Source organism: Schistocerca gregaria, chromosome 9 (assembly GCF_023897955.1).
Source record: "Schistocerca gregaria isolate iqSchGreg1 chromosome 9, iqSchGreg1.2, whole genome shotgun sequence".
NCBI classification, from domain to species: Eukaryota; Metazoa; Arthropoda; class Insecta; order Orthoptera; family Acrididae; genus Schistocerca; species Schistocerca gregaria.
The window spans coordinates 3,783,301-3,927,479 of NC_064928.1; the positions used below are offsets into that span (position 1 = coordinate 3,783,301).

A 144,179-nucleotide genomic window follows, 5' to 3' on the forward strand; every position below is an offset into this window, starting at 1 on the left:
TTTTGTGTATATGAACGGGTCCGCGCCTTTGTACTCTGCTCCCTTCACCACTACAAACCAACCAACCATCGTGTCCGTGCGCATCTGAGTCGCAAAGAATGGGGAATAGCGCAGTTTGCTCGTGCCTGGGGCGTAGCTCAGTTGGTAGAGCGTTCGCTTCGCTTGTGAAAGGTCCAGGGTTCAAGCCGCGGCGCCTCCATTTTTTGTGGTCAGTGCATGGTAAGTGTTGGTCGCGGCGAACCTAAAGGCACGCAAGATGTTGCAAAGCCAGCGTCACAGACTGATATGATGTATACTGACGTAAGGAGAGCAAGATGTAAGTGTAGGGACCGGCTGTTATCGAGGTGTCATCGAGTGCAGATCTGTCTTAGGTATCGCGGCTTAACCTCATTGAAGTCTAGAGGGTGGACAACACGTTGGTCTTACTCAGAGCGGTGTCCGAATTCTATTTTCGACGTTATACGTGCCACTTTCATTGTGGCCAACTACGATTCGATACAGAATGCACGAAACCTGAAAGACACCCTAACGGATACATAGAGAGTAGTGTTTGTCTGCTGAATAATGGGAGTGCAAGGGTCTGTGTCGTCTATATGGCTGTATGTAGCACCGTTAGTCTTCGGGGGGGGGGGGGGGGGGGGGCGGGGGTAGCTCAGATGGTAGAGCGCTCGCTTAGTATGCGAGAGGTACTGGGATCTATACCCAGTGCCTCCAGAATTTTTAACACACCTACATGCGCACCTTGCCATGCAGGTGGAATAATTCACAACCAGCAGATGTGTCTAGGAAGATACAAGCGAATGATTAGCATCCACAATTGACAAGCGTGCTGTTATAAGTGCGCAGGAAGCACCCTCCTCCCACGCCTACACTAAGTTTAGAAACAGTACAAGTGTTCCCGTAAGATTCTCAAGCCTATGTCGGAAAGGTCTGCCTTGCGCTGAGTTCACGTAAATCCCACTGCACATTCCTATTCTTTGCGTGCAGTCAGCTGCTACTGGTGTTGCTAGTTGTGACTGCTGATAACAAATGCCGTAGCAATCAATTCATGGAGTGAGTTGTATGTTTTGCGATAGTCTGTCTCTGACAAGCAAGCACAGGTGACATAGGTGCGAACACAGGAAGCTTGCAGACCCTCACTGCCTGCAGACACCGAGCAGCCACACTAGGAGGGCGGCCTAAGCCGTAGGCGAAATGTGCTCATTCGCTTTGGCGCGACGTCGAACTATAAATAATGCTGTCACTAGCGTGAGCGTCGTGGAAAGTCGGAAAAGTCGGCTGCGAGGGTGAGTGGCAAGTTTGGGGAGCGTTTCGTAGTATGCGCAGTGCAATGGAGACGCGGAAACTTGTTGTGGCCCAGTGTTTTGCAGTTGGACGACAAGATTGGTACACAGTAGTAAAGAGCGAGCCACTGAGTTGGCATGAATAATGGAGTGCACAATGGGGCTCGAGATGTGTTTGTTACCTCAGGTGCTGTATGATTGTCGACAAGGAGTGAAAACGGAGCAATTTGTGATGGCTCTTTCAATTTAAGACGTTAAAAACAGACGGAATTTGCATTTGTAATACCAGAGCATCGAAACTACTTGGAAGTTTTGTGTATATGAACGGGTCCGCGCCTTTGTACCCTGCTCCCTTCACCGCTACAAACCAACCAACCATCGTGTCCGTGCGCATCTGAGTCGCAAAGAATGGGGAATAGCGCAGTTTGCTCGTGCATGGGGCGTAGCTCAGTTGGTAGAGCGTTCGCTTGGCATGTGAAAGGTCCAGGGTTCAAGCCGCGGCGCCTCCATTTTTTGTGGTCAGTGCATGGTAAGTGTGGGTCGCGGCGAACCTAAAGGCACGCAAGATGTTGCAAAGTCAGCGTCACAGACTGATATGATGTATACTGACGTAAGGAGAGCAAGATGTAAGTGTGGGGACCGTCTGTTATCGAGGTGTCATCGAGTGCAGATCTGTCTTAGGTATCGCGGCTTAACCTCATTGAAGTCTAGAGGGTGGACAACACGTTGGTCTTACTCAGAGCGGTGTCCGAATTCTATTTTCGACGTTATACGTACCACATTCATTGTGGCCAACTACGATTCGATACAGAATGCACGAAACCTGAAAGACACCCTAACGGATACATAGAGAGTAGTGTTTGTCTGCTGAATAATGGGAGTGCAAGGGTCTGTGTCGTCTATATGGCTGTATGTAGCACCATCACTATCAGTCATCCGGGGAGCGGGCGTAGCTCAGATGGTAGAGCGCTCGCTTAGTATGTGAGAAGTACTGGGATCTATACCCAGTGCCTCCAGAATTTTTAACACACCTACATGCGCACCTTTCCATGCAAGTGGAATAATTCACAACCAGCAGATGTGTCTAGGAAGATACAAGCGAATGATTAGCAGCCACAATAGACAAGCGTGCTGTTATTAGTGCGCAGGAAGCACCCTCCTCCCACGCCTACACTTAATTTAGAAACACTACAAGTGTTCCCGTAAGATTCTCAAGCCTATGTCGGAAAGATCTGCCTTGCGCTCAGTTCACGTAAATCCCACTGCACATTCCTATTCTTTGCGTGCAGTCAGCTGCTACTGGTGTTGCTAGTTGTGACTGCTGATAACAGATGCCGTAGCAATCAATTCATGGAGTGAGTTGTATGTTTTGCGATAGTCTGTCTCTGACAAGCAGGCACAAGTGACATAGGTGCGAACACAGGAAGCTTGCAGACCCTCGCTGCCAGCAGACACCGAGCAGCAACACTAGGAGGGCGGCCTAAGCCGTAGGCGAAATGTGCTCATTCGCTTTGACGCGACGTCGAACTATAAATAATGCTGTCACTAGCGTGAGCGTTGCGTGAGCGTCGTGGAAAGTCGGAAAAGTCGGCTGCGAGGGTGAGTGCCAAGTTTGGGGAGCGTTTCGTAGTATGCGCAGTGCAATGGAGACGCGGAAACTTGTTGTGGCCCAGTGTTTTGCAGTTGGACGACCAGATTGGTACACAGTAGTAAAGAGCGAGGCACTGAGTTGGCATGAATAATGGAGTGCACAATGGGGCTCGAGATGTGTTTGTTACCTCAGGTGCTGTATGATTGTCGTCAAGGAATGAAAACGGAGCAATTTGTGACGGCTCTTTCAATTTAAGACGTTAAAAACAGACGGAATTTGCATTTCTAATACCAGAGCATCGAAACTACTTGGAACTTTTGTGTATATGAACGGGTCCGCGCCTTTGTACTCTGCTCCCTTCACCGCTACAAACCAACCAACCATCGTGTCCGTGCGCATCTGAGTCGCAAACAATGGGGAATAGCGCAGTTGCTCGTGCCTGGAGCGTAGCTCAGTTGGTAGAGCGTTCGCTTCGCATGTGAAAGGTCCAGGGATCAAGCCGCGGCGCCTCCATTTTTTGTGGTCAGTGCATGGTAAGTGTTGGTCGCGGCGAACCTAAAGGCACGCAAGATGTTGCAAAGCCAGCGTCACAGACTGATATGATGTATACTGACGTAAGGAGAGCAAGATGTAAGTGTGGGGACCGGCTGTTATCGAGGTGTCATCGAGTGCAGATCTGTCTTAGGTATCGCGGCTTAACCTCATTGAAGTCTAGAGGGTGGACAACACGTTGGTCTTACTCAGAGCGGTGTCCGAATTCTATTTCCGACGTTATACGTGCCACTTTCATTGTGGCCAACTACGATTCGATACAGAATGCACGAAACCTGAAAGACACCCTAACGGATACATAGAGAGTAGTGTTTGTCTGATGAATAATGGGAGTGCAAGGGTCTGTGTCGTCTATATGGCTGTATGTAGCACCATTAGTCTTCGGGAGGGCGGGCGTAGCTCAGATGGTAGAGCGCTCGCTTAGTATGCGAGAGGTACTGGGATCAATACCCAGTGCCTCCAGAATTTTTAACACACCTACATGCGCACCTTGCCATGCAAGTGGAATAATTCACAACCAGCAGATGTGTCTAGGAAGATACAAGCGAATGATTAGCATCCACAATTGACAAGCGTGCTGTTATTAGTGCGCAGGAAGCACCCTCCTCCCACGCCTACACTAAATTTAGAAACACTACAAGTGTTCCCGTAAAATTCTCAAGCCTATGTCGGAAAGATCTGCCTTGCGCCGAGTTCACGTAAATCCCACTGCACATTCCTATTCTTTGCGTGCAGTCAGCTGCTACTGGTGTTGCTAGTTGTGACTGCTGATAACAGATGCCGTAGCAATCAATTCATGGAGTGAGTTGTATGTTTTGCGATAGTCTGTCTCTGACAAGCAAGCACAAGTGACATAGGTGCGAACACAGGAAGCTTGCAGACCCTCGCTGCCTGCAGACACCGAGCAGCCACACTAGGAGGGCGGCCTAAGCCGTAGGCGAAATGTGCTCATTCGCTTTGGCGCGACGTCGAACTATAAATAATGCTGTCACTAGCGTGAGCGTCGTGGAAAGTCGGAAAATTCGGCTGCGAGGGTGAGTGCCAAGTTTGGGGAGCGTTTCGTAGTATGCGCAGTGCAATGGAGACGCGGAAACTTGTTGTGGCCCAGTGTTTTGCAGTTGGACGACAAGATTGGTACACAGTAGTAAAGAGCGAGCCACTGAGTTGGCATGAATAATGGAGTGCACAATGGGGCTCGAGATGTGTTTGTTACCTCAGGTGCTGTATGATTGTCGACAAGGAGTGAAAACGGAGCAATTTGTGATGGCTCTTTCAATTTAAGACGTTAAAAACAGACGGAATTTGCATTTGTAATACCAGAGCATCGAAACTACTTGGAACTTTTGTGTATATGAACGGGTCCGCGCCTTTGTACTCTGCTCCCTTCACCGCTACAAACCAACCAACCATCGTGTCCGTGCGCATCTGAGTCGCAAAGAATGGGGAATAGCGCAGTTTGCTCGTGCATGGGGCGTAGCTCAGTTGGTAGAGCGTTCGCTTGGCATGTGAAAGGTCCAGGGTTCAAGCCGCTGCGCCTCCATTTTTTGTGGTCAGTGCATGGTAAGTGTTGGTCGCGGCGAACCTAAAGGCACGCAAGATGTTGCAAAGCCAGCGTCACAGTCTGATATGATGTATACTGACGTAAGGAGAGCAAGATGTAAGTGTGGGGACCGGCTGTTATCGAGGTGTCATCGAGTGCAGATCTGTCTTAGGTATCGCGGCTTAACCTCATTGAAGTCTAGAGGGTGGACAACACGTTGGTCTTACTCAGAGCGGTGTCCGAATTGTATTTTCGACGTTATACGTGCCACTTTCATTGTGGCCAACTACGATTCGATACAGAATGCACGAAACCTGAAAGACACCCTAACGGATACATAGAGAGCAGTGTTTGTCTGCTGAATAATGGGAGTGCAAGGGTCTGTGTCGTCTATATGGCTGTATGTAGCACCATTAGTCTTCGGGGGGGGGGGGGGGGGGGCGGACGTAGCTCAGATGATTGAGCGCTCGCTTAGTATGCGAGAGGTACTGGGATCAATACCCAGTGCCTCCATAATTTTTAACACACCTACATGCGCACCTTGCCATGCAAGTGGAATAATTCACAACCAGCAGATGTGTCTAGGAAGATACAAGCGAATGATTAGCATCCACAATTGACAAGCGTGCTGTTATTAGTGCGCAGGAAGCACCCTCCTCCCACGCCTACACTAAATTTAGAAACACTACAAGTGTTCCCGTAAAATTCTCAAGCCTATGTCGGAAAGATCTGCCTTGCGCCGAGTTCACGTAAATCCCACTGCACATTCCTATTCTTTGCGTGCAGTCAGCTGCTACTGGTGTTGCTAGTTGTGACTGCTGATAACAGATGCCGTAGCAATCAATTCATGGAGTGAGTTGTATGTTTTGCGATAGTCTGTCTCTGACAAGCAAGCACAAGTGACATAGGTGCGAACACAGGAAGCTTGCAGACCCTCGCTGCCTGCAGACACCGAGCAGCCACACTAGGAGGGCGGCCTAAGCCGTAGGCGAAATGTGCTCATTCGCTTTGGCGCGACGTCGAACTATAAATAATGCTGTCACTAGCGTGAGCGTCGTGGAAAGTCGGAAAAGTCGGCTGCGAGGGTGAGTGCCAAGTTTGGGGAGCGTTTCGTAGTATGCGCAGTGCAATGGAGACGCGGAAACTTGTTGTGGCCCAGTGTTTTGCAGTTGGACGACAAGATCGTCGTGGAAAGTCGGAAAAGTCGGCTGCGAGGGTGAGTGCCAAGTTTGGGGAGCGTTTCGTAGTATGCGCAGTGCAATGGAGACGCGGAAACTTGTTGTGGCCCAGTGTTTTGCAGTTGGACGACCAGATTGGTACACAGTAGTAAAGAGCGAGGCACTGAGTTGGCATGAATAATGGAGTGCACAATGGGGCTCGAGATGTGTTTGTTACCTCAGGTGCTGTATGATTGTCGTCAAGGAATGAAAACGGAGCAATTTGTGACGGCTCTTTCAATTTAAGACGTTAAAAACAGACGGAATTTGCATTTCTAATACCAGAGCATCGAAACTACTTGGAACTTTTGTGTATATGAACGGGTCCGCGCCTTTGTACTCTGCTCCCTTCACCGCTACAAACCAACCAACCATCGTGTCCGTGCGCATCTGAGTCGCAAACAATGGGGAATAGCGCAGTTGCTCGTGCCTGGAGCGTAGCTCAGTTGGTAGAGCGTTCGCTTCGCATGTGAAAGGTCCAGGGATCAAGCCGCGGCGCCTCCATTTTTTGTGGTCAGTGCATGGTAAGTGTTGGTCGCGGCGAACCTAAAGGCACGCAAGATGTTGCAAAGCCAGCGTCACAGACTGATATGATGTATACTGACGTAAGGAGAGCAAGATGTAAGTGTGGGGACCGGCTGTTATCGAGGTGTCATCGAGTGCAGATCTGTCTTAGGTATCGCGGCTTAACCTCATTGAAGTCTAGAGGGTGGACAACACGTTGGTCTTACTCAGAGCGGTGTCCGAATTCTATTTCCGACGTTATACGTGCCACTTTCATTGTGGCCAACTACGATTCGATACAGAATGCACGAAACCTGAAAGACACCCTAACGGATACATAGAGAGTAGTGTTTGTCTGATGAATAATGGGAGTGCAAGGGTCTGTGTCGTCTATATGGCTGTATGTAGCACCATTAGTCTTCGGGAGGGCGGGCGTAGCTCAGATGGTAGAGCGCTCGCTTAGTATGCGAGAGGTACTGGGATCAATACCCAGTGCCTCCAGAATTTTTAACACACCTACATGCGCACCTTGCCATGCAAGTGGAATAATTCACAACCAGCAGATGTGTCTAGGAAGATACAAGCGAATGATTAGCATCCACAATTGACAAGCGTGCTGTTATTAGTGCGCAGGAAGCACCCTCCTCCCACGCCTACACTAAATTTAGAAACACTACAAGTGTTCCCGTAAAATTCTCAAGCCTATGTCGGAAAGATCTGCCTTGCGCCGAGTTCACGTAAATCCCACTGCACATTCCTATTCTTTGCGTGCAGTCAGCTGCTACTGGTGTTGCTAGTTGTGACTGCTGATAACAGATGCCGTAGCAATCAATTCATGGAGTGAGTTGTATGTTTTGCGATAGTCTGTCTCTGACAAGCAAGCACAAGTGACATAGGTGCGAACACAGGAAGCTTGCAGACCCTCGCTGCCTGCAGACACCGAGCAGCCACACTAGGAGGGCGGCCTAAGCCGTAGGCGAAATGTGCTCATTCGCTTTGGCGCGACGTCGAACTATAAATAATGCTGTCACTAGCGTGAGCGTCGTGGAAAGTCGGAAAATTCGGCTGCGAGGGTGAGTGCCAAGTTTGGGGAGCGTTTCGTAGTATGCGCAGTGCAATGGAGACGCGGAAACTTGTTGTGGCCCAGTGTTTTGCAGTTGGACGACAAGATTGGTACACAGTAGTAAAGAGCGAGCCACTGAGTTGGCATGAATAATGGAGTGCACAATGGGGCTCGAGATGTGTTTGTTACCTCAGGTGCTGTATGATTGTCGACAAGGAGTGAAAACGGAGCAATTTGTGATGGCTCTTTCAATTTAAGACGTTAAAAACAGACGGAATTTGCATTTGTAATACCAGAGCATCGAAACTACTTGGAACTTTTGTGTATATGAACGGGTCCGCGCCTTTGTACTCTGCTCCCTTCACCGCTACAAACCAACCAACCATCGTGTCCGTGCGCATCTGAGTCGCAAAGAATGGGGAATAGCGCAGTTTGCTCGTGCATGGGGCGTAGCTCAGTTGGTAGAGCGTTCGCTTGGCATGTGAAAGGTCCAGGGTTCAAGCCGCTGCGCCTCCATTTTTTGTGGTCAGTGCATGGTAAGTGTTGGTCGCGGCGAACCTAAAGGCACGCAAGATGTTGCAAAGCCAGCGTCACAGTCTGATATGATGTATACTGACGTAAGGAGAGCAAGATGTAAGTGTGGGGACCGGCTGTTATCGAGGTGTCATCGAGTGCAGATCTGTCTTAGGTATCGCGGCTTAACCTCATTGAAGTCTAGAGGGTGGACAACACGTTGGTCTTACTCAGAGCGGTGTCCGAATTGTATTTTCGACGTTATACGTGCCACTTTCATTGTGGCCAACTACGATTCGATACAGAATGCACGAAACCTGAAAGACACCCTAACGGATACATAGAGAGTAGTGTTTGTCTGCTGAATAATGGGAGTGCAAGGGTCTGTGTCGTCTATATGGCTGTATGTAGCACCATTAGTCTTCGGGGGGGGGGGGGGGGGGGCGGACGTAGCTCAGATGATTGAGCGCTCGCTTAGTATGCGAGAGGTACTGGGATCAATACCCAGTGCCTCCATAATTTTTAACACACCTACATGCGCACCTTGCCATGCAAGTGGAATAATTCACAACCAGCAGATGTGTCTAGGAAGATACAAGCGAATGATTAGCATCCACAATTGACAAGCGTGCTGTTATTAGTGCGCAGGAAGCACCCTCCTCCCACGCCTACACTAAATTTAGAAACACTACAAGTGTTCCCGTAAAATTCTCAAGCCTATGTCGGAAAGATCTGCCTTGCGCCGAGTTCACGTAAATCCCACTGCACATTCCTATTCTTTGCGTGCAGTCAGCTGCTACTGGTGTTGCTAGTTGTGACTGCTGATAACAGATGCCGTAGCAATCAATTCATGGAGTGAGTTGTATGTTTTGCGATAGTCTGTCTCTGACAAGCAAGCACAAGTGACATAGGTGCGAACACAGGAAGCTTGCAGACCCTCGCTGCCTGCAGACACCGAGCAGCCACACTAGGAGGGCGGCCTAAGCCGTAGGCGAAATGTGCTCATTCGCTTTGGCGCGACGTCGAACTATAAATAATGCTGTCACTAGCGTGAGCGTCGTGGAAAGTCGGAAAAGTCGGCTGCGAGGGTGAGTGCCAAGTTTGGGGAGCGTTTCGTAGTATGCGCAGTGCAATGGAGACGCGGAAACTTGTTGTGGCCCAGTGTTTTGCAGTTGGACGACAAGATTGGTACACAGTAGTAAAGAGCGAGGCACTGAGTTGGCATGAATAATGGAGTGCACAATGGGGCTCGAGATGTGTTTGTTACCTCAGGTGCTGTATGATTGTCGACAAGGAGTGAAAACGGAGCAATTTGTGATGGCTCTTTCAATTTAAGACGTTAAAAACAGACGGAATTTGCATTTGTAATACCAGAGCATCGAAACTACTTGGAACTTTTGTGTATATGAACGGGTCCGCGCCTTTGTACTCTGCTCCCTTCACCGCTACAAACCAACCAACCATCGTGTCCGTGCGCATCTGAGTCGCAAAGAATGGGGAATAGCGCAGTTTGCTCGTGCATGGGGCGTAGCTCAGTTGGTAGAGCGTTCGCTTGGCATGTGAAAGGTCCAGGGTTCAAGCCGCTGCGCCTCCATTTTTTGTGGTCAGTGCATGGTAAGTGTTGGTCGCGGCGAACCTAAAGGCACGCAAGATGTTGCAAAGCCAGCGTCACAGACTGATATGATGTATACTGACGTAAGGAGAGCAAGATGTAAGTGTGGGGACCGGCTGTTATCGAGGTGTCATCGAGTGCAGATCTGTCTTAGGTATCGCGGCTTAACCTCATTGAAGTCTAGAGGGTGGACAACACGTTGGTCTTACTCAGAGCGGTGTCCGAATTCTATTTTCGACGTTATACGTGCCACTTTCATTGTGGCCAACTACGATTCGATACAGAATGCACGAAACCTGAAAGACACCCTAACGGATACATAGAGAGTAGTGTTTGTCTGCTGAATAATGGGAGTGCAAGGGTCTGTGTCGTCTATATGGCTGTATGTAGCACCATTAGTCTTCGGGGGGGCGGGCGTAGCTCAGATGGTAGAGCGCTCGCTTAGTATGTGAAAGGTACTGGGATCAATACCCAGTGTCTCCAGAATTTTTAACACACCTACATGCGCACCTTGCCATGCAAGTGGAATAATTCACAACCAGCAGATGTGTCTAGGAAGATACAAGCGAATGATTAGCATCCACAATTGACTAGCGTGCTGTTATTAGTGCGCAGGAAGCACCCTCCTCCCACGCCTACACTTAATTTAGAAACAGTACAAGTGTTCCCGTAAGATTCTCAAGCCTATGTCGGAAAGATCTGCCTTGCACTGAGTTCACGTAAATCCCACTGCACATTCCTATTCTTTGCGTGCAGTCAGCTGCTACTGGTGTTGCTAGTTGTGACTGCTGATAACAGATGCCGTAGCAATCAATTCATGGAGTGAGTTGTATGTTTTGCGATAGTCTGTCTCTGACAAGCAAGCACAGGTGACATAGGTGCGAACACAGGAAGCTTGCAGACCCTCGCTGCCTGCAGACACCGAGCAGCCACACTAGGAGGGCGGCCTAAGCCGTAGGCGAAATGTGCTCATTCGCTTTGGCGCGACGTCGAACTATAAATAATGCTGTCACTAGCGTGAGCTTAGTGGAAAGTCGGAAAAGTCGGCTGCGAGGGTGAGTGGCAAGTCGGGGAGCGTTTCGTAGTATGCGCAGTGCAATGGAGACGCGGAAACTTGTTGTGGCCCAGTGTTTTGCAGTTGGACGACAAGATTGGTACACAGTAGTAAAGAGCGAGGCACTGAGTTGGCATGAATAATGGAGTGCACAATGGGGCTCGAGATGTGTTTGTTACCTCAGGTGCTGTATGATTGTCGTCAAGGAATGAAAACGGAGCAATTTGTGACGGCTCTTTCAATTTAAGACGTTAAAAACAGACGGAATTTGCATTTGTAATACCAGAGCATCGAAACTACTTGGAACTTTTGTGTATATGAACGGGTCCGCGCCTTTGTACTCTGCTCCCTTCACCGCTACAAACCAACCAACCATCGTTTCCGTGCGCATCTGAGTCGCAAACAATGGGGAATAGCGCAGTTTGCTCGTGCCTGGAGCGTAGCTCAGTTGGTAGAGCGTTCGCTTGGCATGTGAAAGGTCCAGGGATCAAGCCGCGGCGCCTTCATTTTTTGTGGTCAGTGCATGGTAAGTGTTGGTCGCGGCGAACCTAAAGGCACGCAAGATGTTGCAAAGCCAGCGTCACAGACTGATATGATGTATACTGACGTAAGGAGAGCAAGATGTAAGTGTGGGGACCGGCTGTTATCGAGGTGTCATCGAGTGCAGATCTGTCTTAGGTATCGCGGCTTAACCTCATTGAAGTCTAGAGGGTGGACAACACGTTGGTCTTACTCAGAGCGGTGTCCGAATTCTATTTTCGACGTTATACGTGCCACTTTCATTGTGGCCAACTACGATTCGATACAGAATGCACGAAACCTGAAAGACACCCTAACGGCTACATAGAGAGTAGTGTTTGTCTAGTGAATAATGGGAGTGCAAGGGTCTGTGTCGTCTATATGGCTGTATGTAGCACCATTAGTCTTCGGGAGGGCGGGCGTAGCTCAGATGGTAGAGTGCTCGCTTAGTATGCGAGATGTACTGGGATCAATACCCAGTGCCTCCAGAATTTTTAACACACCTACATGCGCACCTTGCCATGCAAGTGGAATAATTCACAACCAGCAGATGTGTCTAGGAAGATACAAGCGAATGATTAGCATCCACAATTGACTAGCGTGCTGTTATTAGTGCGCAGGAAGCACCCTCCTCCCACGCCTACACTTAATTTAGAAACAGTACAAGTGTTCCCGTAAGATTCTCAAGGCTATGTCGGAAAGATCTGCCTTGCACTGAGTTCACGTAAATCCCACTGCACATTCCTATTCTTTGCGTGCAGTCAGCTGCTACTGGTGTTGCTAGTTGTGACTGCTGATAACAGATGCCGTAGCAATCAATTCATGGAGTGAGTTGTATGTTTTGCGATAGTCTGTCTCTGACAGGCAAGCACAGGTGACATGGGTGCGAACACAGGAAGCTTGCAGACCCTCGCTGCCTGCAGACACCGAGCAGCCACACTAGGAGGGCGGCCTAAGCCGTAGGCGAAATGTGCTCATTCGCTTTGGCGCGACGTCGAACTATAAATAATGCTGTCACTAGCGTGAGCTTAGTGGAAAGTCGGAAAAGTCGGCTGCGAGGGTGAGTGCCAAGTTTGGGGAGCGTTTCGTAGTATGCGCAGTGCAATGGAGACGCGGAAACTTGTTGTGGCCCAGTGTTTTGCAGTTGGACGACAAGATTGGTACACAGTAGTAAAGAGCGAGGCACTGAGTTGGCATGAATAATGGAGTGCACAATGGGGCTCGAGATGTGTTTGTTACCTCAGGTGCTGTATGATTGTCGTCAAGGAGTGAAAACGGAGCAATTTGTGACGGCTCTTTCAATTTAAGACGTTAAAAACAGACGGAATTTGCATTTGTAATACCAGAGCATCGAAACTACTTCGAACTTTTGTGTATAAGAACGGGTCCGCGCCTTTGTACTCTGCTCCCTTCACCGCTACAAACCAACCAACCATCGTGTCCGTGCGCATCTGAGTCGCAAAGAATGGGGAATAGCGCAGTTTGCTCGTGCCTGGGGCGTAGCTCAGTTGGTAGAGCGTTCGCTTGGCATGTGAAAGGTCCAGGGTTCAAGCCGCGGCGCCTCCATATTTTGTGGTCAGTGCATGGTAAGTGTTGATATCGGCGAACCTAAAGGCACGCAAGATGTTGCAAAGCCAGCGTCACAGACTGATATGATGTATACCGACGTAAGGAGAGCAAGATGTAAGTGTGGGGACCGGCTGTTATCGAGGTGTCATCGAGTGCAGATCTGTCTTAGGTATCGCGACTTAACCTCATTGAAGTCTAGAGTGTGGACATCACGTTGGTCTTACTCAGAGCGGTGTCCGAATTCTATTTTCGACGTTATACGTGCCACTTTCATTGTGGCCAACTACGATTCGATACAGAATGCACGAAACCTGAAAGACACCCTAACGGATACATAGAGAGTAGTGTTTGTCTGCTGAATAATGGGAGTGCAAGGGTCTGTGTTGTCGATATGGCTGTATGTAGCACCATTAGTCTTCGGGAGGGCGGGCGTAGCTCAGATGGTAGAGCGCTCGCTTAGTATGCGAGAGGTACTGGGATCAATACCCAGTGTCTCCAGAATTTTTAACACACCTACATGCGCACCTTGCCATGCAAGTGGAATAATTCACAACCAGCAGATGTGTCTAGGAAGATACAAGCGAATGATTAGCATCCACAATTGACAAGCGTGCTGTTATTAGTGCGCAGGAAGCACCCTCCTCCCACGCCTACACTTAATTTAGAAACAGTACAAGTGTTCCCGTAAGATTCTCAAGCCTATGTCGGAAAGATCTGCCTTGCGCTGAGTTCACGTAAATCCCACTGCACATTCCTATTCTTTGCGTGCAGTCAGCTGCTACTGGTGTTGCTAGTTGTGACTGCTGATAACAGATGCCGTAGCAATCAATTCATGGAGTGAGTTGTATGTTTTGCGATAGTCTGTCTCTGACAAGCAAGCACAAGTGACATAGGTGCGAACACAGGAAGCTTGCAGACCCTCGCTGCCTGCAGACACCGAGCAGCCACACTAGGAGGGCGGCCTAAGCCGTAGGCGAATTGTGCTCATTCGCTTTGGCGCGACGTCGAACTATAAATAATGCTGTTACTAACGTGAGCGTCGTGGAAAGTCGGAAAAGTCGGCTGCGAGGGTGAGTGCCAAGTTTGGGGAGCGTTTCGTAGTATGCGCAGTGCAATGGAGACGCGGAAACTTGTTGTGGCCCAGTGTTTTGCAGTTGGACGACAAGATCGTCGTGGAAAGTCGGAAAAGTCGGCTGCGAGGGTGAGTGCCAAGTTTGGGGAGCGTTTCGTAGTATGCGCAGTGCAATGGAGACGCGGAAACTTGTTGTGGCCCAGTGTTTTGCAGTTGGACGACAAGATTGGTACACAGTAGTAAAGAGCGAGGCACTGAGTTGGCATGAATAATGGAGTGCACAATGGGGCTCGAGATGTGTTTGTTACCTCAGGTGCTGTATGATTGTCGTCAAGGAGTGAAAACGGAGCAATTTGTGACGGCTCTTTCAATTTAAGACGTTAAAAACAGACGGAATTTGCATTTGTAATACCAGAGCATCGAAACTATTTGGAACTTTTGTGTATATGAACGGGTCCGCGCCTTTGTACTCTGCTCCCTTCACCGCTACAAACCAACCAACCATCGTGTCCGTGCGCATCTGAGTCGCAAAGAATGGGGAATAGCGCAGTTTGCTCGTGCATGGGGCGTAGCTCAGTTGGTAGAGCGTTCGCTTGGCATGTGAAAGGTCCAGGCTTCAAGCCGCGGCGCCTTCATTTTTTGTGGTCAGTGCATGGTAAGTGTTGGTCGCGGCGAACCTAAAGGCACGCAAGATGTTGCAAAGCCAGCGTCACAGACTGATATGATGTATACTGACGTAAGGAGAGCAAGATGTAAGTGTGGGGACCGGCTGTTATCGAGGTGTCATCGAGTGCAGATCTGTCTTAGGTATCGCGGCTTAACCTCATTGAAGTCTAGAGGGTGGACAACACGTTGGTCTTACTCAGAGCGGTGTCCGAATTCTATTTTCGACGTTATACGTGCCACTTTCATTGTGGCCAACTACGATTCGATACAGAATGCACGAAACCTGAAAGACACCCTAACGGCTACATAGAGAGTAGTGTTTGTCTAGTGAATAATGGGAGTGCAAGGGTCTGTGTCGTCTATATGGCTGTATGTAGCACCATTAGTCTTCGGGAGGGCGGGCGTAGCTCAGATGGTAGAGCGCTCGCTTAGTATGCGAGATGTACTGGGATCAATACCCAGTGCCTCCAGAATTTTTAACACACCTACATGCGCACCTTGCCATGCAAGTGGAATAATTCACAACCAGCAGATGTGTCTAGGAAGATACAAGCGAATGATTAGCATCCACAATTGACTAGCGTGCTGTTATTAGTGCGCAGGAAGCACCCTCCTCCCACGCCTACACTTAATTTAGAAACAGTACAAGTGTTCCCGTAAGATTCTCAAGGCTATGTCAGAAAGATCTGCCTTGCACTGAGTTCACGTAAATCCCACTGCACATTCCTATTCTTTGCGTGCAGTCAGCTGCTACTGGTGTTGCTAGTTGTGACTGCTGATAACAGATGCCGTAGCAATCAATTCATGGAGTGAGTTGTATGTTTTGCGATAGTCTGTCTCTGACAGGCAAGCACAGGTGACATGGGTGCGAACACAGGAAGCTTGCAGACCCTCGCTGCCTGCAGACACCGAGCAGCCACACTAGGAGGGCGGCCTAAGCCGTAGGCGAAATGTGCTCATTCGCTTTGGCGCGACGTCGAACTATAAATAATGCTGTCACTAGCGTGAGCGTCGTGGAAAGTCGGAAAAGTCGGCTGCGAGGGTGAGTGCCAAGTTTGGGGAGCGTTTCGTAGTATGCGCAGTGCAATGGAGACGCGGAAACTTGTTGTGGCCCAGTGTTTTGCAGTTGGACGACAAGATTGGTACACAGTAGTAAAGAGCGAGGCACTGAGTTGGCATGAATAATGGAGTGCACAATGGGGCTCGAGATGTGTTTGTTACCTCAGGTGCTGTATGATTGTCGTCAAGGAGTGAAAACGGAGCAATTTGTGACGGCTCTTTCAATTTAAGACGTTAAAAACAGACGGAATTTGCATTTGTAATACCAGAGCATCGAAACTACTTCGAACTTTTGTGTATATGAACGGGTCCGCGCCTTTGTACTCTGCTCCCTTCACCGCTACAAACCAACCAACCATCGTGTCCGTGCGCATCTGAGTCGCAAAGAATGGGGAATAGCGCAGTTTACTCGTGCATGGGGCGTAGCTCAGTTGGTAGAGCGTTCGCTTGGCATGTGAAAGGTCCAGGGTTCAAGCCGCGGCGCCTCCATTTTTTGTGGTCAGTGCATGGTAAGTGTTGGTCGCGGCGAACCTAAAGGCACGCAAGATGTTGCAAAGCCAGCGTCACAGACTGATATGATGTATACCGACGTAAGGAGAGCAAGATGTAAGTGTGGGGACCGGCTGTTATCGAGGTGTCATCGAGTGCAGATCTGTCTTAGGTATCGCGACTTAACCTCATTGAAGTCTAGAGTGTGGACATCACGTTGGTCTTACTCAGAGCGGTGTCCGAATTCTATTTTCGACGTTATACGTGCCACTTTCATTGTGGCCAACTACGATTCGATACAGAATGCACGAAACCTGAAAGACACCCTAACGGATACATAGAGAGTAGTGTTTGTCTGCTGAATAATGGGAGTGCAAGGGTCTGTGTTGTCGATATGGCTGTATGTAGCACCATTAGTCTTCGGGAGGGCGGGCGTAGCTCAGATGGTAGAGCGCTCGCTTAGTATGCGAGAGGTACTGGGATCAATACCCAGGGTCTCCAGAATTTTTAACACACCTACATGCGCACCTTGCCATGCAAGTGGAATAATTCACAACCAGCAGATGTGTCTAGGAAGATACAAGCGAATGATTAGCATCCACAATTGACAAGCGTGCTGTTATTAGTGCGCAGGAAGCACCCTCCTCCCACGCCTACACTTAATTTAGAAACAGTACAAGTGTTCCCGTAAGATTCTCAAGCCTATATCGGAAAGATCTGCCTTGCGCTGAGTTCACGTAAATCCCACTGCACATTCCTATTCTTTGCGTGCAGTCAGCTGCTACTGGTGTTGCTAGTTGTGACTGCTGATAACAGATGCCGTAGCAATCAATTCATGGAGTGAGTTGTATGTTTTGCGATAGTCTGTCTCTGACAAGCAAGCACAAGTGACATAGGTGCGAACACAGGAAGCTTGCAGACCCTCGCTGCCTGCAGACACCGAGCAGCCACACTAGGAGGGCGGCCTAAGCCGTAGGCGAATTGTGCTCATTCGCTTTGGCGCGACGTCGAACTATAAATAATGCTGTCACTAACGTGAGCGTCGTGGAAAGTCGGAAAAGTCGGCTGCGAGGGTGAGTGCCAAGTTTGGGGAGCGTTTCGTAGTATGCGCAGTGCAATGGAGACGCGGAAACTTGTTGTGGCCCAGTGTTTTGCAGTTGGACGACAAGATTGGTACACAGTAGTAAAGAGCGAGGCACTGAGTTGGCATGAATAATGGAGTGCACAATGGGGCTCGAGATGTGTTTGTTACCTCAGGTGCTGTATGATTGTCGTCAAGGAGTGAAAACGGAGCAATTTGTGACGGCTCTTTCAATTTAAGACGTTAAAAACAGACGGAATTTGCATTTGTAATACCAGAGCATCGAAACTATTTGGAACTTTTGTGTATATGAACGGGTCCGCGCCTTTGTACTCTGCTCCCTTCACCGCTACAAACCAACCAACCATCGTGTCCGTGCGCATCTGAGTCGCAAAGAATGGGGAATAGCGCAGTTTGCTCGTGCATGGGGCGTAGCTCAGTTGGTAGAGCGTTCGCTTGGCATGTGAAAGGTCCAGGCTTCAAGCCGCGGCGCCAAAATTTTTTGTGGTCAGTGCATGGTAAGTGTTGGTCGCGGCGAACCTAAAGGCACGCAAGATGTTGCAAAGCCAGCGTCACAGACTGATATGATGTATACTGACGTAAGGAGAGCAAGATGTAAGTGTGGGGACCGGCTGTTATCGAGGTGTCATCGAGTGCAGATCTGTCTTAGGTATCGCGGCTTAACCCCATTGAAGTCTAGAGGGTGGACAACACGTTGGTCTTACTCAGAGCGGTGTCCGAATTCTATTTTCGACGTTATACGTGCCACTTTCACTGTGGCCAACTACGATTCGATACAGAATGCACGAAACCTGAAAGACACCCTAACGGATACATAGAGAGTAGTGTTTGTCTGCTGAATAATGGGAGTGCAAGGGTCTGTGTCGTCTATATGGCTGTATGTAGCACCATTAGTCTTCGGGGGGGCGGGCGTAGCTCAGAGGGTAGAGCGCTCGCTTAGTATGCGAGAGGTACTGGGATCAATACCCAGTGCCTCCAGAATTTTTTACACACCTACATGCGCACTTTGCCATGCAAGTGGAATAATTCACCCAGTGCCTCCAGAATTTTTAACACACCTACATGCGCACTTTGCCATGCAAGTGGAATAATTCACAACCAGCAGATGTGTCTAGGAAGATACAAGCGAATGATTAGCATCCACAATTGACAAGCGTGCTGTTATTAGTGCGCAGGAAGCACCCTCCTCCCACGCCTACACTTAATTTAGAAACAGTACAAGTGTTCCCGTAAGATTCTCAAGCCTATGTCCGAAAGATCTGCCTTGCGCTGAGTTCACGTAAATCCCACTGCACATTCCTATTCTTTGCGTGCAGTCAGCTGCTAGTGGTGTTGCTAGTTGTGACTGCTGATAACAGATGCCGTAGCAATCAATTCATGGAGTGAGTTGTATGTTTTGCGATAGTCTGTCTCTGACAAGCAAGCACAAGTGACATAGGTGCGAACACAGGAAGCTTGCAGACCCTCGCTGCCTGCAGACACCGAGCAGCCACACTAGGAGGGCGGCCTAAGCCGTAGGCGAAATGTGCTCATTCGCTTTGGCGCGACGTCGAGCTATAAATAATGCTGTCACTAGCGTGAGCGTCGTGGAAAGTCGGAAACGTCGGCTGCGAGGGTGAGTGCGAAGTTTGGGGAGCGTTTCGTAGTATGCGCAGTGCAATGGAGACGCGGAAACTTGTTGTGGCCCAGTGTTTTGCAGTTGGACGACAAGATTGGTACACAGTAGTAAAGAGCGAGGCACTGAGTTGGCATGAATAATGGAGTGCACAATGGGGCTCGAGATGTGTTTGTTACCTCAGGTGCTGTATTATTGTCGTCAAGGAGTGAAAACGGAGCAATTTGTGACGGCTCTTTCAATTTAAGACGTTAAAAACAGACGGAATTTGCATTTGTAATACCAGAGCATCGAAACTACTTGGAACTTTTGTGTATATGAACGGGTCCGCGCCTTTGTACTCTGCTCCCTTCACCGCTACAAACCATCCAACCATCGTGTCCGTGCGCATCTGAGTCGCAAAGAATGGGGAATAGCGCAGTTTGCTCGTGCATGGGGCGTAGCTCAGTTGGTAGAGCGTTCGCTTGGCATGTGAAAGATCCAGGCTTCAAGCCGCGGCGCCTAAATTTTTTGTGGTCAGTGCATGGTAAGTGTTGGTCGCGGCGAACCTAAAGGCACGCAAGATGTTGCAAAGCCAGCGTCACAGACTGATATGATGTATACTGACGTAAGGAGAGCAAGATGTAAGTGTGGGGACCGGCTGTTATCGAGGTGTCATCGAGTGCAGATCTGTCTTAGGTATCGCGGCTTAACCTCATTGAAGTCTAGAGGGTGGACAACACGTTGGTCTTACTCAGAGCGGTGTCCGAATTCTATTTTCGACGTTATACGTGCCACTTTCATTGTGGCCAACTACGATTCGATACAGAATGCACGATACCTGAAAGACACCCTAACGGTACATAGAGAGTAGTGTTTGTCTGCTGAATAATGGGAGTGCAAGGGTCTGTGTCGTCTATATGGCTGTATGTAGCACCATTAGTCTTCGGGGGGGCGGGCGTAGCTCAGATGGTAAAGCGCTCGCTTAGTATGCGAGAGGTACTGGGATCAATACCCAGTGTCTCCAGAATTTTTAACACACCTACATGCGCACCTTGCCATGCAAGTGGAATAATTCACAACCAGCAGATGTGTATAGGAAGATACAAGCGAATGATTAGCATCCACAATTGACTAGCGTGCTGTTATTAGTGCGCAGGAAGCACCCTCCTCCCACGCCTACACTTAATTTAGAAACAGTACAAGTGTTCCCGTAAGATTCTCAAGCCTATGTCGGATAGATCTGCCTTCCGCTGAGTTCACGTAAATCCCACTGCACATTCCTATTCTTTGCGTGCAGTCAGCTGCTACTGGTGTTGCTAGTTGTGACTGCTGATAACAGATGCCGTAGCAATCAATTCATGGAGTGAGTTGTATGTTTTGCGATAGTCTGTCTCTGACAAGCAAGCACAGGTGACATAGGTGCGAACACAGGAAGCTTGCAGACCCTCGCTGCCTGCAGACACCGAGCAGCCACACTAGGAGGGCGGCCTAAGACGTAGGCGAAATGTGCTCATTCGCTTTGGCGCGACGTCGAACTATAAATAATGCTGTCACTAGCGTGAGCGTCGTGGAAAGTCGGAAAAGTCGGCTGCGAGGGTGAGTGCCAAGTTTGGGGAGCGTTTCGTAGTATGCGCAGTGCAATGGAGACGCGGAAACTTGTTGTGGCCCAGTGTTTTGCAGTTGGACGACAAGATTGGTACACAGTAGTAAAGAGCGAGGCACTGAGTTGGCATGAATAATGGAGTGCACAATGGGGCTCGAGATGTGTTTGTTACCTCAGGTGCTGTATGATTGTCGTCAAGGAGTGAAAACGGAGCAATATGTGACGGCTCTTTCAATTTAAGACGTTAAAAACAGACGGAATTTGCATTTGTAATACCAGAGCATCGAAACTACTTGGAACTTTTGTGTATATGAACGGGTCCGCGCCTTTGTACTCTGCTCCCTTCACCGCTACAAACCAACCAACCATCGTGTCCGTGCGCATCTGAGTCGCAAAGAATGGGGAATAGAGCAGTTTGCTCGTGCATGGGGCGTAGCTCAGTTGGTAGAGCGTTCGCTTGGCATGTGAAAGGTCCAGGGTTCAAGCCGCGGCGCCTCCATTTTTTGTGGTCAGTGCATGGTAAGTGTTGGTCGCGGCGAACCTAAAGGCACGCAAGATGTTGCAAAGCCAGCGTCACAGACTGATATGATGTATACTGACGTAAGGAGAGCAAGATGTAAGTGTGGGGACCGGCTGTTATCGAGGTGTCATCGAGTGCAGATCTGTCTTAGGTATCGCGGCTTAACCTCATTGAAATCTAGAGGGTGGACAACACGTTGGTCTTACTCAGAGCGGTGTCCGAATTCTATTTTCGACGTTATACGTGCCACTTTCATTGTGGCCAACTACGATTCGATACAGAATGCACGAAACCTGAAAGACACCCTAACGGATACATAGAGAGTAGTGTTTGTCTGCTGAATAATGGGAGTGCAAGGGTCTGTGTCGTCTATATGGCTGTATGTAGCACCATTAGTCCTCGGGGGGGCGGGCGTAGCTCAGATGGTAGAGCGCTCGCTTAGTATGCGAGAGGTACTGGGATCAATACCCAGTGCCTCCAGAATTTTTAACACACCTACATGCGCACCTTGCCATGCAAGTGGAATAATTCACAACCAGCAGATGTGTCTAGGAAGATACAAGCGAATGATTAGCATGCACAATTGACAAGCGTGCTGTTATTAGTGCGCAGGAAGCACCGTCCTCCCACGCCTACACTTAATTTAGAAACAGTACAAGTGTTCCCGTAAGATTCTCAAGCCTATGTCGGAAAGATCTGCCTTGCGCTGAGTTCACGTAAATCCCACTGCACATTCCTATTCTTTGCGTGCAGTCAGCTGCTACTGGTGTTGCTAGTTGTGACTGCTGATAACAGATGCCGTAGCAATCAATTCATGGAGTGAGTTGTATGTTTTGCGATAGTCTGTCTCTGACAAGCAAGCACAAGTGACATAGGTGCGAACACAGGAAGCTTGCAGACCCTCGCTGCCTGCAGACACCGCGCAGCCACACTAGGAGGGCGGCCTAAGCCGTAGGCGAAATGTGCTCATTCGCTTTGGCGCGACGTCGAACTATAAATAATGCTGTCACTAGCGTGAGCGTCGTGGAAAGTCGGAAAAGTCGGCTGCGAGGGTGAGTGCCAAGTTTGGGGAGCGTTTCGTAGTATGCGCAGTGCAATGGAGACGCGGAAACTTGTTGTGGCCCAGTGTTTTGCAGTTGGACGACAAGATTGGTACACAGTAGTAAAGAGCGAGGCACTGAGTTGGCATGAATAATGGAGTGCACAATGGGGCTCGAGATGTGTTTGTTACCTCAGGTGCTGTATGATTGTCGTCAAGGAGTGAAAACGGAGCAATTTGTGACGGCTCTTTCAATTTAAGACGTTAAAAACAGACGGAATTTGCATTTGTAATACCAGAGCATCGAAACTAATTGGAACTTTTGTGTATATGAACGGGTCCGCGCCTTTGTACTCTGCTCCCTTCACCGCTACAAACCAACCAACCATCGTGTCCGTCCGCATCTGAGTCGCAAAGAATGGGGAATAGCGCAGTTTGCTCGTGCATGGGGCGTAGCTCAGTTGGTAGAGCGTTCGCTTGGCATGTGAAAGGTCCAGGATTCAAGCCGCGGCGCCTCCATTTTTTGTGGTCAGTGCATGGTAAGTGTTGGTCGCGGCGAACCTAAAGGCACGCAAGATGTTGCAAAGCCAGCGTCACAGACTGATATGATGTATACTGACGTAAGGAGAGCAAGATGTAAGTGTGGGGACCGGCTGTTATCGAGGTGTCATCGAGTGCAGATCTGTCTTAGGTATCGCGGCTTAACCTCATTGAAATCTAGAGGGTGGACAACACGTTGGTCTTACTCAGAGCGGTGTCCGAATTCTATTTTCAACGTTATACGTGCCACTTTCATTGTGGCCAACTACGATTCGATACAGAATGCACGAAACCTGAAAGACAAACTAACGGATACATAGAGAGTAGTGTTTGTCTGCTGAATAATGGGAGTGCAAGGGTCTGTGTCGTCTATATGGCTGTATGTAGCACCATTAGTCCTCGGGGGGGCGGGCGTAGCTCAGATGGTAGAGCGCTCGCTTAGTATGCGAGAGGTACTGGGATCAATACCCAGTGCCTCCAGAATTTTTAACACACCTACATGCGCACCTTGCCATGCAAGTGGAATAATTCACAACCAGCAGATGTGTCTAGGAAGATACAAGCGAAGCACAAGCAGGAAGCACCCTCCTCCCACGCCTACACTTAATTTAGAAACAGTACAAGTGTTCCCGAAAGATTCTCAAGCCTATGTCGGAAAGATCTGCATTGCACTGAGTTCACGTAAATCCCACTGCACATTCCTATTCTTTGCGTGCAGTCAGCTGCTACTGGTGTTGCTAGTTGTGACTGCTGATAACAGATGCCGTAGCAATCAATTCATGGAGTGAGTTGTATGTTTTGCGATAGTCTGTCTCTGACAAGCAAGCACAGGTGACATAGGTGCGAACACAGGAAGCTTGCAGACCCTCGCTGCCTGCAGACACCGAGCAGCCACACTAGGAGGGCGGCCTAAGCCGTAGGCGAAATGTGCTCATTCGCTTTGGCGCGACGTCGAACTATAAATAATGCTGTCACTAGCGTGAGCGTCGTGGAAAGTCGGAAAAGTCGGCTGCGAGGGTGAGTGCCAAGTTTGGGGAGCGTTTCGTAGTATGCGCAGTGCAATGGAGACGCGGAAACTTGTTGTGGCCCAGTGTTTTGCAGTTGGACGACAAGATTGGTACACAGTAGTAAAGAGCGAGGCACTGAGTTGGCATGAATAATGGAGTGCACAATGGGGCTCGAGATGTGTTTGTTACCTCAGGTGCTATATGATTGTCGTCAAGGAGTGAAAACGGAGCAATTTGTGACGGCTCTTTCAATTTAATACGTTAAAAACAGACGGAATTTGCATTTGTAATACCAGAGCATCGAAACTACTTGGAAGTTTTGTGTATATGAACGGGTCCGCGCCTTTGTACTCTGCTCCCTTCACCGCTACAAACCAACCAACCATCGTGTCCGTGCGCATCTGAGTCGCAAAGAATGGGGAATAGAGCAGTTTGCTCGTGCATGGGGCGTAGCTCAGTTGGTAGAGCGTTCGCTTGGCATGTGAAAGGACCAGGGTTCAAGCCGCGGCGCCTCCATTTTTTGTGGTCAGTGCATGGTAAGTGTTGGTCGCGGCGAACCTAAAGGCACGCAAGATGTTGCAAAGCCAGCGTCACAGACTGATATGATGTATACTGACGTAAGGAGAGCAAGATGTAAGTGTGGGGACCGGCTGTTATCGAGGTGTCATCGAGTGCAGATCTGTCTTAGGTATCGCGGCTTAACCTCATTGAAGTCTAGAGGGTGGACAACACGTTGGTCTTACTCAGAGCGGTGTCCGAATTCTATTTTCGACGTTATACGTGCCACTTTCATTGTGGCCAACTACGATTCGATACAGAATGCACGAAACCTGAAAGACACCCTAACGGATACATAGAGAGTAGTGTTTGTCTGCTGAATAATGGGAGTGCAGAGGTCTGTGTCGTCTATATGGCTGTATGTAGCACCATTAGTCTTCGGGGGGGGCGGGCGTAGCTCAGATGGTAGAGCGCTCGCTTAGTATGCGAGAGGTACTGGGATCAATACCCAGTGCCTTCAGAATTTTTAACACACCTACATGCGCACCTTGCCATGCAAGTGGAATAATTCACAACCAGCAGATGTGTCTAGGAAGATACAAGCGAATGATTAGCATGCACAATTGACAAGCGTGCTGTTATTAGTGCGCAGGAAGCACCCTCCTCCCACGCCTACACTTAATTTAGAAACAGTACAAGTGTTCCCGTAAGATTCTCAAGCCTATGTCGGAAACATCTGCATTGCACTGAGTTCACGTAAATCCCACTGCACATTCCTATTCTTTGCGTGCAGTCAGCTGCTACTGGTGTTGCTAGTTGTGACTGCTGATAACAGATGCCGTAGCAATCAATTCATGGAGTGAGTTGTATGTTTTGCGATAGTCTGTCTCTGACAAGCAAGCACAGGTGACATAGGTGCGAACACAGGAAGCTTGCAGACCCTCGCTGCCTGCAGACACCGAGCAGCCACACTAGGAGGGCGGCCTAAGCCGTAGGCGAAATGTGCTCATTCGCTTTGGCGTGACGTCGAACTATAAATAATGCTGTCACTAGCGTGAGCGTCGTGGAAAGTCGGAAAAGTCGGCTGCGAGGGTGAGTGCCAAGTTTGGGGAGCGTTTCGTAGTATGCGCAGTGCAATGGAGACGCGGAAACTTGTTGTGGCCCAGTGTTTTGCAGTTGGACGACAAGATTGGTACACAGTAGTAAAGAGCGAGGCACTGAGTTGGCATGAATAATGGAGTGCACAATGGGGCTCGAGATGTGTTTGTTACCTCAGGTGCTGTATGATTGTCGTCAAGGAGTGAAAACGGAGCAATTTGTGACGGCTCTTTCAATTTAAGACGTTAAAAACAGACGGAATTTGCATTTGTAATACCAGAGCATCGAAACTACTTGGAACTTTTGTGTATATGAACGGGTCCGCGCCTTTGTACTCTGCTCCCTTCACCGCTACAAACCAACCAACCATCGTGTCCGTGCGCATCTGAGTCGCAAAGAATGGGGAATAGCGCAGTTTGCTCGTGCATGGGGCGTAGCTCAGTTGGTAGAGCGTTCGCTTGGCATGTGAAAGGTCCAGGATTCAAGCCGCGGCGCCTCCATTTTTTGTGGTCAGTGCATGGTAAGTGTTGGTCGCGGCGAACCTAAAGGCACGCAAGATGTTGCAAAGCCAGCGTCACAGACTGATATGATGTATACTGACGTAAGGAGAGCAAGATGTAAGTGTGGGGACCGGCTGTTATCGAGGTGTCATCGAGTGCAGATCTGTCTTAGGTATCGCGGCTTAACCTCATTGAAATCTAGAGGGTGGACAACACGTTGGTCTTACTCAGAGCGGTGTCCGAATTCTATTTTCGACGTTATACGTGACACTTTCATTGTGGCCAACTACGATTCGATACAGAATGCACGAAACCTGAAAGACACCCTAACGGATACATAGAGAGTAGTGTTTGTCTGCTGAATAATGGGAGTGCAAGGGTCTGTGTCGTCTATATGGCTGTATGTAGCACCATTAGTCCTCGGGGGGGCGGGCGTAGCTCAGATGGTAGAGCGCTCGCTTAGTATGCGAGAGGTACTGGGATCAATACCCAGTGCCTCCAGAATTTTTAACACACCTACATGCGCACCTTGCCATGCAAGTGGAATAATTCACAACCAGCAGATGTGTCTAGGAAGATACAAGCGAATGATTAGCATGTACAATTGACAAGCGTGCTGTTATTAGTGCGCAGGAAGCACCGTCCTCCCACGCCTACACTTAATTTAGAAACAGTACAAGTGTTCCCGTAAGATTCTCAAGCCTATGTCGGAAAGATCTGCCTTGCGCTGAGTTCACGTAAATCCCACTGCACATTCCTATTCTTTGCGTGCAGTCAGCTGCTACTGGTGTTGCTAGTTGTGACTGCTGATAACAGATGCCGTAGCAATCAATTCATGGAGTGAGTTGTATGTTTTGCGATAGTCTGTCTCTGACAAGCAAGCACAAGTGACATAGGTGCGAACACAGGAAGCTTGCAGACCCTCGCTGCCTGCAGACACCGCGCAGCCACACTAGGAGGGCGGCCTAAGCCGTAGGCGAAATGTGCTCATTCGCTTTGGCGCGACGTCGAACTATAAATAATGCTGTCACTAGCGTGAGCGTCGTGGAAAGTCGGAAAAGTCGGCTGCGAGGGTGAGTGCCAAGTTTGGGGAGCGTTTCGTAGTATGCGCAGTGCAATGGAGACGCGGAAACTTGTTGTGGCCCAGTGTTTTGCAGTTGGACGACAAGATTGGTACACAGTAGTAAAGAGCGAGGCACTGAGTTGGCATGAATAATGGAGTGCACAATGGGGCTCGAGATGTGTTTGTTACCTCAGGTGCTGTATGATTGTCGTCAAGGAGTGAAAACGGAGCAATTTGTGACGGCTCTTTCAATTTAAGACGTTAAAAACAGACGGAATTTGCATTTGTAATACCAGAGCATCGAAACTACTTGGAACTTTTGTGTATATGAACGGGTCCGCGCCTTTGTACTCTGCTCCCTTCACCGCTACAAACCAACCAACCATCGTGTCCGTGCGCATCTGAGTCGCAAAGAATGGGGAATAGCGCAGTTTGCTCGTGCATGGGGCGTAGCTCAGTTGGTAGAGCGTTCGCTTGGCATGTGAAAGGTCCAGGATTCAAGCCACGGCGGCTCCATTTTTTGTGGTCAGTGCATGGTAAGTTTTGGTCGCGGCGAACCTAAAGGCACGCAAGATGTTGCAAAGCCAGCGTCACAGACTGATATGATGTATACTGACGTAAGGAGAGCAAGATGTAAGTGTGGGGACCGGCTGTTATCGAGGTGTCATCGAGTGCAATTCTGTCTTAGGTATCGCGGCTTAACCTCATTGAAGTCTAGAGGGTGGACAACACGTTGGTCTTACTCAGAGCGGTGTCCGAATTCTATTTTCGACGTTATACGTGCCACTTTCATTGTGGCCAACTACGATTCGATACAGAATGCACGAAACCTGAAAGACACCCTAACGGATACATAGAGAGTAGTGTTTGTCTGCTGAATAATGGGAGTGCAAGGGTCTGTGTCGTCTATATGGCTGTATGTAGCACCATTAGTCCTCGGGGGGGCGGGCGTGGCTCAGATGGTAGAGCGCTCGCTTAGTATGCGAGAGGTACTGGGATCAATACCCAGTGCCTCCAGAGTTTTTAACACACCTACATGCGCACCTTGCCATGCAAGTGGAATGTTTCACAACCAGCAGATGTGTCTAGGAAGATACAAGCGAATGATTAGCATCCACAATTGACAAGCGTGCTGTTATTAGTGCGCAGGAAGCACCCTCCTCCCACGCCTACACTTAATTTAGAAACAGTACAAGTGTTCCCGTAAGATTCTCAAGCCTATGTCGGAAAGATCTGCCTTGCGCTGAGTTACGTAAATCCCACTGCACATTCCTATTCTTTGCGTGCAGTCAGCTGCTACTGGTGTTGCTAGTTGTGACTGCTGATAACAGATGCCGTAGCAATCAATTCATGGAGTGAGTTGTATGTTTTGCGATAGTCTGTCTCTGACAAGCAAGCACAAGTGACATAGGTGCAAACACAGGAAGCTTGCAGACCCTCGCTGCCTGCAGACACCGAGCAGCCACACTAGGAGGGCGGCCTAAGCCGTAGGCGAAATGTGCTCATTCGGTTTGGCGCGACGTCGAACTATAAATAATGCTGTCACTAGCGTGAGCGTTGCGTGGGCGTCGTGGAAAGTCGTAAAAGTCTTCTGCGAGGGTGAGTGCCAAGTTTGGGGAGCGTTTCGTAGTATGCGCAGTGCAATGGAGACGCGGAAACTTGTTGTGGCCCAGTGTTTTGCAGTTGGACGACAAGATTGGTACACAGTAGTAAAGAGCGAGGCACTGAGTTGGCATGAATAATGGAGTGCACAATGGGGCTCGAGATGTGTTTGTTACCTCAGGTGCTGTATGATTGTCGTCAAGGAGTGAAAACGGAGCAATTTGTGACGGCTCTTTCAATTTAAGACGTTAAAAACAGACGGAATTTGCATTTGTAATACCAGAGCATCGAAACTACTTGGAACTTTTGTGTATATGAACGGGTCCGCGCCTTTGTACTCTGCTCCCTTCACCGCTACAAACCAACCAACCATCGTGTCCGTGCGCATCTGAGTCGCAAAGAATGGGGAATAGCGCAGTTTGCTCGTGCATGGGGCGTAGCTCAGTTGGTAGAGCGTTCGCTTGGCATGTGAAAGTTCCAGGATTCAAGCCGCTGCGCCTCCATTTTCTGTGGTCAGTGCATGGTAAGTGTTGGTCACGGCGAACCTAAAGGCACGCAAGATGTTGCAAAGCCAGCGTCACAGACTGATATGATGTATACTGACGTAAGGAGAGCAAGAGGTAAGTGTGGGGACCGGCTGTTATCGAGGTGTCATCGAGTGCAGATCTGTCTTAGGTATCGCGGCTTAACCTCATTGAAGTCTAGAGGGTGGACAACACGTTGGTCTTACTCAGAGCGGTGTCCGAATTCTATTTTCGACGTTATACGTGCCACTTTCATTGTGGCCAACTACGATTCGATACAGAATGCACGAAACCTGAAAGACACCCTAACGGATACATAGAGAGTAGTGTTTGTCTGCTGAATAATGGGAGTGCAAGGGTCTGTGTCGTCTATATGGCTGTATGTAGCACCATTAGTCCTCGAGGGGGCGGGCGTAGCTCAGATGGTAGAGCGCTCGCTTAGTATGCGAGAGGTACTGGGATCAATACCCAGTGCCTCCAGAATTTTTAACACACCTACATGCGCACCTTGCCATGCAAGTGGAATAATTCACAACCAGCAGATGTGTCTAGGAAGATACAAGCGAATGATTAGCATCCACAATTGACAAGCGTGCTGTTATTAGTGCGCAGGAAGCACCCTCCTCCCACGCCTACACTTAATTTAGAAACAGTACAAGTGTTCCCGTAAGATTCTCAAGCCTATGTCGGAAAGATCTGCTTTGCGCTGAGTTCACGTAAATCCCACTGCACATTCCTATTCTTTGCGTGCAGTCAGCTGCTACTGGTGTTGCTAGTTGTGACTGCTGATAACAGATGCCGTAGCAATCAATTCATGGAGTGAGTGGTATGTTTTGCGATAGTCTGTCTCTGACAAGCAAGCACAAGTGACATAGGTGCGAACACAGGAAGCTTGCAGACCCTCGCTGCCTGCAGACACCGAGCAGCCACACTAGGAGGGCGGCCTAAGCCGTAGGCGAAATGTGCTCATTCGGTTTGGCGCGACGTCGAACTATAAATAATGCTGTCACTAGCGTGAGCGTTGCGTGAACGTCGTGGAAAGTCGGAAAATTCGGCTGCGAGGGTGAGTGCCAAGTTTGGGGAGCGTTTCGTAGTATGCGCAGTGCAATGGAGACGCGGAAACTTGTTGTGGCCCAGTGTTTTGCAGTTGGACGACAACATTGGTACACAGTAGTAAAGAGCGAGGCACTGAGTTGGCATGAATAATGGAGTGCACAATGGGGCTCGAGATGTGTTTGTTACCTCAGGTGCTGTATGATTGTCGTCAAGGAGTGAAAACGGAGCAATTTGTGACGGCTCTTTCAATTTAAGACGTTAAAAACAGACGGAATTTGCATTTGTAGTACCAGAGCATCGAAACTACTTGGAACTTTTGTGTATATGAACGGGTCCGCGCCTTTGTACTCTGCTCCCTTCACCGCTACAAACCAACCAACCATCGTGTCCGTGCGCATCTGAGTCGCAAAGAATGGGGAATAGCGCAGTTTGCTCGTGCAGGGGGCGTAGCTCAGTTGGTAGAGCGTTCGCTGGGCATGTGAAAGGTCCAGGGTTCAAGCCACGGCGGCTCCATTTTTTGTGGTCAGTGCATGGTAAGTTTTGGTCGCGGCGAACCTAAAGGCACGCAAGATGTTGCAAAGCCAGCGTCACAGACTGATATGATGTATACTGACGTAAGGCGAGCGAGATGTAAGTGTGGGGACCGGCTGTTATCGAGGTGTCATCGAGTGCAATTCTGTCTTAGGTATCGCGGCTTAACCTCATTGAAGTCTAGAGGGTGGACAACACGTTGGTCTTACTCAGAGCGGTATCCGAATTCTATTTTCGACGTTATACGTGCCACTTTCATTGTGGCCAACTACGATTCGATACAGAATGCACGAAACCTGAAAGACACCCTAACGGATACATAGAGAGTAGTGTTTGTCTGCTGAATAATGGGAGTGCAAGGGTCTGTGTCGTCTATATGGCTGTATGTAGCACCATTAGTCTTCGGGGGGGGGGGGGGGGGGGGGGGCGGGCGTAGCTCAGATGGTAGAGCGCTCGCTTAGTATGTGAGAGGTACTGGGATCAATACCCAGTGCCTCCAGAGTTTTTAACACACCTACATGCGCACCTTGCCATGCAAGTGGAATAATTCACAACCAGCAGATGTGTCTAGGAAGATACAAGCGAATGATTAGCATCCACAATTGACAAGCGTGCTGTTATTAGTGCGCAGGAAGCACCCTCCTCCCACGCCTACACTTAATTTAGCAACAGTACAAGTGTTCCCGTAAGATTCTCAAGCCTATGTCGGAAAGATCTGCCTTGCGCTGAGTTTACGTAAATCCCACTGCACATTCCTATTCTTTGCGTGCAGTCAGCTGCTACTGGTGTTGCTAGTTGTGACTGCTGATAACAGATGCCGTAGCAATCAATTCATGGAGTGAGTTGTATGTTTTGCGATAGTCTGTCTCTGACAGGCAAGCACAAGTGACATAGGTGCGAACACAGGAAGCTTGCAGACCCTCGCTGCCTGCAGACACCGAGCAGCCACACTAGGAGGGCGGCCTAAGCCGTAGGCGAAATGTGCTCATTCGCTTTGGCGCGACGTCGAACTATAAATAATGCTGTCACTAGCGTGAGCGTTGCGTGGGCGTCGTGGAAAGTCGGAAAAGTCTTCTGCGAGGGTGAGTGCCAAGTTTGGGGAGCGTTTCGTAGTATGCGCAGTGCAATGGAGACGCGGAAACTTGTTGTGGCCCAGTGTTTTGCAGTTGGACGACAAGATTGGTACACAGTAGTAAAGAGCGAGGCACTGAGTTGGCATGAATAATGGAGTGCACAATGGGGCTCGAGATGTGTTTGTTACCTCAGGTGCTGTATGATTGTCGTCAAGGAGTGAAAACGGAGCAATTTGTGACGGCTCTTTCAATTTAAGACGTTAAAAACAGACGGAATTTGCATTTGTAATACCAGAGCATCGAAACTACTTGGAACTTTTGTGTATATGAACGGGTCCGCGCCTTTGTACTCTGCTCCCTTCACCGCTACAAACCAACCAACCATCGCGTCCGTGCGCATCTGAGTCGCAAAGAATGGGGAATAGCGCAGTTTGCTCGTGCCTGGGGCGTAGCTCAGTTGGTAGAGCGTTCGCTGGGCATGTGAAAGGTCCAGGGTTCAAGCCGCGGCGCCTCAATTTTTTGTGGTCAGTGCATGGTAAGTGTTGGTCGCGGCGAACCTAAAGGCACGCAAGATGTTGCAAAGCCAGCGTCACAGACTGATATGATGTATACTGACGTAAGGAGAGCAAGATGTAAGTGTGGGGACCGGCTGTTATCGAGGTGTCATCGAGTGCAGATCTGTCTTAGGTATCGCGGCTTAACCTCATTGAAGTCTAGAGGGTGGACAACACGTTGGTCTTACTCAGAGCGGTGTCCGAATTCTATTTTCGACGTTATACGTGCCACTTTCATTGTGGCCAACTACGATTCGATACATAATGCACGAAACCTGAAAGACACCCTAACGGATACATAGAGAGTAGTGTTTGTCTGCTGAATAATGGGAGTGCAAGGGTCTGTGTCGTCTATATGGCTGTATGTAGCACCATTAGTCTTCGGGGGGGCGGGCGTAGCTCAGATGGTAGAGCGCTCGCTTAGTATGCGAGAGGCACTGGGTATTTTTAACACACCTACATGCGCACCTTGCCATGCAAGTGGAATAATTCACAACCAGCAGATGTGTCTAGGAAGATACAAGCGAATGATTAGCATCCACAATTGACAAGCGTGCTGTTATTAGTGCGCAGGAAGCACCCTCCTCCCACGCCTACACTTAATTTAGAAACAGTACAAGTGTTCCCGTAAGATTCTCAAGCCTATGTCGGAAAGATCTGCCTTGCGCTGAGTTCACGTAAATCCCACTGCACATTCCTATTCTTTGCGTGCAGTCAGCTGCTACTGGTGTTGCTAGTTGTGACTGCTGATAACAGATGCCGTAGCAATCAATTCATGGAGTGAGTTGTATGTTTTGCGATAGTCTGTCTCTGACAAGCAAGCACAGGTGACATAGGTGCGAACACAGGAAGCTTGCAGACCCTTGCTGCCTGCAGACACCGAGCAGCCACACTAGGAGGGCGGCCTAAGCCGTAGGCGAAATGTGCTCATTCGCTTTGGCGCGACGTCGAACTATAAATAATGCTGTCACTAGCGTGAGCGTCCATCTTCGGCGTAACTCGAGAGGGTTGCGCCCTTCGATATTATTGTCGTTAATATCGAAGTGCTAGGAGTTTCAGTGATCGCTGCAGCTGCAGCTGCAGCTGCAGCTGCCGTTGTCCCGAGCCTTTGCCGCCGTTGGTCCCAGCCGCCGCTGCCGCCGCCGCCGGTTCCCACCGCCGCCGCCGCCGGTCTCCCGCCGACGCCGGTTGCCGCCATCGTATCCGGTTCCTGCCGCTGCTGCTGTTGCCGACCGCCGCCGACGCCGCCGCCGCCGCCGCCGCCGCCGCCGGCGCCGCATCTGGTTCCTGCCGCCGCTGCCGCTGCTCGCCGCCGACGCCGCCGCCGTTTCCCGCCGCCGCCGCCGGTTTCCGCCGCCGCCGCCGGTTCCCCCCGCCGCCGCCGCCGCCGCCGCCGCCGCCGCCGCCGCCGCCGCCGGTCTCCCGCCGACGCCGCCGCCGGTTGCCACCACCGTATCCGGTTCCTGCCGCTGCTGCTTTTGCCGACCGCCGCCGCCGCCGCCGCGGCCGCCGCCGCCGCTCCCTGCCCGTCTTTCGTTCTGTCGTCTCTGCTTACGTCTTACCCTTCCTCTTCGTCAGTCTCTTGTCCTTGTCCTTTGACTGTCCCCTGTTATTTTCCCTCTTTTCCCCTCTCCCACTTATCCTCTCACCATGACAACCCCCACAACTACCGCCACTACCACTGCAATCGTGTACACGTCCCCCTCACTTGCTGCCACCACCATCACGTGGTGTGCTCTATCACCGCCTCCCCCATATATTCCCCCCTCCTCACTCTTCCCACCCCCGCTCCTTTTGTTGCTCCCTCCCCTGTTCCTACCCCCCATGCCTCACGTGACCCATTCCCTCCCCTCCCACATGTAACTCATGCCACCCCTGCCAGGGTTGTTGCCCGTCGGGCCACCACCCACGCCACACCATCATCATCGTCATCACCATCACCATCACCATCGCCCTCGCCATCGCCAGTGCCAACCACTGCCACTGCATCTTCTGTGGCGCCAGCTCCAGCTCCAGCGCCAGCACCAGCACCACCACCAGTGCCTGCACCGCCGGTGGGACCTGCCATCTCCCGCCATCTCCCGGTCGTCCCCATCCCCCACACCTCTTCCCATCCCTCTCCCGCTGTGAAACGTCCCAGCGGCACCCCAGCCTCTTCTGCTCCCAAGAAGTCGCAGACTCTCCCCCCTCCAACCCCCCAGGATGCCATGGATACCACCCCACCTGCCCTATCTACTCCCTCCTCTACCTCCCCCTCCTACAGGTACCTCCTTTCTCACCCTGATCCCTCTCTCCTGGAGGCCCGCAATCTTACCCTTCTCCTCCGCCAGCACTTCCCCGGAGCCCCGATGTCCCTTCTCACCCCCCGTCGGGACTCCGTCCTGATCACATCCCCCAGCCCCACCCTCCACTCCGACGTCCTCTCCCGCATTCCGCTCACCCGGTTTGGTCCCCATGCCTCCCTTGCCCCTGCTCCCTCCCCCTCCTCATCCCGACAACCCCAGCCGCCCCGTCGCCCACCGACCCTCACTGCCGTGATCACTCGGCTTAGCCCGATGATCACGGAGGAGGAGGTGTTTTCGGAGCTGAAGGCCCATCCCTATCTAGAGGTTCGAGCTGTCCGCCGGATTCACAATCCAGCCGGCCCCACCCGCCTCATGCGGGTGTTCTCCGAGCATGCTCCCTCCATAGACCTCCTCCTCAAGGAGGGTGCCCTCCTTTTCAACCGCCGTTATAAGGTCGACCCCTCCCGCTCCCTTCCACAGTCCATCCGCTGCCAGAGGTGCTTGCGCTATAATGCACATCCTACATCTGAGTGCGCGAGGCCCCCGTCTGCCCGCACTGCAAAGAAGCACACTTCCTCCGGCAGTGCCCCAACCTTCAGTCCCCCCCCTCCTGTAACACCTGTAACCTCCAACACCCAACCTACTCCCAAAAGTGCAAGGCCCGACCCCCTCCCTCCGCTCCTGAACTCACTGTCCCTGTCCGCCCCTTGGATGCCCCCACCCCTCCCGGCAATTCCCTCCGTCCCCCCCCCCCACAGCTGAGGACATCATCCGCTTTGTAACCGTTGTCCTTCAGAACATCCACCCCTTTCAGCGCCCCCACACCCTCCAGCAGATATCCCTTGCCGCCCGTTCCGTCTTCCAGCTCAACACTTACGCCACCTACTCCCATAACCAGGCCCATTTTACCTTCTCCCGTCTCGACACCCTCGTCTAAATTCCCACTATGGCGCGACAGCAACGTATCCTGTTTAACAACATCCGTTCCCTTCCTGTCAACAAGAATCTCCTTATGCATACCCTCACCACCCACCGCGTGGAAGCCTTCCTCCTAAACGAAACATTTCTCGAGCCCCACCATACTGTCCATACCTCGCCCTACCTCCTTCACCGCTCTGACAACCCCCTCCCGATAGCGCGTGGCGGAGTTGCCATTGGCCACCATCGCCGGATCCCTGTTCGGCTCCAACCCCACCTTCCCAACCCCACGGAACACCTGATCCTTAGTCTATTCTTCCCCGGCCTCACCGTTACCTGCGCCACCATCTATGTCCGCCCCTCTGCCCCTATTCCTTTTGACTTCCTTTCCCACATCGACCGTACCTTCTCCTCCTACGTGATTGCCGCAGATCTCAATATCCATAGTCGCTCCGCCACCCAGTTACGGCGGTGGCATCGGTTCCTCGCCACCATCCAAGGAGATGTCCTTCCTCTTCCCCAACACACCCGCCCTGAATCCAATACCACACCCGATGTCGTCCTAGCCTCCCCCAACCTCCTTGGCCGCATAGCGGTGGACGTCCTCGACCCTATTGGCAGTGACCATCTCCCTGTCCTTCTTACCATATCAGACGGTCGTCGCCCCCGTCCCGATCCTCGCCTTGACCCTCCCCCCAAGTATGTCCATGATTACTCCCGTGCCGACTGGAATGCATACCGGGATACCCTTACTACCCGAGTCGATAGCCACCCCCTCACCTACCACCGCCCACATGACATAACCCATGCTGCATCCTTTCTCCAGCAGACCATGTCTGTGGCCGTGGAGGCCCACATCCCTACCGTCGCCATCCACCCGCACCGTCCCACTTTACCCCCACAGGCCGTCCTCCTCCTTCGAGAATCCCGTCGTCTCTACCGTGCCTTCCTCCACACGCGTGACCGGGACACACTACAACGCCACCGGCAACTCCAGAGACACATCCGGAACTTGCTCGCGGCTAAGAAACGCCGGGACTGGCGACAGACATGCACCCGTCTTAATGCTACCCTACCTATTAACTCGTCCAAATACTGGTCAGCCTTCCTCCGCCTTACTGGATCAAAACCCCCCCTTACTATCCTCTCCTTCATAATGACAATCCCTTTCCTGACAACCTTAGTAAGGCCAACCATTTTGCCTCCTACCTCACCGATGTCTTTACCATCCCTGACGATCCCCAGTTCGATTATTCCCTCTTCCCCGATGTCCGTGATCGAACTGACACCTCTATCCCTCCACTAGCTCCTGGCTTCCAGTACTTGGACAACATTACACACACTGAACTCAATAACCCTATAACTACTCAAGACATCATCGATATACTCCACACCAAACGCAACACTGCTCCTGGTCACGACCGTGTTACTTACCGTCACCTCCGTGAAGCTCCCGCCCCCTTCCTCTCCACCCTGGCCAGGCTGTACAATGTGGTCTTGTCCACCGGCTTCTACCCCGACCTGTGGAAAACCTCCCGGATCCTGATGTTCCTCAAACCCTATAAACCACCTTCCGCTGTCTCCTCCTACCGTCCTATAAGCCTTACCTCGGTCTTCAGCAAGGTCCTGGAATCCATTCTAACCCGCCACATCCACCAGCACCTCCACCGGCACCGCTTCCTTCCCTCCACCCAATGTGGATTTCGACCATCCTTCTCTGCCGATGACCTTCTCCTTCACCTCACTCACCTCCTCTCTGAACAACTCAACTCCCGTCGCTCCGCCATATTCCTCTCCCTTGACCTTGAACGCGCCTATGACCGTGTGTGGCATTCTGGTCTCCTCTTCAAGCTCCAAACCTTTGCTCTTCCTATTAACTACGTCCGTCTGATCGCCTCCTTCATTTCCCACCGCCCTTCCTATGTCACTATCCACAACACTGATTCCTACACCTTCTACCCCTCTGCCGGTGTGCCCCAAGGTTCCGTCCTTTCCCCTCTTCTTTACCTTCTTTATACGGCGGACATGCCTCCACCTGCACCCCCCCTTCACCTTCTCCAGTACGCCGATGACACCGCCTTCCTTGCCCTTGCCCCCACCCTGCAACGCTCCCAACGCCTTCTCCAATCCCATCTGGACCGGTTCACCTCTTGGTGTAACCAGTGGTTGCTCAAGGTCAATCCTTCCAAGACCCAGGCAATCATCGTAGGCAAAACCACCCCTTCCTTCCGTCTCCTTGATTTCTATCTTACCATTTATGGCCGTCCTATTAACCTCACACCCACCCTCAAGTACCTTGGCGTCACCCTTGACCGTCGCCTCTCCTGGACCCCTCATCTCCGGACAATCCAAGCCAAGGCACGCTCCTGACTCCACCTCCTGAAGCTCCTTTCTGGCCGCACATGGGGTCTGGACCCCTCCACCGTCCTCCACACCTATAAATCTCTCATCCGCCCTATCCTCTGTTATGCCCATCCCGCCTGGATCTCTGCCCCGCCTACCTTTTACAAATCCCTTCAAATCCTTGAACGGCATGCACTCCGCCTCCCCTATCGCATCCGCCTCCCTTCCCCCACGCGGCTCCTCTATGACCTCATCAGCTTCCCACACCTCCTCCTCTTCCTCCAACGGATACGGATCCTCTACACCTCCCGCAAGCTGGATCCTCCCCACCCGCTTGTCTCTTCCATCCTCTCCCACCCCAACCCACTGCCGCGCCTGTACTCCTGTATCCCACCTGCTCTCCATCTTCACACTCTCCACACCCTCTCCCAAGGTGGCTTCCGCCGACTCCCCCTCCCGGATGATGCCCTCCTCCCCTCCATCTACCCCTCCTACCAAGTTTGAGCCTTGCCTTCCCCTCTCCTCTCATTTTCCTGTGGGCACCCTCTCTCCCTTCTCTCCCTCCCTCTCTCCCTCCTTCCATCCTTACCTCCCCTCCCACTCTCCCTGGGCTTCCACCCACCTCTTTTCGTTTTCTCCCCTCCTCCTCCCTGGCATCCTATCTCCCCCTCCCTCCTTCCCTCCCCCTGTTTTTTCCCTTGGCAGGCCCCCAGCTTTTCGGTGTGGACAGTGCCCCTGCAAGCGCCGAAGCCCATCTCCGCAGTGTCCGTGTCTTTCGTCCCGTCTGTGCCTCGAGTGTTTCTTCGTTTTCTGCTCCACCGTTCACCTGTGCTAGTGTTCTCTGTTCCGTGCTGTGCTGCCGGTTTTTTTTTTTTTTTTTTAAACTGAAACAGTGCTGCGTCGGTGAACGACTTCAATTCTTTTTATTCTCTGTTGTCTTCTGATATTTGTCCTCCATGTCTGTGTTTTGAGATTATGTCTTCCTGTTTTTATCTCTTGTATGGTTCTTGTGGCCGAAGAGCGGCATATTAGGCCGCTGCCGGCCTACATTTGTAGGTATAAAATGACAATAAAGGAAAAAAAAAAAAACGTGAGCGTCGTGGAAAGTCGGAAAAGTCGGCTGCGAGGGTGAGTGCCAAGTTTGGGGAGCGTTTCGTAGTATGCACAGTGCAATGGACACGCGGAAACTTGTTGTGGCCCAGTGTTTTGCAGTTGGACGACAAGATTGGTACACAGTAGTAAAGAGCGAGGCACTGAGTTGGCATGAATAATGGAGTGCACAATGGGGCTCGAGATGTGTTTGTTACCTCAGGTGCTGTATGATTGTCGTCAAGGAGTGAAAACGGAGCAATTTGTGACGGCTCTTTCAATTTAAGACGTTAAAAACAGACGGAATTTGCATTTGTGATACCAGAGCATCGAAACTACTTGGAACTTTTGTGTATATGAACGGGTCCGCGCCTTTGTACTCTGCTCCCTTCACCGCTACAAACCAGCCAACCATCGTGTCCGTGCGCATCTGAGTCGAAAAGAATGGGGAATAGCGCAGTTTGCTCGTGCATGGGGCGTAGCTCAGAGCGTTCGCTTCGCATTTGTGAAAGGTCCAGGGTTCCAGCCGCGGCGCCTCCATTTCTTGTGGTCAGTGCATGGTAAGTGTTGGTCGCGGCGAACCTAAAGGCACGCAAGATGTTGCAAAGCCAGCGTCACAGACTGATATGATGTATACTGACGTAAGGAGAGCAAGATGTAAGTGTGGGGACCGGCTGTTATCGAGGTGTCATCGAGTGCAGATCTGTCTTAGGTATCGCGGCTTAACCTCATTGAAGTCTAGAGGGTGGACAACACGTTGGTCTTACTCAGAGCGGTGTCCGAATTCTATTTTCGACGTTATACGTGCCACTTTCATTGTGGCCAACTACGATTCGATACAGAATGCACGAAACCTGAAAGACACCCTAACGGATACATAGAGAGTAGTGTTTGTCTGCTGAATAATGTGAGTGCAAGGGTCTGTGTCGTCTATATGGCTGTATGTAGCACCATTAGTCTTCGGGGGGGTGGGCGTAGCTCAGATGGTAGAGCGCTCGCTTAGTATGTGAGAGGTACTGGGATCAATACCCAGTGCCTACAGAATTTTTAACACACCTACATGCGCACCTTGCCATGCAAGTGGAATAATTCACAACCAGCAGATGTGTCTAGGAAGATACAAGCGAATGATTAGCATCCACAATTGACAAGCGTGCTGTTATTAGTGCGCAGGAAGCACCCTCCTCCCACGCCTACACTTAATTTAGAAACAGTACAAGTGTTCCCGTAAGATTCTCAAGCCTATGTCGGAAAGATCTGCCTTGCGCTGAGTTCACGTAAATCCCACTGCACATTCCTATTCTTTGCGTGCAGTCAGCTGCTACTGGTGTTGCTAGTTGTGACTGCTGATAACAGATGCCGTAGCAATCAATTCATGGAGTGAGTTGTATGTTTTGCGATAGTCTGTCTCTGACAAGCAAGCACAAGTGACATAGGTGCGAACACAGGAAGCTTGCAGACCCTCGCTGCCTGCAGACACCGAGCAGCCACACTAGGAGGGCGGCCTAAGCCGTAGGCGAAATGTGCTCATTCGCTTTGGCGCGACGTCGAACTATAAATAATGCTGTCACTAGCGTGAGCGTCGTGGAAAGTCGGAAAAGTCGGCTGCGAGGGTGAGTGCCAAGTTTGGGGAGCGTTTCGTAGTATGCGCAGTGCAATGGAGACGCGGAAACTTGTTGTGGCCCAGTGTTTTGCAGTTGGACGACAAGATTGGTACACAGTAGTAAAGAGCGAGGCACTGAGTTGGCATGAATAATAGAGTGCACAATGGGGCTCGAGATGTGTTTGTTACCTCAGGTGCTGTATGATTGTCGTCAAGGAGTGAAAACGGAGCAATTTGTGACGGCTCTTTCAATTTAAGACGTTAAAAACAGACGGAATTTGCATTTGTAATACCAGAGCATCGAAACTACTTGGAACTTTTGTGTATATGAACGGGTCCGCGCCATTGTACTCTGCTCCCTTCACCGCTACAAACCAACAAACCATCGTGTCCGTGCGCATCTGAGTCGCAAAGAATGGGGAATAGCGCAATTTGCTCGTGCATGGGGCGTAGCTCAGTTGGTAGAGCGTTCGCTTGGCATGTGAAAGGTCCAGGGTTCAAGCCGCGGCGCCTCAATTTTTTGTGGTAAGTGCATGGTAAGTGTTGGTCGCGGCGAACCTAAAGGCACGCAAGATGTTTCAAAGCCAGCGTCACAGACTGATATGATGTATACTGACGTAAGGAGAGCCAGATGTAAGTGTGTGGACCGGCTGTTATCGAGGTGTCACCGAGTGCAGATCTGTCTTAGGTATCGCGGCTTAACCTCATTGAATTCTAGAGGGTGGACAACACGTTGATCTTACTCAGAGCGGTGTCCGAATTCTATTTTCGACGTTATACGTGCCACTTTCATTGTGGCCAACTACGATTCGATACAGAATGCACGAAACCTGAAAGACACCCTAACGGATACATAGAGAGTAGTGTTTGTCTGCTGAATAATGGGAGTGCAAGGGTCTGTGTCGTCTATATGGCTGTATGTAGCACCATTAGTCCTCGAGGGGGCGGGCGTAGCTCAGATGGTAGAGCGCTCGCTTAGTATGCGAGAGGTACTGGGATCAATACCCAGTGCCTCCAGTGCTCAATACCCAGTGCTGATATAGCAGCTCCTACTCCTGTTTCTGCTTTAGTTCATTCTTCTACTCTTGTTACTGCTGGTGTTTATTTATTAATTCGTTTTAGACCAATATTAGATACTTATAATTGTGGTTGATTTTTACTTTTAATTGGTTGTATAACTATATTTATGGCTGGATTGGGCGCTAATTTTGAATTTGATTTGAAGATGATTATTGCTCTTTCTACTTTAAGACAACTTGGTTTAATATTAAGAATTTTGGCTATGGGTTATCCAAAGCTTGCATTTTTTCATTTATTGGCTCATGCTTTATTTAAGGCATTATTATTTATATGTGCAGGTTCAATAATTCATAATTTGAAGGATTCTCAGGATATTCGTTTTATAGGATCAATTGTTAATTTCATACCTGTAACTTCAGTTTGTTTTAATGTTTCTAGTTTATCATTGTGTGGAATACCTTTTTTAGCGGTATTTTATTCAAAGGATTTAATTCTAGAGATGGTTTGTTTAAGATGAATTAATTGTTTAATTTTTTTTCTTTATTTTTTTTCTACTTGTTTAACTGCTTCTTATTCTTTTCGTTTTTTTTATTATTCAATATCTGGTGATAATAATTTTTATTCTAGATTTTCTTTTGATGATAAGCGTTATTATATTTCATTTGGAATAATTGGTCTATTGTTTGTTGCTGTTTTTGGTGGTAGTCTTTTATCTTGATTAATTTTTCCTATTCCTCATGTGATTGCTTTACCTTATTATTTAAAGTTTTTAACTATTACAGTTGTTATTTCAGGTGCTTATTTAGGTTATCTTATTTCTAATTTTGATTTTTCTCATAATTTATTTTCTTTAAGTATACTTTCTTTTGTCAGATTTGCTGGTTCTATATGATTTATACCTTTTCTTTCAACTAAGTTTATTAGATATATTCCTTTAAAAATAGGTTATTATTCATCTAAGTCATTTGATTATGGTTGGGGTGAATTACTTGGTGGTCAAGGTTTATATAGATTATTTATTTATTTAATTGGTTATATTCAAGGTTGATATGATTCTAATTTCAAGATTTATCTTTTAACTTTTATTTTTTGAATATTTATTTTGGTAATATTATTTTTCGTTTACTTAAATAGCTTATAATTAGAGAGTGACACTGAAGATGTTAAGGAAGTATTTTTACTTTTAGGTATTTATAAATATAGATATATTATTTTTACAGTGAAAATGTAATGTTTTATTTAAACTATATAAATTTTAGAAATGTTAACGGAGTTTAACCGCTAATATAAAAAGTTAGCAGCTTTCATATTGGCTTTACATTTCCTTAATTGGAACTATTATAGTTCAATTATATTATTAACAGTAATACGCCTCTTTTTGGCTTCAATTAATAAGAATAAGGGTAGTATATACCAATCTTCCAGGTCGAAACTGACTGCAATATTTCGCTTCTTATTCTATTTAAGGTTGATTGATATTATCAATACTTTTTGAATGCAACCCAAATGTTATGTTTAACTACAACCCTTTATTCTGCTCATTGTAATGCTCCTTGATTTCATTCATGGTATAGTCCACCTAGTAGAACTAGAATAAAAAATATTGTTGATACTGTTCAGATTATAATGTCTGATGTTTTAAAAATAATTACAATTGGTAGAATTAGTGCAATTTCTACATCAAAAATTAAAAAGATTACTGCGATTAGGAAGAATCGTAGTGAGAATGGTATTCGTGCTGATCTTTTTGGATGAAACCCACATTCAAATGGTGATCTTTTTTCTCGATCATTAATTAATTTTTTTGATAGTGTTGTTGCCAGGATTATAACAATTATTGGAATAATAAATCTAATGAAAACTCTTGTGGATAGAATTAGAATTGTTTTTCTTGATTTATATCAAGCTTTCTGATTGGAAGTCAAATGTACTATTTATACTAGAAACACAATTATCTACCTCATCAATAAATAGAGATATATAAGAATAATCATACTACGTCTACGAAGTGTCAGTATCATGCTGCTGCTTCAAATCCAAAGTGGTGTCTTGGTGAGAATTGATTTATTGAGTGTCGAAGTAGACATGTTGATAAAAAGATTGTTCCAATAATTACGTGTAAAACATGGAATCCTGTTGCAACAAAGAATGTTGACCCATAAACTGCATCTGCAATGGTAAAAGGTGCTTCTCAATATTCATATGCTTGGAGTATTGTAAAGTATAGTCCTAATAACACTGTGAAGAATAATCCTTGTAGTGCTTGAGTATGATTAGATTCCATTAAACTATGATGTGCTCATGTTACTGTTACTGCTGATGCTAAAAGAATAGCTGTATTAAGTAATGGAATTTGTATAGGGTTAAAGGGTTGAATTCCTATTGGAGGTCATAGTATTCCTAGTTCAATTGTTGGTGCTAATCTTCTTCTAAAGAATGCTCAAAAAAAGAAACGAAAAATAATACCTCTGATGCAATAAATAAAATTATTCCTCATCGTAATCCAATTGATACAAATCCTGTATGTAATCCTTGATATGTTCCTTCTCGTACTACATCTCGTCATCATTGAATTATGGTTAGTAGGGTAATTCCAAATCCAATTATAAATAAGTTAATATTAAATAGGTGGAATCATTTTGCTAGTCCTGATACTAGGACTATTGCTCCAATTGCTCCTGTTAATGGTCAAGGTCTATAGTCTACTAAGTGGAATGGGTGGTTTGAGTGAGTTGTTAACATAGGTTTAATATACTTATCTAGAATATAGAGTTCTTAGAATTGAGAAAACATAGGCTTGAATTATTGCTACTGCTGATTCTAGAATTAATAGAAGTATTTGTCCAATAATTAGTAATGAGATTAAGTTTATTGCTATAGATGGTCCTGTGTTTCCTAATAAGGTTAATAATAAGTGTCCTGCAATTATATTTGCTGCTAACCGTACTGCTAATGTACCTGGTCGAATAACATTACTAATTGTTTCAATTAGTACTATAAATGATATTAATGCGGGCAGTGTACCTTGAGGTACAAGGTGTGTAAATATATGATTAGTATGGTTAATTCATCCAAATAATATAAATCTTAGTCATATAGGTAGGGCAATTGCAAATGTTAATGCTAAATGTCTTGTTCTAGTAAAAATATAAGGGAATAATCCTATGAAATTGTTAAATAATATTATAATAAGAATTGAGATGAAAATGAATGTTGTTCCATTAAATGATTTTGGTCCAAGTAGTGTTTTAAATTCATTATGTAAGGTTAAATTTAGTTTATTTCAGATAATGTTAATTCGTGATGGTGTAAGTCAAAATAGTGATGGGATTAATAATAGTCCTAGAAATGTTCTAGTTCAATTTAATGATAAATTAAAGATGTTAGTAGATGGGTCAAATGTTGAGAATAGATTTGTTATCATTTTCAATTTAAGTTTTTTATTTCAATTGTTCCTTTTTCTGCTCTTTTAATAAGGTTAGGTTTAAATGAGAAGAAGTTTATTTGTTTAAACAAGATTAATGTAGCTGAAAATATAATGAATAGTGAGAATCATATAAGAGGGGATATTTGAGGGATTTGGATATAATTTCCCCATCAGAAGTAGTCGTTAATTTACTATTATTTGGTTTAAGAGACCATTACTTACTTTCAGTCATCTGATGAATTTCAAGGTGTACTAATTTTTTTAGTTACTTTAGATTGACACTCTAATGTTATTTATTTTAACTAACTCCTTAAATTATCTTAGATAATCACTTAATAAATAAATTTACTGAAGTTCTTTCAATTACAATTGGTATAAATCTGTGGTTTGCTCCACAGATTTCTGAGCATTGTCCAAAGAATAATCCAGGTCGATTTATTGTGAATGTTCCTTGATTTAACCGACCTGGCGTTGCATCAATTTTAACCCCTAATGCAGGAACTGCTCATGAGTGTAGAACATCTGATGCTCTTGTTAATACTCGTACTTCTGTATTTATTGGTAGGATTGTTCGGTTATCTACATCTAGCAGTCGAAATCCATCATTTTCTAGGTCTTGTTCTGGTGTTATATAAGTGTCAAATTCTACGTCTATGAAGTCTGAATATTCATACCTTCAATATCATTGTCGTCCAATGGTTTTAATTGTGATTATTGCATCTACTGTATCATCAAGTAAATATAATAGTCGTAATGATGGAAGGGCAATAAAAATTAATGTAATTGCTGGTAATGCTGTTCAGATTGTTTCAATTAAATTTCCATGAAGTATATTACGGTTAGTATAGGCAATAAATAATATATAACTTAAGGCATAACCTACAATTACTGTAATTAATAATAATACGACCATAGTATGATCATGAAAGAATGATAATTGTTCCATTAATGGTGAAGCTCCATCTTGAAGAGATAAATTTGATCATGTTGCCATTAATAAATATTTTCTAATAAAAGGTCAAACCTTTATTTGTAGAGCTTAAATCTACTGCACTAATCTGCCATATTAGAATCTAGAGATTAATGGTAATTATGAGTAACTATGTTCTGCAGGAGGGTTATTTTGTAGTCATTCTGTTGATCTTCTTATGTTAGCTCTAAATATAATTGCTCGGTTTGTAACCATTCTTTCTCATATAATTACAATGAATATAATGATTCCTACAATAGAAATTGTAGACCCAATTCTTGATACTACGTTTCATGATGTATATGCGTCTGGGTAGTCTGAGTATCGTCGAGGTATTCCTGCTAATCCTAGGAAATGTTGAGGAAAGAATGTTAAGTTTACTCCAATGAATATAATTGTAAATTGGATTTTTAATCATGTATTATTTATAGTTAATCCTGTAAATAGTGGATATCATTGAATGACACCTCCTATAATTGCAAATATTGCTCCTATAGATAATACATAATGAAAGTGGGCTACTACATAATATGTATCATGTAATACAATATCAAGTGATGAATTTGCTAATACTAATCCTGTTAATCCACCAATTGTAAATAGGAAAATAAATCCTAGAGCTCATAATAATGGTGGATTGAACTTGAATTTAGTTCCATATAATGTAGCTAATCATCTAAATACCTTAATTCCTGTAGGTACAGCAATAATTATTGTTGCTGATGTAAAATATGCTCGTGTGTCAACATCCATTCCCACTGTAAATATATGATGTGCTCATACAATAAATCCTATTAGTCCAATTGATAGTATAGCTTAAATTATACCTAATGTTCCAAATGATTCAATTTTTCCTCTTTCTTGACATACAATATGTGAAATAATTCCGAACCCCGGTACAATTAAAATATAAACTTCTGGGTGTCCAAAGCATCAAAATAGATGTTGATATAGAATTGGGTCACCCCCTCCTGCAGGGTCAAAGAATGATGTATTTAAATTTCAATCTGTTAATAATATAGTAATAGCTCCCGCTAAAACTGGAAGTGAAAGAAGGAGAAGTAATGCTGTAATAGCTACTGATCATACAAATAAAGGTGTTTGATCTAAAGTTATACTTTCGGATCGTATATTAATTGCTGTTGTAATGAAATTTACTGCACCAAGAATAGATGATACACCTGCTAAGTGTAGTGAAAAAATAGCTAGATCTACAGATGCACCCCCATGTGCAATAGCTCCTGCTAGAGGAGGGTAAACTGTTCATCCTGTACCAGCACCATTATCTACTATAGAAGATGTAAGAAGAAGGGTTAGTGAAGGTGGTAGTAATCAAAAACTTATATTATTTATTCGTGGAAATGCTATATCTGGTGCACCAATTATTAGTGGAACAAGTCAATTACCAAATCCACCAATTATAATAGGTATTACTATAAAGAAAATTATTACGAATGCGTGAGCTGTAATAATAACATTATAAATCTGGTCATCCCCAATTAGAGATCCGGGTTGACCAAGTTCAGCACGAATAAGTATTCTTATTGATGTTCCTACTATTCCTGCTCATGCTCCAAATAGAAAATATAAAGTACCAATGTCCTTATGGTTTGTTGAGAATAATCATTTTTGCGGTAAGATGGCTGAATTTTAGGTGGTAGACTGTAAATCTACTTATGAGATGTTTTCTCTCTTGTCATATTTAGGTCTTATATTCAATTATGATTCTAGACTGCAATTCTAGAGGTGTAAAATTTTACTAAGGCCTAAAAGATTATTCTTTTAATTATAACTTTTAAGGTTATTAGTTTGATTAACTTAAGTCCTTAGTATAATGAAATTAAGGTTGGTGTTGAAATCAATCCTATTGTTGAAATTATTACTGTTATAGGAAGAATGACTCTTGATTTTTGGGACTTTATCTTTATAGATCACGAATTTTCTGTGTATGATATAATTAGAGCTGAGAATCTAATACGTATATAGTAGTAGAGTGTAATTGTAGTTAATACAACTATAATAGTTATAATAGTTGTTATATTGTTTTCTATTAACGATTGTATTACGATTCATTTTGGTAAGAATCCAAGGAATGGTGGTAGTCCACCTAAAGATAATAAAGATAAGAATATTATGAATTTAATTTCGGTTTTTATATTTCTGGCCGAATAAATTTGATTTATGAAAAATAAATTTATTTGCTTAAATAATAAAACTATTATTAATCTTAATAGTGAGTAAATAATGAAGTATAGTTCTCAGATGTTTTCTCTGACTGTTAATGATCTAATTATTCAACCTAGATGTCTGATTGATGAATATGCTAAAAGTTGTCGTAAGGCTGTTTGATTTAAACCTCCTATTGCCCCAATAAAATTCTTAAAATAATAATTGTTCAAATAAAAGTTCTTAATTGAATACAATAGGATAAGACCATTATTGGGGCGATTTTTTGTCATGTTATTAATGTTAAACAATTATTTCATCCTGATGCTCCTATAACTTCTGGAAATCAGAAATGGAAAGGTGCAGCTCCAATCTTTAATAATAGTCTAGATCTAATTATTATTGATGGGATAAATTCTGTTTCCCATCCCATGGGATATTTTATTTGAATCAGCAAAATTGAAAATAATAATATTGTCGATGCTATTGCTTGGACAATAAAATATTTAATTGATGATTCGTTTATTATTATATTTTTATTTCTTGTTAGGAGCGGAATAAATGAAAGTAAGTTGATCTCAAGTCCTATTCAAACCCCAAATCAGGAATTTGATGAAATGGACAGGATCGTTCCTATCATTAATGTTGATAGGAAGAGAAGTTTTGTAGAGTTGTTGGTCATTAAAAAGGAGAGGATTGATACCTCTATAAATGGGGTATGAACCCATTACCTTGTTTAGCTTACCTTTTTACATTAAGGTGTATGATGCACGTTAGTTTTTGATACTAAAGGAGGTAGTTTAATTCTATCTTATGTAATTTTAATGAAGGTAATTTTATTTACTTTATTTACCCTATCAAGGTAACCCTTTAATCAGGCACTTCATTAATTTAATATATAAATCGAAAGTTTTTTTTGAAATTCTTTTATGTATTATTGTGTTTAATTAGCATTAATTTATCCTGCTCCTTTTATTTTTATATATATATATATATATAATAAATAATTTATATTAATATATATACATTTAATTAAAATTAAAAGATTATAAGTTCATCTTATTATTATTAATTGATTATTATATTACATTCATTTACCTAGGATTAAAGCTACTTATGTTTTTAGCTTAAAATAGGTTATTATAATATAATATATATAATAATATGTAATTTAATATTTAATATTATTACAATTGGATATAAAAATAAAATTATTAATTTTAAATATAAAATATTATAATAATATAAATAATTATATTAATTATAATAATATAATTAACATAAATTATCTATAGTTAGTTTATTTAACTAACATATATATAAGTTAACTTAATATAAAAAAAAGAATTCATCTTATTAACATATTATATTAAATTACATAATTGTATTAAAAATATTTATTATATTATTTAATCTTTCTTTATTTATTAGTGAAAAGATAGATTAAATAAGAAAGAATATAATAGATTTATTGCTATACATGTTCCATACTAATCTTTAATTATATATAATAGAGAAGTTGTTGTGGTCATACAGGGGAGCGTTTCTTTTTTTTGTTAATGTTTGTGGTTTTTTTTCTTTTTTTTTCTTTAAATATTTGAATCTTTAATTTTATCCTGATTTAATAAATTTAAAAATTTCGTAATTTTTATTTTTAAAAGTTTTATTCTTGCATGTTTATTCACTTTTTCTTTGTATTACATGTAAGTTTTGTTAGACTAAATGTTCTTTTTGCAGTAATTTGATTTAATTATCAAGTGATTTTGGATTTAGCAATTGATTTAGTATCGGCATGATTCGTGCCTGCAGCCGCGGTTATACGATTGATACAAGTGAATATTATTGGTTAAAACAGTTGTTTATACTATTAGGGTTGAAATATAAATTTGTAAGGTGAAATGTTAAAATTTATTTGTGGCCCTTTTTATGAATCTGTGAAATTTAAATAATTAACTAGGATTAGATACCCTATTATTTTAAATGTTAATTAAATTTACCAGGGTACTATTAGTTAAGGTCTTTAAACCCAAAGAATTTGGCGGGATCTCATTCCATTCAGAGGAACCTACCCCATGATTGATAATACACGATTTACTCTACTTAATTTATTTGTTTGTATATCTCCGTTATCAGAGAATCTTTTTAGAGTTATAATTCTCAAGATTTATAATTATAAAATCTTTCAGGTCAAGGTGCAGCTTATAGTTAAGAGGAAGTGGGTTACAATAGATTTTTGTTTATAACGGATTTGATAGTGAAATACTGTTAATGAAGGTGGATTTGATAGTAATTTAATTTATTTAATTTAACTGATATTGGCTCTGAGATGTGTACACATCGCCCGTCGCTCTCATTATTGATTATTCTATTCTATTTTAAAGTAGCTTCAATTTAGATGAGATAAGTCGTAACATAGTAGATGTACTGGAAAGTGTATCTAGGAAGAGTTTCAAGATATAACTTATTAGTAAAGTGTTTCATTTACACTGAAAATTTTTCTGTGCAAATCAGGATATCTTGATTATTTATTTTATTATATTTATTTTTTGTTTATTTAATTATGTAATATAAATAATTTTATTGTATTTTTGTCTTAGTATATTTTATAGAATTGATTTTTTAAATTATAGTGTATTGGTAATGTAAGTGTTTTATGAAATATTATTCTAAATTTTTTTAAGTAGATTTTATTTATTGTACCTTTTGTATCAGGGTTTATCAAAATGTTAGTATTTATTTTACTTGTCTCGATTTGGGTTGATTTATAAATAATTTATAGTTAATGTATCATAATTATTATTAAATTATTTATAGAAATGAGATGTTAATCGTTTCCCAAGATATCTAGTTTCTTAAGAAAAAATTTAATTATTTAATTTTTTAAGTAAAAATATTAACTTATTTATTCTTTAAGGGATAAGCTTTGAGGTTAGTAACCTATAATTTATTTTATAGAAATATAATAGTAAGCTTTAAACCAGCTATCTTTAAGATTACGTTTTAGTTCATTATTTTTTATTTTGATTTTATAAATATTTTAGGTTTTTATTAAGATTATTAATTTTATTTTAAAATTTTTGTAATAATGATAGAATTAGTATATTTATTTGTATGAAATTTTTACCTTGTGAACTTATTATAAGGAACTAGGCAAAATTGATTTCCGCCTGTTTATCAAAAACATGTGCTCTTGTTTATACTTTGAGGTCTGGCCTGCTCACTGAGCGTATTTTTAAAGAGCCGCGGTATATTGACCGTGCAATGGTAGCATAATCATTAGTCTCTTAATTAGTGGCTGGAATGAATGGCTTGACGAGAAATCAACTGTCTCTTAATAAATTTTTGAATTTAACTTTTGAGTCTAAAAGGCTTAAATTCTTCTTTAGGACGAGAAGACCCTATAGAGCTTGACATTTTACTTATATATAGTTTTTTGTTTGTCTTTCTATATTTAATGATGATGTTTTGTTGGGGTGACATGAAGAATAGATTAACTCTTCATTATTATATCATTTATTTATGTTTGTTATTTTGATCCATAATTTATGATCATAAGATTAAGTTACCTTAGGGATACAGTGTAATTGTTTTTGAGAGCTCATATCGACAAAGCAGATTGCGACCTCGATGTTGGATTAAGAAAAATTTTGGGTGCAGGAGCCCAATGATTAGGTCTGTTCGACCTTAAAATTCTTACATGATCTGTAAATTGGATTTTTCATCATGTATTATTTATAGTTAATCCTGTAAATAGTGGATATCATTGAATAACACCTCCTATAATTGCAAATACTGCTCCTATAGATAATACATAATGAAAGTGGGCTACTACATAATATGTATCATGTAATACAATATCAAGTGATGAATTTTCTAATATTAATCCTGTTAATCCACCAATTGTAAATAGGAAAATAAATCCTAGAGCTCATAATAATGGTGGATTGAACTTGAATTTAGTTCCATATAATGTAGCTAATCATCTAAATACCTTAATTCCTGTAGGTACAGCAATAATTATTGTTGCTGATGTAAAATATGCTCGTGTGTCAACATCCATTCCTACTGTAAATATATGATGTGCTCATACAATAAATCCTATTAGTCCAATTGATAGTATAGCTTAAATTATACCTAATGTTCCAAATGATTCAATTTTTCCTCTTTCTTGACATACAATATGTGAAATAATTCCGAACCCCGGTACAATTAAAATATAAACTTCTGGGTGTCCAAAGAATCAAAATAGATGTTGATATAGAATTGGGTCACCCCCTCCTGCAGGGTCAAAGAATGATGTATTTAAATTTCGATCTCTTAATAATATAGTAATAGCTCCTGCTAAAACTGGAAGTGAAAGAAGGAGAAGTAATGCTGTAATAGCTACTGATCATACAAATAAAGGTGTTTGATCTCAAGTTATACTTTCTGATCGTATATTAATTGCTGTTGTAATGAAATTTACTGCACCAAGAATAGATGATACACCTGCTAAGTGTAGTGAAAAAATAGCTAGATCTACAGATGCACCCCCGTGTGCAATAGCTCCTGCTAGAGGAGGGTAAACTGTTCATCCTGTACCAGCACCATTATCTACTATAGAAGATGTAAGAAGAAGGGTTAGTGAAAGTGGTAGTAATCAATAACTTATTTTATTTATTCGTGGAAATGCTATATCTGGTGCACCAATTATTAGTGGAACAAGTCAATTACCAAATCTACCAATTATAATAGGTATTACTATAAAGAAAATTATTACGAATGCGTGAGCTGTAATAATAACTCTATAAATCTGGTCATCCCCAATTAGAGATCCGGGTTGATCAACTTCAGCATGAATAAGTATTCTTATTGATGTTCCTACTATTCCTGCTCATGCTCCAAATAGAAAATATAAAGTACCAATGTCCTTATGGTTTGTTGAGAATAATCATTTTTGCGGTAAGATGGCTGAATTTTAGGTGGTAGACTGTAAATCTACTTATGAGATGTTTTCTCTCTTATCATATTTAGGTCTTATATTCAATTATGATTCTAGACTGCAATTCTAGAGGTGTAAAATTTTACTAAGGCCTAAACGATTATTCTTTTAATTATAACTTTGAAGGTTATTAGTTTGATTAACTTAAGTCCTTAGTATAATGAAATTAAGGTTGATGTTGAAATCAATCGTATTGTTGAAATTATTACTGTTATAGGAAGAATGACTCTTGATTTTTGGGACTTTATCTTTATAGATCACGAATTTTCTGTGTATGATATAATTAGAGCTGAGAATCTAATACGTATATAGTAGTAGAGTGTAATTGTAGTTAATACAACTATAATAGTTATTATAGTTGTTATATTGCTTTCTATTAACGATTGTATTACAATTCATTTTGGTAAGAATCCAAGGAATGGTGGTAGTCCACCTAAAGATAATAAAGATAAGAATATTATGAATTTAATTTCGGTTTTTATATTTCTGGCTGAATAAATTTTATTTATGAAAAATAAATTTATTTACTTTTTACGTTTTAAAAATAAAGGATTGGCCTTTTATTAGAAAATATTTATTAATGGCAACATGATCAAATTTATCACTTCAAGATGGAGCTTCACCATTAATGGAACAATTATCATTCTTTCATGATCATACTATGGTTGTATTATTATTAATTACAGTAATTGTAGGTTATGCCTTAAGTTATATATTATTTATTGCCTATACTAACCGTAATATACTTCATGGACATTTAATTGAAACAATCTGAACAGCATTACCAGCAATTACATTAATTTTTATTGCCCTTCCATCATTACGACTATTATATTTACTTGATGATTAAAACCATTGGACGACAATGATATTGAAGACATGAATATTCAGACTTCATAGATGTAGAATTTGACACTTATATAACACCAGAACAAGACCTAGAAAATGATGGATTTCGACTGCTAGATGTAGATAACCGAACAATCCTACCAATAAATACAGAAGTACGAGTATTAACAAGAGCACCAGATGTTCTACACTCATGAGCAGTTCCTGCATTAGGGGTTAAAATTGATGCAACGCCAGGTCGGTTAAATCAAGGAACATTCACAATAAATCGACCTGGATTATTCTTTGGACAATGCTCAGAAATCTGTGGAGCAAACCACAGATTTATACCAATTGTAATTGAAAGAACTTCAGTAAATTTATTTATTAAGTGATTATCTAAGATAATTTAAGGAGTTAGTTAAAATAAATAACATTAGAGTGTCAATCTAAAGTAACTAAAAAAATTAGTACACCTTGAAATTCATCAGATGACTGAAAGTAAGTAATGGTCTCTTAAACCAAATAATAGTAAATTAACGACTACTTCTGATGGGGAAATTATATCCAAATCCCTCAAATATCCCCTCTTATATGATTCTCACTATTCATTATATTTTCAGCTACATTAATCTTGTTTCATCAAATAAACTTCTTCTCATTTAAACCTAACCTTATTAAAAGAGCAGAAAAAGGAACAATTGAAATAAAAAACTTAAATTGAAAATGATAACAAATCTATTCTCAACATTTGACCCATCAACTAACATCTTTAATTTATCATTAAATTGAACTAGAACATTTCTAGGACTATTATTAATCCCATCACTATTTTGACTTACACCATCACGAATTAACATTATCTGAAATAAACTAAAGTTAACCTTACATAATGACTTTAAAACACTACTTGGACCAAAATCATTTAATGGAACAACATTCATTTTCATCTCAATTCTTATTATAATATTATTTAACAATTTCATAGGATTATTCCCTTATATTTTTACTAGAACAAGACATTTAGCATTAACATTTGCAATTACCCTACCTATATGACTAAGATTTATATTATTTGGATGAATTAACCATACTAATCATATATTTACACACCTTGTACCACAAGGTACACCGCCCGCATTAATATCATTTATAGTACTAATTGAAACAATTAGTAATGTTATTCGACCAGGTACATTAGCAGTACGGTTAGCAGCAAATATAATTGCAGGACACTTATTATTAACCTTATTAGGAAACACAGGACCATCTATAGCAATAAACTTAATCTCATTACTAATTATTGGACAAATACTTCTAATAATTCTAGAATCAGCAGTAGCAATAATTGAAGCCTATGTTTTCTCAATTCTAAGAACTCTATATTCTAGAGAAGTATATTAAACCTATGTTAACAACTCACTCAAACCACCCATTCCACTTAGTAGACTATAGACCTTGACCATTAACAGGAGCAGGAACAATAGTATCAGGACTAGAAAAATGATTCCACCTATTTAATATTAACTTATTTATAATTGGATTTGGAATTACCCTACTAACCATAATTCAATGATGACGAGATGTAGTACGAGAAGGAACATATCAAGGATTACATACAGGATTTGTATCAATTGGATTACGATGAGGAATAATTTTATTTATTGCATCAGAGGTATTATTTTTCGTTTCTTTTTTTTGAGCATTCTTTAGAAGAAGATTAGCACCAACAATTGAACTAGGAATACTATGACCTCCAATAGGAATTCAACCCTTTAACCCTATACAAATTCCATTACTTAATACAGCTATTCTTTTAGCATCAGGAGTAACAGTAACATGAGCACATCATAGTTTAATGGAATCTAATCATACTCAAGCACTACAAGGATTATCCTTCACAGTGTTATTAGGACTATACTTTACAATACTCCAAGCATATGAATATTGAGAAGCACCTTTTACCATTGCAGATGCAGTTTATGGGTCAACATTCTTTGTTGCAACAGGATTCCATGGTTTACACGTAATTATTGGAACAATCTTTTTATCAACATGTCTACTTGACACTCAATAAATCAATTCTCACCAAGACACCACTTTGGATTTGAAGCAGCAGCATGATACTGACACTTCGTAGACGTAGTATGATTATTCTTATATATCTCTATTTATTGATGAGGTAGATAATTGTTTTTCTAGTATAAATAGTACATTTGACTTCCAATCAGAAAGCTTGATATAAATCAAGAAAAACAATTCTAATTCTATCCACAAGAGTTTTCATTAGATTTATTATTCCAATAATTGTTATAATCCTGGCAACAACACTATCAAAAAAATTAATTAATGATCGAGAAAAAAGATCACCATTTGAATGTGGGTTTGATCCAAAAAGATCAGCACGAATACCATTCTCACTACGATTCTTCCTAATCGCAGTAATCTTTTTAATTTTTGATGTAGAAATTGCACTAATTCTACCAATTGTAATTATTTTTGAAACATCAGACATTATAATCTGAACAGTATCAACAATATTTTTTATTCTAGTTCTACTAGGTGGACTATACCATGAATGAAATCAAGGAGCATTACAATGAGCAGAATAAAGGGTTGTAGTTAAACATAACATTTGGGTTGCATTCAAAAAGTATTGATAATATCAATCAACCTTAAATAGAATAAGAAGCGAAATATTGCAGTCAGTTTCGACCTGGAAGATTGGTGTATACTACCCTTATTCTTATTAATTGAAGCCAAAAAGAGGCGTATTACTGTTAATAATATAATTGAACTATAATAGTTCCAATTAAGGAAATGTAAAGCCAATATGAAAGCTGCTAACTTTTTATATTAGCGGTTAAACTCCGTTAACATTTCTAAAATTTATATAGTTTAAATAAAACATTACATTTTCACTGTAAAAATAATATATCTATATTTATAAATACCTAAAAGTAAAAATACTTCCTTAACATCTTCAGTGTCACGCTCTAAATATAAGCTATTTAAGTAAACGAAAACTAATATTACCAAAATCAATATTCAAAAATAAAAGTTAAAAGATAAATCTTGAAATTAGAATCATATCAACCTTGAATATAACCAATTAAATAAATAAATAATCTATATAAACCTTGACCACCAAGTAATTCACCCCAACCATAATCAAATGACTTAGATGAATAATAACCTATTTTTAAAGGAATATATCTAATAAACTTAGTTAAAAGAAAAGGTATAAATCATATAGAACCAGCAAATCTGACAAAAGAAAGTACACTTAAGAAAATAAATTATGAGAAAAATCAAAATTAGAAATAAGATAACCTAAATAAGCACCTAAAATAACAACTGTAATAGTTAAAAACTTTAAATAATAAGGTAAAGCAATCACATGAGGAATAGGAAAAATTAATCAAGATAAAAGTCTACCACCAAAAACAGCAACAAACAATAGACCAATTATTCCAAATGAAATATAATAACCCTTATCATCAAAAGAAAATCTAGAATAAAAATTATTATCACCAGATATTGAATAATAAAACAAACGAAAAGAATAAGAAGCAGTTAAACCAGTAGAAAAAAAAATAAAGAAAAAGAATTAAACAATTAATTCATCTTAAACAAACCATCTCTAGAATTAAATCCTTTGAATAAAATCCCGCTAAAAAAGGTATTCCACACAAAGATAAACTAGAAACATTAAAACAAACTGAAGTTAAAGGTATGAATTAACAATTGATCCTATAAAACGAATATCCTGAGAATCCTTCAAATTATGAATTATTGAACCTGCACATATAAATAATAATGCCTTAAATAAAGCATGAGCCAATAAATGAAAAAATGCAAGCTTTGGATAACCCATAGCCAAAATTCTTATTATTAAACCAAGTTGTCTTAAAGTAGAAAGAGCAATAACCTTCTTCAAATCAAATTCAAAATTAGCGCCCAATCCAGCCATAAATATAGTTATACAACCAATTAAAAGTAAAAATCAACCACAATTATAAGTATCTAATATTGGTCTAAAACGAATTAATAAATAAACACCAGCAGTAACAAGAGTAGATGAATGAACTAAAGCAGAAACAGGAGTAGGAGCTGCTATAGCAGCAGGAAGTCATGAAGAGAAAGGAATCTGAGCTCTCTTAGTTATAGCTGCTAAAACAATTAATATAGTAATGAGCTGTATTTCAAAAGAATTAGAAATAAAATCATAATAATAAATATAATTTCAACCACCAAAATTTAACATTCATGCAATAGAAATTAAAATAGCAACATCACCAATACGATTAGAAAGTGCAGTTAATATACCAGCACTATAAGATTTTACATTTTGATAATAAATAACTAAACAATAAGAAACTAAACCTAAACCATCTCAACCTAATAAAATTCTAATTAAATTAGGACTAATAATTAAAAAACCTATAGAAAGAATAAATATTAAAACAATAATAATAAAACGATTTATATTCTTTTCACCAGATATATAATCCTCTCTATATTAAATAACCAAAGAAGAAATATATATAACAAAAGATATAAAAATAAGAGATATTCAATCCAAAATTAAAGTTATAACAACTATAGAACCATTTAAATTGAAAAGCTCTCACTCAACAAAAGCTCTATAATCAATTATTAAATAATAAATACCTAACATAAATTTTATAGTTCTCGAAAAAAACAAAGAAAAAAAACTCAAAGAACAAATAGAAAATAAATTCACGGCCTAAGATGAAAAACTTCATATCATTGATTCCACAAAACAATATTTTTAATTAAAATACTTAAGCAAACTAAACAAAGAAATATTCACCCTATAAACAGAGAATATTTAAAGGCAATCAATGTAAAAGTAAAAGATGATATTCACGAAAATAACCAAGAGAACAAGTATAAACACCAGAATAATAATTTCCATGCTGAGAATAAGAATATATATACAAAGTATAAACAGCTCTAAAAAAAGATAAAAAAATTCAAAGCAAAGAATCTAAAAGAAGAACAAGATATAATTCTATTTAATAATCTAATTTCACCTACCAAATTTAAAGAAGGAGGAGCAGCCATATTTGATGATCTTAAAAGAAATCATCATAAAGCCATTCTTGGCATCAAATTAATTATACCCTTGTTAATTAATAATCTTTGTCTACCTAAACGTTCATAAATAATATTAGATAAACAAAATAAACCAGAAGAACATAAACCATGACCAACCATTAGAGAAAGAGAACCTACACAACCTCATCAATTCATAGTCATCAATCCACCAATAACCATTCTTATATGAGCAACAGAAGAATATGCAATTAAAGACTTTAAATCAACCTGACAAAAACAAATAAATCTTACAATAACACCCCCAGATAAACCCTAAGATAATCAAAAATAATTAAACTTTAAACCCAAATAAGAAATAACCTTTATAACACGAAAAATACCATAACCACCTAACTTTAATAAAACACCAGCAAGAGTCATTCTACCTGAAATAGGGGCCTCTACATGAGCCTTAGGAAGTCATAAATGAACCAAAAACATAGGTATCTTAACTAAAAAAGCCAAAATTATAAATACATAAAACATAAAATAATAAGAACCAAAATCAACTAATAAAGGAAAATATAAAGTATTAGAAAAATCATAAACCTTAAATAAAACTAATAATATAGGTAATCTAGCAACCAAAGTATAAAAAATTAAATAAACACCAGCCTGCAAACACTCAGGTTGATAACCCCACCCCAAAATTAAAAGTAAAGTAGGAACTAATCTAGCCTCAAAAAAAAATATAAAAAGAAAGAAGACTTAATCTAGCAAATGAACAGTAAAGCATAATTATTAAAATCAAAACCTTAAAAACAAAAAAATTAGAATGATATGAACTTAAATAAACTGAACCTCTAGCAGTGATTATTAAAGAACAAATCCAAAAACTAAGCAAAATTAAACTAAAAGAAAAATAATCAATACCAAAATAATATCTAATTATATTCAAATCAGCATATGAATAAACACAAATTATAAACACAAAACTCGACAGAAACATTAAAGAATGAACCAACCATCAACAATTATTTAATAAACAAAGAGGGATCAAAAAAATAGTTATAAATAAATACTTTAACATAAAGATAAACCAAAAGAATTAAAAAAACATTACCATGAGAACGAATTATTGAAACTAAAATAGAAAGACCTACAGCACCCTCACAAACAGAAAAAACTAAAAAAATAACAGGAAAAAAAGTATCATAATCAAACTCAATAAGAAAAACAATTACTAATATAACTAAAGAAAGAACAATATATTCTAATCTCCAAAGAACCATTAATAAATGTTTACGTTTAGAAGAAAAAACATAAACACCAGCAAAATAAATCAATAAAGAAGTAAAAATAGATAATATAAACATTAGTTTTAATAGTTTAAAAAAAACGCCGGTCTTGTTAACTGGAAATAAGTCCAGCCCCCAATTTTAAAACTTCAGAGGTGGAAAAGCTTCCATCATCGGTCCCCAAAACCGATATTTTAAATAAACTAACTCCTGAAATGATCAAAATAATAATTATATCATCATCAAATGTAATAAATATTAATTTTATTAAATTAAGACACCCAATATCAATAATGCTTTTTATTATCCTTCAAACCTTCCTAGTTGGATTAATAACAGGAACAATAATAGAAAGATATTGATGATCATATATTTTATTTTTAACATTTCTTGGTGGTATACTAGTATTATTTATTTACATTACAAGAATTGCATCAAACGAAATATTTCAGCCTAAATCAATTACTATAATTACTACATTAATAATGTGAGTATTTATCATATCAATGTTAATTATTCTAGATATATCTATATTTATAGACTTTTTCAAAAACACCGAAACTATAAATATTGATAATTCAATCAATTATCAAGAAATAAGAATATCTTTAGAAAAATTATATAACAGACCAACATACATTATTACAATAATAATAATAATTTATTTATTTTTAGCACTACTAGCAGTTGTTAAAATCACTATTATTAATCAGGGACCTATTCGTAAAATAAGATAATTACTAATGAATAAACCCTTACGATTAAGACATCCTTTAATTAAAATTATTAATAACTCTTTAATTGACTTACCTGCCCCAACAAATATTTCATTTTGATGAAATTTTGGATCCCTATTAGGGTTATGTTTGGTAATTCAAATCGTAACTGGACTATTTTTAGCTATACATTATACATCAAATATTGATATAGCATTCAGTAGTGTAGTACATATCTGCCGAGACGTAAATAATGGTTGAATTATCCGAACCTTACATGCAAATGGAGCATCTATATTTTTTATTTGTATTTACTTACATGTAGGACGAGGAATTTACTACGGATCTTATATATATATATACATACCTGAATAATTGGTACAGTGATTTTATTTTTAGTTATAGCAACTGCATTTATAGGATATGTCTTACCCTGAGGCCAAATATCTTTTTGAGGTGCAACAGTAATTACTAATTTATTATCAGCAATCCCATACTTAGGAACAGATTTAGTCCAATGAGTATGAGGAGGATTCGCTGTTGATAATGCAACATTAAATCGATTCTTCACATTCCATTTTGTATTACCATTTATTATTGCTGCTATAGCAGCAATTCATTTATTTTTTCTTCACCAAACAGGATCTAATAATCCTCTTGGACTAAATGGAGATATTGAAAAAATTCCATTCTATCCATACTTTACCTTTAAGGATTCTATTACATTTGTAATAATAACATCATTATTAATTATACTATGTTTAATCAATCCTTACCTATTAGGAGATCCAGATAACTTTGTACCTGCCAACCCATTAGTAACACCAGTTCACATTCAACCAGAGTGATATTTCCTATTTGCATATGCAATTCTACGATCTATCCCTAATAAATTAGGAGGTGTTATTGCATTATTTTTATCAATTAGAATCTTAATAATTTTACCATTTTATAATAAAACACCATTCCGAGGCATTCAATTTTACCCTATTAATCAAATTTTATTCTGGATTATAGTAGTTGTTGTATGCTTACTAACGTGAATTGGTAAATGACCTGTTGAAGAACCTTATATTATAACAGGTCAAATCTTAACAATTATCTACTTTACATATTTCTTAATTAATGTCCATGTCGCAAATGCATGAGATAAATTAATTAAGGAATAAAGTTAATTAGCTTAGGAAAAGCATATGTTTTGAAAACATAAAATTAGAAGTTTAACTCTTCTATTAACTTTTCTCAAAAAATTTCACTAAACAAATGATTTAAATAAAATCTTTAAACCAACAAAGAAAATAAAAAAATTCAAAGATAAAGGTAAAAAACTTTTTCAAGCTAAGTACATTAATTTATCATAACGAAACCGTGGTAATGTTCCACGAACCCAAATAAAACCAAAAGATATAATAGCAAGCTTAATAAAAAATATAAAAGAATAAATATCACCACCTAAAAAAATTAAAGCCAATAATATTCTTATGAAGACAATTCTAGTATATTCAGCTAAAAAAATGAAAGTAAAACCACCCGCACCATACTCAATATTAAATCCTGAAACTAACTCAGATTCCCCTTCAGCAAAATCAAAAGGAGTACGATTAGTTTCAGCTAAACAAGAAGCAAAACAAGCTAAAGCTAAAGGAAAAGAAATAATAATAAATCAACAATAAAGCTGATAGTTTATAAAATCAAACATATTAAAACTACCAATTAAAATAATTAAAGACAATAAAATTAAAGCTAATCTAACTTCATAAGAAATTGTTTGAGCAACAGAACGAAGAGAACCTAATAATGAATAATTTGAATTAGAAGATCAACCAGCAATTATAACAGTATAAACACCTAATCTAGTACAACATAAAAAAAATAAAAATCCATTAGAAAAAGAACACATATAAGTTAAATAAGGAAAAATTACTCAAACGGCTAAAGAAATCATTAAATTAAAAACAGGGGAAAAATAATAAAGTAGGTAATTAGATATAATAGGAATTGGCTGCTCCTTACAAATTAACTTAATAGCATCTCTAAATAGCTGAGGAATTCCAACAAAACCTACCTTATTTGGACCCTTTCGAATCTGAATATAACCTAAAACCTTATGCTCTAATAAAGTTAAAAAGGCAACACTAATTAAAACACAAATAACCAATAAAAGAAAATTCAAAATAAATATAAATAAATCATAAAGTATCAATACTATTTGTAGAAAAAAATCTACATAAATGAATTCTAAATTCAACACATTAATCTGTCAAAATAGTAAATAAATTAATATTAATCAATATAACAAAAAATATTTTAACCATATGGTCCTTTCGTACTAATATGGATTAATAATCTTAGGATAGAAACCGACCTGGCTCACGCCGGTCTGAACTCAGATCATGTAAGAATTTAAAGGTCGAACAGACCTAATCATTGGGCTCCTGCACCCAAAATTTTTCTTAATCCAACATCGAGGTCGCAATCTGCTTTGTCGATATGAGCTCTCAAAATCAATTACGCTGTTATCCCTAAGGTAACTTAATCTTATGATCATAAATTATGGATCAAAATAACAAACATAAATAAATGATATAATAATGAAGAGTTTATCTATTCTTCATGTCACCCCAACAAAACATCATCATTAAATATAGAAAGACAAACAAAAATCTATATAAAAGTAAAATGTCAAGCTCTATAGGGTCTTCTCCTCCTAAAGAAGAATTTAAGCCTTTTGACTCAAAAGTTAAATTCAAAAATTTATTAAGACACAGTTGATATCTCGTCAAGCCATTCATTTCAGCCACTAATTAAGAGACTAATGATTATGCTACCTTTGCACGGTCAAAATACCGCGGATCTTTAAAAATACGCTCAGTGACCAGGCCAGACCTCAAAGTATAAACAAGAGGACATGTTTTTGATAAACAGGCGGAAATCAATTTTGCCTAGTTCCTTATAATAAGTTCACAAGGTAAAAATTTCATACAAATAAATATACTAATTCTATCATTATTACAAAAATTTTAAAATTAAATTAATAATCTTAATAAAAAACCTAAAATATTTATAAAATCAAAATAAAAAATAATGAACTAAAACGTAATCTTAAAGATAGCTAGTTTATAGCTTACTATTATATTACTATAAAATAAATTATAGGTTATTAACTTCAAAGCTTATCCCTTAAAGAATAAATAAGTTAATATTTTTACTTAAAAAATTAAATAAAAATAAATAACTTTAAAAAATTAAATTTTTTCTTAAGAAACTAGATATCTTGGGAAACGATTAACATCTCATTTCTATAAATAATTTAATAATAATTATGATACATTAACTATAAATTATTTATAAATCAACCCAAATCGAGACAAGTAAAATAAATACTAACATTTTGATAAACCCTGATACAAAAGGTACAATAAATAAAATCTACTTAAAAAAATTTAAAATAATATTTCATAAAACACTTACATTACCAATACACTATAATTTAAAAAATCAATTCTATAAAATATACTAAGACAAAAATACAATAAAATTACTTATATTAAATAATTAAATAAACAAAAAATAAATATAATAAAATAAATAATCAAGATATCCTGATTTGCACAGAAAAATTTTCAGTGTAAATGAAACACTTTACTAATAAGTTATATCTTGAAACTCTTCCTAGATACACTTTCCAGTACATCTACTATGTTACGACTTATCTCATCTAAATTGAAGCTACTTTAAAATAGAATAGAATAGTCAATAATGAGAGCGACGGGCGATGTGTACACATCTCAGAGCCAATATCAGTTAAATTAAATAAATTAAATTACTATCAAATCCACCTTCATTAACAGTATTTCACTATCAAATCCGTTATAAACAAAAATCTATTGTAATCCACCTCCTCTTAACTATAAACTGCACGTTGACCTGATATATTTTATAATTATAAGTCTTGATAATTATAACTCTAAAAAGATTCTCTGATAACGGAGATATACAAACAAATAAATTAAGTAGAGTAAATCGTGTATTATCAATCATGGGGTAGGTTCCTCTGAATGGAATGAGATACCGCCAAATTCTTTGGGTTTAAAGACCTTAACTAATAGTACCCTGGTAAATATAATTAACATTTAAAATAATAGGGTATCTAATCCTAGTTTATTATTTACATTTCACAGATTCATAAAAAGGGCCACAAATAAATATTAAAATTTCACCTTACAAATATATATTTCAACCCTAATAGTATAAACAACTGTTTTAACCAATAATATTCACTTGTATCAATCGTACAACCGCGGCTGCTGGCACGAATTATGCCGATACTAAATCAGTTGCTAAATCCAAAATCACTTGATAATTAAATCAAATTACTGCAAAAAGAACATTTAGTATAACAAAACTTACATATAATACAAAGAAAAAGTGAATAAACAAGCAAGAATAAAACTTTTAATAATAAAAAAAAAGAAATTTTTAAATTTATTAAATCAGGAAAAAATAAAAGATTCAAATATTTAAAGAAAAAAAAATAAACAACAAACATTAACAAAAAAAAAAGAAACGCTCCCCTGTATGACCACAACAACTTCTCTATTATATATAATTAAAGATTAATATGGAACATGTATAGCAATAAATGTATTATATTCTTTCTTATTTAATCTTTCTTTTCACTAACAAATAAAGAAAGATTAAATAATATAATAAATATATTTTATACAATTATGTAATTTAATATAATATGTTATTAATATGAATTTTTTTTATATTAAGTTAACTTATATATATATTAGTTAAATAATCTAATTATAGATAATTTATGTTAATTATATTATTATAATTAATATAATTATTTATATTATTATAATATTTTACATTTAAAATTATTAATTTTATTTATTATATCCAATTATAATACTATTAAATATTAAATTACATTTTATTATATATATTATATTAAAATAAGCCTTTTTAAGCTAAAAACATAAGTAGCTATAATCCTAGGTAAATGAATGTATTATAATAATCAATTAATAATAATAAGATGAACTTATAATCTTTTAATTTTAATTAAATGTAATATATTAATATAAATTATTTATTATATATATATATATAAAATAATAGGAGCAGGATAAATTAATTCTAATTAAACAAAATAATACATAAGAGAATTTAAAAAAAACTTTCGATTTTCATATTAAGTTAAACTACCTCCTTTAGTATCAAAAACTAACGTGCATCATACACCTTAACGTAAAAGGGTAAGCTAAACAAGCTAATGGGTTCATACCCCATTTATAGAGGTATCAATCCTCTCCTTTTTAATGACCAACAACTCTACAAAACTTCTCTTCCTATCAACATTAATGATAGGAACGATCCTGTCCATTTCATCAAACTCCTGATCTGGGGTTTGAATAGGACTTGAGATCAACTTACTTTCATTTATTCCGCTCCTAACAAGAAATAAAAATATAATAATAAACGAATCATCAATTAAATATTTTATTGTCCAAGCAATAGCATCGACAATATTATTATTTTCAATTTTGCTGATTCAAATAAAATATCCCATGGGATGGGAAACAGAATTTATCCCATCAATAATAATTAGATCTAGACTATTATTAAAGATTGGAGCTGCACCTTTCCATTTCTGATTTCCAGAAGTTATAGGAGCATCAAGATGAAATAATTGTTTAACATTAATAACATGACAAAAAATCGCCCCAATAATGGTCTTATCCTATTGTATTCAATTAAGAACTTTTATTTGAACAATTATTATCTTAAGAATTATTATTGGGACAATAGGAGGTTTAAATCAAACATCCTTACGACAACTTTTAGCATATTCATCAATCAGACATCTAGGTTGAATAATTAGATCATTAACAGTCAGAGAAAACATCTGAGAACTATACTTCATTATTTACTCACTATTAAGATTAATTATAGTTTTATTATTTAAGCAAATAAATTTATTTTTCATAAATCAAATTTATTCAGCCAGAAATATAAAAACCGAAATTAAATTCATAATATTCTTATCTTTATTATCTTTAGGTGGACTACCACCATTCCTTGGATTCTTACCAAAATGAATTGTAATACAATCGTTAATAGAAAACAATATAACAACTATTATAACTATTATAGTTGTATTAACTACAATTACACTCTACTACTATATACGTATTAGATTCTCAGCTCTAATTATATCATACACAGAAAATTCGTGATCTATAAAGATAAAGTCCCAAAAATCAAGAATCATTCTTCCTATAACAGTAATAATTTCAACAATAGGATTGATTTCAACATCAACCTTAATTTCATTATACTAAGGACTTAAGTTAATCAAACTAATAACCTTCAAAGTTATAATTAAAAGAATAATCTTTTAGGCCTTAGTAAAATTTTACAACTCTAGAATTGCAGTCTAGAATCATAATTGAATATAAGACCTAAATATGATAAGAGAGAAAACATCTCATAAGTAGATTTACAGTCTACCACCTAAAATTCAGCCATCTTACCGCAAAAATGATTATTCTCAACAAACCATAAGGACATTGGTACTTTATATTTTCTATTTGGAGCATGAGCAGGAATAGTAGGAACATCAATAAGAATACTTATTTGTGCTGAACTTGGTCAACCCGGATCTCTAATTGGGGATGACCAGATTTATAATGTTATTATTACAGCTCACGCATTTGTAATAATTTTCTTTATAGTAATACCTATTATAATTGGTGGATTTGGTAATTGACTTGTTCCACTAATAATTGGTGCACCAGATATAGCATTTCCACGAATAAATAATATAAGTTTTTGATTACTACCACCTTCACTAACCCTTCTTCTTACATCTTCTATAGTAGATAATGGTGCTGGTACAGGATGAACAGTTTACCCTCCTCTAGCAGGAGCTATTGCACACGGGGGTGCATCTGTAGATCTAGCTATTTTTTCACTACACTTAGCAGGTGTATCATCTATTCTTGGTGCAGTAAATTTCATTACAACAGCAATTAATATACGATCAGAAAGTATAACTTTAGATCAAACACCTTTATTTGTATGATCAGTAGCTATTACAGCATTACTTCTCCTTCTTTCACTTCCAGTTTTAGCAGGAGCTATTACTATATTATTAACAGATCGAAATTTAAATACATCATTCTTTGACCCTGCAGGAGGGGGTGACCCAATTCTATATCAACATCTATTTTGATTCTTTGGACACCCAGAAGTTTATATTTTAATTGTACCGGGGTTCGGAATTATTTCACATATTGTATGTCAAGAAAGAGGAAAAATTGAATCATTTGGAACATTAGGTATAATTTATGCTATACTATCAATTGGACTAATAGGATTTATTGTATGAGCACATCATATATTTACAGTAGGAATGGATGTTGACACACGAGCATATTTTACATCAGCAACAATAATTATTGCTGTACCTACAGGAATTAAGGTATTTAGATGATTAGCTACATTATATGGAACTATATTCAAGTTCAATCCACCATTATTATGAGCTCTAGGATTTATTTTCCTATTTACAATTGGTGGATTAACAGGATTAGTATTAGCAAATTCATCACTTGATATTGTATTACGTGATACATATTATGTAGTAGCCCACTTTCATTATGTATTATCTATAGGAGCAGTATTTGCAATTATAGGAGGTGTCATTCAATGATATCCACTATTATCAGGATTAACTATAAATAATACACTTCCTAGGATTAGCAGGAATACCTCGACGATACTCAGACTACCCAGATGCATATACATCATGAAACGTAGTATCAAGAATTGGGTCTACAATTTCTATTGTAGGAATCATTATATTCATTGTAATTATATGAGAAAGAATGGTTACAAACCGAGCAATTATATTTAGAGCTAACATAAGAAGATCAACAGAATGACTACAAAATAACCCTCCTGCAGAACATAGTTACTCAGAATTACCATTAATCTCTAGATTCTAATATGGCAGATTAGTGCAGTAGATTTAAGCTCTACAAATAAAGGATTGACCTTTTATTAGAAAATATTTATTAATGGCAACATGATCAAATTTATCTCTTCAAGATGGAGCTTCACCATTAATGGAACAATTATCATTCTTTCATGATCATACTATGGTCGTATTATTATTAATTACAGTAATTGTAGGTTATGCCTTAAGTTATATATTATTTATTGCCTATACTAACCGTAATATACTTCATGGACATTTAATTGAAACAATCTGAACAGCTTTACCAGCAATTATATTCATTTTTATTGCCCTTCCATCATTACGACTATTATATTTACTTGATGATTCAGTAGATGCAATAATCACAATTAAAACCATTGGACGACAATGATATTGAAGATATGAATATTCAGACTTCATAGACGTAGAATTTGACACTTATATAACACCAGAACAAGACCTAGAAAATGATGGATTTCGACTGCTAGATGTAGATAACCGAACAATCCTACCAATAAATACAGAAGTACGAGTATTAACAAGAGCATCAGATGTTCTACACTCATGAGCAGTTCCTGCATTAGGGGTTAAAACTGATGCAACGCCAGGTCGGTTAAATCAAGGAACATTCACAATAAATCGACCTGGATTATTCTTTGGACAATGCTCAGAAATCTGTGGAGCAAACCACAGATTTATACCAATTGTAATTGAAAGAACTTCAGTAAATTTATTTATTAAGTGATTATCTAAGATAATTTAAGGAGTTAGTTAAAATAAATAACATTAGAGTGTCAATCTAAAGTAACTAAAAAAATTAGTACACCTTGAAATTCATCAGATGACTGAAAGTAAGTAATGGTCTCTTAAACCAAATAATAGTAAATTAACAACTACTTCTGATGGGGAAATTATATCCAAATCCCTCAAATATCCCCTCTTATATGATTCTCACTATTCATTATATTTTCAGCTACATTAATCTTGTTTAATGAAATAAACTTCTTCTCATTTAAACCTAACCTTATTAAAAGAGCAGAAAAAGGAACAATTGAAATAAAAAACTTAAATTGAAAATGATAACAAATCTATTCTCAACATTTGACCCATCAACTAACATCTTTAATTTATCATTAAATTGAACTAGAACATTTCTAGGACTATTATTAATCCCATCACTATTTTGACTTACACCAACACGAATTAACATTATCTGAAATAAACTAAATTTAACCTTACATAATGATTTTAAACACTACTTGGACCAAAATCATTTTTTGGAACAACATTCATTTTCATCTCAATTCTTATTATAAAATAATTTAACAATTTCATAGGATTATTCCCTTATATTTTTACTAGAACAAGACATTTAGCATTAACATTTGCAATTGCCCTACCTATAAGACTAAGATTTATATTATTTGGATGAATTAACCATACTAATCATATATTTACACACCTAGTACCACAAGGTACACCGCCCGCATTAATATCATTTATAGTACTAATTGAAACAATTAGTAATGTTATTCGACCAGGTACATTAGCAGTACGGTTAGCAGCAAATATAATTGCAGGACACTTATTATTAACCTTATTAGGAAACACAGGACCATCTATAGCAATAAACTTAATCTCAATACTAATTATTAGACAAATACTTCTATTAATTCTAGAATCAGCAGTAGCAATAATTCAAGCCTATGTTTTCTCAATTCTAAGAACTCTATATTCTAGAGAAGTATATTAAACCTATGTTAACAACTCACTCAAACCACCCATTCCACTTAGTAGACTATAGACCTTGACCATTAACAGGAGCAATTGGAGCAATAGTCCTAGTATCAGGACTAGCAAAATGATTCCACCTATTTAATATTAACTTATTTATAATTGGATTTGGAATTACCCTACTAACCATAATTCAATGATGACGAGATGTAGTACGAGAAGGAACATATCAAGGATTACATACAGGATTTGTATCAATTGGATTACGATGAGGAATAATTTTATTTATTGCATCAGAGGTATTATTTTTCGTTTCTTTTTTTTGAGCATTCTTTAGAAGAAGATTAGCACCAACAATTGAACTAGGAATACTATGACCTCCAATAGGAATTCAACCCTTTAACCCTATACAAATTCCATTACTTAATACAGCTATTCTTTTAGCATCAGGAGTAACAGTAACATGAGCACATCATAATTTAATGGAATCTAATCATACTCAAGCACTACAGGGATTATTCTTCACCGTGTTATTAGGACTATACTTTACAATACTCCAAGCATATGGATATTGAGAAGCACCTTTTACCATTGCAGATGCAGTTTATGGGTCAACATCCTTTGTTGCAACAGGATTCCATGGTTTACACGTAATTATTGGAACATCTTTTTATCAACATGTCTACTTCGACACTCAATAAATCAATTCTCACCAAGACACCACTTTGGATTTGAAGCAGCAGCATGATACTGACACTTCGTAGACGTAGTATGATTATTCTTATATATCTCTATTTATTGATGAGGTAGATAATTGTTTTTCTAGTATAAATAGTACATTTGACTTCCAATCAGAAAGCTTGATATAAATCAAGAAAAACAATTCTAATTCTATCCACAAGAGTTTTCATTAGATTTATTATTCCAATAATTGTTATAATCCTGGCAACAACACTATCAAAAAAATTAATTAATGATCGAGAAAAAAGATCACCATTTGTATGTGGGTTTGATCCAAAAAGATCAGCACGAATACCATTCTCACTACGATTCTTCCTAATCGCAGTAATCTTTTTAATTTTTGATGTAGTAATTGCAGTAATTCTACCAATTGTAATTATTTTTAAAACATCAGACATTATAATCTGAACAGTATCAACAATATTTTTTATTCTAGTTCTACTAGGTGGACTATACCATGAATGAAATCAAGGAGCATTACAATGAGCAGAATAAAGGGTTGTAGTTAAACATAACATTTGGGTTGCATTCAAAAAGTATTGATAATATCAATCAACCTTAAATAGAATAAGAAGCGAAATATTGCAGTCAGTTTCGACCTGGAAGATTGGTATATACTACCCTTATTCTTATTAATTGAAGCCAAAAAGAGGCGTATTACTGTTAATAATATAATTGAACTATAATAGTTCCAATTAAGGAAATGTAAAGCCAATATGAAAGCTGCTAACTTTTTATATTAGCGGTTAAACTCCGTTAACATTTCTAAAATTTATATAGTTTAAATAAAACATTACATTTTCACTGTAAAAATAATATATCTATATTTATAAATACCTAAAAGTAAAAATACTTCCTTAACATCTTCAGTGTCACGGTCTAATTATAAGCTATTTAAGTAAACGAAAAATAATATTACCAAAATAAATATTAAAAAAATAAAAGTTAAAAGATAAATCTTGAAATTAGAATCATATCAACCTTGAATATAACCAATTAAATAAATAAATAATCTATATAAACCTTGACCACCAAGTAATTCACCCCAACCATAATCAAATGACTTAGATGAATAATAACCTATTTTTAAAGGAATATATCTAATAAACTTATTTGAAAGAAAAGGTATAAATCATATAGAACCAGCAAATCTGACAAAAGAAAGTATACTTATAGAAAATAAATTATGAGAAAAATCAAAATTAGAAATAAGATAACCTAAATAAGCACCTAAAATAACAACTGTAATAGTTAAAACTTTAAATAATAAGGTAAAGCAATCACATGAGGAATAGGAAAAATTAATCAAGATAAAAGACTACCACCAAAAACAGCAACAAACAATAGACCAATTATTCCAAATGAAATATAATAACCCTTATCATCAAAAGAAAATCTAGAATAAAAATTATTATTTCCAGATATTGAATAATAAAACAAACGAAAAGAATAAGAAGCAGTTAAACCAGTAGAAAAAAAATAAAGAAAAAAAATTAAACAATTAATTCATCTTAAACAAACCATCTCAAGAATTAAATCCTTTGAATAAAATGCCGCTAAAAAAGGTATTCCACACAAAGATAAACTAGAAACATTAAAACAAACTGAAGTTAAAGGTATGAAATTAAAAATTGATCCTATAAAACGAATATCCTGAGAATCCTTCAAATTATGAATTATGAACCTGCACTTATAAATATTAATGCCTTAAATAAAGCATGAGCCAATAAATGAAAAAATGCAAGCTTTGGATAACCCATAGCCAAAATTCTTATTATTAAACCAAGTTGTCTTAAAGTAGAAAGAGAAATAATCTTCTTCAAATCAAATTCAAAATTAGCGCCCAATCCAGCCATAAATATAGTTATACAACCAATTAAAAGTAAAAATCAACCACAATTATAAGTATCTAATACTGGTCTAAAACGAATTAATAAATAAACACCAGCAGTAACAAGAGTAGAAGAATGAACTAAAGCAGAAACAGGAGTAGGAGCTGCTATAGCAGCAGGAAGTCATGAAGAGAAAGGAATCTGAGCTCTCTTAGTTATAGCTGCTAAAACAATTAATATAGTAATGAGCTTTATTTCAAAAGAATTAGAAATAAAATCATAATAATAAATATAATTTCAACCACCAAAATTTAACATTCATGCAATAGAAATTAAAATAGCAACATCACCAATACGATTAGAAAGTGCAGTTAATATACCAGCACTATAAGATTTTACATTTTGATAATAAATAACTAAACAATAAGAAACTAAACCTAAACCATCTCAACCTAATAAAATTCTAATTAAATTAGGACTAATAATTAAAAAACCTATAGAAAGAATAAACATTAGAACAATAATAATAAAACGATTTATATATTTTTCACCTGACATATAATCCTCTCTATAATAAATAACCAAAGAAGAAATATATATAACAAAAGATATAAAAATAAGAGATATTCAATCCAAAATTAAAGTTATAACAACTATAGAACCATTTAAATTGAAAAGCTGTCACTCAACAGAAACTCTATAATCAATTATTAAATAATAAATACCTAAAATAAAAATTATAGTTCTCGAAAAAAACAAAGAAAAAACTCAAAGAACAAATAGAAAATAAATTCACCGCCTAAGATGAAAAACTTCATATCATTGATTCCACAAAACAATATTTTTAATTAAAATACTTAAGCAAACTAAACAAAGAAATAATCACCCTTTAAACAGAGAATATTTAAAGGCAATCAATGTAAAAGTAAAAGATGATATTCACGACAATAACCAAGAGAACAAGTATAAACACCAGAATAATAATTTCCATGCTGAGAATAAGAATATATATACAAAGTATAAACAGCTCAAAAAAAGGTAAAAAAAAAACAAAGCAAAGAATCTAAAAGAAGATCAAGTATTTAATAATCTAATTTCACCTACCAAATTTAAAGAAGGAGGAGCAGCCATTTTTGATGATCTTAAAAGAAATCATCATAAAGCCATTCTTGGCATCAAATTAATTATACCCTTGTTAATTAATAATCTTCGTCTACCTAAACGTTCATAAATAATATCAGATAAACAAAATAAACCAGAAGAACATAAACCATGACCAACCATTAGAGAAAGATAACCTACACAACCTCATCAATTCATAGTCATCAATCCACCAATAACCATTCTTATATGAGCAACAGAAGAATATGCAATTAAAGACTTTAAATCAACCTGACGAAAACAAATAAATCTTACAATAACACCCCCAGATAAACCCAAAGATAATCAAAAATAATTAAACTTTAAACCCAAATAAGAAACAACCTTTATAACACGAAAAATACCATAACCACCTAACTTTAATAAAACACCAGCAAGAATCATTCTACCTGAAATAGGGGCCTCTACATGAGCCTTAGGAAGTCATAAATGAACCAAAAACATAGGTATCTTAACTAAAAAAGCCAAAATTATAAATACATAAAACATAAAATAATAAGAACCAAAATCAACTAATAAAGGAAAATATAAAGTATTAGAAAAATCATAAACCTTAAATAAAACTAATAATAAAGGTAATCTAGCAACCAAAGTATAAAAAATTAAATAAACACCAGCCTGCAAACGCTCAGGTTGATAACACCAACCCAAAATTTAAAGTAAAGTAGGAACTAATCTAGCCTCAAAAAAAATATAAAAAGAAAGAAGACTTAATCTAGCAAATGAACAGTAAAGCATAATTATTAAAATCAAAACCATAAAAACAAAAAAATTAGAATGATATGAAATTAAATAAACTGAACCTCTAGCAGTGATTATTAAAGAACAAATCCAAAAACTAAGCAAAATTAAACTAAAAGAAAAATAATCAATACCAAAATAATATCTAATTATATTCAAATCAGCATATGAATAAACACAAATTATAAACACAAAACTCGACAGAAACATTAAAGAATGAACCAACCATCAACAATTATTTAATAAACAAAGAGGGATCAAATAATAGTTATAAATAAATACTTTAACATAAAGATAAACCAAAAGAATTAAAAAAATCATTACCATGAGAACGAATTATTGAAACTAAAATAGAAAGACCTAAAGCACCCTCACAAACAGAAAAAACTAAAAAAATAACAGGAAAAAAATTATCATAATCAAACTCAATAAGAAAAACAATAACTAATATAAATAAAGAAAGAACAATATATTCTAATCTCAAAAGAACCATTAATAAATGTTTACGTTTAGAAGAAAAAACATAAACACCAGCAAAATAAATCAATAAAGAAGTAAAAATAGAGAATATAAACATTAGTTTTAATAGTTTTAAAAAAAACGCCGGTCTTGTTAACTGGAAATAAGTCCAGCCCCCACTTTTAAAACTTCAGAGGTGGAAAAGCTTCCATCATCGGTCCCCAAAACATTATTTTAAATAAACTAACCCCTGAAATGATCAAAATAATAATTATATCATTATCAAATGTAATAAATGTTAATTTTATTACATTAAGACACCCAATATCAATAATGCTTTTTATTATCCTTCAAACCTTCCTAGTTGGATTAATAACAGGAACAATAATAGAAAGATGTTTATTATCATATATTTTATTTTTAACATTTCTTGGTGGTATACTAGTATTATTTATTTACATTACAAGAATTGCATCAAACGAAATATTTCAGCCTAAATCAATTACTATAATTATTACATTAATAATGTGAGTATTTATCATATCAATATTAATTATTCTAGATATATCTATATTTATAGACTTTTTCAAAAACACCGAAACTATAAATATTGATAATTCTATCAATTATCAAGAAATAACAATATCTTTAGAAAAATTATATAACAGACCAACATACATTATTACAATAATAATAATAATTAATTTATTTTTAGCACTACTAGCAGTTGTTAAAATCACTAATATTAATCAGGGACCTATTCGTAAAATAAGATAATTACTAATGAATAAACCCTTACGATTAAGACATCCTTGAATTAAAATTATTAATAACTCTTTAATTGACTTACCTGCCCCAACAAATATTTCATTTTGATGAAGTTTTGGATCCCTATTAGGGATATGTTTGGTAATTCAAATCGTAACTGGACTATTTTTAGCTATACATTATACATCAAATATTGAAATAGCATTCAGTAGTGTAGTACACATCTGCCGAGACGTAAATAATGGTTGAATTATCCGAACCTTACATGCAAATGGAGCATCTATATTTTTTATTTGTATTTACTTACATGTAGGACGGGGAATTTACTACGGATCTTATATATATATACATACCTGAATAATTGGTACAGTGATTTTATTTTTAGTTATAGCAACTGCATTTATAGGATATGTCTTACCCTGAGGCAAAATATCTTTTTGAGGTGCAACAGTAATTACTAATTTATTATCAGCAATCCCATACTTAGGAACAGATTTACTCCAATGAGTATGAGGAGGATTCGCTGCTGATAATGCAACATTAAATCGATTCTTCACATTCCATTTTGTATTACCATTTATTATTGCTGTTATAGCAGCAATTCATTTATTTTTTCTTCACCAAACAGGAGCTAATAATCCTCTTGGACTAAATGGAGATATTGAAAAAATTCCATTCCATCCATACTTTACCTTTAAGGATTCTATTACATTTGTAATAATAACATCATTATTAATTATATTATGTTTAATCAATCCTTACCTATTAGGAGATCCAGATAACTTTGTACCTGCCAACCCATTAGTAACACCAGTTCACATTCAACCAGAGTGATATTTCCTATTTGCATATGCAATTCTACGATCTATCCCTAATAAATTAGGAGGTGTTATTGCATTATTTTTATCAATTAGAATCTAAATAATTTTACCATTTTATAATAAAACACCATTCCGAGGCATTCAATTTTACCCTATTAATCAAATTTTATTCTGAATTATAGTAGTTGTTGTATGCTTACTAACGTGAATTGGTAAACGACCTGTTGAAGAACCTTATATTATAACAGGTCAAATCTTAACAATTATCTACTTTACATATTTCTTAATTAATTTCCATGTCGCAAACGCATGAGATAAATTAATTAAGGAATAAAGTTAATTAGCTTAGGAAAAGCATATGTTTTGAAAACATAAAATTAGAAGTTTAACTCTTCTATTAACTTTTCTCAAAAAATTTCACTAAACAAATGAGATAAATAAAATCTTTAAACCAACTAAGAAAATAAAAAAATTCAAAGATAAAGGTAAAAAACTTTTTCAAGCTAAGTACATTAATTTATCATAACGAAACCGTGGTAATGTTCCACGAACCCAAATAAAACCAAAAGATATAATAGCAAGCTTAATAAAAAATATAAAAGAATAAAAATCACCACCTAAAAAAATTAAAGCCAATAATATTCTTATGAAGACAATTCTAGTATATTCAGCTAAAAAAATGAAAGTAAAACCACCCGCACCATTCTCAATATTAAATCCTGAAACTAACTCAGATTCCCCTTCAGCAAAATCAAAAGGAGTACGATTAGTTTCAGCTAAACAAGAAGCAAAACAAGCTAAAGCTAAAGGAAAAGAAATAATAATAAATCAACAATAAAGATGATAGTTTATAAAATCAAACATATTAAAACTACCAATTAAAATAATTAAAGACAATAAAATTAAAGCTAATCTAACTTCATAAGAAATTGTTTGAGCAACAGAACGAAGAGAACCTAATAATGAATAATTTGAATTAGAAGATCAACCAGCAATTATAACAGTATAAACACCTAATCTAGTACAACATAAAAAAATAAAAATCCATAAGAAAAAGAACACATATTAGTTTAGTAAGGAAAAATTACTCAAACGGCTAATGAAATCATTAAATTAAAAACAGGGGAAAAATATTACCTAGGTAATTAGATATAATAGGAATTGGCTGCTCCTTACAAATTAACTTAATAGCATCTCTAAATGGCTGAGGAATTCCAACAAAACCTACCTTATTTGGACCCTTTCGAATCTGAATATAAACTAAAACCTTATGCTCTAATAAAGTTAAAAAGGCAAAACTAATTAAAACACAAATAACCAATAAAAGAAAATTCAAAATAAATATAAATAAATCATAAAGTATCAATACTATTTGTAGAAAAAAATCTACATAAATGAATTCTAAATTCAACACATTAATCTGTCAAAATAGTAAATAAATTAATATTAATCAATATAACAAAAAATATTTTAACCATATGGTCCTTTCGTACTAATATGGATTAATAATCTTAGGATAGAAACCGACCTGGCTCACGCCGGTCTGAACTCAGATCATGTAAGAATTTAAAGGTCGAACAGACCTAATCATTGGGCTCCTGCACCCAAAATTTTTCTTAATCCAACATCGAGGTCGCAATCTGCTTTGTCGATATGAGCTCTCAAAAACAATTACGCTGTTATCCCTAAGGTAACTTAATCTTATGATCATAAATTATGGATCAAAATAACAAACATAAATAAATGATATAATAATGAAGAGTTTATCTATTCTTCATGTCACCCCAACAAAACATCATCATTAAATATAGAAAGACAAACAAAAAACTATATAAAAGTAAAATGTCAAACTCTATAGGGTCTTCTCGTCCTAAAGAAGAATTTAAGCCTCTTGACTCAAAAGTTAAATTCAAAAATTTATTAAGAGACAGTTGATTTCTCGTCAAGCCATTCATTCCAGCCACTAATTAAGAGACTAATGATTATGCTACCTTTGCACGGTCAAAATACCGCGGCTCTTTAAAAATACGCTCAGTAAGCAGGAAAGACCTCAAAGTATAAACAAGAGGACATGTTTTTGATAAACAGGCGGAAATCAATTTTGCCTAGTTCCTTATAATAAGTTCACAAGGTAAAAATTTCATACAAATAAATATACTAATTCTATCATTATTACAAAAATTTTAAAATTAAATTAATAATCTTAATAAAAAACCTAAAATATTTATAAAATCAAAATAAAAAATAATGAACTAAAACGTAATCTTAAAGATAGCTCGTTTAAAGCTTATCATTATATTTCTATAAAATAAATTATAGGTTATTAACTTCAAAGCTTATCCCTTAAAGAATAAATAAGTTAATATTTTTACTTAAAAAATTAAATAAAAATAAATAACTTTAAAAAATAAAATTTTTTCTTAAGAAACTAGATATCTTGGGAAACGATTAACATCTCATTTCTATAAATAATTTAATAATAATTATGATACATTGACTATAAATTATTTATAAATCAACCCAAATCGAGACAAGTAAAATAAATACTAACATTTTGATAAACCCTGATACAAAAGGTACAATAATTTATAATGTTATTATTACAGCTCACGCATTCGTAATAATTTTCTTTACAGTAATACCTATTATAATTGGTGGATTTGGTAATTGACTTGTTCCACTAATAATTGGTGCACCAGATATAGCATTTCCACGAATAAATAATATAAGTTTTTGATTACTACCACCTTCACTAACCCTTCTTCTTACATCTTCTATAGTAGATAATGGTGCTGGTACAGGATGAACAGTTTACCCTCCTCTAGCAGGAGCTATTGCACAAGGGGGTGCATCTGTAGATCTAGCTATTTTTTCACTACACTTAGCAGGTGTATCATCTATTCTTGGTGCAGTAAATTTCATTACAACAGCAATTAATATACGATCAGAAAGTATAACTTTAGATCAAACACCTTTATTTGTATGATCAGTAGCTATTACAGCATTACTTCTCCTTCTTTCACTTCCAGTTTTAGCAGGAGCTATTATTATATTATTAACAGATCAAATTTAAATACATCATTCTTTGACCCTGCAGGAGGGGGTGACCCAATTCTATATCAACATCTGTTTTCATTCTTTGGACACCCAGAAGTTTATATTTTAATTCTACCGGGGTTCGGAATTATTTCACATATTGTATGTCAAGAAAGAGGAAAAATTGAATCATTTGGAACATTAGGTATAATTTATGCTATACTATCAATTGGACTAATAGGATTTATTGTATGAGCACATCATATATTTACAGTAGGAATGGATGTTGACACACGAGCATATTTTACATCAGCAACAATAATTATTGCTGTACCTACAGGAATTAAGGTATTTAGATGATTAGCTACATTATATGGAACTAAATTCAAGTTCAATCCACCATTATTATGAGCTCTAGGATTTATTTTCCTGTTTACAATTTTTGGATTAACAGGATTAGTATTAGCAAATTCATCACTTGATATTGTATTACATGATACATATTATGTAGTAGCCCACTTTCATTATGTATTATCTATAGGAGCAGTATTTGCAATTATAGGAGGTGTCATTCAATGATATCCACTATTTACAGGATTAACTATAAATAATACATGATTAAAAATCCAATTTACAATTATATTCATTGGAGTAAACTTAACATTCTTTCCTCAACTCTTCCTAGGATTAGCAGGAATACCTCGACGATACTCAGACTACCCAGACGCATATACATCATGAAACGTAGTATCAAGAATTGGGTCTACAATTTCTATTGTAGGAATCATTATATTCATTGTAAATATATATGAGAAAGAATGGTTACAAACCGAGCAATTATATTTAGAGCTAACATAAGAAGATCAACAGAATGACTACAAAATAACCCTCCTGCAGAACATAGTTACTCAGTTTTACCATTAATCTCTAGATTCTAATATGGCAGATTAGTGCAGTAGATTTAAGCTCTACAAATAAAGGTTTGACCTTTTATTAGAAAATATTTATTAATGGCAACATGATCAAATTTATCTCTTCAAGATGGATCTTCACCATTAATGGAACAATTATCATTCTTTCATGATCATACTATGGTCGTATTATTATTAATTACAGTAATTGTAGGTTATGCCTTAAGTTATATATTATTTATTGACTATACTAACCGTAATATACTTCATGGAAATTTAATTGAAACAATCTGAACAGCATTACCAGCAATTACATTAATTTTTATTGCCCTTCCATCATTACGACTATTATATTTACTTGATGATACAGTAGATGCAATAATCACAATTAAAACCATTGGACGACAACGATATTGAAGGTATGAATATTCAGACTTCATAGACGTAGAATTTGACACTTATATAACACCAGAACAAGACCTAGAAAATGATGGATTTCGACTGCTAGATGTAGATAACCGAACAATCCTACCAATAAATACAGAAGTACGAGTATTAACAAGAGCATCAGATGTTCTACACTCATGAGCAGTTCCTGCATTAGGGGTTAAAATTGATGCAACGCCAGGTCGGTTAAATCAAGGAACATTCACAATAAATCGACCTGGATTATTCTTTGGACAATGCTCAGAAATCTGTGGAGCAAACCACAGATTTATAACAATTGTAATTGAAAGAACTTCAGTAAATTTATTTATTAAGTGATTATCTAAGATAATTTAAGGAGTTAGTTAAAATAAATAACATTAGAGTGTCAATCTAAAGTAACTAAAAAGATTAGTACACCTGGAAATTCATCAGATGACTGAAAGTAAGTAATGGTCTCTTAAACCAAATAATAGTAAATTAACGACTCCTTCTGATGGGGAAATTATATCCAAATCCCTCAAATATCCCCTCTTATATGATTCTCACTATTCGTAATATTTTCAGCTACATTAATCTTGTTTAATCAAATAAACTTCTTCTCATTTAAACCTAACGTTATTAAAAGAGCAGAAAAAGGAACAATTGAAATAAAAAACTTAAATTGAAAATGATAACAAATCTATTCTCAACATTTGACCCATCAACTAACATCTTTAATTTATCATTAAATTGAACTAGAACATTTCTAGGACTATTATTAATCCCATCACTAATTTGACTTACACCATCACGAATTAACATTATCTGAAATAAACTAAATTTAACCTTACATAATGAATTTAAAACACTACTTGGACCAAAATCATTTAATGGAACAACATTCATTTTCATCTCAATTCTTATTATAATATTATTTAAGAATTTCATAGGATTATTCCCTTATATTTTTACTAGAACAAGACATTTAGCATTAACATTTGCAATTGCCCTACCTATATGACTAAGATTTATATTATTTGGATGAATTAACCATACTAATCATATATTTACACACCTTGTACCACAAGGTACACCGCCCGCATGAATATCATTTATAGTAATAATTGAAACAATTAGTAATGTTATTCGACCAGGTACATTAGCAGTAAGGTTAGCAGCAAATATAATTGCAGGACACTTATTATTAACCTTATAAGGAAACACAGGACCATCTATAGCAATAAACTTAATCTCATTACTAATTATTGGACAAATACTTCTATTAATTCTAGAATCTGCAGTAGCAATAATTCAAGCCTATGTTTTCTCAATTCTAAGAACTCTATATTCTAGAGAAGTATATTAAACCTATGTTAACAACTCACTCAAACCACCCATTCCACTTAGTAGACTATAGACCTTGACCATTAACAGGAGCAATTGGAGCAATAGTCCTAGTATCAGGACTAGCAAAATGATTCCACCTATTTAATATTAACTTATTTATAATTGGATTTGGAATTACCCTACTAACCATAATTCAATGATGACGAGATGTAGTACGAGAAGGAACATATCAAGGATTACATACAGGATTTGTATCAATTGGATTACAATGAGGAATAATTTTATTTATTGCATCAGAGGTATTATTTTTCGTTTCTTTTTTTTTGAGCATTCTTTAGAAGAAAATTAGCACCAACAATTGAACTAGGAATACTATGACCTCCAATAGGAATTCAACCCTTTAACCCTATACAAATTCCATTACTTAATACAGCTATTCTTTTAGCATCAGGAGTAACAGTAACATGAGCACATCATAGTTTAATGGAATCTGATCATACTCAAGCACTACAAGGATTATTCTACACAGTGTTATTAGGACTATACTTTACAATACTCCAAGCATATGAATATTGAGAAGCACCTTTTACCATTGCAGATGCAGTTTATGGGTCAACATTCTTTGTTGCAACAGGATTCCATGGTTTACACGTAATTATTGGAACAATCTTTTTATCAACATGTCTACTTCGACACTCAATAAATCAATTCTCACCAAGACACCACTTTGGATTTGAAGCAGCAGCATAATACTGACACTTCGTAGACGTAGTATGATTATTCTTATATATCTCTATTTATTGATGAGGTAGATAATTGTTTTTCTAGTATAAATAGTACATTTGACTTCCAATCAGAAAGGTTGATATAAATCAAGAAAAACAATTGTAATTCTATCCACAAGAGTTTTCATTAGATTTATTATTCCAATAATTGTAATAATCCTGGCAACAACACTATCAAAAAAATTAATTAATGATCGAGAAAAAAGATCACCATTTGAATGTGGGTTTGATCCAAAAAGGTCAGCACGAATACCATTCTCACTACGATTCTTCCTAATCGCAGTAATCTTTTTAATTTTTGATGTAGAAATTGCACTAATTCTACCAATTGTAATTATTTTTAAAACATCAGACATTATAATCTGAACAGTATCAACAATATTTTTTATTCTAGTTCTACTAGGTGGACTATAAGATGAATGAAATCAAGGAGCATTACAATGAGCAGAATAAAGGGTTGTAGTTAAACATAACATTTGGGTTGCATTCAAAAAGTATTGATAATATCAATCAACCTTAAATAGAATAAGAAGCGAAATATTGCAGTCAGTTTCGACCTGGAAGATTGGTATATACTACCCTTATTCTTATTAATTGAAGCCAAAAAGAGGCGTATTACTGTTAATAATATAATTGAACTATAATAGTTCCAATTAAGGAAATGTAAAGCCAATATGAAAGCTGCTAACTTTTTATATTAGCGGTTAAACTCCGTTAACATTTCTAAAATTTATATAGTTTAAATAAAACATTACATTTTCACTGTAAAAATAATATATCTATATTTATAAATACCTAAAAGTAAAAATACTTCCTTAACATCTTCAGTGTCATGCTCTAATTATAAGCTATTTAAGTAAACGAAAAATAATATTACCAAAATAAATATTCAAAAAATAAAAGTTAAAAGATAAATCTTGAAATTAGAATCATATCAACCTTGAATATAACCAATTAAATAAATAAATAATCTATATAAACCTTGACCACCAAGTAATTCACCCCAACCATAATCAAATTACTTAGATGAATAATAACCTATTTTTAAAGGAATATATCTAATAAACTTAGTTGAAATAAGCACCTAAAATAACAACTGTAATAGTTAAAAACTTTAAATAATAAGGTAAAGCAATCACATGAGGAATAGGAAAAATTAATCAAGATAAAAGACTACCACCAAAAACAGCAACAAACAATAGACCAATTATTCCAAATGAAATATAATAACCCTTATCATCAAAAGAAAATCTAGAATAAAAATTATTATCACCAGATATTGAATAATAAAACAAACGAAAAGAATAAGAAGCAGTTAAACCAGTAGAAAAAAATAAAGAAAAAAATTAAACAATTAATTCATCTTAAACAAACCATCTCAAGAATTAAATCCTTTGAATAAAATCCCGCTAAAAAAGGTATTCCACACAAAGATAAACTAGAAACATTAAAACAAACTGAAGTTAAAGGTATGAAATTAACAATTGATCCTATAAAACGAATATCCTGAGAATCCTTCAAATTATGAATGATTGAACCTGCACATATAAATAATAATGCCTTGAATAAAGCATGAGCCAATAAATGAAAAAATGCAAGCTTTGGATAACCCATAGCCAAAATTCTTATTATTAAACCAAGTTGTCTTAAAGTAGAAAGAGCAATAATCTTCTTCAAATCAAATTCAAAATTAGCGCCCAATCCAGCCATAAATATAGTTATACAACCAATTAAAAGTAAAAATCAACCACAATTATAAGTATCTAATATTGGTCTAAAACGAATTAATAAATAAACACCAGCAGTAACAAGAGTAGAAGAATGAACTAAAGCAGAAAAAGGAGTAGGAGCTGCTATAGCAGTAGGAAGTCATGAAGAGAAAGGAATCTGAGCTCTCTTAGTTATAGCTGCTAAAACAATTAATATAGTAATGAGCTTTATTTCAAAAGAATTAGAAATAAAATCATAATAATAAATATAATTTCAACCATCAAAATTTATCATTCATGCAATAGAAATTAAAATAGCAACATCACCAATACGATTAGAAAGTGCAGTTAATATACCAGCACTATAAGATTTTACATTTTGATAATAAATAACTAAACAATAAGAAACTAAACCTAAACCATCTCAACCTAATAAAATTCTAATTAAATTAGGACTAATAATTAAAAAACCTATAGAAAGAATAAATATTAAAACAATAATAATAAAACGATTTATATTCTTTTCACCAGATATATAATCCTCTCTATAATAAATAACCAAAGAAGAAATATATATAACAAAAGATATAAAAATAAGAGATATTCAATCCAAAATTAAAGTTATAACAAGTATAGAACCATTTAAATTGAAAAGCTCTCACTCAACAAAAACTCTATAATCAATTATTAAATAATAAATACCTAAAATAAAAATTATAGTTCTCGAAAAAAACAAAGAAAAAAAACTCAAAGAACAAATAGAAAATAAATTCACGGCCTAAGATGAAAAACTTCATATCATTGATTCCACAAAACAATATTTTTAATTAAAATACTTAAGCAAACTAAACAAAGAAATAATCACCCTTTAAACAGAGAATATTTAAAGGCAATCAATGTAAAAGTAAAAGATGATATTCACGAAAATAACCAAGAGAACAAGTATAAACACCAGATTAATAATTTCCATGCTGAGAATAAGAATATATATACAAAGTATAAACAGTTCTAAAAAAAGATAAAAAAATCAAAGCAAAAAATCTAAAAGAAGGTCAAGATATAATTCTATTTAATAATCTAATTTCACCTACCAAATTTAAAGAAGGAGGAGCAGCCATATTTGATGATCTTAAAAGAAATCATCATAAAGCCATTCTTGGCATCAAATTAATTATACCCTTGTTAATTAATAATCTTCGTCTACCTAAACATTCATAAATAATATTAGATAAACAAAAGAAACCAGAAGAACATAAACCATGACCAACCATTAGAGAAAGAGTACCTACACAACCTCATCAATTCATAGTCATCAATCCACCAATAACCATTCTTATATGAGCAACAGAAGAATATGCAATTAAAGACTTTAAATCAACCTGATGAAAACAAATAAATCTTACAATAACACCCCCAGATAAACCCAAAGATAATCAAAAATAATTAAACTTTAAACCCAAATAAGAAATAACCTTTATAACACGAAAAATACCATAACCACCTAACTTTAATAAAACACCAGTAAGAATCATTCTACCTGAAATAGGGACCTCTACATGAGCCTTAGGAAGTCATAAATGAACCAAAAACATAGGTATCTTAACTAAAAAAGCCAAAATTATAAATACATAAAACATAAAATAATAAGAACCAAAATCAACTAATAAAGGAAAATATAAAGTATTAGAAAAATCATAAACCTTAAATAAAACTAATAATAAAGGTAATCTAGCAACCAAAGTATAAAAAATTAAATAAACACCAGCCTGCAAACGCTCAGGTTGATAACCCCACCCCAAAATTAAAAGTAAAGTAGGAACTAATCTAGCCTAAAAAAAATATAAAAAGAAAGAAGACTTAATCTAGCAAATGAACAGTAAAGCATAATTATTAAAATCAAAATCATAAAAACAAAAAAAATTAGAATGATATGAACTTAAATAAACTGAACCTCTAGCAGTGATTATTAAAGAACAAATCCAAAAACTAAGCAAAATTAAACTAAAAGAAAAATAATCAATACCAAAATAATATCTAATTATATTCAAATCAGCATATGAATAAACACAAATTATAAACATAAAACTCGATGAAACATTAAAGAATGAACCAACCATCAACAATTATTTAATAAACAAAGAGGGATCCAAAAAATAGTTATAAATAAATACTTTAACATAAAGATAAACCAAAAGAATTAAAAAAATCATTACCATGAGAACGAATTATTGAAACTAAAATAGAAAGACCTAAAGCACCCTCACAAACAGAAAAAACTAAAAAAATAACAGGAAAAAAATAATCATAATCAAACTCAATAAGAAAAACAATAACTAATATAAATAAAGAAAGAACAATATATTCTAATCTCAAAAGAACCATTAATAAATGTTTACGTTTAGAAGAAAAAACATAAACACCAGCAAAATAAATCAATAAAGAAGTAAAAATAGAGAATATAAACATTAGTTTTAATAGTTTAAAAAAAAACGCCGGTCTTGTAAACCGGAAATAAGTCCAGCCCCCACTTTTAAAACTTCAGAGGTGGAAAAGCTTCCATCATCGGTCCCCAAAACCGATATTTTAAATAAACTAACCCCTGAAATGATCAAAATAATAATTATATCATTATCAAATGTAATAAATATTAATTTTATTAAATTAAGACACCCAATATCAATAATGCTTTTTATTATCCTTCAAACCTTCCTAGTTGGATTAATAACAGGAACAATAATATAAAGTTATTGATTATCATATATTTTATTTTTAACATTTCTTGGTGGTATACTAGTATTATTTATTTACATTACAAGAATTGCATCAAACGAAATATTTCAGCCTAAATCAATTACTATAATTATTACATTAATTATGTGAGTATTTATCATATCAATATTAATTATTCTAGATATATCTATATTTATAGACTTTTTCAAAAACACCGAAACTATAAATATTGATAATTCTATCAATTATCAAGAAATAACAATATTTTTAGAAAAATTATATAACAGACCAACATTCATTATTACAATAATAATAATAATTTATTTATTTTTAGCACTACTAGCAGTTGTTAAAATCACTAATATTAATCAGGGACCTATGCGTAAAATAAGATAATTACTAATGAATAAACCCTTACGATTAAGACATCCTTTAATTAAAATTATTAATAACTCTTTAATTGACTTACCTGCCCCAACAAATATTTCATTTTGATGAAATTTTGGATCCCTATTAGGGTTATGTTTGGTAATTCAAATCGTAACTGGACTATTTTTAGCTATACATTATACATCAAATATTGAAATAGCATTCAGTAGTGTAGTACACATCTGCCGAGACGTAAATAATGGTTGAATTATCCGAACCTTACATGCAAATGGAGCATCTATATTTTTTATTTGTATTTACTTACATGTAGGATGGGGAATTTACTACAGATCTTATATATATATACATACCTGAATAATTGGTACAGTGATTTTATTTTTAGTTATAGCAACTGCATTTATAGGATATGTCTTACCCTGAGGCAAAATATCTTTTTGAGGTGCAACAGTAATTACTAATTTAATATCAGCAATCCCATACTTAGGAACAGATTTAGTCCAATGAGTATGAGGAGGATTCGCTGTTGATAATGCAACATTAAATCGATTCTTCACATTCCATTTTGTATTACCATTTATTATTGCTGCTATAGCAGCAATTCATTTATTTTTTCTTCACCAAACAGGATCTAATAATCCTCTTGGACTAAATGGAGATATTGAAAAAATTCCATTCCATCCATACTTTACCTTTAAGGATTCTATTACATTTGTAATAATAACATCATTATTAATTATACTATGTTTAATCAATCCTTACCTATTAGGAGATCCAGATAACTTTGTACCTGCCAACCCATTAGTAATACCAGTTCACATTCAACCAGAGTGATATGTCCTATTTGCTTATGCAATTCTACGATCTATCCCTAATAAATTAGGAGGTGTTATTGCATTATTTTTATCAATTAGAATCTTAATAATTTTACCATTTTATAATAAAACACCATTCCGAGGCATTCAATTTGACCCTATTAATCAAATTTTATTCTGAATTATAGTAGTTGTTGTATGCTTACTAACGTGACCTGTTGAAGAACCTTATATTATAACAGGTCAAATCTTAACAATTATCTACTTTACATATTTCTTAATTAATGTCCATGTCGCAAACGCATGAGATAAATTAATTAAAGAATAAAGTTAATTAGCTTAGGAAAAGCATATGTTTTGAAAACATAAAATTAGAAGTTTAACTCTTCTATTAACTTTTCTCAAAAAAATTTACTAAACAAATGAGATAAATAAAATCTTGAAACCAACAAAGAAAATAAAAAATTCAAAGATAAAGGTAAAAAACTTTTTCAAGCTAAGTACATTAATTTATCATAACGAAACCGTGGTAATGTTCCACGAACCCAAATAAAACCAAAAGATATAATAGCAAGCTTAATAAAAAATATAAAAGAATAAAAATCACCACCTAAAAAAATTAAAGCCAATAATATTCTTATGAAGACAATTCTAGTATATTCAGCTAAAAAAATTAAAGTAAAACCACCCGCACCATACTCAATATTAAGTCCTGAAACTAACTCAGATTCCCCTTCAGCAAAATCAAAAGGAGTACGATTAGTTTCAGCTAAACAAGAAGCAAAACAAGCTAAAGCTAAAGGAAAAGAAATAATAATAAATCAACAATAAAGCTGATAGTTTATAAAATCAAACATATTAAAACTACCAATTAAAATAATTAAAGACAATAAAATTAAAGCTAATCTAACTTCATAAGAAATTGTTTGAGCAACAGAACGAAGAGAACCTAATAATGAATAATTTGAATTAGAAGATCAACTAGCAATTATAACAGTATAAACACCTAATCTAGTACAACATAAAAAAATAAAAATTCCATAAGAAAAAGAACACATATAAGTTAAATAAGGAAAAATTACTCAAACGGCTAAAGAAATCATTAAATTAAAAACAGGGGAAAAATAATAAAGTAGGTAATTAGATATAATAGGAATTGGCTGCTCCTTACAAATTAACTTAATAACATCTCTAAATGGCTGAGGAATTCCAACAAAACCTATCTTATTTGGACCCTTTCGAATCTGAATATAACCTAAAACCTTACACTCTAATAAAGTTAAAAAGGCAACACTAATTAAAACACAAATAACCAATAAAAGAAAATTCAAAATAAATATAAATAAATCATAAAGTATCAATACTATTTGTAGATAAAAATCTACATAAATGAATTCTAAATTCAACATATTAATCTGTCAAAATAGTAAATAAATTAGTATTAATCAATATAACAAAAAATATTTTAACCAAATGGTCCTTTCGTACTAATATGGATTAATAATCTTAGGATAGAAACCGACCTGGCTCACGCCGGTCTGAACTCAGATCATGTTAGAATCTAAAGGTCGAACAGACCTAATCATTGGGCTTCTGCACCCAAAATTTTTCTTAATCCAACATCGAGGTCGCAATCTGCTTTGTCGATATGAGCTCTCAAAAACAATTACGCTGTTATCCCTAAGGTAACTTAATCTTATGATCATAAATTATGGATCAAAATAACAAACATAAATAAATGATATAATAATGAAGAGTTTATCTATTCTTCATGTCACCCCAACAAAACATCATCATTAAATATAGAAAGACCAACAAAAAACTATATAAAATTAAAATGTCAAGCTCTATAGGGTCTTCTCGTCCTAAAGAAGAATTTAAGCCTTTTCACTCAAAAGTAAAATTCAAAAATTTATTAAGAGACAGTTGGTTTCTCGTCAAGTCATTCATTCCAGCCACTAATTAAGAGACTAATGATTATGCTACCTTCGCACGGTCAAAATACCGCGGCTATTTAAAAATACGCTCAGTGAGCAGGCCAGACCTCAAAGTATAAACAAGAGGACATGTTTTTGATAAACAGGCGGAAATCAATTTTGCCTAGTTCCTTACAATAAGTTCACAAGGTAAAAATTTCATACAAATAAATATACTAATTCTATCATTATTACAAAAATTTTAAAATTAAATTAATAATCTTAATAAAAAACCTAAAATATTTAAAAATCAAAATAAAAAATAATGAACTAAAACGTAATCTTAAAGATAGCTGGTTTAAAGCTTATCATTATATTTCTATAAAATAAATTATAGGTTATTAACTTCAAAGCTTATCCCTTAAAGAATAAATAAGTTAATATTTTTACTTAAAAAATTAAATAAAAACAAATAACTTTAAAAAATTAAATTTTTTCTTAAGTAACTAGATATCTTGGGAAACGATTAACATCTCATTTCTATAAATAATTTAATAATAATTATGATACATTAACTATAAATTATTTATAAATCAACCCAAATCGAGACAAGTAAAATAAATACTAACATTTTGATAAACCCTGATACAAAAGGTACAATAAATAAAATCTACTTAAAAAATTTAAAATAATATTTCATAAAACACTTACATTACCAATACACTATAATTTAAAAAATCAATTCTATAAAATATACTAAGACAAAAATACAATAAAATTATTTATATTAAAAAATTAAATAAACAAAAAATAAATATAATAAAATAAATAATCAAGATATCCTGATTTGCACAGAAAAATTTTCAGTGTAAATGAAACACTTTACTAATAAGTTATATCTTGAAACTCTTCCTAGATACACTTTCCAGTACATCTACTATGTTACGACTTATCTCATCTAAATTGAAGCTACTTTAAAATAGAATAGAATAATCAATAATGAGAGCGACGGGCGATGTGTACACATCTCAGAGCCAATATCAGTTAAATTAAATAAATTAAATTACTAACAAATCCACCTTCATTAACAGTATTTCACTATCAAATCCGTTATAAACAAAAATCTATTGTAACCCACCTCCTCTTAACTATAAGCTGCACCTTGACCTGAAATATTTTATAATTATAAATCTTGAGAATTATAACTCTAAAAAGATTCTCTGATAACGGAGATATACAAACAAATAAATTAAGTAGAGTAAATCGGGTATTATCAATCATGGGGTAGGTTCCTCTGAATGGAATGAGATACCGCCAAATTCTTTGGGTTTAAAGACCTTAACTAATAGTACCCTGGTAAATATAATTAACATTTAAAATAATAGGGTATCTAATCCTAGTTTATTATTTAAATTTCACAGATTCACAAAAAGGGCCACAAATAAATTTTAACATTTCACCTTACAAATTTATATTTCAACCCTAATAGTATAAACAACTGTTTTAACCAATAATATTCACTTGTATCAATTGTATAACCGCGGCTGCTGGCACGAATTATGCCGATACTAAATCAATTGCTAAATCCAAAATCACTTGATAATTAAATCAAATTACTGCAAAAAGAACATTTAGTCTAACAAAACTTACATATAATACAAAGAAAAAGTGAATAAACAAGCAAGAATAAAAATTTTAAAAATAAATAATAAGAAATTTTTAAATTTATTAAATCAGGAAAAAATAAAAGATTCAAATATTTAGAGAAAAAAAAGAAAAAACCCACAAACATTACCAAAAAAAAGAAACGCTCCCCTGTATGACCACAACAACTTCTCTATTATATATAATTAAAGATTAATATGGAACATGTATAGCAATAAATGTATTATATTCTTTCTTATTTAACTTTCTTTTCACTAATAAATAAAGAAAGATTAAATAATATAATAAATATATTTTATACAATTATGTAATTTAATAGAATATGTTATTAATATGAATTCTTTTTTTTATATTAAGTTAACTTATATATATATTAGTAAAATAATCTAATTATAGATAATGTATGTTAATTCTTTTATTATAATTAATATAATTATTTATATTATTATAATATATTTATATTTAAAATTAATAATTTCATTTATTATATCCAATTATAATAATATTAAATTTTAAATAACATATTATTATATATATTATATTATAATAACCTATTTTAAGCTAAAAACATAAGTAGCTATAATCCTAGGTAAATGAATGTATTATAATAATCAATTAATAATAATAAGATGAACTTATAATCTTTTAATTTTAATTAAATGTAATATATTAATATAATTTATTTATTATATATATATATAAAAAAATAAAAGGAGCTGGAGAAATTAATTCTAATTAAACAAAATAATACATAAAAGAATTTCAAAAAAAAACTTTCGATTTATATATTTAATAAATGAAGTGCCTGATTAAAGGGTTACCTTGATAGGGTAAATAAAGTAAATAAAATTACCTTCATTAAAATTACATAAGATAGAATTAAACTACCTCCTTTAGTATCAAAAACTAACGTGCATCATACACCTTAATGTAAAAAGGTAAGCTAAACAAGCTAACGGGTTCATACCCCATTTATAGAGGTATCAATCCTCTCCTTTTTAATGACCAACAGCTCTACAAAACTTCTCTTCCTATCAACATTAATGATAGGAACGATCCTGTCCATTTCATCAAATTCCTGATTTGGGGTTTGAATAGGACTTGAGATCAACTTACTTTCATTTATTCCGCTCCTAACAAGAAATAAAAATATAATAATAAACGAATCATCAATTAAATATTTTATTATCCAAGCAATAGCATCGACAATATTATTATTTTCAATTTTGCTGATTCAAATAAAATATCCCATGGGATGGGAAACAGAATTTATCCCATCAATAATAATTAGATCTAGACTATTATTAAAGATTGGAGCTGCACCTTTCCATTTCTGATTTCCAGAAGTTATAGGAGCATCAATATGAAATAATTGTTTAACATTAATAACATGACAAAAAATCGCCCCAATAATGGTCTTATCCTATTGTATTCAATTAAGAACTTTTATTTGAACAATTATTATCTTAAGAATTATTATTGGGGCAATAGGAGGTTTAAATCAAACATCCTTACGACAACTTTTAGCATATTCATCAATCAGACATCTAGGTTGAATAATTAGATCATTAACAGTCAGAGAAAACATCTGAGAACGATACTTCATTATTTACTCACTATTAAGATTAATTATAGTTTTATTTTTTAAGCAAATAAATTTATTTTTCATAAATCAAATTTATTCAGCCAGAAATATAAAAACCGAAATTAAATTCATAATATTCTTATCTTTATTATCTTTAGGTGGACTACCACCATTCCTTGGATTCTTACCAAAATGAATTGTAATACAATCGTTAATAGAAAACAATAAAACAACTATTATAACTATTATAGTTGTATTAACTACAATTACACTCTACTACTATATACGTATTAGATTCTCAGCTCTAATTATATCATACACAGAAAATTCGTGATCTATAAAGATAAAGTCCCAAAAATCAAGAATCATTCTTCCTATAACAGTAATAATTTCAACAATAGGATTGATTTCAACATCAACCTTAATTTCATTATACTAAGGACTTAAGTTAATCAAACTAATAACCTTCAAAGTTATAATTAGAAGAATAATCTTTTAGGCCTTAGTAAAATTTTACACCTCTAGAATTGCAGTCTAGAATCATAACTGAATATAAGACCTAAATATGATAAGAGAGAAAACATCTCATAAGTAGATTTACAGTCTACCACCTAAAATTCAGCCATCTTACCGCAAAAATGATTATTCTCAACAAACCATAAGGACATTGGTACTTTATATTTTCTATTTGGAGCATGAGCAGGAATAGTAGGAACATCAATAAGAATACTTATTCGTGCTGAACTTGGTCAACCCGGATCTCTAATTGGGGATGACCAGATTTATTATGTTATTATTACAGCTCACGCATTCGTAATAATTTTCTTTATAGTAATACCTATTATAATTGGTGGATTTGGTAATTGACTTGTTCCACTAATAATTGGTGCACCAGATATAGCATTTCCACGAATAAATAATATAAGTTTTTGATTACTACCACCTTCACTAACCCTTCTTCTTACATCTTCTATAGTAGATAATGCTGCTGGTACAGGATGAACAGTTTACCCTCCTCTAGCAGGAGCTATTGCACACGGGGGTGCATCTGTAGATCTAGCTATTTTTTCACTACACTTAGCAGGTGTATCATCTATTCTTGGTGCAGTAAATTTCATTACAACAGCAATTAATATACGATCAGAAAGTATAACTTTAGATCAAACACCTTTATTTGTATGATCAGTAGCTATTACAGCATTACTTCTCCTTCTTTCACTTCCAGTTTCAGCAGGAGCTATTACTATATTATTAACAGATCGAAATTTAAATACATCATTCTTTGACCCTGCAGGAGGGGGTGACCCAATTCTATATCAACATCTGTTTTGATTCTTTGGACACCCAGAAGTTTATATTTTAATTCTACCGGGGTTCGGAATTATTTCACATATTGTATGTGAAGAAAGAGGAAAAATTGAATCATTTGGAACATTAGGTATAATTTATGCTATACTATCAATTGGACTAATAGGATTTATTGTATGAGCACATCATATATTTACAGTAGGAATGGATGTTGACACACGAGCATATTTTACATCAGCAACAACAATTATTGCTGTACCTATAGGAATTAAGGTATTTAGATGATTAGCTACATTATATGGAACTAAATTCAAGTTCAATCCACCATTATAATGAGCTCTAGGATTTATTTTCCTATTTACAATTGGTGGATTAACAGGATTAGTATTAGCAAATTCATCACTTGATATTGTATTACATGATACATATTATGTAGTAGCCCACTTTCATTATGTATTATCTATAGGAGCAGTATTTGCAATTATAGGAGGTGTCATTCAATGATATCCACTATTATCAGGATTAACTATAAATAATACATGATTAAAAATCCAATTTACAATTATATTCATTGGAGTAAACTTAACATTCTTTCCTCAACACTTCCTAGGATTAGCAGGAATACCTCGACGATACTCAGACTACCCAGACGCATATACATCATGAAACGTAGTATCAAGAATTGGGTCTACAATTTCTATTGTAGGAATCATTATATTCATTGTAATTATATGAGAAAGAATGGTTACAAACCGAGCAATTATATTTAGAGCTAACATAAGAAGATCAACAGAATGGCTACAAAATAACCCTCCTGCAGAACATAGTTACTCAGAATTACCATTAATCTCTAGATTCTAATATGGCAGATTAGTGCAGTAGATTTAAGCTCTACAAATAAAGGTTTGACCTTTTATTAGAAAATATTTATTAATGGCAACATGATCAAATTTATCTCTTCAAGATGGAGCTTCACCATTAATGGAACAATTATCATTCTTTCATGATCATACTATGGTCGTATTATTATTAATTACAGTAATTGTAGGTTATGCCTTAAGTTATATATTATTTATTGCCTATACTAACCGTAATATACTTCATGGACATTTAATTGAAACAATCTGAACAGCTTTACCAGCAATTACATTAATTTTTATTGCCCTTCCATCATTACGACTATTATATTTACTTGATGATTCAGTAGATGCAATAAACACAATTAAAACCATTGGACGACAACGATATTGAAGATATGAATATTCAGACTTCATAGACGTAGAATTTGACACTTATATAACACCAGAACAAGACCTAGAAAATGATGGATTTCGACTGCTAGATGTAGATAACCGAACAATCCTACCAATAAATACAGAAGTACGAGTATTAACAAGAGCATCAGATGTTCTACACTCATGAGCAGTTCCTGCATTAGGGGTTAAAATTGATGCAACGCCAGGTCGGTTAAATCAAGGAACATTCACAATAAATCGACCTGGATTATTCTTTGGACAATGCTCAGAAATCTGTGGAGCAAACCACAGATTTATACCAATTGTAATTGAAAGAACTTCAGTAAATTTATTTATTAAGTGATTATCTAAGATAATTTAAGGAGTTAGTTAAAATAAATAACATTAGAGTGTCAATCTAAAGTAACTAAAAAAATTAGTACACCTTGAAATTCATCAGATGACTGAAAGTAAGTAATGGTCTCTTAAACCACATAATAGTAAATTAACGACTACTTCTGATGGGGAAATTATATCCAAATCCCTCAAATATCCCCTCTTATATGATTCTCACTATTCATTATATTTTCAGCTACATTAATCTTGTTTCATCAAATAAACTTCTTCTCATTTAAACCTAACCTTATTAAAAGAGCAGAAAAAGGAACAATTGAAATAAAAAACTTAAATTGAAAATGATAACCAATCTATTCTCAACATTTGACCCATCAACTAACATCTTTAATTTATCATTAAATTGAACTAGAACATTTCTAGGACTATTATTAATCCCATCACTATTTTGACTTACACCATCACGAATTAACATTATCTGAAATAAACTAAATTTAACCTTACATAATGAATTTAAAACACTACTTGGACCAAAATCATTTAATGGAACAACATTCATTTTCATCTCAATTCTTATTATAATATTATTTAACAATTTCATAGGATTATTCCCTTATATTTTTACTAGAACAAGACATTTAGCATTAACATTTGCAATTGCCCTACCTATATGACTAAGATTTATATTATTTGGGTGAATTAAACATACTAATCATATATTTACACACCTTGTACCACAAGGTACACCGCCCGCATTAATATCATTTATAGTACTAATTGAAACAATTAGTAATGTTATTCGACCAGGTACATTAGCAGTACGGTTAGCAGCAAATATAATTGCAGGACACTTACTATTAACCTTATTAGGAAACACAGGACCATCTATAGCAATAAACTTAATCTCATTACTAATTATTGGACAAATACTTCTATTAATTCTAGAATCAGCAGTAGCAATAATTCAAGCCTATGTTTTCTCAATTCTAAGAACTCTATATTCTAGAGAAGTATATTAAACCTATGTTAACAACTCACTCAAACCACCCATTCCACTTAGTAGACTATAGACCTTGACCATTAACAGGAGCAATTGGAGCAATAGTCCTAGTATCAGGACTAGCAAAATGATTCCACCTATTTAATATTAACTTATTTATAATTGGATTTGGAATTACCCTACTAACCATAATTCAATGATGACGAGATGTAGTACAAGAAGGAACATATCAAGGATTACATACAGGATTTGTATCAATTGGATTACGATGAGGAATAATTTTATTTATTGTATCAGAGGTATTATTTTCCGTTTCTTTTTTTGAGCATTCTTTAGAAGAAGATTATCACCAACAATTGAACTAGGAATACTATGACCTCCAATAGGAATTCAACCCTTTAACCCTATACAAATTCCATTACTTAATACAGCTATTCTTTTAGCATCAGGAGTAACAGTAACATGAGCACATCATAATTTAATGGAATCTAATCATACTCAAGCACTACAAGGATTATTCTTCACAGTGTTATTAGGACTATACTTTACAATACTCCAAGCACATGAATATTGAGAAGCACCTTTTACCATTGCAGATGCAGTTTATGGGTCAACATTCTTTGTTGCAACAGGATTCCATGGTTTACACGTAATTATTGGAACAATCTTTTTATCAACATGTCTACTTCGACACTCAATAAATCAATTCTCACCAAGACACCACTTTGGATTTGAAGCAGCAGCATGATACTGACACTTCGTAGACGTAGTATGATTATTCTTATATATCTCTATTTATTGATGAGGTAGATAATTGTTTTTCTAGTATAAATAGTACATTTGACTTCCAATCAGAAAGCTTGATATAAATCAAGAAAAGCAATTCTAATTCTATCCACAAGAGTTTTCATTAGATTTATTATTCCAATAATTGTTATAATCCTGGCAACAACACTATCAAAAAAATTAATTAATGATCGAGAAAAAAGATCACCATTTGAATGTGGGTTTGATCCAAAAAGATCAGCACGAATACCATTCTCACTACGATTCTCCCTAATTGCAATAATCTTTTTAATTTTTGATGTAGAAATTGCACTAATTCTACCAATTGTAATTATTTTTTAAACATCAGACATTATAATCTGAACAGTATCAACAATATTTTTTATTCTAGTTCTACTAGGTGGACTATACCATGAATGAAATCAAGGAGCATTACAATGAGCAGAATAAAGGGTTGTAGTTAAACATAACATTTGGGTTGCATTCAAAAAGTATTGATAATATCAATCAACCTTAAATAGAATAAGAAGCGAAATATTGCAGTCAGTTTCGACCTGGAAGATTGGTATATACTACCCTTATTCTTATTAATTGAAGCCAAAAAGAGGCGTATTACTGTTAATAATATAATTGAACTATAATAGTTCCAATTAAGGAAATGTAAAGCCAATATGAAAGCTGCTAACTTTTTATATTAGCGGTTAAACTCCGTTAACATTTCTAAAATTTATATAGTTTAAATAAAACATTACATTTTCACTGTAAAAATAATATATCTATATTTATAAATACCTAAAAGTAAAAATACTTCCTTAACATCTTCAGTGTCATGCTCTAATTATAAGCTATTTAAGTAAACGAAAAATAATATTACCAAAATAAATATTCAAAAAATAAAAGTTAAAAGATAAATCTTGAAATTAGAATCATATCAACCTTGAATATAACCAATTAAATAAATAAATAATCTATATAAACCTTGACCACCAAGTAATTCACCCCAACCATAATCAAATTACTTAGATGAATAATAACCTATTTTTAAAGGAATATATCTAATAAACTTAGTTGAAATAAGCACCTAAAATAACAACTGTAATAGTTAAAAACTTTAAATAATAAGGTAAAGCAATCACATGAGGAATAGGAAAAATTAATCAAGATAAAAGACTACCACCAAAAACAGCAACAAACAATAGACCAATTATTCCAAATGAAATATAATAACCCTTATCATCAAAAGAAAATCTAGAATAAAAATTATTATCACCAGATATTGAATAATAAAACAAACGAAAAGAATAAGAAGCAGTTAAACCAGTAGAAAAAAATAAAGAAAAAAAATTAAACAATTAATTCATCTTAAACAAACCATCTCAAGAATTAAATCCTTTGAATAAAATCCCGCTAAAAAAGGTATTCCACACAAAGATAAACTAGAAACATTAAAACAAACTGATGTTAAAGGTATGAAATTAACAATTGATCCTATAAAACGAATATCCTGCGAATCCTTGAAATTATGAATTATTGAACCTGCACATATAAATAATAATGCCTTAAATAAAGCATGAGCCAATAAATGAAAAAATGCAAGCTTTGGATAACCCATAGCCAAATTCTTATTATTAAACCAAGTTGACTTAAAGTAGAAAGAGCAATAATCTTCTTCAAATCAAATTCAAAATTAGCGCCCAATCCAGCCATAAATATAGTTATACAACCAATTAAAAGTAAAAATCAACCACAATTATAAGTATCTAATATTGGTCTAAAACGAATTAATAAATAAACACCAGCAGTAACAAGAGTAGAAGAATGAACTAAAGCAGAAACAGGAGTAGGAGCTGCTATAGGAGCAGGAAGTCATGAAGAGAAAGGAATCTGAGCTCTCTTAGTTATAGCTGCTAAAACAATTAATATAGTAATGAGCTTTATTTCAAAAGAATTAGAAATAAAATCATAATAATAAATATAATTTCAACCACCAAAATTTAACATTCATGCAATAGAAATTAAAATAGCAACATCACCAATACGATTAGAAAGTGGAGTTAATATACCAGCACTATAAGATTTTACATTTTGATAATAAATAACTAAACAATAAGAAACTAAACCTAAACCATCTCAACCTAATAAAATTCTAATTAAATTAGGACTAATAATTAAAAAACCTATGGAAAGAATAAATATTAAAACAATAATAATAAAACGATTTATATTCTTTTCACCAGATATATAATCCTCTCTATAATAAATAACTTAAGAAGAAATATATATAACAAAAGATATAAAAATAAGAGATATTCAATCCAAAATTAAAGTTATAACAACTATAGAGCCATTTAAATCGAAAAGCTCTCACTCAACAAAAACTCTATAATCAATTATTAAATAATAAATACCTAAAATAAAAATTATAGTTCTCGAAAAAAACAAAGAAAAAACTCAAAGAACAAATAGAAAATAAATTCACAGCCTAAGATGAAAAACTTCATATCATTGATTCCACAAAACAATATTTTTAATTAAAATACTTAAGCAAACTAAACAAAGAAATATTCACCCTTTAAACAGAGAATATTAAAAGGCAATCAATGTAAAAGTAAAAGATGATATTCACGAAAATAACCAAGAGAACAAGTATAAACACCAGAATAATAATTTCCATGCTGAGAATAAGAATATATATACAAAGTATAAACAGCTCTAAAAAAAGATAAAAAAATCAAAGCAAAGAATCTAAAAGAAGATCAAGATATAATTCTATTTAATAATCTAATTTCACCTACCAAATTTAAAGAAGGAGGAGCAGCCATATTTGATGATCTTAAAAGAAATCATCATAAAGCCATTCTTGGCATCATATTAATTATACCCTTGTTAATTAATAATCTTTGTCTACCTAAACGTTCATAAATAATATTAGATAAACAAAATAAACCAGAAGAATATAAACCATGACCAACCATTAGAGAAAGAGAACCTACACAACCTCATCAATTCATAGTCATCAATCCACCAATAACCATTCTTATATGAGCAACAGAAGAATATGCAGTTAAAGACTTTAAATCAACCTGACAAAAACAAATAAATCTTACAATAACACCCCCAGATAAACCCAAAGATAATCAAAAATAATTAAACTTTAAACCCAAATAAGGAATAACCTTTATAACACGAAAAATACCATAACCACCTAACTTTAATAAAACACCAGCAAGAATAATTCTACCTGAAATAGGTGCCTCTACATGAGCCTTAGGAAGTCATAAATGAACCAAAAACATAGGTATCTTAACTAAAAAAGCCAAAATTATAAATACATAAAACATAAAATAATAAGAACCAAAATCAACTAATAAAGGAAAATATAAAGTATTAGAAAAACCATAAACCTTAAATAAAACTAATAATAAAGGTAATCTAGCAACCAAAGTATAAAAAATTAAATAAACACCAGCCTGCAAACGCTCAGGTTGATAACCCCAACCCAAAATTAAAAGTAAAGTAGGAACTAATCTAGCCTAAAAAAAAATATAAAAAGAAAGAAGACTTAATCTAGCAAATGAACAGTAAAGCATAATTATTAAAATCAAAAAAATTAGAATGATATGAACTTAAATAAACTGAACCTCTAGCAGTGATTATTAAAGAACAAATCCAAAAACTAAGCAAAATTAAACTAAAAGAAAAATAATCAATACCAAAATAATATCTAATTATATTCAAATCAGCAAATGAATAAACACAAATTATAAACACAAAACTCGACAGAAACATAATGAATGAACCAACCATCAACAATTATTTAATAAACAAAGAGGGATCAAAAAAATAGTTATAAATAAATACTTTAACATAAAGATAAACCAAAAGAATTAAAAAAATCATTACCATGAGAACGAATTATTGAAACTAAAATAGAAAGACCTAAAGCACCCTCACAAACAGAAAAAACTAAAAAAATAACAGGAAAAAAATAATCATAATCAAACTCAATAAGAAAAACAATAACTAATATAAATAAAGAAAGAACAATATATTCTAATCTCAAAAGAACCATTAATAAATGTTTACGTTTAGAAGAAAAAACATAAACCCCAGCAAAATAAATCAATAAAGAAGTAAAAATAGAGAATATAAACATTAGTTTTAATAGTTTAAAAAAAACGCCGGTCTTGTAAACCGGTAATAAGTCCAGCCCCCACTTTTAAAACTTCAGAGGTGAAAAAGCTTCCATCATCGGTCCCCAAAACCGATATTTTAAATAAACTAACCCCTGAAATGATCAAAATAAAAATTATATCATTATCAAATGTAATAAATATTAATTTTATTAAATTAAGACACCCAATATCAATAATGCTTTTTATTATCCTTCAAACCTTCCTAGTTGGATTAATAACAGGAACAATAATAGAAAGATATGATTAGTATGGTTAATTCATCCAAATAATATAAATCTTAGTCATATAGGTAGGGCAATTGCAAATGTTAATGCTAAATGTCTTGTTCTAGTAAAAATATAAGGGAATAATCCTATGAAATTGTTAAATAATATTATAATAAGAATTGAGATGAAAATGAATGTTGTTCCTTTAAATGATTTTGGTCCAAGTAGTGTTTTAAATTCATTATGTAAGGTTAAATTTAGTTTATTTCAGATAATGTTAATTCGTGATGGTGTAAGTCAAAATAGTGATGGGATTAATAATAGTCCTAGAAATGTTCTAGTTCAATTTAATGATAAATTAAAGATGTTATTTGATGGGTCAAATGTTGAGAATAGATTTGTTATCATTTTCAATTTAAGTTTTTTATTTCAATTGTTCCTTTTTCTGCTCTTTTAATAAGGTTAGGTTTAAATGAGAAGAAGTTTATTTGATTAAACAAGATTAATGTAGCTGAAAATATAATGAATAGTGAGAATCATATAAGAGGGGATGTTTGAGGGATTTGGATATAATTTCCCCATCAGAAGTAGTCGTTAATTTACTATTATTTGGTTTAAGAGACCATTACTTACTTTCAGTCATCTGATGAATTTCAAGGTGTACTAATTTTTCTAGTTACTTTAGATTGACACTCTAATGTTATTTATTTTAACTAACTCCTTAAATTATCTTAGATAATCACTAAATAAATAAATTTACTGAAGTTCTTTCAATTACAGTTGGTATAAATCTGTGGTTTGCTCCACAGATTTCTGAGCATTGTCCAAAGAATAATCCAGGTCGATTTATTGTGAATGTTCCTTGATTTAACCGACCTGGCGTTGCATCAATTTTAACCCCTAATGCAGGAACTGCTCATAAGTGTAGAACATCTGATGCTCTTGTTAATACTCGTACTTCTGTATTTATTGGTAGGATTGTTCAGTTATCTACATCTAGCAGTCGAAATCCATCATTTTCTAGGTCTTGTTCTGGTGTTATATAAATGTCAAATTCTACGTCTATGAAGTCTGAATATTCATATCTTCAATATCATTGTCGTCCAATGGTTTTAATTGTGATTATTGCATCTACTGAATCATCAAGTAAATATAATAGTCGTAATGATGGAAGGGCAATAAAAATTAATGTAATTGCTGGTAAAGCTGTTCAGATTGTTTCAATTAAATGTCCATGAAGTATATTACGGTTAGTATAGGCAATAAATAATATATAACTTAAGGCATAACCTACAATTACTGTAATTAATAATAATACGACCATAGTATGATCATGAAAGAATGATAATTGTTCCATTAATGGTGAAGCTCCATCTTGAAGAGATAAATTTGATCATGTTGCCATTAATAAATATTTTCTAATAAAAGGTCAAACCTTTATTTGTAGAGCTTAAATCTACTGCACTAATCTGCCATATTAGAATCTAGAGATTAATGGTAATTCTGAGTAACTATGTTCTGCAGGAGGGTTATTTTGTAGTCATTCTGTTGATCTTCTTATGTTAGTTCTAAATATAATTGCTCGGTTTGTAACCATTCTTTCTCATATAATTACAATGAATACAATGATTCCTACAATAGAAATTGTAGACCCAATTCTTGATACTACGTTTCATGATGTATATGCGTCTGGGTAGTCTGAGTATCGTCGAGGTATTCCTGCTAATCCTAGGAAGAGTTGAGGAAAGAATGTTAAGTTTACTCCAATGAATATAATTGTAAATTGGATTTTTAATCATGTATTATTTATAGTTAATCCTGTAAATAGTGGATATCATTGAATGACACCTCCTATAATTGCAAATACTGCTCCTATAGATAATACATAATGAAAGTGGGCTACTACATAATATGTATCATGTAATACAATATCAAGTGATGAATTTGCTAATACTAATCCTGTTAATCCACCAATTGTAAATAGGAAAATAAATCCTAGAGCTCATTATAATGGTGGATTGAACTTGAATTTAGTTCCATATAATGTAGCTAATCATCTAAATACCTTAATTCCTGTAGGTACAGCAATAATTATTGTTGCTGATGTAAAATATGCTCGTGTGTCAACATCCATTCCTACTGTAAATATATGATGTGCTCATACAATAAATCCTATTAGTCCAATTGATAGTATAGCATAAATTATACCTAATGTTCCAAATGATTCAATTTTTCCTCTTTCTTGACATACAATATGTGAAATAATTCCGAACCCCGGTAGAATTAAAATATAAACTTCTGGGTGTCCAAAGAATCAAAATAGATGTTGATATAGAATTGGGTCACCCCCTCCTGCAGGGTCAAAGAATGATGTATTTAAATTTCGATCTGTTAATAATATAGTAATAGCTCCTGCTGAAACTGGAAGTGAAAGAAGGAGAAGTAATGCTGTAATAGCTACTGATCATACAAATAAAGGTGTTTGATCTAAAGTTATACTTTCTGATCGTATATTAATTGCTGTTGTAATGAAATTTACTGCACCAAGAATAGATGATACACCTGCTAAGTCTAGTGAAAAAATAGCTAGATCTACAGATGCACCCCCGTGTGCAATAGCTCCTGCTAGAGGAGGGTAAACTGTTCATCCTGTACCAGCACCATTATCTACTATAGAAGATGTAAGAAGAAGGGTTAGTGAAGGTGGTAGTAATCAAAAACTTATATTATTTATTCGTGGAAATGCTATATCTGGTGCACCAATTATTAGTGGAACAAGTCAATTACCAAATCCACCAATTATAATAGGTATTACTATAAAGAAAATTATTACGAATGCGTGAGCTGTAATAATAACATAATAAATCTGGTCATCCCCAATTAGAGATCCGGGTTGACCAAGTTCAGCACGAATAAGTATTCTTATTGATGTTCCTACTATTCCTGCTCATGCTCCAAATAGAAAATATAAAGTACCAATGTCCTTATGGTTTGTTGAGAATAATCATTTTTGCGGTAAGATGGCTGAATTTTAGGTGGTAGACTGTAAATCTACTTATGAGATGTTTTCTCTCTTATCATATTTAGGTGTTATATTCAATTATGATTCTAGACTGCAATTCTAGAGGTGTAAAATTTTACTAAGGCCTAAAAGATTATTCTTTTAATTATAACTTTGAAGGTTATTAGTTTGATTAACTTAAGTCCTTAGTATAATGAAATTAAGGTTGATGTTGAAATCAATCCTATTGTTGAAATTATTACTGTTATAGGAAGAATGATTCTTGATTTTTGGGACTTTATCTTTATAGATCACGAATTTTCTGTGTATGATATAATTAGAGCTGAGAATCTAATACGTATATAGTAGTAGAGTGTAATTGTAGTTAATACAACTATAATAGTTATAATAGTTGTTATATTGTTTTCTATTAACGATTGTATTACAATTCATTTTGGTAAGAATCCAAGGAATGGTGGTAGTCCACCTAAAGATAATAAAGATAAGAATATTATGAATTTAATTTCGGTTTTTATATTTCTGGCTGAATAAATTTGATTTATGAAAAATAAATTTATTTGCTTAAATAATAAAACTATAATTAATCTTAATAGTGAGTAAATAATGAAGTATAGTTCTCAGATGTTTTCTCTGACTGTTAATGATCTAATTATTCAACCTAGATGTCTGATTGATGAATATGCTAAAAGTTGTCGTAAGGATGTTTGATTTAAACCTCCTATTGCCCCAATAATAATTCTTAAGAAAATAATTGTTCAAATAAAAGTTCTTAATTGAATACAATAGGATAAGACCATTATTGGGGCGATTTTTTTGTCATGTTATTAATGTTAAACAATTATTTCATCTTGATGCTCCTATAACTTCTGGAAATCAGAAATGGAAAGGTGCAGCTCCAATCTTTAATAATAGTCTAGATCTAATTATTATTGATGCGATAAATTCTGTTTCCCATCCCATGGGATATTTTATTTGAATCAGCAAAATTGAAAATAATAATATTGTCGATGCTATTGCTTGGACAATAAAATATTTAATTGATGATTCGTTTATTATTATATTTTTATTTCTTGTTAGGAGCGGAATAAATGAAAGTAAGTTGATCTCAAGTCCTATTCAAACCCCAAATCAGGAATTTGATGAAATGGACAGCATCGTTCCTATCATTAATGTTGATAGGAAGAGAAGTTTTGTAGAGTTGTTGGTCATTAAAAAGGAGAGGATTGATACCTCTATAAATGGGGTATGAACCCATTAGCTTGTTTAGCTTACCTTTTTACATTAAGGTGTATGATGCACGTTAGTTTTTGATACTAAAGGAGGTAGTATAATTCTATCTTATGTAATTTTAATGAAGGTAATTTTATTTACTTTATTTACCCTATCAAGGTAACCCTATAATCAGGCACTTCATTTATTTAATATATAAATCGAAAGTTTTTTTTTGAAATTCTTTTATGTATTATTTTGTTTAATTAGAATTAATTTATCCTGCTCCTTTTTTTAATATATATATATAATAAATAATTTATATTAATATATTACATTTAATTAAAATTAAAAGATTATAAGTTCATCTTATTATTATTAATTGATTATTATAATACATTCATTTACCTAGGATTATAGCTACTTATGTTTTTAGCTTAAAATAGGTTATTATAATATAATATATATAATAATATGAAATTTAATATTTAATATTATTATAATTGGATATAATAAATAAAATTATTAATCTTAAATATAAAATATTATAATAATATAAATAATTATATTAATTATAATAATATAATTAACATAAATTATCTATAATTAGATTATTTAACTAATATATATATATATATATAAGTTAACTTAATATAAAAGAAAGAATTCATATTAATAACATAGTATATCAAATTACATAATTGTATAAAATATATTTATTATAATATTTAATCTTTCTTTATTTATTTGTGAAAAGAAAGATTAAATAAGAAAGAATATAATACATTTATTGCTATACATGTTCCATATTAATCTTTAATTATATATAATAGAGAAGTTGTTGTGGTCATACAGGGGAGCGTTTCTTTTTTTTTGTTAATGTTTGTGGTTTTTTCTTTTTTTTTCTTTAAATATTTCAATCTTTTATTTTTTCCTGATTTAAAATTTAAAAAATTCTTATTTTTTATTTTTAAAAGTTTTATTCTTGCTTGTTTATTCACTTTTTCTTTGTATTATATGTAAGTTTTGTTAGACTAAATGTTCTTTTTGCAGTAATTTGATTTAATTATCAAGTGATTTTGGATTTAGCAATTGATTTAGTATCGGCATAATTCGTGCCAGCAGCCGTGGTTATACGATTGATACAAGTGAATATTATTGGTTAAAACAGTTGTTTATACTATTAGGGTTGAAATATAAATTTGTAAGGTGAAATGTTAAAATTTATTTGTGGCCCTTTTTATGAATCTGTGAAATTTAAATAATAAACTAGGATTAGATACCCTATTATTTTAAATGTTAATCATATTTACCAGGGTACTATTAGTTAAGGTCTTTATACCCAAAGAATTTGGCGGTATCTCATTCCATTCAGAGGAACCTACCCCATGATTGAAAATACACGATTTACTCTACTTAATTTATTTGTTTATATATCTCCGTTATCAGAGAATCTTTTTAGAGTTATAATTCTCAAGATTTATAATTATAAAATATTTCAGGTCAAGGTGCAGCTTATAGTTAAGAGGAGGTGGGTTACAATAGATTTTTGTTTATAACGGATTTGATAGTGAAATACTGTTAATGAAGGTGGATTTGATAGTAAATTAATTTATTTAATTTAACTGATATTGGCTCTGAGATGTGTACACATCGCCCGTCGCTCTCATTATTGATTATTCTATTCTATTTTAAAGTAGCTTCAATTTAGATGAGATAAGTCGTAACATAGTAGATTGACTGGAAAGTGTATCTAGGAAGAGTTTCAAGATATAACATATTAGTAAAGTGTTTCATTTACACTGAAAATTTTTCTGTGCAAATCAGGATATCTTGATTATTTATTTTATTATTTTTATTTTTTGTTTCTTTAATTATTTAAAATAAATAATTTTATTGTATTTTTGTCTTAGTATATTTTATAGAATTGATTTTTTAAATTTGAGTGTATTGGTAATGTAAGTGTTTTATGAAATATTATTTTAAATTTTTTTAAGTAGATTTTATTTATTGTACCTTTTGTATCAGGGTTTATCAAAATTTTAGTATTTATTTTACTTGTCTCGATTTGGGTTGATTTATAAATAATTTATAGTTAATGTATCATAATTATTATTAAATTATTTATAGAAATGAGATGTTAATCGTTTCCCAAGATATCTAGTTTCTTAAGAAAAATTTTAATTTTTTAAAGTTATTTGTTTTTATTTAATTTTTTAAGTAAAAATATTAACTTATTTATTCTTTAAGGGATAAGCTTTGAAGTTAATAACCTATAATTTATTTTATAGAAATATAATAGTAAGCTTTAAACCAGCTATCTTTAAGATTACGTTTTAGTTCATTATTTTTTATTTTGATTTTATAAATATTTTAGGTTTTTTATTAAGATTATTAATTTAATTTTAAAATTTTTGTAATAATGATAGAATTTGTAAATTTATTTGTATGAAATTTTTACCTTGTGAACTTATTATAAGGAACTAGGCAAAATTGATTTCCGCCTGTTTATCAAAAACATGTCCTCTTGTTTATACTTTGAGGTCTGGAATGCTCACTGAGCGTATTTTTAAAAAGCCGCGGTATATTGACCGTGCAAAGGTAGCATAATCATTAGTCTCTTAATTAGTGGCTGGAATGAATGGCTTGACGAGAAATCAACTGTCTCTTAATAAATTTTTGAATTTAACTTTTGAGTCAAAAGGCTTAGATTCTTCTTTAGGACGAGACGACCCTATAGAGCTTGACATTTTACTTTTATATAGTTTTTTGTTTGTCTTTCTATATTTAATGATGATGTTTTGTTGGGGTGACATGAAGAATAGATAAACTCTTCATTATTATATCATTTATTTATGTTTGTTATTTTGATCCATAATTTATGATCATAAGATTAAGTTACCTTAGGGATAACAGCGTAATTGTTTTTGAGAGCTCATATCGACAAAGCAGACTGCGACCTCGATGTTGGATTAAGAAAAATTTTGGGTGCAGGAGCCTAATGATTAGGTCTGTTCGACATTTAAATTCTTACTTGATCTGAGTTCAGACCGGCGTGAGCCAGGTCGGTTTCTATCCTAAGATTATTAATCCATATTAGTACGAAAGGACCATATGGTTAAAATATTTTTTGTTATATTGATTAATATTAATTTATTTACTATTTTGACAGATTAATGTGTTGAATTTAGAATTCATTTATGTAGATTTTTTCTACAAATAGTATTGATACTTTATGATTTAATTATATTTATTTTGAATTTTCTTTTATTGGTTATTTGTGTTTAAATTAGTGTTGCCTTTTTAACTTTATTAGAGCGTAAGGTTTTAGGTTATATTCAGATTCGAAAGGGTCCAAATAAGGTAGGTTTTGTTGGAATTCCTCAGCCATTTAGAGATGCTATTAAGTTAATTTGTAAGGAGCAGCCAATTCCTATTATATCTAATTACCTACTTTATTATTTTTCCCCTTTTTTTAATTTAATGATTTCTTTAGCCGTTTGAGTAATTTTTCCTTATTTAACTTATATGTGTTCTTTTTCTTATGGATTTTTATTTTTTTTCTTGTACTAGGTTAGGTGTTTATACTGTTATAATTGCTGGTTGATCTTCTAATTCAAATTATTCATTATTAGGTTCTCTTCGTTCTGTTGCTCAAACAATTTCTTATGAAGTTTGTTTAGCTTTAATGTTATTGTCTTTAATTATTTTAATTGGTAGTTTTAATATGTTTGATTTTATAAACTATCAGCTTTATTGTTGATTTATTATTATTTCTTTTCCTTTAGCTTTAGCTTGTTTTGCTTCTTGTTTAGCTGAAACTAATCGTACTCGTTTTGATTTTGCTGAAGGGGAATCTGAGTTAGTTTCAGGATTTAATATTGAGTATGGTGCGGGTGGTTTTACTTTAATTTTTTTAGCTGAATATACTAGAATTGTCTTCATAAGAATATTATTGGCTTTAATTTTTTTAGGTGGTGATTTTTATTCTTTTATATTTTTTATTAAGCTTGCTATTATATCTTTTGGTTTTATTTGGGTTCGTGGAACATTACCACGGTTTCGTTATGATAAATTAATGTACTTAGCTTGAAAAAGTTTTTTACCTTTATCTTTGAATTTTTTTATTTTCTTTGTTGGTTTAAAGATTTTATTTATCTCATTTGTTTAGTGAAATTTTTTGAGAAAAGTTAATAAAAGAGTTAAACTTCTAATTTTATGTCTTCAAAACATATGCTTTTCCTAAGCTAATTAACTTTATTCCTTAATTAATTTATCTCATGCGTTTGCGACATGGACATTAATTAAGAAATATGTAAAGTAGATAATTGTTAAGATTTGACCTGTTATAATATAAGGTTCTTCAACAGGTCGTTTACCAATTCACGTTAGTAAGCATACAACAACTACTATAATTCAGAATAAAATTTGATTAAGAGGGTAAAATTGAATGCCTCGGAATGGTGTTTTATTATAAAATGGTAAAATTATTAAGATTCTAATTGATAAAAATAATGCAATAACACCTCCTAATTTATTAGGGATAGTAGATCGTAGAATTGCATATGCAAATAGGAAATATCACTCTGGTTGAATGTGAACTGGTGTTACTAATGGGTTGGCAGGTACAAAGTTATCTGGATCTCCTAATAGGTAAGGATTGATTAAACATAGTATAATTAATAATGATGTTATTATTACAAATGTAATAGAATCCATAAAGGTAAAGTATGGATGGAATGGAATTTTTTCAATATCTCCATTTAGTCCAAGAGGATTATTAGATCCTGTTTGGTGAAGAAAAAATAAATGAATTGCTGCTATAGCAGCAATAATAAATGGTAATACAAAATGGAATGTGAAGAATCGATTTAATGTTGCATTATCAACAGCGAATCCTCCTCATACTCATTGGAGTAAATCTGTTCCTAAGTATGGGATTGCTGATAATAAATTAGTAATTACTGTTGCACCTCAAAAAGATATTTGGCCTCAGGGTAAGACATATCCTATAAATGCAGTTGCTATAACTAAAAATAAAATCACTGTACCAATTATTCAGGTATGTATATATATATATAAGATCCGTAGTAAATTCCCCGTCCTACATGTAAGTAAATACAAATAAAAAATATAGATGCTCCTTTTGCATGTAAGGTTCGGATAATTCAACCATTATTTACGTCTCGGCAGATGTGTACTACACTACTGAATGCTATTTCAATATTTGATGTATAATGTATAGCTAAAAATAGTCCAGTTACGATTTGAATTACCAAACATAACCCTAATAGGGATCCAAAATTTCATAAAAAGGAAATATTTGTTGGGGCAGGTAAGTCAATTAAAGAGTTATTAATAATTTTAATTAAAGGATGTCTTAATCGTAAGGGTTTATTCATTAGTAATTATCTTATTTTACGAATAGGTCCCTGATTAATATTAGTGATTTTAACAACTGCTAGTAGTGCTAAAAATAAATAAATTATTATTATTATTGTAATAATGAATGTTGGTCTGTTATATAATTTTTCTAAAGGTATTGTTATTTCTTGATAATTGATAGAATTATCAATATTTATAGTTTCGGTGTTTTTGAAAAAGTCTATAAATATAGATATATCTAGAATAATTAATATTGATATGATAAATACTCACATTATTAATGTAATAGTTATAGTAATTGATTTAGGCTGAAATATTTCGTTTGATGCAATTCTTGTAATGTAAATAAATAATACTAGTATACCACCAAGAAATGTTAAAAATAAAATATATGATAATCAATATCTTTCTATTATTGTTCCTGTTATTAATCCAACTAGGAAGGTTTGAAGGATAATAAAAAGCATTATTGATATTGGGTGTCTTAATTTAATAAAATTAATATTTATTACATTTGATAATGATATAATTATTATTTTGATCATTTCAGGGGTTAGTTTATTTAAAATATCGGTTTTGGGGACCGATGAAGGAAGCTTTTCCACCTCTGAAGTTTTAAAAGTGGGGGCTGGACTTATTTCCGGTTTACAAGACCGGCGTTTTTTTTAAACTATTAAAACTAATGTTTATATTCTCTATTTTTACTTCTTTATTGATTTATTTTGCTGGTGTTTATGTTTTTTCTTCTAAACGTAAACATTTATTAATGGTTCTTTTGAGATTAGAATATATTGTTCTTTCTTTATTTATATTAGTTATTGTTTTTCTTATTGAGTTTGATTATGATTATTTTTTTCCTGTTATTTTTTTAGTTTTTTCTGTTTGTGAGGGTGCTTTAGGTCTTTCTATTTTAGTTTCAATAATTCGTTCTCATGGTAATGATTTTTTTAATTCTTTTGGTTTATCTTTATGTTAAAGTATTTATTTATAACTATTTTTTTGATCCCTCTTTGTTTATTAAATAATTGTTGATGGTTGGTTCATTCTTTAATGTTTCTGTCGAGTTTTGTGTTTATAATTTGTGTTTATTCATATGCTGATTTGAATATAATTAGATACTATTTTGGTATTGATTATTTTTCTTTTAGTTTAATTTTGCTTAGTTTTTGGATTTGTTCTTTAATAATCAATGCTAGAGGTTCAGTTTATTTAAGTTCATATCATTCTAATTTTTTTGTTTTTATGGTTTTGATTTTAATAATTATGCTTTGCTGTTCATTTGCTAGATTAAGTCTTCTTTCTTTTTATATTTTTTTGAGGCTAGATTAGTTCCTACTTTACTTTTAATTTTGGGTTGGGGTTATCAACCTGAGCGTTTGCAGGCTGGTGTTTATTTAATTTTTTATACTTTGGTTGCTAGATTACCTTTATTATTGGTTTTATTTAGGGTTTACGACTTTTCTAATACTTTATATTTTCCTTTATTAGTTGATTTTGGTTCTTATTATGTTATGTTTTATGTATTTATAATTTTGGCTTTTTTAGTTAAGATACCTATGTTTTTGGTTCATTTATGACTTCCTAAGGCTCATGTAGAGGCCCCTATTTCAGGTAGAATGATTCTTACTGGTGTTTTAGTAAAGTTAGGTGGTTATGGTATTTTTCGTGTTATAAAGGTTATTCCTTATTTGGGTTTAAAGTTTAATTATTTTTGATTATCTTTGGGTTTATCTGGGGGTGTTATTGTAAGATTTATTTGTTTTCGTCAGGTTGATTTAAAGTCTTTAACTGCATATTCTTCTGTTGCTCATAAAAGAATGGTTATTGGTGGATTGATGACTATGAATTGATGAGGTTGTGTAGGTTCTCTTTCTCTAATGGTTGGTCATGGTTTATGTTGTTCTGGTTTATTTTGTTTATGTAATATTATTTATGAACGTTTAGGTAGACGAAGATTATTAATTAACAAGGGTATAATTAATTTGATGCCAAGAATGGCTTTATGATGATTTCTTTTAAGATCATCAAATATGGCTGCTCCTCCTTCTTTAAATTTGGTAGGTGAAATTAGATTATTAAATAGAATTATGTCTTGATCTTCTTTTAGATTCTGTGCTTTGATTTTTTTATCTTTTTTTAGAGCTGTTTATACTTTGTAAATATATTCTTATTCTCAGCCTGGAAATTATTATTCTGGTGTTTATACTTGTTCTCTTGGTTATTTTCGTGAATATCATCTTTTACTTTTACATTGATTGCCTTTAAATATTCTCTGTTTAAAGGGTGAATATTTCTTTGTTTAGTTTGCTTAAGAATTTTAATTAAAAATATTGTTTTGTGGAATCAATGATATGAAGTTTTTCATCTTAGGCCGTGAATTTATTTTCTATTTGTTCTTTGAGTTTTTTTTCTTTGTTTTTTTTCGAGAACTATAATTTTTATTTTAGGTATTTATTATTTAATAATTGATTATAGAGTTTTTGTTGAGTGAGAGCTTTACAATTTAAATGGTTCTATAGTTGTTATAACTTTAATTTTGGATTGAATATCTCTTATTTTTATATCTTTTGTTATATATATTTCTTCTTTGGTTATTTATTATAGAGAGGATTATATATCTGGTGAAAAGAATATAAATCGTTTTATTATTATTGTTTTAATATTTATTCTTTCCATAGGTTTTTTAATTATTAGCCCTAATTTAATTAGAATTTTATTAGGTTGAGATGGTTTTGGTTTAGTTTCTTATTGTTTAGTTATTTATTATCAAAATGTAAAATCTTATAGTGCTGGTATATTAACTGCACTTTCTAATCGTATTGGTGATGTTGCTATTTTAATTTCTATTGCATGAATGTTAAATTTTGGTGGTTGAAATTATATTTATTATTATGATTTTATTTCTAATTCTTTTGAAATAAAGCTCATTAATATATTAATTGTTTTAGCAGCTATAACTAAGAGAGCTCAGATTCCTTTCCCTTCATGACTTCCTGCTGCTATAGCAGCTCCTACTCCTGTTTCTGCTTTAGTTCATTCTTCTTATCTTGTTACTGCTGGTGTTTATTTATTAATTCGTTTTAGACCAATATTAGATACTTATAATTGTGGTTGATTTTTACTTTTAATTGGTTGTATAACTATATTTATGGCTGGACTGGGCGCTAATTTTGAATTTGATTTGAAGAAGATTATTGCTCTTTCTACTTTAAGACAACTTGGTTTAATAATAAGAATTTTGGCTATGGGTTATCCAAATATCAATTTGGTAGAGCGCTCGCTTAGTATGCGAGAGGTACTGGGATCAATACCCAGTGCCTCCAGAATTTTTAACACACCTACAGGCGCACCTTGCCATGCAAGTGGAATAATTCACAACCAGCAGATGTGTCTAGGAAGATACAAGCGAATGATTAGCATCCACAATTGACAAGCGTGCTGTTATTAGTGCGCAGGATTCACCCTCCTCCCACGCCTACACTTAATTTAGAAACAGTACAAGTGTTCCCGTAAGATTCTCAAGCCTATGTCGGAAAGATCTGCCTTGCGCTGAGTTCACGTAAATCCCACTGCACACTCCCATTCTTTGCGTGCAGTCAGCTGCTACTGGTGTTGCTAGTTGTGACTGCTGATAACAGATGCCGTAGCAATCAATTCATGGAGTGAGTTGTATGTTTTGCCATAGTCTGTCTCTGACAAGCAGGCACAGGTGACATAGGTGCGAACACAGGAAGCTTGCAGACCCTCGCTGCCTGCAGACACCGAGCAGCCACACTAGGATGGCGGCCTAAGGCGTAGGCGAAATGTGCTCATTCGCTTTGGCGCGACGTCGAACTATAAATAATGCTGTCACTAGCGTGAGCGTTGCGTGGGCGTCGTGGAAAGTCGGGAAAGTCGGCTGCGAGGGTGAGTGCCAAGTTTGGGGAGCGTTTCATAGTATGCGCAGTGCAATGGAGACGCGGAAACTTGTTGTGGCCCAGTGTTTTGCAGTTGGACGACAAGATTGGTACACAGTAGTAAAGAGCGAGGCACTGAGTTGGCATGAATAATGGAGTGCACAATGGGGCTCGAGATGTGTTTGTTACCTCAGGTGCTGTATGATTGTCGACAAGGAGTGAAAACGGAGCAATTTGTGACGGCTCTTTCAATTTAAGACGTTAAAAACAGACGGAATTTGCATTTGTAATACCAGAGCATCGAAACTACTTGGAACTTTTGTGTATATGAACGGGTCCGCGCCTTTGAGCTCTGCTCCCTTCACCGCTACAAACCAACAACCATCGTGTCCGTGCGCATCTGAGTCGCAAAGAATGGGGAATAGCGCAGTTTGCTCGTGCATGGGGCGAAGCTCAGTTGGTAGAGCGTTTGCTTGGCATGTGAAAGGTCCAGGGTTCAACCCGCGGCGCCTCCATTTTTTGTGGTCAGTGCATGGTAAGTGTTGGTCGCGGCGAACCTAAAGGCACGCAAGATGTTGCAAAGCCAGCGTCACAGACTGATATGATGTATACTGCCGTAAGGAGAGCAAGATGTAAGTGTGGGGACCGGCTGTTATCGAGGTGTCATCTGTCTTAGGTATCGCGGCTTAACCTCATTGTAGTCTAGAGGGTGGACAACTAGTTGGTCTTACTCAGAGCGGTGCCCGAATTCTATTTTCGACGTTATACGTGCCACTTTCATTGTGGCCAACTGCGATTCGATACAGAATGCACGAAACCTGAAAGACACCCTAACGGATACATAGAGAGTAGTGTTTGTCTGCTGAATAATGGGAGTGCAAGGGTCTGTGTCGTCTATATGGCTGTATGTAGCACCATTAGTCTTTGGGGGGGGCGGGCGTAGCTCAGATGGTAGAGCGCTCTTTTAGTATGCGAGAGGTACTGGGATCAATACCCAGTGCCTCCAGAATTTTTAACACACATACATGCGCACCTTGCCATGAAAGTGGAATAATTCACAACCAGCAGATGTGTCTAGGAAGATACAAGCGAATGATTAGCATCCACAATTGACAAGCGTGCTGTTATTAGTGCGCAGGAAGCACCCTCCTCCCACGATTACACTTAATTTAGAAACAGTACAAGTGTTCCCGTAAGATTCTCAAGCCTATGTCGGAAAGATCTGCCTTCCGCTGAGTTCACGTAAATCCCACTGCACATTCCTATTCTTTGCATGCAGTCAGCTGCTACTGGTGTTGCTAGTTGTGACTGCTGATAACAGATGCCGTAGCAATCAATTCATGGAGTGAGTTGTATGTTTTGCGATAGTCTGTCTCTGACAAGCAAGCACAGGTGACATAGGTGCGATCACAGGAAGCTTGCAGACCCTCGCTGCCTGCAGACACATAGCAGCCACATTAGGAGGGCGGCCTAAGCCGTAGGCGAAATGTGCTCATTCGCTTTGGCGCGACGTCGAACTATAAATAATGCTGTCACTAGCGTGAGCGTCGTGAAAAAGTCGGAAAAGTCGGCTGCGAGGGTGAGTGCCAAGTTTGGGGAGCGTTTCGTAGTATGCGCAGTGCAATGGAGACGCGGAAACTTGTTGTGGCCCAGTGTTTTGCAGTTGGACGACAAGATTGGTACACAGTAGTAAAGAGCGAGGCACTGAGTTGGCATTAATAATGGAGTGCACAATGGGGCTCGAGATGTGTTTGTTACCTCAGGTGCTGTATGATTGTCGACAAGGAGTGAAAACGGAGCAATTTGTGACGGCTCTTTCAATTTAAGACGTTAAAAACAGACGGAATTTGCATTTGTAATACCAGAGCATGGAAACTACTTGGAACTTTTGTGTATATGAACGGGTCCGCCCCTTTGTACTCTGCTCCCTTCACCGCTACAAAGCAACCAACCATCGTGTCCGTGCGCATCTGAGTCGCAAAGAATGGGGAATAGCGCAGTTTGCTCGTGCATGGGGCGTAGCTCAGTTGCTAGAGCGTTCGCTTGGCATGTGAAAGGTCCAGGGTTCAAGCCGCAGCGCCTGCATTTTTTGTGGTCAGGGCATGGTAAGTGTTGGTCGCGGCGAACCTAAAGGCACACAAGATGTTGCAAAGCCAGCGTCACAGACTGATATGATGTATACTGACGTAAGGAGAGCAAGATGTAAGTGTGGGGACCGGCTGTTATCGAGGTGTCATCGAGTGCAGATCTGTCTTAGGTATCGCGGCTTAACCTCATTGAAGTCTAGAGGGTGGACAACACGTTGGTCTTACTCAGAGCGGTGTCCGAATTCTATTTTCGACGTTATACGTGCCACTTTCATTGTGGCCAACTACGATTCGATACAGAATGCACGAAACCTGAAAGACACCCTAACGGATACATAGAGAGTAGTGTTTGTCTGCTGAATAATGGGAGTGCAAGGGACTGTGTCGTCTATATGGCTGTATGTAGCACCATTAGTCTTCTGGGGGGCGGGCGTAGCTCAGATGGTAGAGCGCTCGCTTAGTATGCGAGAGGTACTGTGATCAATACCCAGTGCCTCCAGAATTTTTAACACACCTACATGCGCACCTTGCCATGCAAGTGGAATAATTCACAACCAGCAGATGTGTCTAGGAAGATACAAGCGAATGATTAGCATCCACAATTGACAAGCGTGCTGTTATTAGTGCGCAGGAAGCACCCTCCTCCCACGCCTACACTTAATTTAGAAACAGTACAAGTGTTCCTGTAAGATTCTCAAGCCTATGTCGGAAAGATCTGCCTTGCGCTGAGTTCACGTAAATCCCACTGCACATTCCCATTCTTTGCGTGCAGTCAGCTGCTACTGGTGTTGCTAGTTGTGACTGCTGATAACAGATGCCGTAGCAATCAAATCATGGAGTGAGTTGTATGTTTTGCGATAGTCTGTCTGTGACAAGCAAGCACAGGTGACATAGGTGCGAACACAGGAAGCTTGCAGACCCTCGCTGCCTGCAGACACCGAGCAGCCACACTAGGAGGGCGGCCTAAGCCGTGGGCGAAATGTGCTCATTCGCTTTGGCGCGACGTCGAACTATAAATAATGCTGTCACTAGTGTGAGCGTCGTGGAAAGTCGGAAAAGTCGGCTGCGAGGGTGAGTGCCAAGTTTGGGGAGCGTTTCGTAGTATGCGCAGTGCAATGGAGACGCGGAAACTTGTTGTGGCCCAGTGTTTTGCAGTTGGACGACAAGATTGGTACACAGTAGTAAAGAGCGAGGCACTGAGTTGGCATGAATAATGGAGTGCACAATGGGGCTCGAGATGTGTTTGTTACCTCAGGTGCTGTATGATTGTCGACAAGGAGTGAAAACGGAGCAATTTGTGACGGCTCTTTCAATTTAAGACGTTAAAAACAGACGGAATTTGCATTTGTAATACCAGAGCATCGAAACTACTTGGAACTTTTGTGTATATGAACGGGTCCGCGCCTTTGTACTCTGCTCCCTTCACCGCTACAAACCAACCAACCATCGTGTCCGTGCGCTTCTGAGTCGCAAAGAATGGGGAATAGCGCAGTTTGCTCGTGCATGGGGCGTAGCTCAGTTGGTAGAGCGTTCGCTTGGCATGTGAAAGGTCCAGGGTTCAAGCCGCGGCGCCTCCATTTTTTGTGGTCAGTGCATGGTAAGTGTTGGTCGCGGCGAACCTAAAGGCACGCAAGATGTTGCAAAGCCAGCGTCACAGACTGATATGATGTATACTGACGTAAGGAGAGCAAGATGTAAGTGTGGGGACCGGCTTGTGTCATCGAGTGCAGATCAGTCTTAGGTATCGCGGCTTAACCTCATTGAAGTCTAGAGGGTGGACAACACGTTGGTCTTACTCAGAGCGGTGTCCGAATTCTATTTTCGACGTTATACGTGCCACTTTCATTGTGGCCAACTACAATTCGATACAGAATGCACGAAACCTGAAAGACACCCTAACGGATACATAGACAGTAGTGTTAGTCTGCTGAATAATGGGAGTGCAAGGGTCTGTGTCGTCTATATGGCTGTATGTAGCACGATTAGTCTTTGGGGGGGGGGTGTGGGGGGGGGCGGGCGTAGCTCAGATGGTAAAGCGCTCGCTTAGTGTGCGAGAGGTACTTGGATCAATACCCAGTGCCTCCAGAATTTTCAACACACCTACATGCGCACCTTGCCATTCAAGTGGAATAATTCACAACCAGCAGATGTGTCTAGGAAAATACAAGCGAATGATTAGCATCCACAATTGACAAGCGTGCTGTTATTAGTGCGCAGGAAGCACCCTCCTCCCACGAATACACATAATTTAGAAACAGTACAAGTGTTCCCGTAAGATTCTCAAGCCTATGTCGGAAAGATCTGCCTTGCGCTGAGTTCACGTAAATGCCACTGCACATTCCTGTTCTTTGCGTGCAGTCAGCTGCTACTGGTGTTGCTACTTGTGACTGCTGATAACAGATGCCGTAGCAATCAATTCATGATCCCAGAGTTGTATGTTTTGCGATAGTCTGTCTCTGACAAGCAAGCACAGGTGACATAGATGCGAACACAGGAAGCTTGCAGACCCTCGCTGCCTGCAGACACCGAGCAGCCACACTAGGAGGGCGGCCTAAGCCGTAGGCGAAATGTGCTCATTCCCTTTGGCGCGACGTCGAACTATAAATAATGCTGTCACTAGCGTGAGCGTTGTGTGAGCGTTGTGGTAAGTCGGAAAAGTCGGCTGCGAGGGTGAGTGCCAAGTTTGGGGAGCGTTTCGTAGTATGCACAGTGCAATGGAGACGTGGAAACTTGTTGTGGCCCAGTGTTTTGCAGTTGGACGACAAGATTGGTACGCAGTAGTAAAGAGCGAGGCACTGAGTTGGCATGAATAATGGATTGCACAATGGGGCTCGAGATGTGTTTGTTACCTCAGGTGCTGTATGATTGTCGACAAGGAGTGAAAACGGAGCAATTTGTGACGGCTCTTTCAATTTAAGACGTTAAAAACAGACGGAATTTGCATTTGTAATACCAGAGCATCGAAACTACTTAGAACTTTTGTGTAAATGAACGGGTCCGCCCCTTTGTACTCTGCTCCCTTCACCGCTACAAACCAACCAACCATCGTGTCCGTGCGCATCTGAGTCGCAAAGAATGGGGAATAGTGCAATTTGCTCGTGCATGGGTCGTAGCTCAGTTGGTAGAGCGTTCGCTTGGCATGTGAAAGGTCCAGGGTTCAAGCCGCGGCGCCTCCATTTTTTGTGGTCAGTGCATGGTAAGTGTTGGTCGCGGCGAACCTAAAGGCACGCAAGATGTTGCAAAGCCAGCGTCACAGACTGATATGATGTATACTGACGTAAGGAGAGCAAGATGTAAGTGTGGGGACCGGCTTGTGTCATCGAGTGCAGATCTGTCTTAGGTATCGCGGCTTAACCTCATTGAAGTCTAGAGGGTGGACAACACGTTGGTCTTACTCAGAGCGGTGTCCGAATTCTATTTTCGACGTTATACGTGCCACTTTCATTGTGGCCAACTACAATTCGATACAGAATGCACGAAACCTGAAAGACACCCTAACGGATACATAGAGAGTAGTGTTAGTCTGCTGAATAATGGGAGTGCAAGGGTCTGTGTCGTCTATATGGCTGTATGTAGCACGATTAGTCTTTGGGGGGGGGGGGGGGGCGGGCGTAGCTCAGATGGTAAAGCGCTCGCTTAGTGTGCGAGAGGTACTGGGATCAATACCCAGTGCCTCCAGAATTTTCAACACACCTACATGCGCACCTTGCCATTCAAGTGGAATAATTCACAACCAGCAGATGTGTCTAGGAAAATACAAGCGAATGATTAGCATCCACAATTGACAAGCGTGCTGTTATTAGTGCGCAGGAAGCACCCTCCTCCCACGAATACACATAATTTAGAAACAGTACAAGTGTTCCCGTAAGATTCTCAAGCCTATGTCGGAAAGATCTGCCTTGCGCTGAGTTCACGTAAATCCCACTGCACATTCCTATTCTCTGCGTGCAGTCAGCTGCTACTGGTGTTGCTACTTGTGACTGCTGATAACAGATGCCGTAGCAATCAATTCATGATCCCAGAGTTGTATGTTTTGCGATAGTCTGTCTCTGACAAGCAAGCACAGGTGACATAGATGCGAACACAGGAAGCTTGCAGACCCTCGCTGCCTGCAGACACCGAGCAGCCACACTAGGAGGGCGGCCTAAGCCGTAGGCGAAATGTGCTCATTCCCTTTGGCGCGACGTCGAACTATAAATAATGCTGTCACTAGCGTGAGCGTTGTGTGAGCGTTGTGGTAAGTCGGAAAAGTCGGCTGCGAGGGTGAGTGCCAAGTTTGGGGAGCGTTTCATAGTATGCGCAGTGCAATGGAGACGCGGAAACTTGTTGTGGTCCAGTGTTTTGCAGTTGGACGACTAGATTGGTACACAGTAGTAAAGAGCGAGGCACTGAGTTGGCATGAATAATGGAGTGCACAATGGGGCTCGAGATCTGTTTGTTACCTCAGGTACTGTGTGATTGTCGACAAGGAGTGAAAACGGAGCAATTTGTGACGGCTCTTTCAATTTAAGACGTTAAAAACAGACGGAATTTGCATTTGTAATACCAGAGCTTCGAAACTACTTAGAACTTTTGTGTAAATGAACGGGTCCGCCCCTTTGTACTCTGCTCCCTTCACCGCTACAAACCAACCAACCATCGTGTCCGTGCGCATCTGAGTCGCAAAGAATGGGGAATAGTGCAGTTTGCTCGTGCATGGGGCGTAGCTCAGTTGGTAGAGCGTTCGCTTGGCATGTGAAAGGTCCAGGGTTCAAGCCGCGGCGCCTCCATTTTTTGTGGTCAGTGCATGGTAAGTGTTGGTCGCGGCGAACCTAAAGGCACGCAAGATGTTGCAAAGCCAGCGTCACAGACTGATATGATGTATACTGACGTAAGGAGAGCAAGATGTAAGTGTGGGGACCGGCTGTTATCGAGGTGTCATCGAGTGCAGATCTGTCTTAGGTATCGCGGCTTAACCTCATTGAAGTCTAGAGGGTGGACAACACGTTGGTCTTACTCAGAGCGGTGTCCGAATTCTATTTTCGACGTTATACGTGCCACTTTCATTGTGGCCAACTACGATTCGATACAGAATGCACGAAACCTGAAAGACACCCTAACGGATACATAGAGAGTAGTGTTTGTCTGCTGAATAATGGGAGTGCAAGGGTCTGTGTCGTCTGTATGGCTGTATGTAGCACCATTAGTCTTCGGGGGGGGCGGGCGTAGCTCAGATGGTAGAGCGCTCGCTTAGTGTGCGAGAGGTACTGGGATTAATACCCAGTGCCTCCAGAATTTTTAACACACCTACATGTGCACCTTGCCATGCAAGTGGAATAATTCACAGCCAGCAGATGTGTCTAGGAAGATACAAGCGAATGATTAGCATCCACAATTGACAAGCGTGCTGTTATTAGTGCGCAGGAAGCACACTCCTCCCACGCCTACACTTAATTTAGAAACAGTACAAGTGTTCCCGTAAGATTCTCAAGCCTATGTCGGAAAGATCTGCCTTCCGCTGAGTTCACGTAAATCCCACTGCACATTCCTATTCTTTGCGTGCAGTCAGCTGCTACTGGTGTTGCTAGTTGTGACTGCTGATAACAGATGCCGTAGCAATCAATTCATGGAGTGAGTTGTATGTTTTGCGATAGTCTGTCTCTGACAAGCAAGCACAGGTGACATAGGTGCGAACACAGGAAGCTTGCAGACCCTCGCTGCCTGCAGACACCGAGCAGCCACACTAGGAGGGCGGCCTAAGCCGTAGGCGAAATGTGCTCATTCGCTTTGGCGCGACGTCGAACTATAGATAATGCTGTCACTAGCGTGAGCGTCGTGGAAAGTCGGAAAAGTCGGCTGCGAGGGTGAGTGCCAAGTTTGGGGAGCGTTTCGTAGTATGCGCAGTGCAATGGAGACGCGGAAACTTGTTGTGGCCCAGTGTTTTGCAGTTGGACGACAAGATTGGTACACAGTAGTAAAGACGCGAGGCACTGAGTTGGCATGAATAATGGAGTGCACAATGGGGCTCGAGATGTGTTTGTTACCTCAGGTGCTGTATGATTGTCGACAAGGAGTGAAAACGGAGCAATTTGTGACGGCTCTTTCAATTTAAGACGTTAAAAACAGACGGAATTTGCATTTGTAATACCAGAGCATCGAAACTACTTGGAACTTTTGTGTATATGAACGGGTCCGCCCCTTTGTACTCTGCTCCCTTCACCGCTACAAACCAACCAACCATCGTGTCCGTGCGCGTCTGAGTCGCAAAGAATGGGGAATAGCGCAGTTTGCCCGTGCATGGGGCGTAGCTCAGTTGGTAGAGCGTTCGCTTGGCATGTGAAAGGTCCATGGTTCAAGCCGCGGCGCCTCCATTTTTTGTGGTCAGTGCATGGTAAGTGTTGGTCGCGGCGAACCTAAAGGCACGCAAGATGTTGAAAAGCCAGCGTCACAGATTGATATGATGTATACTGACGTAAGGAGAGCAAGATGTAAGTGTGGGGACCGGCTGTAATCGAGGTGTCATCTGTCTTAGGTATCGCGGCTTAACCTCATTGAAGTCTAGAGGGTGGACAACACGTTGGTCTTACTCAGAGCGGTGTCCGAATTCTATTTTCGACGTTATACGTGCCACTTTCATTGTGGCCAACTAAGATTCGATACAGAATGCACGAAACCTGAAAGACACCCTAACGGATACATAGAGAGTAGTGTTTGTCTGCTGAATAGTGGGAGTGCAAGGGTCTGTGTCGTCTATATGGCTGTATGTAGCACCATTAGTATTCGGGGGTGATGGCGTAGCTCAGATGGTAGAGCGCTCTCTTAGTATGCGAGAGGTACTGGGATCAATACCCAGTGCCTCCAGAATTTTTAACACACCTACATGCGCACCTTGCCATGCAAGTGGAATAATTCACAACCAGCAGATGTGTCTAGGAAGATACAAGCGAATGATTAACATCCACAATTGACAAGCGTGCTGTTATTAGTGCGCAGGAAGCACCCTCCTCCCACGCCTACGCTTAACTTAGAAACAGTACAAGTGTTCCCGTAAGATTCTCAAGCCTATGTCGGAAAGATCTGCCTTGCGCTGAGTTCACGTAAATCCCACTGCACATTCCTATTCTTTGCGTGCAGTCAGCTGCTACTGGTGTTGCTAGTTGTGACTGCTGAAAACAGATGCCGTAGCAATCAATTCATGGAGTGAGTTGTATGTTTTGCGATAGTCTGTCTCTGACAAGCAAGCACAGGTGACATAGGTGCGAACACAGGAAGCTTGCAGACCCTCGCTGCCTGCAGACACCGAGCAGCCACACTAGGAGGGCGGCCTAAGCCGTAGGCGAAATGTGCTCATTCGCTTTGGCGCGACGTCGAACTATAAATAATGCTGTCACTAGCGTGAGCGTCGTGGAAAGTCGGAAAAGTCGGCTGCGAGGGTGAGTGCCAAGTTTGGGGAGCGTTTCGTAGTATGCGCAGTGCAATGGAGACGCGGAAACTTGTTGTGGCCCAGTGTTTTGCAGTTGGACGACAAGATTGGTACACAGTAGTAAAGAGCGAGGCACTGAGTTGGCATGAATAATGGAGTGCACAATGGGGCTCGAGATGTGTTTGTTACCTCAAGTGCTGTATGATTGTCGACAAGGAGTGAAAACGGAGCAATTTGTGACGGCTCTTTCAATTTAAGACGTTAAAAACAGACGGAATTTGCATTTCTAATACCTGAGCATCGAAACTACTTGGAACTTTTGTGTATATGAACGGGTCCGTGCCTTTGTACTCTGCTCCCTTCACCGCTACAAACCAACCAACCATCGTGTCCGTGCGCATCTGAGTCGCAAAGAATGGGGAATAGCGCAGTTTGCTCGTGCATGGGGCGTAGCTCAGTTGGTAGAGCGTTCGCTTGGCATGTGAAAGGTCCAGGGTTCAAGCCGCTGCGCCTCCATTTTTTGTGGTCAGTGCATGGGAAGTGTTGGTCGCGGCGAACCTAAAGGCACGCAAGATGTTGCATAGCCAGCGTCACAGACTGATATGATGTATACTGACGTAAGGAGAGCAAGATGTAAGTGTGGGGACCGGCTGTTATCGAGGTGTCATCGAGTGCAGATCTGTCTTAGGTATCGCGGCTAAACCTCATTGAAGTCTAGAGGGTGGACAACAAGTTGGTCTTACTCTGAGCGGTGTCCGAATTCTATTTTCGACGTTATACGTGCCACTTTCATTGTGGCCAACTACGATTCGATACAGAATGCACGAAACCTGAAAGACACCCTAACGGATACATAGAGAGTAGTGTTTGTCTGCTGAATAATGGGAGTGCAAGGGTCTGTGTCGTCTACATGGCTGTATGTAGCACCATTAGTCTTCGGGGAGGCGGGCGTAGCTCGGATGGTAGAGCGCTCGCTTAGTGTGCGGGAGGTACTAGGATCAATACCCAGTGCCTCCAGAATTTTTAACACACCTACATGAGCACCTTGCCATGCAAGTGGAATAATTCACAACCAGCAGATGTGTCTAGGAAGATACAAGCGAATGATTAGCATCCACAATTGACAAGCGTGCTGTTATTAGTGCGCAGGAAGCACCCTCCTCCAACGCCTACACTTAATTTAGAAACAGTACAAGTGTTCCCGTAAGATTCTCAAGCCTATGTTTGAAAGATCTGCCTTGCGCTGAGTTCACGTAAATCCCACTGCACATTCCTATTCTTTGCGTGCAGTCAGCTGCTACAGGTGTTGCTAGTTGTGACTGCTGAAAACAGATGCCGTAGCAATCAATTCATGGAGTGAGTTGTATGTTTTGCGATAGTCTGTCTCTGACAAGCAAGCACAGGTGACATAGGTGCGAACACAGGAAGCTTGCAGACCCTCGCTGCCTGCAGACACCGAGCAGTCACACTAGGAGGCCGGCCTAAGCCGTAGGCGAAATGTGCTCATTCGCTTTGGCGCGACGTCGAACTATAAATAATGCTGTCACTAGCGTGAGCGTCGTGGAAAGTCGGAAAAGTCGGCTGCGAGGGTGAGTGCCAAGTTTGGGGAGCGTTTCGTAGTATGCGCAGTGCAATGGAGACGCGGAAACTTGTTGTGGCCCAGTGTTTTGCAGTTGGACGACAAGATTGGTACACAGTAGTAAAGAGCGAGGCACTGAGTTGCCATGAATAATGGAGTGCACAATGGGGCTCGAGATGTGTTTGTTACCTCAGGTGCTGTATGATTGTCGACAAGGAGTAAAAACGGAGCAATTTGTGACGGCTCTTTCAGTTTAAGACGTTAAAAACAGACGGAATTTGCATTTGTAATACCAGAGCATCGAAACTACTTGGAAGTTTTGTGTATATGAACGGGTCCGCGCCTTTGTACTCTGCTCCCTTCACCGCTACAAACCAACCAACCATCGTGTCCGTGCGCGTCTGAGTCGCAAAGAATGGGGAATAGCGCAGTTTGCCCGTGCATGGGGCGTAGCTCAGTTGGTAGAGCGTTCGCTTGGCATGTGAAAGGTCCATGGTTCAAGCCGCGGCGCCTCCATTTTTTGTGGTCAGTGCATGGTAAGTGTTGGTCGCGGCGAACCTAAAGGCACGCAAGATGTTGAAAAGCCAGCGTCACAGATTGATATGATGTATACTGACGTAAGGAGAGCAAGATGTAAGTGTGGGGACCGGCTGTAATCGAGGTGTCATCTGTCTTAGGTATCGCGGCTTAACCTCATTGAAGTCTAGAGGGTGGACAACACGTTGGTCTTACTCAGAGCGGTGTCCGAATTCTATTTTCGACGTTATACGTGCCACTTTCATTGTGGCCAACTAAGATTCGATACAGAATGCACGAAACCTGAAAGACACCCTAACGGATACATAGAGAGTAGTGTTTGTCTGCTGAATAATGGGAGTGCAAGGGTCTGTGTCGTCTATATGGCTGTATGTAGCACCATTAGTATTCGGGGGTGATGGCGTAGCTCAGATGGTAGAGCGCTCTCTTAGTATGCGAGAGATACTGGGATCAATACCCAGTGCCTCCAGAATTTTTAACACACCTACATGCGCACCTTGCCATGCAAGTGGAATAATTCACAACCAGCAGATGTGTCTAGGAAGATACAAGCGAATGATTAACATCCACAATTGACAAGCGTGCTGTTATTAGTGCGCAGGAAGCACCCTCCTCCCACGCCTACGCTTATCTTAGAAACAGTACAAGTGTTCCCGTAAGATTCTCAAGCCTATGTCGGAAAGATCTGCCTTGCGCTGAGTTCACGTAAATCCCACTGCACATTCCTATTCTTTGCGTGCAGTCAGCTGCTACTGGTGTTGCTAGTTGTGACTGCTGAAAACAGATGCCGTAGCAATCAATTCATGGAGTGAGTTGTATGTTTTGCGATAGTCTGTCTCTGACAAGCAAGCACAGGTGACATAGGTGCGAACACAGGAAGCTTGCAGACCCTCGCTGCCTGCAGACACCGAGCAGCCACACTAGGAGGGCGGCCTAAGCCGTAGGCGAAATGTGCTCATTCGCTTTGGCGCGACGTCGAACTATAAATAATGCTGTCACTAGCGTGAGCGTCGTGGAAAGTCGGAAAAGTCGGCTGCGAGGGTGAGTGCCAAGTTTGGGGAGCGTTTCGTAGTATGCGCAGTGCAATGGAGACGCGGAAACTTGTTGTGGCCCAGTGTTTTGCAGTTGGACGACAAGATTGGTACACAGTAGTAAAGAGCGAGGCACTGAGTTGGCATGAATAATGGAGTGCACAATGGGGCTCGAGATGTGTTTGTTACCTCAAGTGCTGTATGATTGTCGACAAGGAGTGAAAACGGAGCAATTTGTGACGGCTCTTTCAATTTAAGACGTTAAAAACAGACGGAATTTGCATTTGTAATACCAGAGCATCGAAACTACTTGGAACTTTTGTGTATATGAACGGGTCCGTGCCTTTGTACTCTGCTCCCTTCACCGCTACAAACCAACCAACCATCGTGTCCGTGCGCATCTGAGTCGCAAAGAATGGGGAATAGCGCAGTTTGCCCGTGCATGGGGCGTAGCTCAGTTGGTAGAGCGTTCGCTTGGCATGTGAAAGGTCCAGGGTTCAAGCCGCTGCGCCTCCATTTTTTGTGGTCAGTGCATGGTAAGTGTTGGTCGCGGCGAACCTAAAGGCACGCAAGATGTTGCATAGCCAGCGTCACAGACTGATATGATGTATACTGACGTAAGGAGAGCAAGATGTAAGTGTGGGGACCGGCTGTTATCGAGGTGTCATCGAGTGCAGATCTGTCTTAGGTATCGCGGCTTAACCTCATTGAAGTCTAGAGGGTGGACAACACGTTGGTCTTACTCTGAGCGGTGTCCGAATTCTATTTTCGACGTTATACGTGCCACTTTCATTGTGGCCAACTACGATTCGATACAGAATGCACGAAACCTGAAAGACACCCTAACGGATACATAGAGAGTAGTGTTTGTCTGCTGAATAATGGGAGTGCAAGGGTCTGTGTCGTCTATATGGCTGTATGTAGCACCATTAGTCTTCGGGGGGGCGGGTGTAGCTCAGATGGTAGAGCGCTCGCTTAGTATGCGAGAGGTACTGGGATCAACACCCAGTGCCTCCAGAATTTTTAACACACCTACATGCCCACCTTGCCATGCAAGTGGAATAATTCACAACCAGCAGATGCGTCTAGGAAGATACAAGCGAATGATTAGCATCCACAATTGACAAGCGTGCTGTTATTAGTGCACAGGAAGCACCCTCCTCCCACGCCTACACTTAATTTAGAAACAGTACAAGTGTTCCCGTAAGATTCTCAAGCCTATGTCGGAAAGATCTGCCTTGCGCTGAGTTCACGTAAATCCCACTGCACATTCCTATTCTTTGCGTGCAGTCAGCTGCTACTGGTGTTGCTAGTTGTGACTGCTGATAACAGATGCCGTAGCAATAAATTCATTGAGTGAGTTGTATGTTTTGCGATAGTCTGTCTCTGACAAGCAAGCACAGGTGACATAGGTGCGAACACAGGAAGCTTGCAGACCCTCGCTGCCTGCAGACACCGAGCAGCCACACTAGGAGGGCGGCCTAAGCCGTAGGCGAAATGTGCTCATTCGCTTTGGCGCGGCGTCGAACTATACATAATGCTGTCACTAGCGTGAGCGTTGCGTGAGCGTCGTGGAAAGTCGGCTGCGAGGGTGAGTGCCAAGTTTGGGGAGCGTTTCGTAGTATGCACAGTGCAATGGAGACGTGGAAACTTGTTGTGGCCCAGTGTTTTGCAGTTGGACGACAAGATTGGTACGCAGTAGTAAAGAGCGAGGCACTGAGTTGGCATGAATAATGGATTGCACAATGGGGCTCGAGATGTGTTTGTTACCTCAGGTGCTGTATGATTGTCGACAAGGAGTGAAAACGGAGCAATTTGTGACGGCTCTTTCAATTTAAGACGTTAAAAACAGACGGAATTTGCATTTGTAATACCAGAGCATCGAAACTACTTAGAACTTTTGTGTAAATGAACGGGTCCGCCCCTTTGTACTCTGCTCCCTTCACCGCTACAAACCAACCAACCATCGTGTCCGTGCGCATCTGAGTCGCAAAGAATGGGGAATAGTGCAATTTGCTCGTGCATGGGTCGTAGCTCAGTTGGTAGAGCGTTCGCTTGGCATGTGAAAGGTCCAGGGTTCAAGCCGCGGCGCCTCCATTTTTTGTGGTCAGTGCATGGTAAGTGTTGGTCGCGGCGAACCTAAAGGCACGCAAGATGTTGCAAAGCCAGCGTCACAGACTGATATGATGTATACTGACGTAAGGAGAGCAAGATGTAAGTGTGGGGACCGGCTGTTATCGAGGTGTCATCGAGTGCAGATCTGTCTTAGGTATCGCGGCTTAACCTCATTGAAGTCTAGAGGGTGGACAACACGTTGGTCTTACTCAGAGCCGTGTCCGAATTCTATTTTCGACGTTATACGTGCCACTTTCATTGTGGCCAACTACGATTCGATACAGAATGCACGAAACCTGAAAGACACCCTAACGGATACATAGAGAGTAGTGTTTGTCTGCTGAATAATGGAAGTGCAAGGGTCTGTGTCGTCTATATGGCTGTATGTAGCACCATTAGTCTTCGGGGGAGGGGGGGGGGGTGGCGTAGCTCAGATGGTAGAGCGCTCGCTTAGTGTGCGAGAGGTACTGGGATCAATACCCAGTGCCTCCAGAATTTTTAACACACCTACATGCGCACCTTGCCATGCAAGTGGAATAATTCACAACCAGCAGATGTGTCTAGGAAGATACAAGCGAATGATTAGCATCCACAATTGACAAGCGTGCTGTTATTAGTGCGCAGGAAGCACCCTCCTCCCACGCCTACACTTAATTTAGAAACAGTACAAGTGTTCCCGTAAGATTCTCAAGCCTATGTCGGAAAGATCTGCCTTGCGCTGAGTTCACGTAAATCCCACTGCACATTCCTATTCTTTGCGTGCAGTCAGCAGCTACTGGTGTTGCTAGTTGTGACTGCTGATAACAGATGCCGTAGCAATCAATTCATGGAGTGAGTTGTATGTTTTGCGATAGTCTGTCTCTGACAAGCAAGCACAGGTGACATAGGTGCGAACACAGGAAGCTTGCAGACCCTCGCTGCCTGCAGACACCGAGCAGCCACACTAGGAGGGCGGCCTAAGCCGTAGGCGAAATGTGCTCATTCGCTTTGGCGCGACGTCGAACTATAAATAATGCTGTCACTAGCGTGAGCGTCGTGGAAAGTCGGAAAAGTCGGCTGCGAGGGTGAGTGCCAAGTTTGGGGAGCGTTTCGTAGTATGCGCAGTGCAATGGAGACGCGGAAACTTGTTGTGGCCCAGTGTTTTGCAGTTGGACGACAAGATTGGTACACAGTAGTAAAGAGCGAGGCACTGAGTTGGCATTAATAATGGAGTGCACAATGGGGCTCGAGATGTGTTTGTTACCTCAGGTGCTGTATGACTGTCGACAAGGAGTGAAAACGGAGCAATTTGTGACGGCTCTTTCAATTTAAGACGTTAAAAACAGACGCAATTTGCATTTCTAATACCAGAGCATGGAAACTACTTGGAACTTTTGTGTATATGAACGGGTCCGCCCCTTTGTACTCTGCTCCCTTCACCGCTACAAACCAACCAACCATCGTGTCCGTGCGCATCTGAGTCGCATAGAATGGGGAATAGCGCAGTTTGCTCGTGCATGGGGCGTAGCTCAGTTGTTGCGAGTCAGCCGCCGAGCGGGACGGACGTGTGGCGGAGCTGGACGTCTGGCTGTAGTAAACACAGGCTGAGTCGCTGCGTTTGAGGTTAGTGGTGCTGCTAAGCCGCTATTCGTGTTGCACTTGTATTCATGAAGTTCCAGAATGAATAGGTCGAATTATTTGAGGAAAGACACAATCAAGTGCACTTTCGATCGAAATTTCGTTCGACCTAAAGCATTTGAAATTAAAGCATGGTTTATCGAAAAAGTATTGATTAACGGTGATGATGTTGTCGGAGTTTATCTCTCGTTTGTGACAAATGCTGTGTATCTGAAGATGAAAAGTCCAGAATTATGTAGTTCCATTGTGGATCGTTGCGGAGGTAGCGTGAAGTTTAATCATTCTGATGGGAATGTGAGTGACGTTGCTGTTAGTCATGCTGGGTACGGGATTCGTACGATCAGAGTGTTTGAGCTCCCTTTTGAACTTCCGCCCGAAGAACTTAATGTTGCCCTTCGGCCTTATGGCAGAATTATTTCCAATGTGGCAGAAAGGTGGTCTGAAGCTCATATGTTTCCTGTCTTGAACGGCGTAAGGCAAATTAAGATTGAATTACAGAAGCATGTCCCCTCTTATCTTAATATTTGTGGGTATCGTGCTTTGATTATTTATGATGGGCAACCGCGGACTTGCGCTTTATGCAATTCCACGGAACACATTCGTGCAGAATGTTCACGGAGGCGTGTCTCGCAGTTACCGCGTGACGAGATGCCGAGTTCCGGCCCTGTTGTTGGTATGAAGTTGTCTTACGCTGCCGCTGCTGACTTCCGCAGCCGAGGCGAGTCGGTGCCGCCTGTGCGCGGGGAGCCTGCTGCCTCGCGGGCGGTTGTCGATGATACTCCGGCTTCAAGCTCTAGATTTGCGGATGGTCTGCCGATCAGCTCCGCGCCCCTCGAATCTATGCCGACGCCAACTTTTTCCAACTCTCCCACTGTGGTTGCTCGTTCTTCCGCGGACTCGGCCGAAGATCCCCAAATACCCGCAACGGAGGTTTCCTTGCGTCGTCAGGATTCCCACCAACGTGAGGATATTGCCACTAGCTTCCGAGGAGTGGACGCTCCAGGCATCCACTCTGCGGGAACTATGAACGAAGATAGCAATCTGGACATTGGTTTCACGTTGGCGCCCACAGAAGACACTTGCGTCAAGGAAACCACAACGAGCGATAGTGTAGAATTGGAGACTGGGTTGCTACCAGTGGGAGCCATGGAAAAAGATGCGCCTCCTTCTGCCGTTGTGGAATGCGATACGCGGACTTTTGTCCGAAAAAAGGAACAGGCGACGTCAGACGTATCATACGGTACTTCTCCTGACAGGTCGCAAACTTCATCTCCTGCTAGATCGCCGAAGAGATCTTCGAAGAAAGGCAAGAAGAGGAGATTGGCACACAAAGCAGCAGAGAGTTTAGCTCCTGCATTGCGGGAAAAGTTAAAACATTTACGGGATAATGAACGACTACGAGAATAATGCCCAGTAGCACGAGTTAACGAGTGTACTGAAGCGGAGATGAGTCGTGACGATGCAGATGATCTTCAACAACAACCTCGCGCACCGCTTGGCGTCGCAGGTTTGCAGACCGACACTACTATGGATTTAGACCGAACTGTCTCAGGAAAAGGACTTGATTGGGCCGATGCCCAAGAAGATCGCACCGACCACGGAATGGAGATGGACCTGACACATGCTAGTGGCATTTAATTTTTTTATTTTAATGTCTCTTTTTCTTTCTGACAGACAGAATGGAATGGTACAGACGTGACTCTGCATGGGGTATACTTCATTAGCCAATTTCTTTTACCTGCACCTATGCCAACGGAACTGACATATAATGTGACCACGATCAATGTAAATCGGATTCGCAGTGAAACGAAAGTCGCTTCTTTAAAAGATTTCCTTTACCAGTCGGATACTGATATAGCCCTCCTACAGGAATTTAATGTCCACAACTTTTATGTCCCAGGTTTTCAAGAGATTTTAAATATTGCACCGGAAGCCACATGTGGGACTGCGATCCTTGTCAAAGATGGTATTGATGTGAAGGATATCTGTCTGTTACAAAATGGGAGGGGCATCAGTTGTAAAATCTTTACTACTACTGTTTTAAATGTATATGTCCCCTCTGGTAACAACGCTAGAGATGATAGGGCTAATTTTTTTAAGATCGATATGGTCTATTTACTTAAGGGGAATCCGGCGGAAGCTTTAATCGGTGGTGACTTTAATTGTGTACTTCACAAAAAGGATCAGCGACCAAATTTTAACTTCTCCAGGGAACTGGCGGCTTTGGTGACAAACATGAAGTGGACAGACGTGCGGGAAAGCAAATACCCCACGTTAGTCAAACTTACGTACATCAGTAGTCGCTCGCAAAGCAGAATAGACAGAATATACGTCACAGCAAACCTGGAAAATAAAATCAGTAGTATCGAAGTAATTCCCACTACCTTTTCGGACCATCTCGCAGTGAAATGCAGCATTCGGTTTCAGAAGCAAGGAACGTATTGGGGTCGCCCCTTATGGAAGCTGAATACCCATATGTTGTTCCAGGGTGCCCTATCAAGAACAGTAGCGGAGGTATGACAGGCTGCTCTACGTATGCGCCATAAATACAGCTCTCGCCTTGCGTGGTGGACCTCATGTGCTAAAAAGAAATTGAGATCATCCCTAATAGCTTACGGGAGGGAGCGAGCGATGTGGTCTCGCAATACCGTTGAATTTTACTATACATGCTTAAGGGAACTATCAGCTCAGCAGATGACTGATGAGGTTTTTCATTGAAATAAAGAAGATCAAGGCTCACCTCATAAGTCTCAAGCGACAACAGCTGGAGGGTTTAAAAATTAAATCTCGTGTCCCGACAACGGTGGAGGACGAAAACGCATCGCTGTACCACTTACTCGAACATGAAAGAAATAGAAGACGAGCGTTTATTGCTTGTCTTAGAGTGGGCGATAACCGGGTGTTGACGGAACACTCTGACATTTTAAATGCAGTTTATGGATTTTATCGTACGTTATATACTGATACCCGGTATAATCTAGACTGTGCGAACGATTTGCTACGAACTACAGGTATCGACAACGTTATCAATGACGAGGACAATGTGTCCCTTACCACTGCGATCACATGTGAGGAGGTGTTTGATATACTTAAATATTCGCCTACCCGTAAGTCCCCAGGGCCTGATGGCTTGCCTGTAGAGTTTTATTCTAAATTTTGGCCTCTCATCGGTAATCAATTCACAGAAGTGATAAATGAAGTGTTGCAAGGTGTTACTGTTCCACGCGAGTTCAAAGCAAGCGTAACTGTGCTAATACCAAAGGGAAGGAACGCGACAGTTAAAGATCTCAATCAATTGAGACCAATATGTTTGATGAACTCGGATTATAAAATAATTGCACGTGTACTGAAGGAAAGACTGAGACCTCTAATGGAGAAGATCATAGGTGACCACCAAACCTGTCTCTCGGGGCGGAATATTTTTAAAACTGTTTGTGAATATAGGGATGTCTCTGCAATTTTTGCAACGTCATCCTCACCAGGAGGCCTTGCCTTTATCGACTTCTCAAAGGCTTTTGACAGGGTCAACCACTTATTTTTGTTCAGAACGTTGACCTATGTGGGTTTTAGTCAACATTTTGTGCAAGTTTTAATTAACATTGTTGAAGGCATCCAAACACAAGTGTCTGTAAATGGGCATTTCACTCCACCCATTGAAATTCGCAACGCGGTCCCGCAGGGAAGTCCTTTGTCAATGCTCCTGTATGTTGTTGCACTGGAGCCTTTACTAAGGAGACTCGATGTCGATCTTGAGGGCATCACGATATCTGGCGTTAACAACGTCACCAATGCATATGCTGATGACGTTGGAGTGGTTATTCGTAGTAACGAAGATTTAGAGAAATTAACTACGAATATTCAGATCTTTTGTGAAGCTACAGGCGCTAGGGTTAACGAGGTGAAGAGTTCGTTTTTAAATCTTAAAGGTCTTCAAGATGTCCGTTTGGAATGGGCACGCTCCGTCGATCGTCACACCGCTCTGGATGTCACCTTTTACCGATGTCCGCTTCAGACCATGACCTACAATTGGAAGAAAGTACTGGATACAATCAGAGGAGCCACAATACTCAATCAGACCAGACATCTGAACATTAAACAACGAATCAGAATAATTAATTGGTCCATTTTATCAAAAGCTATATATATAGGTCAAATATTGCCAGTTTCGAAACCCATTGCCAAACGTATAATGAGTATCATTTGCCGATTTATATGGACAGGGAATATTTTTAGAGTAGCAGTCGGTACAGTTACGTTACCTTCCGCTGAAGGTGGCCTAGGTTTAACAGATATATGGCGGAAGACTACGGCGTTATATATAAAGAGGACCCTACAAATTATAGAAAAACATCCACATAGTATTACAGCCAGGCTGTATCGACTCCTACAGCCAGAAAATTTACGTCCACCCATAAATATAGGCGGAATTAATTATAAATTGAAATATATTCGCCAGTTCTTTTTAGAGATTAGCTACATGGACAGTATTGTCACGAATCCACAATCAAGGAATTGCAGGAAATTAATGGAACTCTTAACAACGAAAGAACATGTCAACAAAATGGAGTGCAGATATCCCGACAAAGACTGGAAAAGAATTTGGAAAAATATTAGTAATCGTGAACTGTCTTCCGACATTCAGGCAACCTGGTACCGAGTTGTTAATAACGTAGTTTCCACTAACGAAAAGTTGCACTCCATTGGTCTTAGTGACACGATTGTGTGCACCCGATGTGACGCAGTTGACACATTGATCCACCGCTTTCTCTGTGGCGGATACGCCGAAATATGGAGGGGACTCCAACGGCGGGTAGCCTTTATAACCAGAACTGTTAGTACTGAGATCAATGTTGAAAAATTACTCTTCCCCGATGGTGTTTTCTTCCCTGTCCAGAAAACCACTGCTGTGTTGTGGTTGTTTGGCAATTATGTACATTACGTTATATCTGAACACGGCCATGACCGTGTTTTAGAATACGAATTACACGAACGAGCAAAATATTATCAGATATGTACGCGTAGGGACCACAAAAAAACTTTTGGTAACATGTTACACATTCTGTTTCAGAGACAAGGGATTGGATAAACATCTTAATAGCCCTCGTCTACGAAAAATGTAGTCACAGGCCAAAGTAGGGGATCGCTGTTGAGGGTGAAGTACGGTGGGGACTTCGTGTGCTCCAGGGCCGCTACGGTAGCCGTGAAGGCCTCGGACAGAACCCCGAAACGGCACTGCGGCTTCACACTTACTGCTGGATGAACCCCATATCTCCAGCAACTACTTTCATCTATGATGATTTTCCAGAATCTCGGTAATGTCGGAAGGTGGTTTCGTTGCACACAATGCAGTGGAAGCTTCTTGCACGTGTTCCTCAGTTACAATCTTTCTATTTTTGTTTAATTTTTTTCAGTATGAAGCAAGAGTGACAATTTATTAATTCCCAAGAAGCCTTAATTTTTCAATTTTCAGTTCTACGGAGGAGAAGCCTCACATGGCGAAGAAGCCAAACATCATTTCATTTCCTTAACTGTCACAGTAAATTTGAAAAAAAAATCAGTCGATATAGCAAAGAAGCTCGCCGAAGAAGGCATAAAAGGAGAGCGAATGGATGGGCTGTGTGGGGAGAAGGGAGGACAAAAAAAAAAAAATAAAAATAAAAAAAAAAGTTGGTAGAGCGTTCGCTTGGCATGTGAAAGGTCCAGGGTTCAAGCCGCGGCGCCTCCATTTTTTGTGGTCAGTGCATGGTAAGTGTTGGTCGCGGCGAACCTAAAGGCACGCAAGATGTTGCAAAGCCAGCGTCACAGACTGATATGATGTATACTGACGTAAGGAGAGCAAGAAGTAAGTGTGGGGACCGGCTGTTATCGATGTGTCATCTGTCTTAGGTATCGCGGCTTAACCTCATTGAAGTCTAGAGGGTGGACAACACGTTGGTCTTACTCATAGCGGTGTCCGAATTCTATTTTCGACGTTATACGTGCCACTTTCATTGTGGCCAACTACGATTCCATACAGAATGCACGAAACGTGAAAGACACCCTAACGGATACATAGAGAGTAGTGTTTGTCTGCTGAATAATGGGAGTGCAAGGGTCTGTGTCGTCTATATGGCTGTATGTAGCACCATTAGTCTTCGGGGGGGCGGGCGTAGCTCAGATGGTAGAGCGCTCGTTTAGTATGCGAGAGGTACTGGGATCAATACCCAGTGCCTCCAGAATTTTTAACACACTTACATGCGCACCTTGCCATGCAAGAGGAATAATTCACAACCAGCAGATGTGTCTAGGGAGATACAAGCGAATGATTAGCATCCACAATTGACAAGCGTGCTGTTATTAGTGCGCAGGAAGCACCCTCCTCCCACGCCTACACTTAATTTAGAAACAGTACAAGTGTTCCCGTAAGATTCTCAAGCCTATGTCGGAAAGATCTGCCTTGCGCTGAGTTCACGTAAATCCCACTGCACATTCCTATTCTTTGCGTGCAGTCAGCTGCTACTGGTGTTGCTAGTTGTGACTGCTGATAACAGATGCCGTAGCAATCAATTCATGGAGTGAGTTGTATGTTTTGCGATAGTCTGTCTCTGACAAGCAAGCACAGGTGACATAGGTGCGAACACAGGAAGCTTGCAGACCCTCGCTGCCTGCAGACACCGAGCAGCCACACTAGGAGGGCGGCCTAAGCCGTAGGCGAAATGTGCTCATTCGCTTTGGCGCGACGTCGAACTATAAATAATGCTGTCACTAGCGTGAGCGTCGTGGAAAGTCGGAAAAGTCGGCTGCGAGGGTGAGTGCCAAGTTTGGGGAGCGTTTTGTAGTATGCGCAGTGCAATGGAGACGCGGAAACTTGTTGTGGCCCAGTGTTTTGCAGTTGGACGACAAGATTGGTACACAGTAGTAAAGAGCGAGGCACTGAGTTGGCATGAATAACGGAGTGCACAATGGGGCTCGAGATGTGTTTGTTACCCCAGGTGCTGTATGATTGTCGACAAGGAGTGAAAACGGAGCAATTTGTGACGGCACTTTCAATTTAAGACGTTAAAAACAGACGGAATTTGCATTTGTAATACCGGAGCATCGAAACTACTTGGAAGTTTTGTGTATATGAACGGGTCCGCGCCTTTGTACTCTGCTCCCTTCACCGCTACAAACCAACCAACCATCGTGTTCGTGCGCATCTGAGTCGCAAACAATGGGGAATATCGCAGTTTGCTCGTGCATGGGGCGTAGCTCAGTTGGTAGAGCGTTCGCTTGGCATGTGAAAGGTCCAGGGTTCAAGCCGCGGCGCCTCCATTTTTTGTAGTCAGTGCATGGTAAGTGTTGGTCGCGGTGAACCTAAAGGCACGCAAGATGTTGCAAAGCCAGCGTCACAGACTGATATGATGTATACTGACGTAAGGAGAGCAAGATGTAAGTGTGGGGACCGGCTGTTATCGAGGTGTCATCGAGTGCAGATCTGTCTTAGGTATCGCGGCTTAACCTCATTGAAGTCTAGAGGGTGGACAACACGTTGGTCTTACTCAGAGCGGTGTCCGAATTCTATTTTCGACGTTATACGTGCCACTTTCATAATGGCCAACTACGATTCGATACAGAATGCACGAAACGTGAAAGACACCCTAACGGATACATAGAGAGTAGTGTTTGTCTGCTGAATAATGGGAGTGCAAGGGTCTGTGTCGTCTATATGGCTGTATGTAGCACCATTAGTCTTTGGGGGGGCGGGCGTAGCTCAGATGGTAGAGCGTTCGCTTAGTATGCGAGAGGTACTGGGATATATACCCAGTGCCTCCACAATTTTTAACACACCTACATGCGCACCTTGCCATGCAAGTGGAATAATTCACAACCAGCAGATGTGTCTAGGAAGATACAAGCGAATGATTAGTATCCACAATTGACAAGCGTGCTGTTATTAGTGCGCAGGAAGCACCCTCCTCCCACGCCTACACTTAATTTAGAAACAGTACAAATGTTCCCGTAAGATTCTCAAGCCTATGTCGGAAAGATCTGCCTTGCGCTGAGTTCACGTAAATCCCACTGCACATTCCTATTCTTTGCGTGCAGTCAGCTGCTACAGGTGTTTATAGTTGAGACTGCTGATAACAGATGCCGTAGCAATCAATTCATGGAGTGAGTTGTATGTTTTGCGATAGTCTGTCTCTGACAAGCAAGCACAGGTGACATAGGTGCGAACACAGGAAGCTTTCAGACCCTCGCTGTCTGCAGACACCGAGCAGCAACACTAGGAGGGCGGCCTAAGCCGTAGGCGAAATGTGCTCATTCGCTTTGGCGCGACGTCGAACTATAAATAATGCTGTCACTAGCGTGAGCGTCGTGGAAAGTCGGCTGCGAGGGTGAGTGCCAAGTTTGGGGAGCGTTTCGTAGTATGCTCAGTGGAATGGAGACGCGGAAACTTGTTGTGGCCCAGTGTTTTGCAGTTGGACGACAAGATTGGTACACAGTAGTAAAGAGCGAGGCACTGAGTTGGCATGAATAATGGAGTGCACAATGGGGCTCGAGATGTGTTTGTTACCTCAGGTGCTGTATGATTGTCGTCAAGGAGTGAAAACGGAGCAATTTGTGACGGCTCTTTCAATTTAAGACGTTAAAAACAGACGGAATTTGCATTTGTAATACCAGAGTATCGAAACTACTTGGAAGTTTTGTGTATATGAACGGGTCCGCGCCTTTGTACTCTGCTCCCTTCACCGTTACAAACCAACAACCAACGTGTCCTTGCGCATCTGATTCGCAAAGAATGGGGAATAGCGCCGTTTGCTCGTGCATGGGGCGTAGCTCAGTTGGTAGAGCGTTCGCTTGGCATGTGAAAGGTCCAGGTTTCAAGCCGTGGCGCCTCCATTTTTTGTGGTCACTGCATGGTAAGTGTTGGTCGCGGCGAACCTAAAGGCACGCAAGATGTTGCAAAGCCAGCGTCACAGTGTGATGTGATGTATACTGACGTAAGGAGAGCAAGATGTAAGTGTGGGGACCGGGTGTCATCGAGTGCAGATCTGTCTTAGGTATCGCGGCTTAACCTCATTGAAGTCTAGAGGGTGGACAACACGTTGGTCTTACTCAGAGCGGTGTCCGAATTCTATTTTCGACGTTATACGTGCCACTTTCATTGTGGCCAACTACGACTCGATACAGAATGCACGAAACCTGAAAGACACCCTAACGGATACATAGAGAGTAGTGTTTGTCTGCTGAATAATGGGAGTGCAAGGGTCTGTGTCGTCTATATGGCTGTATGTAGCACCATTAGTCTTCGGGGGGGCGAGCGTTGCTCAGATGGTAGAGCGCTCGCTTAGTATGCGAGAGGTACTGGGATCAATACCCAGTGCCTCCGGAATTTTTAACACACCTACATGCGCATCTTGCCATGCAAGTGGAATAATTCACAACCAGCAGATGTGTCTAGGAAGATACAAGCGAATGATTAGCATCCACAATTGACAAGCGTGCTGTTATTAGTGCGCAAGAAGCACCCTCCTCCCACGCCAACACTTAATTTAGAAACAGTACAAGTGTTCCCGTAAGATTCTCAAGCCTATGTCGGAAAGATCTGCCTTGCGCTGAGTTCACGTTAATCCCACTGCACATTCCTATTCTTTGCGTGCAGTCAGCTGCTACTGGTGTTGCTAGTTGTGACTGCTGATAACAGATGCCGTAGCAATCAATTCATGGAGTGAGTTGTATGTTTTGCGATAGTCTGTCTCTGACAAGCAAGCACAGGTGACATAGGTGCGAACACAGGAAGCTTGCAGACCCTCGCTGCCTGCAGACACCGAGCAGCCACACTAGGAGGGCGGCCTAAGCCGTAGGCGAAATGTGCTCATTCGCTTTGGCGCGACGTCGAACTATAAATAATGCTGTCACTAGCGTGAGCGTCGTGGAAAGTCGGAAAAGTCGACTGCGAGGGTGAGTGCCAAGTTTGGGGAGCGTTTCGTAGTATGCGCAGTGGAATGGAGACGCGGAAACTTGTAATGGCCCAGTGTTTTGCAGTTGGACGACAAGATTGGTACACAGTAGTAAAGAGCGAGGCACTGAGTAGGCATGAATAATGGAGTGCACAATGGGGCTCGAGATGTGTTTGTTACCTCAGGTGCTGTATGATTGTCGACAAGGAGTGAAAACGGAGCAATTTGTGACGGCTCTTTCAATTTAAGACGTTAAAAACAGACGGAATTTGCATTTGTAATACCAGAGCATCGAAACTACTTGGAACTTTTGTGTATATGAACGGGTCCGCGCCTTTGTACTCTGCTCCCTTCACCGCTACAAACCAACCAACCATCGTGTCCGTGCGCTTCTGAGTCGCAAAGAATGGGGAATAGCGCAGTTTGCTCGTGCATGGGGCGTAGCTCAGTTGGTAGAGCGTTCGCTTGGCATGTGAAAGGTCTAGGGTTGAAGCCGCGGCGCCTCCATTTTTTGTGGTCAATGCATGGTAAGTGTTGGTCGCGGCGAACCTAAAGGCACGCAAGATGTTGCAAAGCCAGCGTCACAGACTGATATGATGTATACTGACGTAAGGAGAGCAAGATGTAAGTGTGGGGACCGGCTGTTATCGAGGTGTCATCTGTCTTAGGTATCGCGGCTTAACCTCATTGAAGTCTAGAGGGTGGACAACACGTTGGTCTTACTCAGAGCGGTGTCTGAATTCTATTTTCGACGTTATACGTGCCACTTTCTTTGTGGCCAACTACGATTCGATACAGAATGCAC

General features: G+C 37.9%; 2 long non-coding RNA genes and 2 other non-coding genes across 4 annotated transcripts; 3 read left to right on the top strand and 1 right to left on the bottom strand.

Moving 5' to 3' along the window:
* Positions 1 to 40,891: 40,891 nt before the first annotated feature.
* On the top strand, positions 40,892 to 40,964 carry Trnaa-ggc (transfer RNA alanine (anticodon GGC)). Its single transcript has one exon. It is a non-coding gene; the product is annotated as a tRNA-Ala (tRNA).
* A 9,941-nt stretch (positions 40,965 to 50,905) lies between these two features.
* On the top strand, positions 50,906 to 110,962 carry LOC126292302 (uncharacterized). Its single transcript, XR_007552091.1, has 2 exons — positions 50,906 to 51,703; positions 110,812 to 110,962. It is a non-coding gene; the product is annotated as an uncharacterized LOC126292302 (long non-coding RNA).
* On the bottom strand, positions 78,625 to 92,045 carry LOC126292301 (uncharacterized). The gene is made up of 2 exons (XR_007552090.1): positions 91,307 to 92,045; positions 78,625 to 79,183 (listed from the first exon to the last, which is right to left on the bottom strand). It is a non-coding gene; the product is annotated as an uncharacterized LOC126292301 (long non-coding RNA).
* A 21,291-nt stretch (positions 110,963 to 132,253) lies between the features above and the next one.
* Trnat-agu (transfer RNA threonine (anticodon AGU)) lies at positions 132,254 to 132,326 on the top strand. The gene has a single exon. It is a non-coding gene; the product is annotated as a tRNA-Thr (tRNA).
* The last annotated feature ends 11,853 nt before the right edge of the window (positions 132,327 to 144,179 follow it).